Source organism: Danio aesculapii, chromosome 21 (genome assembly GCF_903798145.1).
Source record: "Danio aesculapii chromosome 21, fDanAes4.1, whole genome shotgun sequence".
Taxonomy (NCBI): Eukaryota; Metazoa; Chordata; class Actinopteri; order Cypriniformes; family Danionidae; genus Danio; species Danio aesculapii.
This window is the reverse complement of record NC_079455.1, coordinates 24,850,842-24,995,020: the sequence shown is the minus strand read 5'-3', so window position 1 is coordinate 24,995,020 and position 144,179 is coordinate 24,850,842. Positions and strand designations below refer to the sequence as shown.

The window sequence follows — 144,179 nt, the reverse complement described above, 5'->3', positions numbered from 1 at the left end:
AACTGTATGTGTATGTGACACAATAAATAAGTTTACAGATCTCAAACCGTTTTGTTTCAAAACTTAAATGGTTTGCCACAACAGTTTGAGTTACTTATCGGGTTTTACAGTGTAGTAAAAAAAATTCTGAAGTAAATGCTTAAAAAGTAAATAGAGTATAGTGCAGTACAGATTACTGGATTTTGCAGTTTAAATCAATTCAATGTACATTTATCAAGTCAGCTAAAAAGTGTTGTTTTAGAAATAACTTTAGAACTAATAGATAATACAGTGATAGTTGAGTTATGTTTACCAGACATTATTTTATTCAATAATTTATTTGACATCATCCTTGCACCCCAAAACGTTTTAAGAAAAAATACATTCAGCTGAAAATTGGGGAAAACCTAGTAGTTTTAATGACAGTGGCCAGTTAAATTGACTAATAATTAGGATTTTGGGGGTCTGTACTGTGAGCCTTAAATTGATTCCAGTAATATGTAATCAAATGAGTCTTGTTATTGCCTGACAAGAGTTTTGGTATAGCAAAAAAAGATGATTACACCTTCATTGTTTTGATGCCTAAATCTGCATTTGTCTTTGACCCATATGCATGTATCATTTTTGTCTTTAATTACTGCATTCCTCCTATTTTACGTATGTATTCACAAAAATTATTTAAGGATGAGCTTGCCTTTCTTGTGACAAACCTACTATCTATGGAAAGGAAATTTAAATAAGGCTGCAAAAATGATAAGTTGGTCTAACACAAAATCTACAGTTTTAAAACCTCTGAAATTATTATATAAAGAAGTGATAAACATTTTAAAATAAAATATAATATTTTATTTTAATATATTACTTATTAATAATATATTAATATATATTAAAACATTTATTATTAATAATATATTAATAATATTTATAAGATAAAAATACAGTTTAGTTTTCATCACTATAATCTTTTTAAAACCCTTAGCCTGCTTAGTTGGGAAAATGTCATTAAGTTTAAAAATGGTCGTGTAGCTGTAGAAAACTTGGGGTGCAGCTAGAGCAGCTAGACTTGGGGTGCAGCTAGAGCTGATTGTATTATTCCACTTAGAAAAACGTCTTTTGGTCAAGCTTGTTTTTCTTTTAAAGCATCACACCGGTGGAATTTGATACCGTAATCTGCTTGAGAATGTGTATCATCTAAGTATAGTCATTTAAGTATATTTTTAAGAAATGGCTTTTTATTAACGTTGTTAATGTTATTAATTATTATTGTTGTGGTGGCTGTTTCTGTTGTTTATCTGAGTATTGTTTTTAGTTTGAATTGTATTTTTATTGTTATGGCTTTTGGTCTTTGGGATAATTTGGGTACATTTATGTTCTTGGTGAACGTTGATTAATGTGCACTGTCCCTTGTTGTGAAAAATAAATAAACTTAAACATAAACTTTTAAAAAAATTTCAACTTACCAAGAGATATTATTTAAATTTCTGTTTTGTTCTGTTTTTTTGAGTCTGTTCCTAAAGTGCATACTGAGATGAGAAAAAGACTTTTAAATACACAGCACCTTTTGCATGGAAAAATCTACCAAATTGCAGTTTAAAGAATTGATTTTACTAAAAGCTTTTAAAAACATAGTTTAAATATATAGAAAAGTATAAATGATTTAGAAATTGAAACAAAGGCTTGTAGATGTTTTGAATAGTTTGTTTGTCAATGTGTGATTCATTATAACATGTTAACAAAAAAAGTTTTTAGCTTGTTGTGTGTTAGACCCATGTGACGTGTACTGTCTAATCTTGGCCAGGACACTCTTGTTAAAGAGATTTTTAATCTCAATGTGTCTTTCCTGGTAAAATAAAGGTTGTAGTAATAAAAAAGTTAAGCTTCTATAGTATTTATTGTAAAAATGTTCTTAAGAATTTGAATTTTAACTAATGCTTTGTTTACTAAATAAGTGGATCTAACTGTATTTGCATTGCAAACATTAAACATTAAAGTTAAAAATGTGTTATTTTTCATTCCATAAATTAAGTTTTTTGTTACGATACTCCGAAAATTATTCTGCATAAATCTGCTGAAATAGTAAAAAATGTCTGCAGATTCTGTCTGGCCCTAGCTATTAGTTTTATTAGTTTATTATATTTCTTAAGATTTCGTTGAATTTGTTGTATTAGAGGTATTATGATTCATAAGTAGGCTAATCAAAGGTAGTATTTTTTATTCTTTTAATATTAATAAAAAAATTCATTCTTAAGAATTACACGGCATCATTTCTAAGAATTTCCTAAGAACTCACCCTTATTGTCCTTTTTTCCTTTTGAAATAATCATGAATCTATCCCTAGAGCTATCTTTTTCACTCCCCCCCTCTTTTCCTCATCCCTCTTTTTTCCTCCAACCCTACAGGAAGTTGTGTGTCATTAAGACGCTAACTAATGAAAATGAGATCATGGATAGTAACTCAGCTCTCCGTCAGCCCTTCTGTGGTCAATATGGACAGTCCAATTAAAGTGGGTCATTAAATACTTAGCATGAACAGTTCGTCTCCTGCAGTCACGCAGGTGCTCCGAGTCGGAGAGCCTCCGCTTTGAACGGGGCCTCAGCACCGGCTCTCTGTTTACATTCTTCCGCTGTCTGAGGCGGTAAAGCACCACCGCCTGAAGTATGTTAGCTTAGCTTATCTAAATTAGCCACACTTTGAGAAAACCCACACTGACCGCTCGCCTCTATTGCCCTTCGGTGGGGGAAAATGGTAGACATTCTTACTCATTTATAGCCCCCATTTATAGATCTCTTCCTTTCTTCTCCCAGCAATTTGCACCACAGTAATCGTTTTACTACTCACAAAATGACTCCCTGCCCAGCGTGCTGCCTTGAATTTGCCCTCCTGGAGCATTATGGGTTGTTTAAGTTGTAAGATAAACAGGTTTGCAGACCCGAGGCTGTGGAATGTGTTCAGTGGGTCAGGCCTGTGTGATTTATAGGCGCCTATGATGAATTGCCTCCCTTTTCGAGGGTTAAGAATGATCAGATTTACCTAACGGAGAGCACTGAACTAATCTGTGGATTCAGCTGTGACCTTTGTACCCTCACACCTCAGCGAATGAGGTGAGTTTGTTTAATCCGACCCTCCTCTGTGTGAATGTTATCAGTCAGAGCATCTACTCCGGCCAGACAGCAGGGCAAAAGAGCAGACGGCTCAGACGAATGAACCTCGGACCACTGGCAGATTAGCAGAGACGTGTATTTTATCATCCAGAATATTCTCCTTGGTTTCTCTCTTCATTTGTGTTGTCACTTCTGTGCAAGAAAGCAGTTTTATTGTCACTTTTTTCCAGAGGAGAGAATTATGTCTGCTTTTTAATGCACATGCAAATTTAGAAGCCTGATTGGAGATTTTGCTTGGACAGTCTGTTGCGGCGGTCTGTTTATGAATATATATTCACAGACCACTTTATTTGGTACACATAATCAGCCGCTTATTAATGGTTATATCTGATCAGCCACTCACGTGGGCAGTGTAATGCAATTTGGCATGTAGATGATCCGTTGAACTTCCAACTGAGAATCAGTATGTGATCAGTAAGTGGCTTTTAATGTGGCATGGTTTCAGAAACTGCTTGTCTACTGTGATTTTTCACACACAACCATCTCTAGGGTTTATAGAGAATAAGAACATTTGCATGCATTCTAATATGCTGATAACTCAGATATCACCATATGCAAACCAATAAACCTGCAATGCAAGTAAATTGTGTTTACCGTGTTAAAAAATCCACTTATTAGGTGGCATTGAAGTCAAAATGTAATCAATTGCATATCTAACTTCTAGTATTTAATTTATGTTGATTGTCATAAATCATTAAAATTTTGCCTATATTTCTTACTTCCTTACTGCAGACCATTTGATCTGTCTTAATGTCTTTAAATCTGTAGTAAGAAAAGGTTAACATCACATATCACTGATGCACACTTCAATAAACCATCAGAAAGCAGATTAATCTGTGCTTCTTTTATGCTTAAAGTATTATGGCCTTACTCTTAAAGGAAACCCAGTTATAATGTGTCTACATGACTGTGCATTTTTGCTTTTTTTAAAGCATAATTGGATTAGAAACATACATTAACACATTCATTGATCCTAAAAAGAAATACAGTGAGCAGCTTTGCTGATTTGCTGGTTCAAGCGGATTAAAAGGCAACAGTAACTCAGTGAAGCCTTGTTTTGATTGAGGTCTGCAGAAGAGCATCTCTGAACCCTCGACATGTCAAACCTTGAAGCAGATGAGTTACAGCAGCAGAAGAGCACAATGACAGCAGGGCAAAAGAGCAAACCCTATTAAAAAGTGTTATGTTCCCAGAACAGTCTCAGAATGTCCCTGCTGGTGTAAAGGACGTTGCCTAGTAATGTTTCCACAATGTTCCATAAAGGTCAAGGTCATTTAAAGGGTTGGGGAACATTTTTTGGCAGACCTTCACAGAACATTCAGAATATTCTCAGGATATTCAGGGGACCATATTTTATTTGGAAATTTGATATTTTCAGAACGTCCATGCTGATGTCAAATACATTACCATTCTCAGACCGTTGTGGGAAGATCATGCTGTGGAGTTAGTTCTTTAATGAGTTGAGGCACATTATTTGTCAGACATTCACTCTGAATGTTTAATGTATTGTTTTCAAAGCATTACACAAATATAACCATTAAAAAACATTCTGTATAAGTATGTTTTTAGCTTATTTAAAAATAACCGTTCTTCAATGTTCTGGCGATTTTTATTTTTTTTATTTTTTTATTTTTTATTTTTTTTCTTAATTATTTAAAAATGTTTGCTTCCTTACAAGGGAACCAAAAAATAACCCAGATCTATATGGTAACTTTCTGTTTATATTCCAAATATCTGTAATGTCTTTGTGGAGCATTGTTATTATATGACTGAGAAGCAATTGGGGAAAATTCTGTTAACGTCCCAAATGTCCTTTTTGTAATGTCCGTTTTCACCATAAAATAACCAAAAATGAAATGTCCTCCTAAAGACATTTTAAAGAGCGAGGACATCATTATATGACCAGCAGAGGACTATGTGGGAACTTTATATTAACATCTCAAATGTCATCCTTTCAACATTCGTATGTGACTATAAAACAAGCTCCCCCTAAATACGCAACATCCCCCTAAAGTCATATCAAGAACATTATTTTATGACCAACAGTGGACCATGTGGAAACATTATATTATCATCCCAAATGTCCTCTTTGTAACGTTCATATTTGATAGAAAATAGTCACCCTAAAGTCAAATAAGAAGCACTTTAATAACTTTAATAACCAAAAGCAGACATTTTAGGAACATCCCTCATGTAAACTTCTAACTTTTGTAAACTTCAGAGAACTTTTATAGGGAATGTTTCACATGGTCACACAAAAATTACCTCTTCTTCGTGGAGACAGCTCAGATCAATTAGATTGGACTGTTCACAGCTTAGGAAAAACTCACATTTTATTACCCAGAATATTCTTCTGTATGTCTCTGTTTATATCGCTGCTCCTTCACAAGATTTCATTAGACTGAGCAAGAGTGACCTGAGCAGACTTCACTTCCAGATGACTTCTGGCAATAGTGATGTAGGTCATCAGACCTTGTCATTCAATTAAAGATCATGCAAATCTAATCATTGTGCTATTTGTACAGTCTGGGAGCTTCACAAGCATATGGCAGGACATTTTAGGATAAGAAGCCCTTTTTTCTGGTCGAGATCTGTAGTTGCTTCACACAGAGATTAGGAAATAACAGGCTAGCTCTAGCCGTCACATCCAGAACATGAGATTGGGGTCAGATGTGAGCTAATGCCACTGCTTAGTCATGCACACACACATATGGTCAGTGGGATGGTCACATAATTTTGCCTCTGGGAACAGATGTCAACCATAGTTTGAAAATAACACGTACATTTTTAACATTTTTTGTTTATACACTATATTATGTAAAGTAAAACTGCTTTAAAATTTAATTTAAATCTTAAAGGGCACCTAATAAAATCATCTTTTGGAAGCCGTTTGGACAGAACTGTGTGTAGGTATAGTGTGTCCACAGTCATATTGGAGTAATATAAAGACAATAAATCTCTTTTTTTTTAATTTCCTGATGTTAAAATAGGATCCAAATCCCTCCCATTTTTAGGCCCACCGCAACGTGACGTAGGAGTGCTGTTTCCACACCCACCGAATTGATTGACAGTTACGTATTAACATGTCTCTGTAGTAACGCGTGTAATCCTATCATCAAGGACGTGCGCAAAGCAACTGTTGTTAAAAGATCTGTTCAGCTCTCTGTGATCATCAGTCATCATCAAATGTGATCAAGAATGAGTTTCACACGTTTAAAATGTTTTAAAACAGTGCATGTTTGTAATGAATTACAGCGATTTTACCGTCTTTACTTCATCATTACAGCCGCATATCAACACATTTATTAAAGAAGACGCTTCAATCCCAGTTTGTGGACATTAAATCAGGTTTATTTTGTACATTAACATAACGGATATCCATACAGCAATGGATATTATTATGTATCCTGTCACATTTGCTGTGCACAAACAGTGCCAAGTTAAATGTGCACGCTGTTTGTGTGTGTATGTGTGTAAACTTTGTAACGACATCGTGTGTGACTCATCATCGCAGAAAGGCTTGAATTAACTCCTCAACAAATACATTAAATAATCATTGGGAAAGTTCTTACTGTAGTATTTCTCACAAATGTTACGTGAGATCTGCTTCTTTCATGTCTGTCACTGTACTGATTATCTTTTGCAGCCAGAGATTGAGGCACACTCTGACTGGCATGTGGGACCGGTGGGCGGGAAAAACAAGCATTAACAAAAACAGCTATATTGTGTTTAGAGCAGAAAATTCCTATTTTCTAAAAAGTATAATAAATAATCTGATGAGTATTTTGATCTGAAACTTTACAGACACATTCTGGAGACACAAAAGACTTGAAAAGGGCGTAAAATATATGTCCTTTAAATTGTTAATCCAAAGATGAAAATGATGTTATTAATTACTCACTCTCATTTCATTCGAAACCCCTGAGACTATTGTCTGTACACAAATTAAAATATTTTAGGTTAAATCTGAGAGCGCTCTCATCCTCAGTGGTTACCAGAGATTTCAGAAATGTACCAAAAATACTCACCACACACCTTGAGTGGTTCAATCTGAATATCATCAAGCTATGATAGTACTTTTGTGAGACCATAAAGCAAAAATAACAACTTTACTCAGCACTTTCTTCTCCTCAGTGTCAGTATATTGCACACATTCACATAAACCGGATGCCCCTGTGCGATTTTGAAACAGAGCTCAGGCATACATATTTCATTATAATGCTCTTAAGAAAAAAATGGACTAAAGAAAGGCAAATATTTCTGACATATTTCTTCTTAAATTGCGATTTTTCCATGACTAAAAACAGTTAACAAACTATTTAAAATTGACTTCCATTTTCAGTTTACTGTGATAAGTAACCTATCCTTATGTTAAAATAATGATAGGTTTTGTATTTTAGATCAAATTCGTTCATTCGTTCATTTTCATTCTGCTCATCTAGGGTCACCACAGCAGAATGAACCACCAACTTATCCAGCATATGTTTTACACAGCGGATGCCCTTCCAGCTGCAACCCAGTAATGGGAAACATCCATCGACACTCACATTCACACACATACACTAAAGCCACTTTAGTTTATTCAATTCACCTGTACCGCATGTCTTTGAACTGTGGGAGCAAACCCATGCAAACATGGGGAGAACATACAAACTCCTCACAGAAGCTCCAACTGACTCAAACTAGAGACCTTCTTGCTGTAAAGCGACAGTGCTACTCATTGAGCCACTGTGTTGCCCATTGTAGATCAAATATTTAGATATAAACAACTGCGACATCAACTTTTAAGTGTATTTTTCACTTATCAAAAACTTTGACTTGTTTTCACAGCAAGGCGAACAGAGAAGCTGTTTGGTGCCGTACTGCTGTCATGCTACATAAATACCTGAACTGATTGGGCCACTGTGTGAAATCAACAAGCAACAAGCAGATCTGGGGATTAAACTCTGGAGAATATCAGACGCAATATTTAATTGCCTTGTGCTGAGATCTGGCTGAAGTGCGGCAGTGGCCTGTTAATTAGAGGACAGCCTGCTAAATGAAGCATACCTGTGACATGTTGTTTCTGCTCACTGCTCTCTCACACTCTAATTACGGCAGAAAGAGAGAGCCGGCTCTTTGTTTTGCACCTTGTTTCAAGTGTCAGTCTGCAGAATGGTCTCTCTTCGCTGGCTGTCACGAGTAACGAACGCGCACAGACTTAAACACGCACACACACTTGTATCGACTCAAAGACCTTAAAAGGTGTTAAAGTCCCTATTACTCTCCAATTAACCAAATTAACTTCTGCATATCATCACTTAGCTTGCTAAACGTGTACTTTCTCTCTCTGTAAAGCCATTTTTCACATGTTTATCATGCTTGGGCTGTCAGGAGAAACACTTTTTATCTAGCAAACGCCTGAATCGCTGCTGTGTTGGAAGACTCAATTTCCATAGCCGCATCTATGCCGAGCCGTAGGTAAATTGAATGTTATTCTCCTGAGTAGACGAGTAATGGATGTTTAACAAGCATGTCACTCAATGGATGGCTTTATAACCCCTGTCTGCTCGTGATATAGCGGTTATATCCACCAACTTGGCTGTGCGCCACACTTCAAATAAATGTCAAATAAATTCGGCTCTTTTACGGGGGTAAAAACAACAGGAGTCCTCCTCGCATGCTGGAAACGAGTGCAAAAAAGTTTTCAATTTTCAGCCTGGATCTTCAATACTTGCAGCTTGGAAGATTTGTTCAGGCTCAATGTGTAAAACAGCTTGAGGTAGCCAAGATCAATACAGTCATTTTTAACAGAGGGCTGATATTGATCGCTGAGAGTGTCTTTACTCGGAGCCCAATCTCATTGTTGCAGACTAAGACGCGTATTATTGTAATCATTGAGATGTTTCGTCTGCCAATCTGCTTCAGAAACAGTTCAGAGGAGTGGAGCGTCCCTGACACTGAAGATGAGAAAATTCTATGAACTCAAATGTATTTTCCATGCCATATTTGGTGCGTTATTTCTTTTTTCTCCCCTCTCTCTCACTCTCTCTGTGTGTGCGTGCCAAGGTGCGCTGTGGATTGTGACGAATGAATCAAGGAAAGCGCCGGATATGTGAATAAAATATGCGCCATGAATCGGATTCGTCTGTAAAGGCTCATTAAACCAATCCACATCCATCAGGGACCTCCAGGGAGGCAGGGGAAACTGTCCATCACTCAAAGCCTGGGTGCCGAGAGCTTTTTTTTTCCGCCCTGACGCGCTCAGCTCGACGCCAACGTCCCCTTAACAAATAATTGTCTCTGCACTCAGGGGAGGGCATGACATCAGCCAGTCTCTTATCCGTCTTGCCCAATGAACAGCTTGCAGCCATTATAAAATCCTACAACCCTTGGTAAATACCACAGTCATTATGGTGGCGCTAAATGGCAGCCTCTGCTCTCACTGGGACAGGGGGTAAATGCCACCGGGGTCATCGCCGTGCCAAGTGGGCAAATAGTACTGGGTCATTTCTGAATGATCCGCCACATGGTAAAGAGCAAGAGGTTGCTTTTATACTGACTGGCGGTGAGACATCTGAACTGTGAAATTGCTCCGTAAGATGTCTCAGTCTTTATGGAGAACAGAAAAGCAGGCTTTTAGTTATCTGATGGGTCACTCTACTTTTACGATCAATTGTCCGTTGGCTTTAAGCACTTCAGAGTTTCTGTCGCCGCTGCTCAAAATGACAGATGTTTGTCTTTGCATGTTTGCTGTCTGCTCTGCTTGCCATTGGGGCTATTAACAAAACCATGAAAACACAGCAAAGATAACCTTTGCTGTTAATAATAACTCTGGCACAATAAAACATAATTGACTTCACCATGACCTCCCTTCACCCTTTCCTGGATTTCTTTTTTTTTTAAAGAGAGAACGCTGCACACCTCTGTAATTGCTTTGTTAATATTTGGCAAATTTATACAATTGCCTGTTGGAATAGAAAGCCTTTTGTCAGCTTGTTGGGCCAAACAATCTGCATAATTTGCTGTAATTTATTCATTGGACCATTCGCAATGGAAAGGGGTGATATATTCATAAAGAGTAAATGGGGTAGATTGAGTGCTATCATAAAGTGTGCATCGGCAACTGTGTCTATTGAATGTGATTTTTGTTCACAGTTTGTGAATATTTCCAGAGATTTCCTCTTTGGAATGGATCATCAGAGCTACCAACTTGACTTTTTTGTTACCGTTTTTCCTTTGTCTGAAAGATTTCTTTCTTAAACAAAGATGCTCTAAATCTTGAAGGTTATGGGGTACCAAACTACCCTGATAAATAAATTGTTGAGTAATTAAATTAGTAACAATACTTACATTAAGTTGTTGATTTTTTTGCTTATATGTATTGTCTTGATTAAGTATTTTATCTATGATAAATTATGTAAAAGGAGAAAATCTCATGAAAGTGGACGAAGCTAAATATATCTTTTAATTGTAGTTTTTCAACGTTTCTGTTATTAAATAAATAGAAAAAAGTCAAAATAATGCAAATTGATGAGTTCAGCAAAAATAAGTACAATTGATTAAAAATTTTGTTTGTGAAATTAAAATTTACAATGTTTATTTTGCTAGCACACATTGTTTTTTTAGGAGAACTGTTGATCCATGAAAGTTAATTCACAGAAAAAAAATGTTTTGGTAATTTTAAATCAGTCTGACCATTTGCTTCCATGTTTGGCGTGTCAATCCTTCTCCGATATTCTTAACCATGCCCCTCCTACTGTTAGATTCCTATGAGTGAATGATGCACAAAACAAAAACCCCACCCCTACTCAATATTCCATACAAGTTGGAGGAAGGCATGGGACGATAACCGGTTTCAAGGTTTACCGTAGTTTGGAAAAGTCAAGGTTTTAAAACCGCTAGTATTTTCTGTTAGACCATTCTTACTGTACATGTAAGTTTTTGTTGTTGTTTTTTTTTTTACATGTTTTTAGGACTAATTTATTCAGTTTTGTTTAGCTTATAAACCAACATTCAAGCATGCTATGGACCTGCACAGTGCAGTGGCTTACTTTATATCCAGAGAAAAAAAAATCTCCAAAATTGCCTTTTCAAGCTGTAAAGAAATCTGTTTTTAAAACTAATAAAGGCAGCAGAAGTCAGTGATTCATTTGAATTATTTAGCCTGATATGTTTACGGCTCCAAAATATTTTAAATGTTACTTAAAATAAAATATATTGTGTTCAAAGGAGGGGGGAAGTTGTTTAAAAATAGCATATTTTAGAGCATATTTAATTACAATACTGCAATATCGTGAAACCATTATTTTATCCAGAATCTTATACCGGCCCATGCCTAGTTGGAAGTACGTCAACATACTGGAGAAAAAGTCTCAGCAACTTCCAGTTCACATGGACTTTAAAGGTTTATAAGATACTGTTACAACTCCCTTTCCTTATGGAGTAAATTAAAGATGTTTTACTTACAGATTCTCATTGTTGTGCTAAATAAAGTATACTTCTGGAAAAAGATTAGCCAGTTACTGCCAAGTACCATTATTGCCTGTTAATTGACATTTGTGAAAGATTCACTTTGGAAATCAAGACACTTGGATAAAAAAAAAATGTTCTTTTGCATCATGGAAATGAGACATATATAAACTTAATCATAGTTTTGTGATATTTAATATATTAAAATTTATTAAATAAACACTTAATTGGGTTGAATTATTTAATAATTTCTTTATCAGTCCTTCATAAACAGAAGCATGTTATGTTTGATAAACCTGTATATTTTGATTAGATTTAGATTACCTTCTCACTCTCTTTTTAGTTTCAATATTGGAGTCATATGTTGAATTTGGCTCAGAAACTCAATTGAAAAAAGTCACTCCTGCTTCTCCGATAACATCTGTTTGTTTAATACATGCTTATTTCTCTTTAATCGTACCCAGCTTTCAGTCTCCCCGAGATTTCCTTTGAATTCAGCTCCCGCAATCATTTTGCAATTCACAATTTTGATTCCTCCACTCATGTTCGCATGCAGCCAGTAAAACGTCTCGCCTTCACTCCTGTGCGGTTATTGGATTTGTGAAAGATGGAGGCCCATGACCAGCCTGGCGGTGTGTAGCATTGTAATGAGGCGCTCTTCCTCTCACATATCATTACGGACAGGTCTCTGGAGACCATAAATCTCATCTCCCGCACTAATCACAGTAACCCTTTCCATTCCTCCGCCTTTTTAGCCGCCACATTCACTACGCTTCCATATCAGAGTGGCTGTTTCCACAAAAGATTGGCATTGAGAAGTGAAAGGGGCCCTTGATGTGATCCAGTGTCGGCCCCGCGGTCTCATTAGAACGTCTCTATAATCCCACAGAGCACGTCTCTGCAGTTGCCGCTTCAAAAAAAAGCAGCACACTTAAAAAAAGCAGGAAAAAAAACACCTTTTCTCAGGTCTCTTGGGAGCACAGATGGAGAATGACCATTTCACCGCTACTAAAACTGCACTCGGCCGGTGCTCGTAAACCGCTTTACAGTATGAAAGCGAGCTCGTTGTGTGTTTGCGGACGTATGTGTGTGTTTGTTTTAGATCATATATGTAGTGTGTGTAGATGTGGTACACACATATGGTAGTGGGAGGCTTTGTTTGGTTTGGGTGAGTGAAACTGTCACCTGTGCAAGCCGAGGTGATTTTTTTTCCCCCGCTGAGCTCAACGTGTTTGATGCATTAGGTCAGCGTACATTTACCATCGCCTTTACCGCCTGCGAACACTTGCTTTTTTCTAGACCTTTGACTAATGCTTTAATATACTATACCATTAAAAAGCTCGAGCTCATGTTTTTGGAAGAAGTCACTTTTGCTTACTATTTCTTTGATGAAAAATATGGGGAAATCTGTGACATTCTGATATATTATTGTTATTTAAATTATCAGTTTTTTATTTTAATATATATTTTTTAATTATACTTGTTAATGTCTAAGCTGAATTTTAAAACTGTAATATGTTCTCTCATATTTGACAACAAGAAAGAAAGAAAGAAAGAAAGATGCTAATTTGCTGATGTTAATCAAGAAATGAAGTTTATTTATAATTTAACTATTTTTGAGAGGATCACGTGCTTATGATTGACCATGACTGGTCCCGCATTAGCTATCATGTTATTTACCAACCAGATGAATCCAAACGCACATAAATAACCAGATTTTCTTACCTTAGTCAACTTCGCCTCGAAGAATCCCCACATCCACCCCTATTTCTCCCCCTCTTTCCAAGATTAATCCAGGACAGGGTGGCATGGTGGCTCAGTGGTCAACTCTGTCACCTCACATCAAGAAAGTCACTGGTTCGAGTCCTGACTGGGCCAGTTGGCATTTCTGTGTGAAGTTTACATGTTCGCCCTGTGCTCATGTGGGTTTCCCAGGGTACTCCGTTTTCCTCCCACAGTCCAAAGATGTGAAGTATAATTGAATTGAATAAACCAAATTGGCACAGTATGTGTGTTCTGGTACTGGGCATTTACTCATATGCTGGTATAGTTGGCAGTTCATTCTGTTCATTAAGCCCTGTAATTTATGTTTTCAACAAAGACACTTTAGTTTTTGTACATTTATGTCTGTTTCTTTTTAATTTTATCCATTTATATTTGTACATCATTTTAAATCTAAAATAAATGTATTAATTGTGCATTGCAACAATTAAGGTTAAACAATATTATAGTTTTTTTTGGGGATTATTAATCAGATTTTGAACTTTTCTTAGGAGTTTTGTTTTCTCAACCAGTATAAAACAGTTTTAAAATAATTGTCTCCTGGTCTTTATGACAGTAACCTTGCTCTGTACTTTCCGTGAGAGAGTGAAACTGTAAAACGACCTTTGCACGAAAAGCTAGCGACCTGACAATGTCCAGGCTCCACAGGCCACCCTCGAGTACAGGCCTGGACGATTAATCCACCTCCCCATGTTTACTGCAGCGTGGATTACTGCTACATCTCTGGGATTAGCCAGAAATGCGGCACAGATCGTATAGCAGGGATTAGTCATAATTCACAGTTTTAACAGCCAATTAATCTTTGATGCAAACCAAGCCAGCTGACCGGCTTTGCCTGGATAAAATGGGACCCTGTAGGTGCAAACCGAACAGAGAGAGCGTGAGGCGTTCCAGCGCTAATGCATCCTGACAGGGTGAGTGAAGAGGCAGCTCATTATTATGCCACGCATCAGGAGTCTGGCACTGACCCCTGACTCCATAAAGACCCTCTGGAACATGAGCCTCAACCGCTCACTTCCAGCAATGTGGCCCAAACTGGAACAAAGGAAAGAGAAAATGGACCCTGTGATATCAGAGCGTGCAACATTAAACTTGAAGTTCAGACCTGAGTCTCGATAGACACTCTGAGATCTGTAAGTTAGTCCAAATTATGCTTCTCAAAGTACACATTTAAACTATTGAGCATTATTAAGTTGCTTTAAAGAACATCATCTTGCTTACCCCCAAATATTTGGTAGCATATCACTATAAAAAAATACTGTAAAATTCACAAGTGCACTATAAATCTACAATTACAATTGTGCTGTAAAACTACAGCACAGTTATAATTGTTTATTTACAATGCACTTGTAAATATTGACAGTAATATTGTAAAAATTGACAGAAAAACTGTAAAATATACAAGCGCATTATAAATTAATAATTACAATTGTGCTGTAAAACTACAGGACAGTTGTAGTTGTTCAGTTGTTTACAGTGCACTTGTAAGTTTTACAGTATTACTGGCAACCAAAATTGCTAGTAATACTGTAAATTTTACAGCATTTTTACAATGTATGCATTATTTGCATTTTCTTTTCAATGTAATGTTACACCAAAATTTTACAGTAACACATTACAATTAGGGTTGCGCGATTCTGGCTAAAATGAGAATCACAATTTTATTTATTTTTATTTTTTTTTGCCTAAAATCAAGATCATGATTTTCTCACGATTCTGTAGATGTAAAATGAAGGTGAATATGAGTATGCTATTATTATTGTTATTCTCAAACATATGATAAAACAACAATAATAATGTTAGGCCTATCTATAGGTTAAAATGCTACATTTTGACTTGGAATAGTGGACTTTAAATGAACAATCTTTAAAAATGTCCTGGTTTTTAATTCACAGTTAAGTGATGACATCAGAATACTACTACTCATAATTCTGAAGTTGAATTATTATGTTTGAGACTTGTGCTTGTCATTTGTCATTCTCATTATAAGACCATTTTTTCACTGGTAAAATTGAACATTTGACATTATCAGATTCCCTCTTGCAGGGAATCAGATTCCTCTCAGTGTAGTTATACTAACACTGTTAAATATTTATTTTCATGCACAACTCTTTGTGTTCATGATGTGAGCACTTTCGGTTTCACTTTCACTGCCGAGCGTGGTTCATGTCATGGCTATCGTCACTGTGAGGAAAAAAAACACACATGCAAATCATACTTCCCGCGCGTTATTCACAGCCTATGCAGGTTCTATTTACTATAGTAGACATCATCATTGGCATGCACGCACGCGTCCTCTCAGTAGTAAACAAACAGTGCTCATGTGTGATTTTGCGGCCTTCATTGCATTAAGACAGAAATGACATTTTTGGGTGAATTCCACCTTATAAATACAGTATGGGACCCTTTTAACACCGTTTGGATGTGTCCATGTTGTTGAGCAACGTATATGAAACAATGTGAAGACTTATGCATCCACCTTTATGCTTCTCTTCTGAACTTGAAAATATAATTGGCTGAATCGTAGAAAAGCTGAATTAAGATCGTGTGGGGGGTCGAATCGAGATTGCGATTTTTTTTTTTTTTTTTTTTTTGATGAATCGTGCAGCCCTAATTACAATACGGTTTTATTTGTTAACATTAAAATGCATTAGCTAACGTAAACTAACAATAAACACTATTTTTTACAGCATTATTTAATATTTGTTATTGTTATAAGCGGCATGTTTTTTTGTTCATGTTTGTAGGGCGTTGAAGTTTGCTTACTCCATGGTCTGTTGAAATTCCTGATTCTTAATTGATGCGCAATTAAGTCATTTAATGCACTTGTTGTTCCAGTTTTGATCACAGTTCGAAATAAATGCGCTTTCCTCAAACATTAGTTGTAACCATAGTAACTCAGGGACAGCTGTCAGAGTGTTCATTTTTCTCTGTGATCTCAAGGACACTGACATGTGCTTCACCAGGGAGCCGATGGAGATCAACCAACATGCTATTATACTAACAAATATTTGCAAAGAGGTAACTAACACATATAACTGTGAGCTATTAGATATGCCCATGTAATTTACATGCACACTCATGATCTTTATTTTGCAAAGGCTCCCTCTCTCTCACATTACTGTCAACATTGCGATGTGAAAATAAGGGATAGCAGATCTATAATTGCTTGCACAGAATCCGTTTGGGAAACAGCGTCTGTTTCACTATATAGGGCACGTCTGACAGTCACGCACCGCTACATGAACTGACTGTTTTGAGGATTGCATAGGAGGGGCATTGGTGCCTGTAATGGAAAGGAAGGGAATTACACCATTTTTATATTTATTTCAAAGCGTTTCCTTGTCTAAATAAAACTAAAGCACAGAACAGATTCACATTAAAGAGTAAGAGGTTGGTTCCGTGGTATGGGTTGCGTATAGGGAGGATCGGCACTTTGATGTTTATTGCCACCCTTCATAGAATGATTAAAATACGTGAGAAATACATGAAAATACCTTTACGGGATGATAGCAGGATAGAATTGTAAAATACAGGAGTATCCCGGAAAAAATAGGAGGGTTGACATGCTTTCAGTCTACCTTTGACTGATTCAAAGTTGGTAAGTAGCAATTCGTAACTGATGAACATTTGGTCAATTTCACTCATTTTAAGGAGCAATGCTAGTTTTAAGTTGTCTATAACCTGTCAAATTATATCTGGTTTGCATAAGGTGGTTTTTTTGTTTAAAATGCTTTAACCTCTTAAGGCCCAAGGTGTTTTTTTACATGCATTTTTTATTTCTCTTTGCTATTTGGGCTTATTAGAACCTAATTAGAATAAAAACCTAAGTATCATCTTTTGATACGATGTACTTTTAGAGAAAAATGATGTCCGTATATGTGGACTCGTGGTCAGAATTTACATAAAACACATTTTTCAGAAATTTTTTAATGCATATGTAAGATAGAATTTTTTTTTTTAACTTGCTTTGACAATCAGAGAGTAAAAACAATTTTCTTTCCCATTTTAGACAGTTAAAAATGGTGTTTGGGTCATTTCATATGCTGCAAAACAGTTGCAGGATGACACTGTATGTCTGTAACAAAATATAAAACATTTAAAGTATTTTAAGTAGCCACTTAAGAGCTAAAATGTGCTGTCCATGTATGTGGACACTCAAGCCCTAGGAGGTTAACGCACCACAATCTGTTGATTATTTTCCCTTACTTACACTACGAGGCAGTTGAGTGCTTCATTCTGATTTGCTGTTGGATATTTTAAGGTGTGCATTTACAGTATTTCCAGAGAACCGCACAGCTAAGGTAGTCCCAGGCAGTTCTTGTCTGTATTACAGTTCCACATCACACTGCACTGAATGACTTCCGTAATTTCACAGCCAACAACAGTAAAAAATCTAAATAAAACAGAAGGCTTTGGATAAGATGCTTAAATAATATCAAATGTATTTGTTAATTCATTGTTAGTTCATGTTAGCTTATATATTTAACTAATGTTAAATAAAACACTGTAAATTATAAAGTAACATCAAGTTAAGTTAAAGACTATCCAGAAAATGCATATATACTTCAATTTAAATGTTTGTGGTCAGTAAGATTATTTTTTTGAAGGAAATTTAATAATACTCAAAACATTTATAGTAGTTCTTTGTACTTCAGCTTCTTGGAAAGAAAAAAAAAGTCAAGCACATCAACACTGATCTGTGAGTTAGTCCAAGTTGTGCTTAGAAGAACGGTTCAAACTAATGAATCATAGGCCTGACAGATGTCGTAAATCTTAATAAGGAAGCTATTAAACGCATCAAGCAACCAATAAATCATTTCTCCGTGTCAGCAGTGTTTAGCTCCTAGATTAGTAATGAGATGAGAGAAGTCAGAAAGAAATGACAGCAGCTTTCATGGCATGACAGCGGCTGGTTCTGTGCCACCGGTAATTTGCGCTTCTGTCGTGTTTGATGCTCGCTGGACGGGCCATGGTCACCTTGCGGTGCTTTTTTTTTCCTTGTGTGTCGGATAGAAAGGTCAGCGGTGCTCACCCGTGACATGACTACACTGAGACACCAGCTGCTTACTGTTCTGCACGATTGGAGTTATAGTTTAATGCAAAGAACAGCCACTGTTTGATTCTGAAGCTTGTCAGAGAGTATGGAGAAAAGGTTGTTTTTTTTTTTGGATGAGGAGTGTGATAGATAGTCAAAAAATCTTTAGACAACCAGATCTAATTTTTGGTAACACTTGTATAACACTTGGTAACACTGTTGTATTATAGGGCTGCACGATATTGAAATAAAATGGGCATTGTTATCTTCTGTTTTTCTGCTATATACAGTGCTCATCATAATTGAGTACACCCCATTTTGAAGATGAATATTTTTATCCATTTCACAGTGAATATAGGCAATGTATTTTGGTGCATTTAACAAAACAGATTTCACGAGTTCACACTTGCAATAGTTTCAGAATAAAGCATATTTGGCGTGCTGTCCGGGGAGAGGGCTCTGAGCTCGGGGAAGACGCCCCAACTCGAGTTATTCCCCTTATCAGGAAACAGAGAGGAATTGGGATTCGAGCGAAGTATCTAGCCCAGCCCCAGAACGCTCCCCCCGGGATTGTAATGCTTAAGAGGTGAGGTGTTGGGGTGGTGGAGGGATGCTAAAGTCGTAAGATGCGGCAGGTAAGACAGCTTTGGTATATATAGGGGTTTGGTCAAGAACTGATTGGATAATAGAATAATTGTCAATGACGTATTTGATACTGAAACTTCTGCGCGTGCTCCTCCCGAAATTTGTTTATAAAACATCACTTATTAAACAGATATATTTATTCAAATAATTTTTTGGTCACCACACATAATTAGAAATTGAAAGATAGTACAAATAAATTAAAGCTAAATATTACAAAAAAAATTACAACCTACAAAATTTCAACAATTTTTTTTTTATTTTTGCTTCTCTTGATTTTTCCTCATTTTAAAAAATTTGTATTTAATATTTTTCTATAACAAATTCATTTGAGTGTACTAGTTTTTGGACCGTTATCGTAGGTTATTTTGTTAGATAAGCTCCAGATTTGAAATTTTCATCTCAAAATACTACACAAATAATGTTTTATAACACTTTGGAACTGCCCCTTTTAGGCCTTGATCCAAATTGTGCCATTTTGGTGACTGTCGCTTTAAATTCAAATGAGATTGTGCTCCCGGCCCTTATTTCAAAATAGGGCGGAGCTTCAAATACCTGTGTGTCAGCAAAGTGGCAGACTCAAAAACAAGACCAATGTCCTACGCTAATGAGGGAGAGATCGTCACTAATGGGTGGGACTTCCCCCTCTGATAACATGAGTATGTCAATCAAAGTGTTTCTGCAAACTGTTTTTGTGAAGTGTGATTATAAAAAAATGTAATTACTACATTTTTACAATTAGAAGCTGGTTATTATCAGACTGTTGCCACACAACTGTGTTTAAATCCCTCATAAAAGTGATTTTTGCATAATAGGTCCCTTTAACTAATGAATCCTGTTTGTAAAGTGTGACCTCATTTTTTATATATTTTGCTGTGCATGCAAGACACTATGAATCAGTTGTGTAACTAAGAATAGAAAAATAAAGTAAACTGTGACATTATGAACAAAAATGTTTTATTTAGTGGACTTAAAACCAAAGGGAAGTGCAGAAGGTGCAGTGGAGGTTTCCATGAAGCTGGTTCAAAGTAGAGACTACAGGCTATCATACAGGATAAGGTGTATAGTGTTGATGGTAAATATTGTCATACAGTTGTCTGAATTATTCTTGGTTACTTGTAATCCATCACATACTTTGCTTTTCATAAAGTTACCTAATGTCATAAGTTTATCTGAGTTCTTATCATGTTTTACCATTCACTGGTTTTGACCATTTTGAGGGATGTAAACAAAAACAATGGCCCCAATGTATTTCCTGTTTTACATTTTTAATTTCTATAGCTTCCGAGAATTCAAAAAGAGTCTCATATTGATAAATAATGTTATGATAGCTGTTTTAACATGAAGTTATGATTGAATTGCCTCTTGTTACTGTTATAAACTAATTTGATAACAAGCAGTACATGTTCATCGGTCAATGGCATGACCACATTGAAATCAATCAGAATAATTTTTGGTTTGACTGTAGTATCCCAGTTTAGAATGTGGTTAAAGAATAATCTGGTGTTGTTACAAACCCAGTACGAAACTCAAATGATCAACATCATTTGATGAAAATGTATTGAGTATTAGAATATAGTGGTAGGTTATGTGAACTTGAGAAAGTTGAGACAGGCTCTAGAAAGAAATGAACAAGTTACTGCTGAGCTATTTGTTTTCAGTCATCTTCAACCTTGACGTTTGTATTGAACTGAACTCATTCATTTTGAACTGACTAGCCACACCAGCATACTTTTCTGTTGCCTGTCTGGTACACTGAATATGTTACACAATGTTGTTATCAGACTTGTTTTTAGACATTGTTCATCCTTGTAAAGTGGCTTTGACACAATCTTCAATGCTATAGAAATAAAGATGACTTGACTTTTTGTTTGCCATAAAATTGTAGCTTTTGATTAAACTGTTAGAAAAGTTCTAGTTAGACACATTGACAATGTGCAGATAATGACAATAAAATTGACCCAACTGCGTGAAGTTTTCAGCTTTATTCAAAATATTATCTTTTTTGTTCAACAGTGTAAAGAAACATATAAAGGTTTGGAACCACTTGAGGGAGAGTAAATGGTGAGTAAATGTTCATTTTTATGTACTACTCTTTAACAATGAATCTGATTAAGCGAATGTGAGCTCTCTGAAGGACCATGCTACTAGTATACTTTTTCTATCTACATTTAGCAACCACACACAGTTTATTGCTTAGTTGATTGATAGTGTGCGCAAACACAGGCACAACATGTCTTTGTCTTTAAATTACAGTTTAGAGTCCTAAGCAGCTATGCACTGACACAATGCATTTTTTAAGAAAAATTAAAAATACAAAAACGAGTCAGAAAGGGCAAAATTGAACAGAGATACAAGTAATTTTAACTCCTGGTTTTTAGAATGCAGTTTCATCACATTGCAAAAGATGAGAAACACAAACACAGTCTGTCAAATGTCCATTAAGCAGATGTTTTATAGACAAAAGAGAACAGGGAAAAGCAGGACAGGGAATGCAAAACCATGCAAAGAACTAATACATTTTGATATTTCATATTTGCATTCAGATGAAAGGCTGAACGTGGCTGTTATTTTATCATTTTTATAACTGATTTACTGTAATTTATTAAAGGCTCTATTAGTGTTTTTTTTTTTTTTTTTTTCAGTTGATGCCTAAACAGAATGTTTACATTTGGGTTGAGAAATACTTATGATTTTTTCCCCTTTTATTTTTGAACATTTAAGATATTAAAGCTGCTCTATAGTGGCAATCTGGGTATACCAAGGCATAGTAGGATGATTAAACATCAGTATATGGAGATAGGCATACTGTGAGCCTCAGACACTACTGTTCCGTTCTCATGTATATTCCATGAATGTTAAACCCAGGCCAACAACGGGCCAATCAGAAGACAAAACAAACTATGATGAGACTCATAGGCCATGCCCTCCTCATTTGCATGTGTGCCTACCTTAGGTCATTCATGCGGACCTGATGAGCTGTCACGTCATCAAGAGTGAACCAACTCATATGCAGTTCTGAGAGCATAAGAAAAACTCTAAAAATCCTTAATATGTTTGCCTCAGGCTGTGGTCGATATGTTTTGATACAACAGTGATAATTTCCCTCCCTTTTTAAGTGTATAGTTCACTTACAATAAATGTAGGACTTTTATTTTGAAAACGCGAGACCCAAATTGTTTACTGTGCATTACTGGGCAATGACAGAAATCAAAATTGCTTCAGAAAAAAATGCAAGATGCAAGATTTGCAGATAATACATTTATTCGGTATTCACGAAGAGGCATAAGGTGTGTTTAGTTAACTACATCTTTTGTTAATTGAGTGTGTTTATTGTGAAATTTTATGCGTATGTTTTAACAAACACATGTATACTGCTGAATCGTGTCAAATCACTCAGCTCAACTGTCATCTGTTCATGCAGAGGCTGATAGTCCTGGCTGTTTTCTTTGACAATATAGCTTCAAAATACAACGTGACACATCTCTATCACACCCCTTTGTCAAGTTTAGTTATAATTTAGCCTTCATCCACAACAGATCTGGTGAGCAAAATAGGTTAACGTTACTGTTGGGTTTATATTTGTCCGTGCTTTGTGTATGTGTCTGTAAGAGCAGCACGTCAGAGCGGACCTCATTAATAATCATGACACAAACTATATATGGTCAGTCATGGACCTTCTGATTCTAGGACCTTACCGAAGCCATTCACCTACTATGTAGATATCAGAGAACAGTTTAACTTATTAAAACAATGCAGTATAAGGAATAATAATAGCTTGTTATTGGAAAAATACAGAAATCCATCATTTTAAACAATGGTTGCAGGAATTGTTTCATTTTTAGCTTTAGAAAAAAATATATATAGTCAAGAAAAAGCCTAAAAAGTTTTTCAAAGCATGGAACCCCTTTGTAGGAAGCTGATACAAATCTTTTCTCTGTATAACTTTGTATAACTAATACTTAGTATATCACCTGCTATTAATATACCCGCGTTATATTGTTATATGATGTGCCTTCATATTGTATGTGTATGTACATGCGTAACGTTGATAAACATAACAACAAATCTTGAATTTGTTCAAACATTCTGGAACAAAATCATTACCCAGCCATAAAACTAGCAAAGTAAAGTGTCACGGATGATTAAAGAGGATCATTTGACTTGTGTGTTTATAATCCAATAAACCTGGTCTTCTGATGCAGTATGGGAATGTGAAGTACTTTTTTTTATGGAAATTCCCATGTCCATCCTTTCTCTCCTTGACACATTCATGAGAGTTAATGGATAAAGCAGAATGTTAACTAAAGCTGTCTAAGTACTATTCAGTTATTGAAATAAAGATGTAAAACAAAAGTAAATTGTAAGAAGCTACATTTAAACCTGAATTAAACTGACACATAAATGAAATCTTAATTTGATAAACAAACAACTCAGAATTATTCAAACTAAAATGAAAATGTCAAATTACATTAGATAAAAAATAATAATTTATATATATATATATATATATATATATATATATATATATATATATATATATATATATATATATATATATATATATATATATATATATATATTTAGATGATAGATGGATAGATGGGTTTACAAATATCAAAATAACTGAAATATAGTGATTTGTGGGTGAATTTGATCTTTTTAATAGGCAGTTATTGTTTTTGTAAAATAATTTTTGGAGAAAATAATGTTTTATTTATTTTGTAATCTTGTGTTTTAGAAATTATAAGGCATCACTAACTTTATCAATTCTTTCACTGTTTTTGTTTAACTTTTTACTGAACTGTAAAGTTAAAATGTCTTTGACATTGCAAAAATTAGGAAAAACAACTTGTATTAATATACAAATAGTGTATTGCCTAAAGCTATCAAAATAGTGTTCATTTATTGAAATAAAGAGGAAATCAAATTACATTTAAAACTGAATTAAACTGACACAAATGAAATCTTAATTTAAAAAAAGCTTATACTTATTAAAACTAAAACAAAAATGTGAAATCTGTATATTTTTAAAAGTTAATTCAAAGTATTAGGATTGTGATTATTTACAAATATCAAAATAACTGTGAAAAGTTTTGTGAGTGAAGATTTGTGAGTGAATTAGATGTTTTTAAACTTTTTTGAAGCTTGAAATCTTTTGTCCCCATATCTGTATGGAAAAAAAGACATTTATACACTTTCGAACAATGTAATTATGCGTAAATGGGTGACTTATGATAATTTTTGGGTTACTTGCTCAATTCACAGTATATAAAGGCACAATTTCTGAAGCTTGCCTATTTTTTTCTTTTTACACACTATATCCTCATCTGGAATTTGCTTTAATATCTCACTAAATCTCCCTCATTTTACAGTTAAAGAACGAAAAGTCAGGTTACCATGACTTGACTGACATCTTCTCTCAATTTAGCTTCACCTATACCTTCCATTCACTAAACAATGCAAGCAGGAGTCCACCGCTATTACCTTTTATCTTCTGGAAATTCCTCTCCAAAGTGACCCTTTCCCTTTCGATGTGTCAGTCATCATCAGTGGGACATGCGGAGAATAACTCGAGTCTTTTCAGTCTGAGTAAAAGGCCACCTCTGGCTCTCTGACTTTATTGAAATACATCTGCCTGTTTCATTCACGCTCTGCGGATCCCAGCGGAGGGTCAGGTATCTCTCGGAAATGAAGCCAGACATTCCTTCTTTTTTCTTCTTCTTTCTGTGTATTCCCACTTCTATAGCACAAACCTCGTAATGTGCAGATCACTGACAGCGTCAGGGAAATCCCAGTTGCTTTGATTTGATAAGGAGCTTGTTGCCTGTATTCAAGGTTTAAATCGACGCTGCATCTGTTAATGTTTCCGCTTGTCTTTAAATTTGACTTCCTTTGTCTCTGAAGACTTGTCCTCAACAAATTTTTTTTTCCAGCTGGAACACTTTCCCCATCAACGAGTGCTGAGTGAGTGTGTCAAGTGCTTTTTCATGGAGCAGAGTTCATACACAGCTGTGCATGATTGAAATCATTGAAATCTCAATATAAAGGTCTCGAAGGTCTGATAAAATACTGGACTTTTTCCTGTAGGCATTGAATGGTATATGATACTGGTAATTGGTAAATAGAAAGTTGACAAATAGGCAGTGAAAATTGTTTTTGTTTTTGTAAACACAATTCTTGAAGAAAGTTTTTTTTTATAATTATGTATTTTGAATCTGGTTTTTGAGAAATTTTTTCCGTTTTTTTTTTTTTTTTTTTTTTTTTCTTACTTTTTACTGAACTGTATAGTAAAAATGTGCTATGATGTTACATAGCAAAAAATAAGAAAACACCTCATAACGGAGCCTTTTCACAAGACTGGTTTGACACGTTTAACGGTCAGCGGCAACTTAAATGCTTGAAAATTTGTAATATTTAAAATTTTTAAACGTATATATATTTATATGTATTTATGTATATATATTGTATCATCTTTGCATCAAATTCAGTGTTTCCTCTAGGATTTTTTTTGCTGTGGTGGCAGGCCTTTTACACAGATCTACTAACTACTTGTGGCGTTATTTCAATGACAAATGTCGTAAGCACAGTTTCACAAATCGAAATTGCATTCATATAATACGAGCATTCCAATCTCGTTGCTTCTTCCACGGCCTCAAATATACGCTGCTCAAGCGCAGATTTTCTTGTGCGCTCTCAAATACACACTGCTGAAGAGTGATTTAGTGCGTTTATGTAACAAGTATGTTTCCAACATTTATAACATTTGCTAGGAATATTTATGAATGTCTCCAATAGACATGCAGAGTGGAATTAATGCGTCCTGAAGTAGACCTACGTCGTGTTTGCTAACCTCATGCATCACGCAGCCCTGTCAGTCAGTCAGTCAGCATGTCACCTTAAAGGGTTAAACAAATAACGCACAGCACTACCACGGTTACAGAAAAGTTCACACTCTTATAATTCACTTACCTTTTAATACGTTTTGGTGTGATTATAAACCGCTATTTAAAAAAAAAAAACGACTAAATGTTTTGAATGAGAAGCTGTAATGTAGCCGTGGCGGGATGAATTTTGGTGTGGCGCCCCGCCATGGAAGAATGAATGTAGCGGAAACCATGAAATTACAAAATAAAAAAAGCTTGTGACAGGTGTTTCTAACAGTGTCTATGGACAGGATAGTAAATTTGACATTTTTCTCTCTTCTGGCTGCTGTCATCAGTCTCACACATTTTTTTTCTTTTTCTAAAAGTCTTGATAAGACCATCATGGAGTTTTCTTGTATTATTTCAGCAAATAGGATTGGAAAAAAAAAACTATTTGTTGTACTCCCCCATTCACTGCGCTCTAAGTTTATTCAACTATGACAACTTTCGCTACTGAGAAACAGTGGTATTTATTCTCATTTTTTGACATATACTGTATAGTGCTATTTATTGATTGATTGATTTTATTTGACAATTTTAACAAAAATATACAAAGTTCAATTAGACTAATTCATTCATTCATTCATTTTCTTTTTGGCTTAGTCCCTTTATTAACCTTCCTTTCGTGTTCGGGTCAAATCTGACCAATTTACAACTTAAATCACTCATAAATATTGGGTTTTACATCTGATTGCCTCAAGGCCTTATGATATCCTCCACACTATGCATTTGAACATATAAAAGTGATGATCGCCTCTTTCATTGAATTTTGAGTGTTTTAATCAACCTTGTTACACCTGTGATGTTCCCGGTCAAAAGTGATGGCCATAGGAAATGAATGGGTATCCAGGCTATATTCATTCATCAGACAGTAAACATCCCCACACACACACTACCCCAACTCACTCACTCACTCACTCATTTCAGACTGAATAATGTCTTTTGCAGGTATAAATCTTTTTTCCGCGCTTATGTGCTGATCCTCCAGCCTGATCTCACAAGGAAACATAACTATTTTACGTTTTGTCAGTTTAGTTGCTAATTCATAAGAGTTCAGTCGTACAAAAAAATGTACGATTTTTAAAAAGAGGCGTGGCACCCAACCCCACCCCTAAACCCAACTGTCATTGGGGATAAGCAAATTGTACAAAACTGTATGAAGGAGATCGTATAAATTCATATGGGTTAGCTACTAAACCAATAAGTTATGAATTGCCATGAAAGTGTTGGATCATCCAACGTGAATTAACTTCCTGATAAAACAGTATGTCATATCTTCGCACAGACTAGGTGTCTGTTCTGTGAATCCATCTGTGTGTGTCTTTCTTTCTTTCTTTCTTTCTACAAAGTATTTTGATTTTTGTCATCTATTGATGACTAAAAAAAAGACACCAAACAAAAACAGGTAATTTGTAACAGCTGTCGAAGAAATATGTTGAGGCTATATAAGGAGTGTCTTGCTAAAAAGTCAACTAAAAGTATTGCCAGTGACACTCAATCTAGTAGCAAGCAAAGTACAATTGAAGAGTTCAGATGCAAAAACCTCTAAGTGCCATCTGAAAATTCCATTGAAAATGAAAAATTTTCTCAGCCTCCTTTGTTTACAGTATGTCGAGTTATTTCACTTTGAAAAGGAGACCATAAAAAGGACTTATTTTTTGCCTTAAAAGTGATATTACGGAACATACACAGGATAAAATGCTCATTTTAGAAGAAAAACTTCAGATGGTATTTAGAGGTTTTTGCATCTGAACTCTTCAATTTCAGAGTTGTTTGCTAGTATAAGTTAATATCTTTTCAGTTCCTGAAACACTCACTAACACTCACTGCATTTTAGCAGTAAGAAGCTACGATACAGATTATTGAGCTGAAGCATGACTACAAAATTAAATCGCAAATCAAATCAAAATCGCCATATGTCAAAAAAATCACCATCAGATATTTTCCTCAAATCGCACAGCAATACTTATTTCCATTGTGGTCTTCAATATTCTTAAAAATTCATAAATCATATCATAAAGCAAATCATGAATGGAATGCAAACATCATCAGCTCAGCAACTCACCACAACTAAATCCTCAACTTCAACTGTAAAATTTCCCTCAAACTGAGTCTCTCTAAAATTCCCAGGCAAATCATTCCAAGCAACAGTGCTAGTGTTTAAATCTACAAGGATAAATATGCCTGCTACTCACTCTTGAAGAATACTTGATAGTATTTGTTTTACTAAGCATGTCAATGACTATTTTTTCCAGCATTTTCCAGAATATATTTTGTTTTCAACAGATGAAAGAAATCTGCAAAAGTTTAGAAGTACTTAAGGGTAATTGAATAGTGAGGACATTTTAATTTTCAGGTCAGCTATCCTTTTAACTTTGTGAACACTGCATGGCTATCACGGTTATATGAAATAACCATGATGAGATGATTAATCAATTATTGTGATCGGTTACATATTTTGAATGATACTACAGTCATTCTTAGTCTTGTTTCTTTTCTTTTACTATTTTTCTCTCACTTGGTAGATTTCCTCAGTGTTAAATCCCATTTCTTTTATTTTTCTGCCTAGTCTGCTCTACTCTACATCAAAAAAAAATCCCTGAAGACTCATACTTGCTGAAAGAAATTCCTATAATACCTCCTGACATGCACTTCTTTATCTGTTAGACTGTCATCTGAAAATTTGTTCGGGGAAAGAGATTACATGAACGAAGTCAGCTGAAACTGATAAGTGAGCCGATTGCAGCTGTGTGGATGAATCCGGGGTCTTGTTCTGATCCGGTGATCGGCCCACCGCAGCCAGAGCTTCCTCTGCCTGTCACGCCTGTGATCAGAGACATCCACACGAATGTAAAACTACGGTGAGAACGTCCCGTTTCAGAATAGTTAGCATTCCGATGTCAGCAGCGCTTGTTTCGAACACTGAGGCTGAACAGGGTAGGTTCTAGAGGTCACAGGGATTTGGTACCCTGCAGCAGGGGCTTGCCTATCAGGGGAAAACACGCGCTGAGGGCCGTCTGTCCTGTTAGAGGGTATTAGACGTGTAATATGTGTGAACCGCAGGTCAGGCGGAGATAAGAGAGGTCAGATGGTTCACCACATTTGCACGTTAGTCAAATAAATCACCCTTTTTAACAAGCTCGACATTCAGACATCTAGTCTCACACTAGAGATGGCGGAAATATGTTTAGAATCCAAAAATAACCATAAATTATTAGTTAAGGTTTTAATAATCTCATTATATTTGTGGACATTTTTTTTCATTTATTACTTTGTAATAATTGAATTGTTTTAGTTTAGACTTCCATTTGCAATGTGCTGCTAATCTTACACTCACATAGCAAAAAATCTCTGGCCCAGCTCTGGCCCACACAATCAGCCTTTGATTGGCCCACATACCGCAGTGAATTACGGTACATGACTGGACCACGTCTGGCTTGCAGACAATGTCCAAACATGGACCGCATCTGGGCCAAGTTAATAACCCATAACTGAGCCTGAACTGGGCCATATATGTTGGTGCGTCACGACTGCAATGAAATTGATAAACCCATGAATCATTGTGCTTTAGGCTTGCTATGGGCGTGCTTTTTCTCAAAGCGACCTGATTGGTAGACTTTTTTTTTACTTCATTTGAAAATAATAAAAATGTATTTTAAATGTGGGTCAAGATAGGCCAAACTTGCATGGCCAATAATATTAATTATTAACATCTGGGCTAAATACTACATTTTACTTCTTGCCCAAGTATTGTGTGCCGCCCTAAAGACGGTGCCACCTCTGCCAAACCAGGGCCATGTTTGGCCCACATGCTGTATGCCAGTGCCAGATGAATGCCTGTTGTGCCAGATTTATGCCAAATCTGGGCCGGAATTCGTTACTATATGGGCAGTGGTTGTTAAACATTAATATTTTCAGTAGTTGTCTGTTGAATTCTTTTACAACAACTGCTGAAATGTTAAGTCGTTCTCTTTAATTTTGTATTTTATTAAGCAGATTGTATAGGATGAGTCAGAGTGTTATGGGAAGGGATGCAAGGTGTAAAAAGAAACTTGCAAATTGTCATTTGTTATTGTAGATTTCATTACATTGTGCAAATAGTTTAACATACACTCTATTAAAGGAACATAAAAATAAACACGGGTGTAAATTATTATTGTGCTCATCCATCATGTTGTAAAATTGATTTTCAAAAAAACGGAATTGCTTCAAGGATCATAAATCACCAGAAATAAGAAGATCACTGTTTGTGTGAAATCTAGTAAGGGACTTTGGACTTTGCAATATACGGTCATTATTATATTATGTAATTTTGGTTTATTCCTTGCTATTAGAATGAGGCTTTGGGGAAGAGTGTAAACACATTCCGGTCTGATGAAAACATCTTTTATTGCTCAAAAAAATAAAACCAAAGTACCATGTAATATCATTGCAGTCGTTTAAAATCAATAACAATGCTTGCTTATAGATCTGATGTAGAAAATGGGTAAAATGATGCATTTATAAGAGTCTGGATCATTTGAGAACATCTTTAATGCGTTTGATATCATGCATCACATAAAGTTTTATTGGCGTAATTAAATTTGTAAAGCAAAACCTCAATGTATTATCTGGAGTCATGGGTATTCGGGCCCAGGGGGGTTCAGGTGGTTCGAAAGACCCACCCCTCACTGACAAAGGTCCAGAATTTCTTCTATACATGAGCTCGTTTGTCATATTTCGACAAAAATTGTGAAAATAACCTATCGAAAAAGGTTTTTAAGACCAAGTGGATCCTCTGTTGGCTGTCGCTTCAGTGTGACTTCAGCTAATCAGTTTTGACCAGTGCACACAATTATTTTTCATGAGTCTAACATCCGGCTGTGCAAGATATACAATCTGATGTAAGTGAAGTCATCTTTTGCTACTGTATTCTTGTTAAATAGAGACATTATTTTATAAGTAACTATTATTTTAAATCTTGGAACAAATAACGACCAGTAAAAATGTGTGAAGCGCTAAAAGCGACCGATATTAAAAGGAATTCGAATACTATTTTCGCTATTGTTGTTATCCTTGAATTTTCAAATTTCCTGTTTTTGGTTATGATGACAATCCAACAATCTATTTCAGCTAAAATAATGCTTAAAAATGTCACTAAAATGCAGTATTTAAATTTTATTATTAAAAAGTAGCCTAAATGAGGCCTATGACCGCAAAAAGGTCCACTTTTGAGAAAAAGAACCACCCCTTTCACCAAGTTAGCTATTATATTTTTGTTTTGCCTGTTTAAGTTTTTTTTACTCTTGAATAGTAGTAACTGGTAAACTTCAACCTGGAAGGCCTGAGGTTTAGATAATGGGGTATATGCACACAGACTTTTAATTTCAGTAAGGCAGCCCCAAGGGTTTCGGTTAATTTTCATCCCATATAAAATTGCCGCGTTTAAGATCCTTTTTTTTTTTTTTTAAACAACGATCTTCACTGCCTGCCTGAGATACGATATATCAGACCAAATAAGAAGCACTGCATTAAATTATTTTTTTCCGCATCATGCCTTTAAAATATAGAAATTAATTTTACCCCAGTATATTCAATTGAATTTCTGCACGAGCCTGTGGCTAATGACGGCGCCTGCATTTAAATGGTCTTTTGTCTCTTTTTACGCTTTAACAGCCAAATGAATGGTTATGTCTAATTAACTGATTGTATTTGAATTACATTACAGCATCGATGCTGTAAAAGGTACCTTATGAAATTAAAAATAGTCACATAAAGCTTTTACCGGAAGTTCGTCATTGGCTGAAAAACACAGGTGTGCATATAGCACATTGGTGGCACATTTTCATTGTTGGGTGAACTATCTATTGTTTGTCTATTGTTGTGACACATTACACAGCATATTAGTTAGTAAAGTCTAAATCAGAGATGCCCAAAGTAGGGCCCACGGGCCAAAGCTGGCCCACTGTAACCTTTGATTTGGCCTACCATCCCATCTGATAAGAGAGTGAGAAGAATAGAGAACTTTTTTTGTTTGTTTTATTGCTAAGCTACAAAAAAGCTACCTGAAATGAAATGTTTCAATGAAATATTATAAATGAATCTGGTATTTTAAAATGTAAGCAATGTCGCTCGACAGATAGAGGACTATGTCGAAGACATCGGTGAGTAAATCAAGACAAAAACTAGTGTAACTCCATTCTGTCATGAATTAGATTGTTTTTGTATTTACTGTAGAAAGTTCTTTATTAAATGTTAAAGAATTATGCTGTATTAGTTTATATAAAGCAATGTTTTCTGGTTATTTTTAAATATTATTAAATAAGTTAGGAAATTAACTATGGCAACTATATTTACCTTCGGCCCACTAGATTCAATCAAGGTTGGGTTTTGGCTCTTAGTAAGAAAAAGTTTGGACACCCCTATGTGAAATCCACTGTATGAGATATTTTACATGAAAAATTACCTAATAAAGTGATAATTCATAATATTTCTACCGCTGCGGTTTATTCTAGGTATCTGCACATATGAAAAGGAGAGAGAAAACTGTGGGCTGGCATGAAGTATCACAATAGAGCATCCAGCAGCCTTGACATGTTGAACACAGGCCCACGTGTTCTCCTGGGCGGTTTTCAGTCGCTCCACTATGGGGCGCATTAGGGCTTTAAGGTCTGCAGAGAAAGCGGGCAATGTCAACTGTTCAGGCTGAGCCATGCATTTAGTTGAGAGAAGAGCGAGTGGGAACTGCTGTGGTTTTGAGAAAATGTGCGTCAATAAATCAAAGAAAAGGAGAAGACACGAACCACCCACATAAACAAATATTGCATTGTGCAGAATGTATGATCGGCTTAGTTGATTTGAATCTTTCACGTAAGGTAATTTAGAAATATAAAATATTTACATTGCATTTTGTTAATATGTATATTATATATGAAACTGATCATGAGAAAATAAACTCAAACTTGTTTAAATGCGAGATTTACATATAACCTAAGTGAATAAATCAGAAGACGTTCGTGGAATTTTACAAGTAATAAAATAGGCCTACTATGGCGAAAATGAGTAATTATTAGTCTATTATTTTTGTTGTCATTATATTTACTCGCCACTATGGTAAAGTGTAATGTGCATTTTTTGGCTACTTTTAGTTAGGCTACATTACTGCGACTAGAGTAAAATGATAGACTACCATAAGTATTAAATTACTGGTTTAAATCTTAAATAACTGGTTACTGTAGTAAATCCATTGTTAAGTTATTGGTACCATGGTTAACCCATTTATAATTTGCATTAAACAATGGTAAACTTTCTTTAAAAAAATTACGGCATTTAAATAATCTTTTACCTACTTTTTTTTGAAGAGTTGTGAATATGCTGTCCCCATTTAGATGAAAATTAATCTATTAATTAACCTATTAAAATTTACCTTTATTTTTTCTGTTGTAGCCTTGTGTCTCCCAGCCCCCTCCCAAAAATCAAAAACAAAACAAAAAAAAACACTGTTTTATAGTGTCCGACTCATTTGGATGAGTCTTATGAGCCGGTTCTATTAATCAAGTGACTCACGAGTTTTAGGCATGAATTTAAAGCAAATCCTGTACATAATCATTGAATGACTTAAGGCAATCTGTCAAAGGCTGATACTTAGGCTAACATATGACAAAACATACCGAACAAGAAAAAAATGAATCAGTTTTGTGGAGACATGACTGCCCTTAAAAGCAACTTTTTCCAAGCAATATCGCAACCATTTAATTTTATTGAATGTATAATATTGTATATTACATTAAATTGGTTATAATGTTAGGTTAATTTGAGATTTTATATATATAGCTTTATTGTGCGCCTGTGTGTAACAGAATGAAACTGTATATTAAATGTAGGCTTTATGTAGGCCTAATAAAATCGAATATTTTAAATTGTCAAGGACGCTGTCGGTTTCAGAAGCAAACAAACAAAAGACAAAAAAGGTAAACGGTGATATCACCCTGGGAACATATTCTTCAGAATTACACTGCCATAAAAAAGCGGTTCTACCACCTTCGGAGGCGGGTTGTAGTTTTTGTAACCGAGCCGCCCATCATTCAAAATGCAAACCAATGAGAAAGAGAGCGAGCGCTGGAACTGTACTCTCTCTCCCTCTCTCTCTCCTTCTGATACAGCATGGCTCAAGCACTCTGACCAACTCTGCCTGGAAGCGTACTGTTGTGGACTATATCTCACCACTGAACCTTGACTGCGCTTTGTGCATTTCGTCCAGACCGGTAGTTTTCTTTCCTAATCTGAAGACAGCGCTTCAGGACAGCGTCAACATAAATTCCGTCTGTAAACGTCAGGTCTGACCGTACACACAGAGCGCAGGTTTTCATTCAGATGTTGGAGAATGAGGTGCCAGTGGACATACGCTGCTGTTTTCATTCACTCCAACTAACTACAGTGACCAACCGTGCTGAACACCTTCATGCTCTTGGAATGGGAGGTGAACACTGAAAGGACCTGAAAACTGTATAATTATTTCTTTCTCCGTGGAAAACTATACTCGCTAAATCGCACGAAAGGATGTGCTTGAGATGAACGCATTATCGGGTCGGACTACTGACAGACAGCGAGCGCATTAACTGGCTTCGTACTCTTTCTTCTAGTAATTTACATGTAAGTACTGCGACTCTGTCATTCCTCGCACTGCGGTGGTATAGGTCATCATATTTTATACAGTAAAAGAAACATAAGTTAAAGAGAACAGATTCCGCACGTGGGATATTCAAGGAAAAACGGCGCAGTTCGTCATCACCGGATCGTTGTATTGAAGGGGACTGCGATTGAAACTTTCAGAAATGCCGCAGGTGGAGATGTTTTATTTACTGTTTATCAGCCTGTGGATGTCTGTGTTGGGCCTGGATCCAGCGTCTAAGGTTGTGGCGGATCGCTACGCTGTCTTCTGGAACCGAACAAACCCAAGGTGAGTAAGTTGTTTGCGCAGTAAATACAGTAAAACACCGTTGCACTTCTGTCATTTGGAAACGCCGTAGTGCGCAGGATACCGGGAGCGAAGTAGGCTATTCTGCGGCGGCGAACTGAACAGGTTCGTCTAGGCGTCGGTATCGTCTAAATAAGTTTCTTTGGTGACACAGCAGTCATAACAAAGCTAGATTCCAGGCTCAAAACTTCTAACCAAACGCAAGTGTGCACATTCAAACACTTGACAGCGATATTTCAAACTAAATTGTCAAAACACTATGAAATCACTAACATGACAAGAACCGGCGCACGCAAATTGGGAAAATAAATGAGCCGCAAATACTTAACAAAAATTACAATCATTTTTAGTTGTAGGCCATAGTAACAAATATAAGATCATGATTTTACTAATGGTCGTTGTCAAAAAGTGTTTTCTAAAGTATGTGAGTGGTTAGTCTATAGGCCTTTATATATATATATATATATATATATATATATATATATATATATATATATATATATATATATATATATATATATATAGGTAATTTATTTATTTTGCTGACTTTTTTAGGAATGATTTAAATGTAAAGGGTTTCTTTATGTTTTGTTCAGATTGACAGGCGAGCTCTTTGCTCTTTCAAAGTAAAAAGTCATTGCCCTGTGTCACCAGCTTGTGCTAGACATTGTCCTTTAGAAACATCATTAGAAATAAATATCATGGCTCGTTGTTCTATAAAATCCAATTTACTTTTATGAATGCGGTTTTGTCTGTTATCATAATTCTAAATTCTATCAATTCGTATTTCTTTTGAGGCATTTATAAAAATGTGTTGCTGAGAATGAGCTAGTAATGGTTTTCAACAAAGGATGTATAATAAGGCAATATAACCTTTCTGTTCAGTGAATGGTGTTAATGAAAAATAGCATTAAGAGAAGTGAGCATTATTCTGAATGCGAGATGTACTTGAATAAGTTAATAAGATGATTGTTAATAGTATGGTTGTGTTAAATCTGAGTTATTATTATTAGTAATAGCTATATATTGCAAGAATAATAGCATGTGCATATATAATATATTTATTTAGCAATTACATCAGGCTCACTGTTGTCCTTTTTATAAGTCTGGAGTTTCCTGAAAGCGCTGTGATTCCAGCTCATCCCCATTCTCGGTTGTCCCTCTTTAGTTGCCATGGGGCTTTCTCTCTGCCCTGCACCCAAGCCCCATGCTGGCTTTACACAATGGGTCAAACCCAAAGAAGCATTTTGGATGTGGCTGATGCCCAGTTGGGTGCATGCTCATGAGAGAGAAGCGCATGCAGGGGTCACACGTTCAGTGATAACAGCACAAGGCTGTGGTTAACCATCGTCGGACAGTATTGAGCCCGTTGAGGGTGAATTTGAGGGCGAGACCTGTTTCTATAGATTGGCAGAAGTGTGTGTTTGTGCAGTCGTGAATATATCAGTGTGTGTGTTGGAGGCTCCCTGCCTGTGTTTTGTCCGGGCAAAATGAGGCCCCTCTAGCAAATAAATGAGATAGTTCAAATGAGTATCTCTCATTCACATTCATGCGCTCACCCAGTGGCCTAATTCAAATCTGGCTGTGCTGTATAATGTAGCAGCACTCTCTGGCAAGACCTTGGGACCCTCAATGTCACTCATGTGCGTGTTCATTTAAGAATTGATTCAGTCTATCTAACCCTCGGAAGACCAATCTTTAGGTAGCTTTTAAGGTGCCTGATCGGTTCAGTGTGTTGTTTTAAATAGCCGCATTTTTCTCTGGTAATGTCGCTCATTAACATGCCTAAATTACAAACATTAGAAACAGCTGTGCAAGAGTCTAACTCAAAGATGTAGATAGCCATGGTATGAAATATTAATTTGTCAGAAAGATTGTCTACATTAAAGCTTTAATTGAAGGTCTTAATAGCTCAATGGCCGTTAATGAAAAACAGAGTTCTATAATAATAAGAAACACAAGTGTTTATTATTATTTTTTTCACTCAAACCATGCGGGCCTGCTTATCTTTTAATCATTATTTTAAAAGCGTAGCAATTGCACTTTAAAGCAGTGGCGAACATACTGAGTGATTGCTAGTGTTCTCACATGAGTGAGTACGGCGGAGTCTATAGAGATTCTTTAGAGGATTTAGGGGGGAATGGCTCCTTTAGTTTTTGGCCTGAGATTTGCTGCAGACCCATTCATATGTAAGCCTCCGTCTTACTCTACATATGGTGGTCTTACAAGCTTCACTGGGTTTTGGGGGCTCTTTTTTTTCTCCTTTGGTCCAGTGCGGTCTATGCCATTTGCAATTACAAATTCAATTCAAGTTGGCAGATTTCCTCTGAAGTTTCCCAGCTCCTTCTCAGATTAGTCATTTCTTAGTCCGAGATGTGTTCGTTCACAGGCATTACTTGGATTGGACTGAGATAGAGAGCTTATTGTTTCCTGCCTCCCTGAGAAAGTAGTGTTTGCGTAATCCAGATATGTGATCTACATTACTAATATATTCATTTGTCAATATATGTATTTTTTTCGTCTGCTAGTTCCTGGAATTTAAACCTGAAATAGGTCTTGTGTCGAAAATGAAACCTGTTTATTTGTTGTTGATAGGCAGGATCAGTCTGGAATCAGTATTGAATTCCTACCTTAATCTTCTGGCTGTTTGTGTATGTGGTGCCATGGAAGCCGATACCGCTGTCCATCAAAGAGGTCTGTCGAATGGACCTAACAGCTGGGGAAAGGGATTTCAGCATTCTGACGGAGTCCTGTTTTAATCACTGATAATGCCTCTCAAATCTCTCAATAACAGATGTGGCACTTTTCCTACAGTTTTTGTAGCCTTCTCGGTCAGGTGGTGTAGTGAATAGCACACTCGGCCTCTTTGGACTTGGGTTTTTTTTTGAGTAACATTTCACACTTAAACGCTTTCTCGGTTGTCTCATTTCTTCGCTACAGAAATGGGAAATGTCATGGATCCCCTGTAAAGCCATCTCTTTTTCACCTCTTAACTCCAGCTTGCGCAATATGACCTCAAATGGTTTCCTTTTTGTGCCGGCTCAGTTTTAATCCCCACTTTAAAAACAAAGCCCATGGTTTGCGGTTTGTGGCCAGTTGATATTGTGATAGCTGTTCGGTGGTATTGTGTGGTGTTCAGTTGGCATTGTTCTGCGTGTTTACCCTGCTTTTCCCTCGCTGGCACTTCAGGCCTCCTGCTGCTTGGTTCCGCTTGGATTTTAAATGGGGGGAAAAAAATCATGTCCAAATATTGACTGGTCTGAAGACCTCGCTCTTCTCCCAGGCCACGTGAAAGGGTGCCATTGTTCCTGTCTTAGTGGATCTTTGCCAGAGTTTAAAGTATTTAGGCTCTTACATGCAGGAAGTGCATACAGGAGGGCTTGTAGAAGGAAATATAGACCGGCTAAAGAATGGAAAGACTTACAGATGGGAACCGCAGGCCTCTCGGTTTGAGTCCCACACTCGCACCCTGTCTCGATTAACCCTCCAGGGCTCTGTGGCGGTGTGCTGGCGTTCTCAAAAGATTTGGGGTATCGGAAGACTCACTCCAGCGGAGAGAAAGTTTTTCCTGCGGGGTAACTAGAACATCCTGCTGTTTGATGACCCCTAACACACCGAGAGGTGCCGGGCCCCTTTCCTTCAGCGTTACGCTAATAAACTGTCATGATTGCATCTCTGAGAGAATCCTGGGAGTGTCTCGTTTTTAAATTAAAGTTAACCGTTCCTCTTTTCATTTGACGAATTCACGCTTGAGTCATCACAGCCATCGCTCGTCCTCTCTGAACTTTTTGATGATAACTGATGCATTTCGGCTCTCTGTGTTTGTGGAGGTAAGCTTCTCATACTGTGTGCGCTTTTAAACTGTGAGTGGTGAAATGTCTTTGCTGGAGTCTTTGAAGGCCCGGCTGAAGGTATTAAGAGAGAGGCACTAAAGGGCTTAGGAGGTCATCGGCCCATTGTGTAAAGATACAAAACACTTCCTCTGAACCCCTTCACCCTTCTCTGTCTCCCTCGGAGAGCCACGACCTCAACAACCATTCATATTAATCAGCTTCAGACCTTAATGACCTGATAAAGCTCCTGAAAGGACCCTAAAGTTTACTAAGCCTCCTTGATAAGAATTGGAGGAAAATGTAGCATGCGGTAATGACTACTTTGCGCATTCTTTCTCTGCAAAAGCGCAGAGCAGTTTGCTCTTTGTGCCCTTCATTACGGCACATTTAATCGCAATGAGAAATAATGAAGGAAGCATTTGTTCGACAGGCTAAGCTAATAAAAATGGACTGACTTGGCAAGGGTTAGCATGAAAGGAAAACAAGAAAGAACAAGAAACCAAGAGAGAAGGTTTCCAAAAGAGAAGGCTCGAAAACTTGTCTCACAGATTTGAACTTGGTGTGTAACCTTAAAACTGCTTTCACCTGCACAAATGGGGGACTTTTGGCTGACGAGTACCTTCATCTTTCTTTCTCATCCAGAAAGAACGTGCAAGGATTCTTTGAAGCTGCTTTCCGTGAAGTATTTCACCCATTCAGAGCATTAAAAAATTGGAATGGTGAATATTTTTGTTCAGTTCTGAAGGACATACATCTTTTCAAAAGCACTGTTTGCCATTAAGCTGCTTTGGCTGCATTATTGCGAACATATTGCAATTATGGCTGTGGTAGCTGTCCAACAAAATCATCAGATTGTCAATTAAATACTGTAGAGAAACAAAATTACACTCTGGAACATTGTTTTACATTTAACAAATAATTTATGAATGAAAATATGACATTATATAAAGCATAATTTTTTTAATTGATATTTTTGAATAAATATATTGATAAATATAAAAAGGAATGCTGTATTTTATCAAATAAAATTATTTTAATAAATGTAAATATATTTTTAAATAAAGACTGTTAATGGATTAAATAATTTGGCTTTTGAATGCTACAGATCCCTTAATACATATTTTAAAAAATAAAACAGTTAAAGGTCGAAATAAACATTTTGGAATCTAGACGTTCTCATTGCATTCTTGGTTAAAGATTGTGGAGCCGTTAATAGCAGATTATCAGTCTGTGGTAAGTGGTAAAGCATTTCCCTTTTACAAATTTGAGTCTGCTTCAAGCATTGGGACCCATAAAATATTAAACGCTGTTTGCGATCTCAAAGTCAAGTCTAGCCAACAAACCTTCACACGCAATGTTGAGAAAATGAGGTCAATGTGGCCATCACTGAAAACTGAAAGGTCAGTGATTTTCTATATCACAGGAAATTATTTTTGTTTTTTTTGTAGGAGAATCTCTTCCCTTTCACTTTAAGTCCTGTTGTTTGTTCCACAGTTCATTAGATTGCATAGTTTTAGTCATGCAATCACACCTTCGTCACGTTTTCCTCATGTATGCGTTAGCAACCCAGCCTTTTTTGTCTCAATGACTAGTCTACCAGTAGTTGTCTCGTAGACATAGGAGTGTAAACGCGGCCATTTTCAAACTTGCTTCCATTTTGTATTTTCAACGAAACAGCAGGAGATTTGGGGCTGGGTTTCTTTTGTTTTGATTATTTAAAACTGATTTCCTTCCAAATTCTGCTTAAAAAATCTCAGTAGAGTGAAGTTTATTGATTTGCACCCGTTTCATTCTAGTATTACAAGAAAGTAAATAAGTTCTAAAATTTTCAAGTTACAAAACCCAAACCTTAAATAGACAAATCAGATTTTAAGCCACAGAAGCGCAGACATCATAAACCAGGCTCATGTGATGGCAGCACAACCATGCACATTGGTGCTCTGGCACTAGTATCACTGGTCGGGGGAACATGCTGGCAGACGGTGAAGTCATGGAGGCATCCACTTTTCTTTTATGTATCTGCTGCGGCCAGGCCTCAGTTATTCTTGTGCATAATTGATGGAAAAGTTAGAATAGCAGAAGTAATGCGATGAGAGGGTGCAGCGAAGCGGCAAGGCGGACAAGCGCACTGCTGGCAGCCGGGAGTGGGATCGCGTGCATGGGGCAGCAAACATTGCAGGGGATGAGAGGGCAGCTGGAGTAACAGGTCATCACAAAGAAGCGGGACAAAGTGTCAGCCGCTAGTCAATCAAGTATTTCCTATTCCGACAGTGACCTTCTGGCTAGCAAACACTGGGTACATACATGCCGATCAATCTGCGAGGCCAGATAATGCGAAAGTATGGTCTTTTTGGCACTTGTATTTAGATCCATTTTTGCCAATCTGATTAAAAGTGATCATTTGCAAGTTTAAGAGTTACCAGGATTAGAGTTTGTCCACATTTGACTATTTCTAGAAGTAGTTGAAAGCATATTTGGGTGTTTTGTTGATCTCATGTGGTTGAATGCATTTGAGCCGCCACAAAAGACTGCCTCCCCTCTGCCTACTGACCTAATTCTTAAATATTATGGTACGTTTTGTTGAGGCACGCTAGCCTGGCAAGATTTAAACTTCGCTGTCTGCAAAGTTTTGATTGAAGGTGGAAATAAAAGTAGATTCTAACACAAACACAGTGTTCAGCTGAAGTTTTGTGGTAATAAAAAAACAAAAATGAAAGCTGCTGTATCTACAAACCTCTAACATTTTCCATTTCTCTTATGTAAATTAGGGCTGCATGATATTGGAAAAAACGTACGTTGCAATTTTAGATTTTCTGCAATTTATAGTTTAATATTTCACCAAATCCATAATTTGTATATCTCTATTTGGGAAGAATGAATAATTTTAGATTGATTGTGATGATTTTGTAGGGAAGTAGTTGCATAAAATATAATAAACACATTACAAGCATAGATGAACACAGCAGAGCATATGAAGGAGTCATAACAGTATTCAAGTACAGAAATAAAATAAGCATACAATAAAGCTGTAAAGTCTTCATTGTCTTCACAATCAATTAGGGCTGGGCGATATTGCAAAAAAATGATCACAATATCATGTTTCATATCATTTGATAACAATAATTATTGAATATTTTTTAACAATCCATTTAGTAATATTAGGATTTTTTTATTCAACCACCTTATTTTAATTTACCAATGTTACTAAGGCAAATAGATTAGATAGTCAAAAACAAAAATATGTAAACAAAATATCTGATGTCTTTATAATAAAATAAACATAAGTGTTAAAGAGACTTTTAAACTTTATAAATAAAAGGTTACAAAGTGTGTGCAATGGTAAAGGTAGATTAATAATGACACAGTAAACCTCAAACTCTGTCAACAAAACAAATTATCATAATCAGATCTGAGCTTTCAAGTAAAGAAACCAGTCATCATTATTCAATTACATACTGCAACGTTACAAATTGTGAAGTTGAATGACTGCATTACCACTATGCTAAAAACATTTTCATATGGGGTGCTAGTGGCAGCGATGCACAAGAAAAGAAACCAAAAAGCCACTCTGGCGACATCCTCACTGCTGCGATACGGCACTCATTTTGTGTGTGTTGTTATTCTGACCTGAAGTGCCAAGCGCGAGTATGTGCTTTGTGTATGTCTGAGGTAGTTAGTCTGCCGTAAATACTGAAATGTGTATATTCCATACAAAGTGTGAAGCAGATTGGTTAGTTCTAGCACTCGGGGCATTCTGAAAAGTTCAGATGTTTTTCAGCAAGGTGTACCTGAAAAATGGACGTGCGTTACATGCGCCACCATGTGCACATCGCTCCCATGTGCGCATCGTGCCTCCGTTGGAAATGACAAACACTGACACTCTTATTGGCATTGCTTCCAAGGCGCGCTTAGCACACATTTTAATAAAACTATAGCACTTCATACCGAAACTACATAGCAAACTTTTTTTATTATCGATATTGACAATGGTGTTTGCTCGATAAATACTGATAGTGATTTTATCGCTCAGCCCTACAATCAATCCATGTTAAATCTACAAAAGTAACCCTTCTTTTGTCCCAGATGTTTTAAACCCGTTTAAAATGCGTGCACAGTCACATGCCTTTGAAAACACATGCAATTGGTAAACTTTCACTTTCGTTAAACTGAAATGACTCTGTCATATGCTCTAAACTGTTGTATCTAATCAGCTATAATCCATCAATGTGACTATTGTGGATTCACATGTTGCAATATCGATGCTAAAACAACATATTGTGCTGACCTAATTTAAATTATACAAACCTATTTATCAATATTAGATCTGAACAGGCTGAAAATAAAATCTTAACAGTGGTCAAAATTGGACAAAAAACACATGGTATGTTTCACTCATCCACTTGTGATATGACCAAGCAAACACGCATCTAAATACCAGTTGTAAACCGGGGCTTAATTATGCTTTATATAAATAGAGATGCAGCGCTTGTTCGTTTAATTTGTAATGCAATCAAAATGCCATTTTGAATATGCAGTTGGGCGTATGCCATTGTTTCGAATCCCTTTGAACTCTCATGTGACTCAGGGAAACTGCAGGCACGCTCATGTTGCTCCAGTGACAAGTTGCATGTCACACCTTGAGCAGTTACTACAAAGAGGTGCTAATGGGCGAACAGCCCTACTTTGTATAATAGACAATGAGCCACTAACCAGTATCATCCAGTTTCAAAGCAGTCCCGTGACCATTCAGGGAGTCTGCAGGAAACGAAGGTATCTTTCCCTCAGGCTCTGCTTGAATCTCTGTAAACTGTAGTTAACTGAAACTAATCATTATTGGTCCTCCCAATTTGATCGCTCTGACTGTAAAAAATGATGTAATCCTAAACATTGAAACCGATGCAGGTAGAAACGGGAAGTGCAACATTTTTTAAATAGGGTGATTAATTAATATCACATTCCTGCTTTTGTATTTGCCATCTATAGCATAAATAAGAATGTGGTCAGTGAAGCAGGAAAAAGACGACGCTTTTTTTTCTCTGTCAGCTAGCTTTCTTTTTAGGTTTGACAAAATTTTTAAGCATGAAGCAGAGGCAATAATCCTAAATGTGATTAAAAACATGAGTTAATGGGCAGATAAATCTTACCTTTTTGGGATTAGGATGGGAGCTTTTGTTGGGTTTAGAGCTGTTGTGCTATTTATTGTGGATTTGAATAGAATAGCTGCTTTTATGGCTACATAAGTGAAACTTTAACTTTCTATGAAGTGGAATATTTTTACCTGATACATATGTACAGTTGAAATCATAATTATTAGCCCACCTTTGATTTTTTTTTAAAAAAATATTTACCAAATTATGTTTAACAGAGGAAGGAAATTTTTACAGTATTTTTTATAATATTTTTTGTCTTCCGGTAAAAGTCTTAGTTTTATTTTGGCTAGAATAAAAGCAGTTTTTAATTGTTTTAAAACTATTTTAAGGTCCATATTAGTAGCCCCTTAAAGCTATATATTTTTTCGATAGTCTACAGAACAAACCATTGTTGTACAATAACTTGCCTAATTACCCTTACCCGCCTAATTAACCTAGTTAAGCCTTTAAATGTCACTTTTAGCTGAATACTAGTGTCTTAAAATATCTAGTAAAATATTATGCACTGTCGTTATGGTAAAGATAAAATAAATCACTTATTAGACATGAGTTATTAAAAATATTATGTTTAGAAATGTGTTGAAAAAAATCTTTTCTTTGTTAAACAGAAATTGAGGAAAAAAATAAACAGGGAGGCTTATAATTCTGACTTCAACTGTATGTATATTCTCTTTATACATTTTTCTGAATCTTAAAAACTTGTTTGCATTTATTGTTTCCATCATTATATATTTAAAATATGCATATGATTCCCGAATGTCTAAATAACGTAAATTCTCTATATTTATGTCTGTTTCACGACTGCAGTTGTTCAAAAATAATTACAGTAAATTAAAAACTGGATGTTTTCCAGTCGTTCATCATGTAAATTAATAACTGTTCAGGCACAGGCTTCATTACAAATCATATCCAAAAGCAATAAATTCTCCAGGAGAAATTTTGTGTAACCACAATACACGAACAGAAATACAATCCCATTGTAACTCAAAGGAAACCATCTGTCTTGGACATAAATATTATTGCGATGCCATAAAGGCTTCCGATGGAAACATAAGCACTAAATGTGCTCAGGAAACAAATAAAGCATTTTTATGGCTGTACCTACGACCCTCTGGGCATTTCTGCTTCCCTGGAAAGACACAAAGAATATCCTTCAAATCATCACCTTCTTATGTTCTCAAAGCTGCACAACTGCGAAATGAAGCGATTTTAATTATTGCAGGGTTACAATAGTTACTCACAGTTAATTAGTGTTAGTGATATTTAATGTTTAAACTGTAAATAGGATGTCAGAAAAGCTGTACAAATTTAATAAATGCATGAAACAATGTATATTACTTTAAAAGCAGCCTTTCACGAACCAATAAATATTGTATGATAAAAAAGGCAAACAATATCATGCGGAAATGTATTTTGTTTACTTTTAAAAATATCTAAAATGATAAAGACTTGGTTGTTTTGTGTTTTGCTGACCATATGAGCATTTTATTCTGGGAAAATATCTCAGTATTTTGTGACTGGCTGTTGGTGTGGATGAGATGTGGATGGATGTGGGAGATGGTCAGGTCTAGACACGCAATGCACATGGGATGTTCAAAGTGCTATTGCTATTTCAGAATTTTCCATAGCCTGATAGTAAGTGCATAAAAATAATTCTTTTTTTTTTTATATATACCTGCATTCTGTTATATGCCTAAAATGCACACCATATATTTTTTAACCAAGAGAACTTTCCCTTATTTTTTTTCTCCAAAATTTGCAATAGTATGTTACTACAGTATGTTAAAACGTCCCTGTTTACTATCGAAAACTGGGGCACGGAAACAAAGCAATGGAGGGGAGTGGTTACCAAAACCCACCAATTGAAACATCAGTGGGGGCTCTGCAGATCTGGAGAAACCAATAAGGTTTGACGGGTTGAGTATCTTCAGGCAGATTAGCGTAGTAGAATAACTCGTGGTGGCCTGAATACAGAACGTGTTCATTCTTATCAGCCTCAAGTTCACTTTAGGCTCTGATGATTTGCATGGTAAGTTCGCTTAAAGATCGATCACCCTTAAAAGCATGCCACCGTATTTCAGGAGCGAGTAGAAGCAGCCACTACTGTCGAATTTACAACATTTAATTGTCAGCCTGGCGCTGGTCTCTGCCAGCAGAGAGTGATTCATAAGTTATGCTCTCCTATTAGCGTTGGAATAATTCAAGCGGGACACCTGAAGTTTGCTTGGAAAGAGTTTGCTGTGAAAGTGAGAAGGTTGCTCGGGCCCCCTTATTCGTGAAATCCCTCTCCCTTCTCTTCCTCCGTCGCCAGTTGTCTGCCACGTCCACGGACTCTGTCTTAAGGGCTGATATCAGATATGCTAGGGATGAAACGGCTTACGCAGGGCTGTAGCCTGGGCTCAACCAAGTTCTCACCCCTTTTTATTGTCCGCCTTACCTCTGATGTCATTTCCATCCCCTCTGGCGACCCAGTGGAACTGATAATATCTTTTGTCGGCGAGTTGCCTTGTAGGAATAATCCCGATATGCATACCAGTCTTTGAAAGCAAAGGAATATGTGTTATATGGGTGTTAGGATAGGAGCGCAGAGCTCCTCTCCATTTTAGCCTACCCACTGGGGGAATGAATCCCCGTCTGCCTCCGTCTCATCCCTTATGTCTTATAATGACTTTGTGTTTTCTCTTTTTCTGCATTTGATTATTTCGCCTATCTCCCCACTCCCTGACCGGGTGCGATATCGCACGGTGGCCATTGAATTCGCCATATGGAGCCGGTATGGCAGAGCCTATTGAACAAATCACTCAGTCCAGATGCTTTTCAGATGATTGCGTAGCACCGTGCCTTTTTAATGTTGCTCAGACAGACTAAGCGCTAATTTCATTTGGGATGAAGACGTGCTGTTGAAGACAGAGTCCGTCGCGGTCCTGCTTATCTGGAGCGGCACGTCCTGCCACATTTGCACCCTTTTAATCTGACATCCTGAACGCAGGGGGGTTTCGTGTTATTTAATGATGCTGAAATGTGATAATTTGTACAAAACCGGCAGTTCATAATGTTATCAGGTTGCATTGAAAGCCAAATGTGAATGTTGCATTGGCCGTCTCATTTTTCACAGCTCTTTTGTTGTGGTGCAGAATTACGTTCGATTACGGCAGAATTACGTTTGTTGGTGTGGGAGCTTAATTGTTTCTGGGTTTCTCGCTGAGACAATGAAAAGTGCAATTGTGAGGGTGAATAAAAAGATTTATACTGACCTCATGGCACGTAGTTTGATGTCCGAGCCAGAGGGGTCACAACCGCATGGCCGTGCCTTCCCATCGTTCTGTAGACTTCAGTCCATTAGCACCTGCAGCCAATGGGCTTCCAGCTCAAGCTAATCACCTCTCGGAGATGTTTATGATGCGTTTAGGATGTTTTATCTCTCAAATAAAAGTGTTTGATAAGTGTTTGAAAAGACAGCCAAAGGTAATCACTCAGGCCATTTCACAGACTCTCGCATTTCAGTCCCGCTGTAAAGATCAAAGTCACCTCCAAAGTTTTTTTTTTTTCTTTTTTCTTCACTTTCAAACATCTGCTAAATTAGGATTCATGGGAGGAAAAAAAAAAAAGAAATTTGGATTTGCTCAGATTGGTCCTCTAAAAGTCCTCCTCAAATCTGGCAGTAACAATTGTTAAGACTGTAATATATATATATATACACTACCGGTCAAAAGTTTGGGGTCAATTTATTTATTTATTTTTTGCCATTAAGGTGGCATTTATTAAATGTAAAAAAAATAAAAAGATTGTTAAATTGTTAAATATTTATTAAAATGTCAAATGCTTTCTTATTGTATGTAGTTTCAAATGAAATTATTACTCCAGCCATTATTGTTGTTATTACTATTAATAATAATAATAATAATATTAATAATAATATTAATAATAATATTAATAATAATAATAATAATAATAATAATAATAATAATAATAATAATAATAATAATAATAGGATGTGACTCTGATAACTGGAGTAATGAAGCTTAAATTAATTAATCTTTAAAATCACAGGAATAAATTGTTAAATCAAATTATAAACTACTTTTGAACAGTTATTTATCGTGCAATAACATTTCACATTTTTACAATTTTTACTGTATTTTTGCTTAAATAAATGCAGTTTTGGTGAGCAGAATAAGCTCTTTTTAAAATATTTAAAAATCCTACTGACCCCAAACTTTTGAGCAATAGTATGTGTGTGTGTGTATATATATATATATATATATATATATATATATATATATATATATATATATATATATATATATATATATATATATATATATATATATATATATATATATATATATATATATATATATATATATATATATAATTTATTTATTTACATTTTGTGAGTGTGTTTGTGTGCAATCATTTAGGTCATTATTCAGTTCTGTTGGGTTCGGCTGCACTCAAATAACCCTTGATGGCACACACATTTGCTGTGTCAAGGATAAATAAGTTTACCGCTGAGGGCAAAATAAAATGTGCTTGTGCCTCAAGACAATTAAACCTGTTTTCATCCAAAGTGTTACTACTGTGAAATTCAAATCTATCTTTATATATTCTCTCTCTCTCTTTCACTTCCCCTGTCTCTTTTTTCACATTCATACACTGCAAAAATACATATATTTTACTCAGAAGTTGCAGCAACTATAGCAATTATAGGAGCAGCAACTAGCATGGAATAAACAAACAATTACTAAATATATAAGGTGAAATTGTGTTTGTTTTTTATTTCATAATGTGCTCCACTAATCTGGTTGATTCAGAAAATCTATTCTTACAATGCATTTTTTAAGCAGACATTTTGGTGTCTGCTTACAAATTAGATTTTATACACTGAAACTTGAAGCTTTATTGCTTTGAAGAAGAAAAAACTAATCAAATGCCAATATATGGGTGAATTAATGATCCTTTTTGAGTTGCCAAACAGTTTAACACACAGTTGAAGTCAGAATTATTAGCCCCCTGAATTATTAGCCCCCCTGTTTATTTTTTTCCCTAGTTTCTGTTTAATGGAGAGAAGATTTTTTCAACATATTTCTAAACATGATAGTTTTAATAACTCATTTCTAATAACTGATTTATTTTATCCTTGCAATGATGACAGTAAATAATATTTGACAAGATATTTTTCAAGACACTTCTATACATCTTAAAGTGACATTTAAAGGCTTAACTAGGTTAATTAGGTTAACTAGGCAGGTTAGGGTAATTAGGCAAGTTATTGTATAATGATGGTTAAAAACAAACAAAACAAATATAGCTTAAAGGGGCTAAAAATTTTGACCTTAAAATGGCTTTTAAAAAATAAAAACTGATTTTATTCTAGCTGAAATAAAACAAATAAGACTTTCTCCAGAAGAAAAAATGTTATCAGACATTCTGGGAAAATTTCCTTGCTCTGTTAAACATAATTTAGAAAATATTTTAAAAAGAGAAAAAAGGAGGGGCAAATAATTCTGATTTCAACTATATATATTTATTTAAAAATGAAACCACATATTTATTTTTGACTTTATTATTATTATTATTATTATTATTATTATTATTATTATTATTATTATTATTATTATTATTATTATTAACTTCTCAGTGATAAATGAGTAAAATGAAAGAGAATAAAGTTGTCTTTTTAAAAATTTTACTTAAAATTATATATTGTAATGTACATATATTACATTTTATTTTGCTGCTTTTAAACCCTCTTTTGACTCAGAAATATAATATAATTTTGATATGTACAGTGCTCAGCATAATTGAGTACACCACATTTTGAAAATTATCAGTGAATTCTCAGGGAAATTCTCAGTGAATATAGGCAATGTATTTTTGTGCATTTAAGCAGAACAGATTTATTAAACAGATATATTTATTAAAATATTATTTTAGTGACCAAACATATTTAGAAATTAAAAGATAATACAATTAAATTCAAGCAAACTTTAAAAAAAAAACGTACAACCTACAAAATTTCAACAAAAATTTTCAATTGTTTTGTTTCTCTTGGTTTTTTTAAATTTGTATTTAATATTTTTCCATAACATATAAATTTGGCTGTACTCGTTTTTTACCGTTATCATAGGTTATTTTGTTAGATAAGCTCCGGATTTGGCTTCACTACTGACTAATCTAATGTATATGCACAAATATAATATTGTAAAGCTTCCTATTAAAAATATGAATTTAAAAGATAGATTTGTGAGGGGTCTGCTTATATATGCTGAGCACTGTAATATAATATAATATAGTTTTGCTGCTTTTAACCCCCCTATATAACTCAGAAATTGATAGTAAATTATCAATTATCAAATAATTAATAACTGAATTAAACATCAAATTCTCAAGTTGAACATCTAAAATGATTTAATTTTTCATAACTTAAGGTTTGATAAGCATTTAAAGTATTTTTAACAGTAACAAATATAATTGTAATTATTAAAAAAATTCTTTCCTTAATACAATACTTCATCACAGTTTTAATAGTAGAAACAACTTTTGTAAGTATATGCCATTTTGTCTGAATGGATTGTTAAAATGTAAACATAAACCAATAGGAATCAATCACTTAAAATGAACTTTATGTTCCCAGTAAAAAACGAAAAATCTAATTTCAAAGCAATTTATAAAATGAATGCACCATTGTTAGGGCGGGGAAAACCAACTGATTATTACCTGCAAACGTCCAAGCCAAGAGTGATGTACCCGAAAGCACATCGAGTTCAGACCAACAATGAGTCATTTTAATTCCAAATCTAATGTGTAATCACAGCAACAACCTCTGTGGTTTTTGTGTGTTCAAAACAAATGAGTCGAAATGGAACTACAGCACCGAGAGCAGACCGAAGAGCCGCGCTCAACAGAAGGCTTCCCACAATTCTCCAATTAGGCCGATGATATAATTACACTGAGGAGCCCACTTTCTTTCAGGTGCTAATTGAATTGGTGCGTTTGCCAAAAAAAGACTCCCATTCTAGCGGAAAGAGAGACAGAGAAACGGTTCGGGCGCATTCTTGCGTTAAACCCAGGGGCGTTTTTACAGGGCGTGAGGACAGTGTTTTCAGAGCAAATATGTGAACACTTCTGGTATGTGAATCGTATGTTTCGCTTTCCCGGAGCAATCGGATGAGCAACCTGGGACCTGTCGCAAACTTTGGGTATAAATAGCACTTAAGAAAATGAGATTTGATTGAAGGGCATGTGATGTGGTGCTATTGATTTTCTGCGCTGTAGTACATAAAAGGGGAGTCAACAGAAAATGCTGGATATGTAGAGGTAGAGGATCTACAATTGTTTTGTTGATTATGTTGGGTCATTTGGTGTAGGTTAAACTACAGCTGCCAACGATTTGATCTTAAACATAATCACACACACTTACAGTGCTCAGCATATATAAGTACACCTCTCATAAATCTATCGTTTAAATTGATATTTTTAATAGGAAGCTATACAATAGATGTGCATATACATTAGATTAGTCAATACTGAAGCCAAATCTGGAGATTATCTAACAAAATAACTTACGATAACGGTAAAAAACTAGTACAGCTAAATTTAAATGTTATAGAAAAATATTAAATGCAAATTTTAAAAAGAGGAAAAATCAAGAGAAGCAAAAAAAAAAGAAAAATTTTGGTCGAAATTTTGTAATAACATAATCATTTTAATAACTCATTTTAATAACTCATTTCTAATAGCGGATTTATTTGATCTTTGCCATGATGAGATTAAATAATATTTTACTACATATTATTCAAAACACTTCTATACATCTTAAAGTGACATTTAAAGGCTTAACTGGGATAATTATGTTAACTAGGCAGGATAGGGTAATTAGGCAAGTTATTGTGTAATGATGTTTTTTTCTGTAGACTATTGAAAAAATATATAGCTTAAAGGGGCTAATAATTTTGACCTTAAAATGGATTTAAAAAAATTAAAAACTGCTTTTATTCTAGCTGAAATAAAACAAATAAGACTTTCTCCAGAAGAACAAATATTATTAGATGAACTGTGAAAATGTCCTTGCTCTGTTAAACTTATTTTGGAAATATTTAAGAAAGATTTCAAAGTGGGGCTAATAATTCTGACTTCAACTGTACACATACATACATGCATACGTACATACATGAAGAGCTCAGATTCAAAATCCTGAAATTTTTAAAATGAACATTTTCTAGCATGTTTATATTGTTTTTTTTTCACATAAAATACAATGAAAAGAACCTGTTCACTGCCATAAAAGTGAAGTTACTGAACATACACAGAGGAGCCTGAGAAAACTACAAATTTTAGAGAAAAATTTCAATCAGTATTTAAAAGCGTTCGCATCAGATCTCTTCATATATAAGCCATTCAGCAAAATGTTGTTAGACATTGCAAATTCACTCATAAAAGTGATACTTCAGTCTTCAAAATCCTTTGTTAAAGAAATGATGTATGTGGCAGACGCACACTTTACATTACAGCCTTTACAGTGGTTGTAATTAAACACACAAAATAAAGGATTTTATTTTAAAGTTCTTTAATAGATGTATTAAAAAGTCTAAATGAGAAAAGTTTTAATAGTTATTTTAAAATTAGATCTAATTGATTTTATAATTATCTTTTAATTAATGTTAACCTTCGTGCTTTTCTTGAGATGAGTTTTCTTTTTTTATTGTAAAAGGCATATATATAATTTTTTTCTCCAAAAACCGAGTATTATTTTTGTCTTTGTTAATGCAAACAGCTTAGAAGTAGCAATGTGGGTTTTCTAATGGTATTTATTTAATACATTACCCCCTTTTGATCATTCATTTTTAAGGAAGTTACCCTTTTTGATAGTTTTGCCTGCATTTATGCACACAACAAAACAAAATAGCAAAAATTTGGTATTTTAATATTCCAATATTCCCATTTCTTTCGAAAAAAAAGTTTTACTCTTAGTAACAAAAAAAATGTTTGTTTAAACCTATTAGAATTGCAATAATTTTTTGTCGGCGCAATAGCCTAGTGGTTAGCGCGTCGACATATGGTGCAGTAGCACGTCAGGGCGTCGCGAGTTCGAATCCCGGCTCGATGACATTTCCCTACCCTACCCCCCTCTCTCTCTCCAACTTCGCTTCCTGTCTAAATACTGTCCTATCTAATAAAAGCAAAATGGCCAAAAATAAATCTTTAAAAAAAAAAAAAAAAAAGAATTGCAATATTTTAATCCAGACTTCTGCTATTTAAGCATTTATTTTATTTTTACTTAATTTAATTTTTATTTGATTTTATTTTTTACTTATTTTATTTTACTTTTACTTTTACTTTATTTATTTTTATTTTTACTTTGTTTTATTTTAATTTTATTTAATTTTATTTTATTTAAATATTTGTATAAATATTAATTATTTAGACTGTAAGCAAATACTCAATTTCCTCCCCATTTTCTGCTTTTGAAACAAATTATGAACTATTATTATCAACATTATTATCAATAACAAAATAACAAAAGTGTTAAAAGGTGCAGTAAAGGCTTGTTTGTCATCATATGTATTTTTTAATCTCTCATTTAGTAATTTTTGTGGTGCTGACATTAGAATATGTAAAAATGTATTTAGTACCTTTATAATAATAACCACGTAATAATATTTGTAAAGTTGGTGTTTTAGTTAGTTCAGTGCACCTGAATTTGTATGAACTTACATAGTTGCAAAACACCACTTACCAGGCGTTTAAAACAGCAGAAGTTTGTAGCGAACACACAAACGCCTCAATCTCAGGAGAGTTTTGCTTCAGCGACTGAGACCATAATCACGGCTGCTTTGTTTAGCTCCTAACTGAGGACTATTTCTCGCTAAATTCTGTTCGGTTATGTCTGAGCGCGTTCGTTTCCAATTGAAATAGATGGTCTGTGGAAGCAGATGAAAGAACCGTTGAGCAAAATCTTTGCAAATGAGAAGAGACAAGTATCACGTTGGTCCACGCAGTGTGCGGAGCAAGGTGTCTAATTGTGTCTGACACCTCTCTCATTGCCACAAGCTGGAGGTTTCAGCACATCGGCAGGATCTAAGCGGGAACCCAACTCTCACATGACTTGCACAACTCTTATTGTTTGCTTTGTATTCACCATAATGTTATACTATACAAATTTGGGTTTGGATTGATGTCAACACCTGGTAATTTAGGGCTTTGCTTCCATTAGCTGGGTAAATAAATATCACAATGTGCCGTTTGTTTTGTCTGATAGGGACAAATAAACACAAATGTGAGTCGGACTGATTGGAATCTCAGGCCTCCACTTGTGTGTATGTGTGTGTGTTTTCCTGCTGAGCAAGCGGCGCAGGCTGTTTCTCACAGATGGAGGAAACTACACACCGAGAGTGTGACTATCAGCACCATCACAGGGACTTTTCCTCTCTTCATGGTGTGCTCCTTCTCACCCGCGCCAGCAAGGGGCCACCGCGAATCAAACGCCCCATGAAAGCCGAGGCCAAGGTTATCTGCTGGTGTAGACATGTGATAGTTGGCAACCTCTCCTTTAAAGCCGCCTCTTTGAAATTCACAGTCAGCACCTTAAATCAGTCTGTCATATCTGTTTGTTCAGTTTATCTGCTTATCTACAGTTTTGACTACGCAGGCAAAAGACTTAAAAGTTTCAGTCTTTGTGCACACACATGACCGGTCTGGGCCAAAGTCAGGACTGAAGAAATCAAGGATCAATTGAATTGGCCACAGCCCACAGGAAGATGAATTGGAATCTAATCTGTCTGTCTGTCTGTCTGTCTGTCTGTCTGTCTGTTTGTCTGTCTTTCTTTTGTCTGTCTGTCTATCTATCTATCTATCTATCTATCTATCTATCTATCTATCTATCTATCTATCTATCTATCTATCTATCTATCTATCTATCTATCTATCTATCTATCTATCTATCGGTCTGTCTGTCTGTCTGTCTGTCTGTCTGTCTGTCTGTCTGTCTGTCTGTCTGTCTGTCTGTCTGTCTGTCTGTCTGTCTGTCTGTCTATCTACTTACCTATCTATCTATCTATCTATCTATCTATCTATCTATCTATCTATCTATCTATCTATCTATCTATCTATCTGTCTGTCTGTCTGTCTGTCTGTCTGTCTGTCTGTCTGTCTGTCTGTCTGTCTGTCTACTTACATATCTATCTATCTATCTATCTATCTATCTATCTATCTATCTATCTATCTATCTATCTATCTATCTATCTATCTATCTATCTATCTATCTATCTGTCTGTCTGTCTGTCTGTCTGTCTGTCTGTCTGTCTGTCTGTCTGTCTGTCTATCTATCTATCTACTTACCTTTCTATCTATCTATCTATCTATCTATCTATCTATCTATCTATCTATCTATCTATCTATCTATCTATCTATCTATCTATCTATCTATCTATCTATCTATCTATCATTTGTCTGTCTGTCTGTGTGTCTGTCTGTCTATCTATCTATCTACTTACCTTTCTATCTATCTATCTATCTATCTATCTATCTATCTATCTATCTATCTATCTATCTATCTATCTATCTATCTATCTATCTATCTATCTATCTATCTATCTATCTATCTATCTATCTATCTATCTATCTATCTATCTATCTATCTATCTATCTATCTATCTATCATTTGTCTGTCTGTCTGTGTGTCTGTCTGTCTGTGTGTCTGTCTGTCTGTCTGTCTGTCTGTCTATCTATCTATCTACTTACCTGTCTGTCTGTCTGTCTGTCTGTCTGCCTGCCTGCCTGTCTGTCTGTCTGTCTGTCTGTCTGTCTGTCTATCTACTTACCTTTCTATCTATCTATCTATCGATCTATCTATCTGTCTGTCTGTCCGTCCGTATCCAGATAGATCGATCGATAGATAGATATATAGATAGATAGATAGATAGATAGATAGATAGATAGATAGATAGATAGATAGATAGATAGATAGATAGATAGATAGATAGATAGATAGATAGATAGATAGATAGATAGATAGATATAGATGGATGGATGGATAGATAGATAGATTAAATGCATCATTTTATTCATGTATTGTTATAGCATCATTCTAGCTATGTTATTCTTCTGACATTCTATTATTTTTCATTCTATCATTCTGTTGATCATTTATATATAATATATATATATATATATATATATATATATATATATATATATATATATATATATTATATATATTTATATATATTATATATATATTTATATATACAAAATTGGAACTTTGAGTTTCTAGTTAAAAATATTCTATGCATTTCTTTACATTTGAATTGAAATAAATTTTCCCTCCTTCCTTCCTTACATTTAAAGTCACATTGCAATTCTCCATCATGTTTGCTACTACAGTTCAATTCCGAACGCACACAATGAAGTATTTTGTGCAGTAATGTGCACCCAACTAATTGTGTGTGCCATTAAAGACCATTGTGGTGGCGACCTGTACAACAAATCAATGGGCGGCATGCAAGTACTTAGAGTTCACCCAGTGTGACCGCTTACAGTTATGTTTTTGACACCGCAATTTACCCACATCAGGCCTCTATCAACAAAATGATCCATACTGACCCATACAGGCCCCGAAAAAGCACAAAGAGACATCTAGCTGAGCACAGTCCACTCAGCGAGACATTTATCTCTGATCAGATCCAGACCTAGACTATTGCAGCTATGACGAGAGAAGATATTACCTCCTTCCCTCAGCAGAATTTTTGAGCGGTTTACAGGCTCTGGTCTGCTGGGCTCGGGCTGATTGAGCTATGCAGTCCAGGCTTCAGTTGTGGCTGGGGATTGTCTGCTCGATGTGCATATAACAGCCGTGATTAACACGGCCTGTCATGGTGCCATGACGTTGCATGGATAGAGAGCTTCTTTTATGGTGCTGTATTTTGCTGAGTGAATCAGGTTATAAAACTGTCTGTGCTAAAGAGCCCTGCTCTCAGATCCTTTAACAGACTCTCTTTTATGTATGTTGCCCTCTTGGCCGCGTACGGTTAAATGTTGTCTATTTATACATGAGTCAAACGATCGGCTACTGAAACAAATGGGATTGAAGGACAGTTCTATCAGGGTTGTGAATTTGGTAAGATTTTTAGAAGATAGACAGTTATTTTATTTATTTTTTATTATTTTCACATGTATTGATTTTATTTATTTATTTATTTATTGTTTGATTTGATTTGATTCATTTGTTTTTTAGTTTCATTTTATTATATTTATTTATCTATTTATTTTTTTGTTTTATTTATTTATTTATTTATTTATTTATTGCTTTATTTATTTATATATGTATTTATTTATTGTTTTATTTTATTTATTTTATTTTATTTACTTACATAGAGATTTTTGCAAAACTGCTTTTATTCTAGCCAAAATAAAACAAATCAAACTTTCTCCAGAAGAAAAAATATTATCAGAAATACTGTGAAGGTTTCCTTGCTCTATTAAATATCACTTAGGAAATATTAATTTTTTTTTATTAATTTCACATTTATTGATGTATTTATGGATTATTAATTTATTTATTTATTACTTTACTTTATTTACATTTTTTTACAGAAAACTTTAGAGCTGATTTGACATACCAGATGACCACATGATTAAATATATCATAAATAGGTTTATTATTATTAATTTTAATGGGCAAGTGTGTGTGTATTATATATATATATATATATATATATATATATATATATATATATATATATATATATATATATATATATATATATATATATATATATATATATATAGTTGAAGTCAGAATTATTAGCTCCCCTTTGATTTTTTTTTTCTTTTTTAAATGTTTCTTAAATGATGTTTAACAATGCAAGGAAATTTTCACAGTATGTCTAATAATGTTTTTTCTTCTGGAGAAAGTCTTGTTTTATTTCAGCCAGAATAATAGCAGTTTAAAATTTTTTTAAAATGATTTAAGGTCAAAATTATTAACCCCCTTTAAGCTATATTTTTTCGATAGTCTTTAGAACAAACCACTGTTATACAATAACTTGCCTAATTACCCTAACATGCCTAGTTAACCTAGTTAAGCTTTTAAATGTCACTTTAAGCTGTATAAAAGTGTCTTGAATAACATCTAGTGAAATATTATTTACTGTCATCTTGGCGAAGATAAAGAAAACTATTATGTTTAGAAATGTGTTGAAAAAAATCTTCTATCTGTTAAACTGAAATTGGGGAAAAAAATTAACAGGGGGGCTAATAATTCAGGGGGGGCTAATAATTCAGACTTTAACTATATATATATATATATATATATATATATATATATATATATATATATATATATATATATATATATATATATATATATATCATATGACTTTCTCCAGAAGAAAATATAGGATCAGAAATACTGTGAAAATTTCCTTGCTCCGTTAAATGTCACTTAAGAAATATTTGAAAAAGAATAAATATTTGTTATATATAGCAGCCATGTAATTGCTAAAATGTTTACTCAACACCTGAGCGACAGCCAGTCAGTTATCTCCTCAATTAGAGCAATGCCATATTCAAACATTTGTGGTTATGTTTAAATCTGGGAGTGTCGAGTAGAGCAATACATGACCTCATATATAGAAATGCTGTCAGTCAGCTTGTGGATCCTTGTAAATGGCCAGTTTGTTTTCGAGTGCTCAGGGAATATTCTTAGTGAGGAAGTGGAAAAAGGGACTTCAGGGCAAGCATGAATCACAAAATAAGCATGATCACCGAACACACGTCTATTCACAGTGCAGTTGTCATGGTCACTGTAAACATGGTAACATATTTGTTGAACTGTGGCGAGGGTGCTGTTTTGACAGACTCTTTTTCGTCAGGCCGTTCCGTTCGTTTTACTGATCCTGGCCGCTGACTTTAACCTTTAAACGTTCCCCCTAAACATAACTCACCCGAATAAGCTTTACCACAAGCTGAGTGACATGCTAAATGGATGCCTCTGTGTTCATTGTACGCGAGCATTCGATCCCAGATTTCCTGTGGGAATTACACAAACATTTTACAACAAAAAGTATAGAATTTCTCCCGCTCTTTAAAAAAAAAAAAAGGGGTTGGTGTGGATGCAATTGTGGTCTCAGCCAGCATTGTGAGCCGGCCGGTTTCTTTCTTTACATTTCATGCTGAATGTAGTGAATCGCCTATTAAACCTTGAGGTGCCCACAACATGAAAGGCCTCATTGTGACACCAAAGAAATCCTTGTGACACCTAATCACAAAATAAAGAGAAGAAAAAACCCTGGCACCTCACACCAATCTCCCCGGGTTATCTTGAGCGAGCGTGACCTTTGTGACATTGATAGGATTTCACACACACACTCAGCAACGCGCCAGTAGTGACCTACGCAGACATACGCACACACACATGCGCGCTCACATCCACACAGACGCCTTTCATATGTTTGCGCCTCTGTGGTTTTCTATGTGTGGGACTGAACTCTTTGAAGCCGTGAGGATCATCAGGGCAGACGGCTCTGTGGTGGTGATGTGCTCTCCTGGTTTCTTTTCTGGAAATAAAGCTCCAGAATGACCTCCGGATTTGAGCTCCAAATATTTTATAAAATCTTCTACACCATGTAACCCACAAAAAAGGGGAAAAAAGCATCCATTTCTCGTTTGATGGCTACTGTGCTTAATAAAATTTGATGGGGCATTAAAAGCATTGCATGCCAGTTATTAATGTCTCGCTGCGCTGCCATTGGCTGGATGGCGCTGGAATCAAGCTGGATTTTTCCCAGCCTTTCAATCCAACTGACATTCGCCTCTAAAGCGAGGCCAAACATGTGCTTTCTTTTAACTCTGGCCCGAAGATAACCTCCTGCGCCTTGCACTCAGACGGTCCTATTTTTCCACAAGCTGTAAATAAAATAAACATTTCTTTCTGTTTTATACGTACAGATATGGCATTTCGGGTGTGCGTGCGTGGTCAGATGAATGAGGTGTGTCCGTCCTCAGCTTTAAATCTGTCAGGACTGAAAGCGTTTAGAGGAAGTCTGCGTAAGCCGCTCGCGGTAACTCAACCCTCACCTCATCATCGGTGCAGGTGGAGTTTGGGGAAAATCTCAGCCCCTCTGGACCCCCATTTCAGTCAAATAATGGCCGTCTATCTGTCCTTCACAGCCAATGAAATGGTTTGTGGCTTGTTGAGTGAGGTCGCGGTAATGTGTTCTCTTGATATTTAAAGAATTGAAGGGATTGTTCATCCAAAACCTGTGTCATAAATCTGTCATTTATTTGAACCCTCATGTTGCTCTAAACCTGAATGTCTCAATTCTGTTTCTGTGGAACACAAAAGGAGAACACTAAAAACTGGTTTTGTGCACACAACACATACTAGCAGCAGTGCCATAGAAGAAACATTTCTTGTTCCTCAAATACCTTTTCAGTGAACAGTTCTGGAAGAGATTTTTCTTAATGTTTACTCTCCGTAAAGTGATTTCAAACCTTTATAAAAGTCTATTTTTTCTGTTAAACACACAAAAAAAAAATTATTTTGAAGAAAGCAGAGAACCTCTAGCCATTGACTTCCCTAGTAGGAAAAGCAAATACTATGGAAATGGTTATAGGTAGGTCCACACGGAATCTGCACGTGCAGAATTCCGCAGATTTTCCGCAGAATTCCTCAGATTTTTAGCACATAATTTATTCTGTTTATTTACTTGAGTAAATATGTGTAAATCTATATTTATTCACTTTTTAAATTAAGTACAGTAATATTATTGACTAATATGAAAATGTTCATCTGTTTTATGTACAATGCAGTTTGTACAGTAATATTTTCAGTCTTTTAGTAGAGATATTATTTGAGAGACTTCCTTTGTTTACCAAGTAAAGTGAATCTAATTGGATTTGCTTTTTAAACATTAAATAAAAGTTAAAAAGATATTATTTTAAGGTTTTTGTTATGATACTCCCAAAATAATTCCGCAGAAATCAACAGATTTTTACCAAAATTCTCAGCAGAAATAGCAAAAAACGTCCGCAGATTCCGTCTGGGCCTAGTTATAGGTTTTTGGCTTTCTTCAAAATAGCTTATTTTGTGTTTAATAGAAGAAAAAAAGCATCCGATTCGAATGTTATCACTCAACTCAATGGGCATTATCAGTGGTTTTCAGCTGATAGATATGGGCCGGTAGAGGCCTTCTGCACCTACTAGTAGGCTCAGAAGGCTGTTATCATCTATCCACATGGTTAATCAACTATAGATCACATAAGGCTGCGACCAGAAGTTAACGAGAATTATTTGTATTATTTAATAAATTTCCCATTAATTGTATTTTATTAAAGTCTACCCCTACCCCAACCCTAAACCCAACCAGCACAGTAATGTAAACACAGATCCAGATCTGGAGTCTTCTCTATTAGTGTAGCTGATCACCCACCAGAATTATTTATATTATTTCTTAAATTTTCCATTAATTGTATTTTATTAACGTCTACCCCTACCCCAACCCCAACCCTAAACCCAACCATCACGTAAAAACAGTTCTGGAGTCTTCTCCGTTAGTTTAGCTGATTAACCATGTGGATAGATGATAATAGCTTTCTGAGCATAGGAATCGGGTGAAAAAAATGTATTTTGAAGAAAGCTCAAAACCTGTATCCTTTGACTTCCATAGTAAGAAAAATAAATACTATGGAAGTCAATGGTTGCAGGTTTTTTAGCTTTTTTCGAAATAGCTTCTTTTGTGTGTAATAGAGGAAAGAAATTCATAAAGGTTTGAAACAAGCAAAGGGTAATTGAGTGATGACAGAATTGTCATTTTTGGGTGAATTATATCTTTAAAATAACAATTTCAGATTGTAAAGAATTGAAGGACATGTTTACTGAGAGGACAAAAATTCCCACCTTGATGTTAAACCAACATCAAAAATCACCTCAAAAATGCTAATTAATGTCAGTTGACTACCTTGCTGTCAAAATGACATCAAATTGACGTCTAGTATTGGCATAAAAATAACACATCCAAAAATCGATTACAGGACTGTCCTAAATTGATTTTTGACCTGTTTTGTTTTGACACAAATAGCTATGTTTCCATTCCACATTTTGGATGTGCTTAAAAAAAACGATTGATGGAAACGCCAAGATGTGCATACATTTTGAAAATGTGCACAAAAAATGTAGGAAAACTTTCTATTCGATAGGAAAAGATGCGCATAAGCTGCGATGGAAACACTTTTATCGAACAAATTCCAGTATGCGCATTAAAAAAGGTCATTTGATTTTGTTAAAAGAGAACAAGTGATTATAAAAATATGTGTGACTGGACAAACCAGCAGACTGAGCACATTGTAAAACATCTGAAATGTTGTTTCAGTCATTCTAAAACCGTTAACCATTTCAGTATTAGTGTTATTATATTATTAATTACCTCCACAATTGTCAAGAGTGCCTGTGCTCCGTGTTTTACGCCTTCAAAATGCCACCACATGTTCATTGCATGTCGGCATTGTATTCTAAGGCGCAAGTCATTTAATAAATAAGGAAAAGATTCACGCAGCTTCTCCTACCACAGCAAATTCTGTTTTTAATGTTGATATTTGGTGCCAGTTAATTAGGAAGTGACGATTTTGTTGTCTTTGACTCATTGGATTGGAACACTGCTTTATTCGCATATCTATTATGCGTTAGTTTTGCACAAAAATGTAATTTGCATTTTTGGATGGAAACATAGCTAGTGTTAGACGTATTGTAGGTATGAAAATTACAGTTTAAATTTGTAATTTGTTATTGAGGCTTTCGGATGAGTATAACATTTCTTATATTATAATACTTTTCTTATATTCATACTCATTATTTTGGTGGTCAAAGGTCATCAATGCGTGGATGTCAAATGGCTGTCAAGTGTTTTGATGTCATGCTTTATCAATTTGGTGTTGTTTTGACATCAAAGTACCTGCTGTGTTATAGTAATAATGATGTAGATGTAAAAAAAAATCTAATTTAAGGCAGAGTCCTCACCACAACTGTGATAAAAACACAGAGAAAATATATAGTTGGAGCCTCTGTTAGAATTGAGTTTTCTTAGTTAAAAACACTGACCATATTAAAGAGCACAGGCCTTTCAACTGCAGCATGTGCTTATAATAAATAAGATTGTTATTATGCATTAGTGTGCATGTTAGTTATCTTTATAGTAATCATTCATTGTGTGAATGCTTGGTAAATAACATTTTTCCACTATGAAGTGTCTTTTGTGTCATCGAAAGATTATATAGATGCTTCTAAGAGAACCACAGATGTCAATGAAGAATGAAAGTAAATGGGGTCCGAAACACATTGGACACTTTACCATTGTGCGGCTTTTTGACACACTTTTCAATCCAAAAGGAATAAAGAAAAGTCAATACTTATGTATACAGTATCTGTCAGTTGGCATTTGAGAAACTGAATACGCTGTGTTGATACATGAGAAATCATAAATAAAGATCAAATGTTTCAAAAGAATGTGAACACTGAGGAAGGTCATGTGTGCCTGACACATTTGTTGTGGATTTTAAATGCACTGAATACTATAAAAGAAGCTTGCTAGTATCTTGTCATGTATTCTTTTTGTATAAATACACAGCAAATAAATGTCAAGTATTGGGATTTTTTGTGAATAAAAAAAATCTAAATATTTTCTATGCAGGTTTGGATTGACATTGGGCGAGTAAATGACACCAGAAATGTCATTTTGGGGTGACCTATCACTTTAACTTCTGCTTATCCTCCAAAACGGAGTTCAGCTGTTTTTAAGCCTTCTTGCACACCTGTTGGTAGCGAAACCCTGCGGATGGCAGCCGCACTGTATAATCCAAAACACCTGGATGGGTTTGTGCTGAAGTAAAACATGTGGGTTATCACAATCATCTGCCCCGCTGGCAAAGCAGGCACTGGTTTTAATGTGTCAGAGGGATCCCATATGGACCAGCAGCTCAGTAGTTTCAAACTGATCCTGAAGCAGTGTCATTCCAAGCCATCCGGCTCTCATTATCACTTGAGAAGTGATGTCACAGGAAACCGGGCTGTCTGACACTTTGACCTTTCCTCTATTGAAATCTACCGGGTCTCAAATGTCACTCATCATAACATGACAATTGAGAGCACCGTCCTCCAGCGCTCACGGTGTGAATGTCAGACACGCCGTCTTTTTCGGAATCTGTCGAGGGAAGAAAGAAGGATCAAAAAAGAGAGAGAGAGAGAGAGAGAGGGATCAGGTACTTGGTTGTGGTTCAGACTGCTTATTCTTCTTTGATCCTTTTGAACAGACAGTTGTTCCCATGCCAGGCTTGTGTGTAGATAATTAGCATGTACAACACACCACTAGCTCTTTTAAAGCGACAGTTCACCCAAAAATGAAAAGTTCTTTCTTCTGTTGAACACAAAAGAAGATATTTTGAAGAATGTGGGAAACCAATAGCCAAAATGGTTGTCGATAGATATGGTATATCTATTATGTATATTATATTATATATATATATATATATATATATATATATATATATATATATATATATATATTATATACCTCGGTATACGGTTTTACAGTAAATAATAATAAAATTATGATGTAAGGCTCAGACAGTGTCACCACACTGTTGGCTTGTGCCTATGAAGCTAATAATATGCCAAAACAATCTGAATTTGAATTGTGTTAATTTGAATGACCGACAATCGTAATTTAATGAATCAGAATTTTTATATGGCGTCAAATTTCTTAATTTGATGTTCAATTTCTTAATTTGAACTTGAAATTCATAACTTGAATATTGAACATCTGAAATGTAGGACAAATGAATTTTTCAAGGCAGAATTTTTTATAGACGTATTTTCTTTATTTCTTAAGAGGTTTTCTCTTCATAAGAGGTGTTATGTCTTAGAGTTGTCTTACATTTCAAATGGTCAATACTAAAGCTATGAAATTTAATTCAAACTAAGAAATTCAAATTCAAATTAAGAAATTCAAATTCAAAACAATTTTTAACAGCATATAAAAATTCATATTTATTAAGTTACAATTGTCAATAAGTCAAATATACTTCGCTTTTTATACTTTATTGTTTTCCCGAAGGCCCCCATTATCATCGGCTGCACACTGGCAGGGGACCTAGATGTTGTTGGTCCTGCATCGGGATGTGTTGAAACTGTTGCACTGAGTGAACTCGGGTCCATCCTCGCAGCAGTTAGTGGACGGTAGTTTCAAATATGCAACCTTAGGTTCGAGGTATTTCCTACAATATTGCATAAAACATTTACGAATAAGACACCGTTTGAGAGTCAAAGAGAACACAATTGTAAATTCCTGATAAACTGGTGGCAGATATCAAAAAGAAAAGTTTGGGTAACACTTTAGAATAATGGTCTGTTAGTTAATGTATTTACTAACATTAAGTATGAATAATCTTGTAAAGCATTTATTAATCATAGTTCAACATTAACTAATGCATTATTAAAACCCAAAGGTGTGCTTGTTAACATTAGTTAATGCACTGTCAGTTAACATGAAGGAGTGTTATTTAACTTAAATAGCATTAATTAACATTAACAAAGATGAATAAATATTGTAATAGGTGCATTACTAATAGTTTATTAATGTTAGTAAATACATTAACTAATGAATCATTCTAAAGTGTTATCTAAATATATTGCAGTAGAAGAAGCCACCATGGGCATTTTTTTTATATAATAATAATAGCTTTTGAGTGAGACACCACGTGAGACCGCTTTTTGACAGCTCTGGGAGGTAATAACACTAAACTACTTTAATGATGGACATTTCAGATATTTTACAATGTAGTCAGTCTGCTGGTTTGTCCATTAATGCCTATTTTATCCTCACATGACCTATTAAAAAAAATCATCACATGACTTTTTTGATGTGCACGCTGTAATTTATTTTATAAATGTATTTCTTAAGTTATATGCTTTTTTCTTTTTGGATAAAAAGTTTAAAGTAATCAGTTGTACTCGAAAATTGTACATCTTTAATGTTTATTTTCAAAGTGCAAAACATTTGTATCTTACTGTTTTTATTAAGCCTTTTAATTAGGCGATATTCCAAAAATGAGCATTAAAACGTGTGGATTGAAACATAGCTAGTGACTAGTAGCTACCAACATTTTCTAGAATACCTTTTGTGTTCAACAACAACAAAAAAAAACAGATAAAGTTGAAGTACTTTATTATTTTTTGACCATCTACTCAGCTATCGAACTTTAGTTGTACTTTGCTGTATTGTTACGCAGTGTGAGAGCTTTGGGTATCGCCAACATGTTGGCATTCTTCTCCACGTACGTCTCCTGATCTCATTTATGTGCTGTATCAGTTTGTGAAAGCCCTCTGAGTTCTAATTTACAGCTCGATGGCATCGGGATCAGATGGCTGAGGCCTTTGCCAGCACTGCCTTAGGTGAGAGGTGGAGCCTGGCGCCGTTTGCTCAGCCTGATGCACAGAAACTGGATGAACCAGGACGCTCGCTGGCTCTCTGAGTCATGCGGTGTCATTTAAGTTCCAGCAAACCGATAGGATCAGCACCGAGGCTTTGTGTTTGGTGTGCACCGGCTTATGTGTGTGTGTGTGTCTGTCTGTGATCCTACACTCATTCTGCAACTCAGATTTCCATAGTAATCCCATAAAGAAGACTTAAACGCATTGTGTAGCTTAACTATTGTTGTCTGGATGAGAGAAAAAAGGCAGCGTATCCACTGTGATTCCCCATGTGTTTTTAATCAAAGCGCTGCGTGGACTGTTATCTGCTCATAACGGCGGAGAATATGACCCAATCTTACGCTTGTCTCTCTTATTACTGCAAAGCACCTGGATCTGATGGCTGCTTGTTATCTTAGATCTGTGCAATACTCGTGAATAAAGCCACGTATATCTCGGTGATGCACTTTAAATAGGTTGGCAGTGAATTTCAGCTTTTCGTTTGGAGATGTAGGAATGAATAAGGGCAAATGAGGACGGAGGAAGTTCTGGGCAGTTGGGGAGGGGGTAAAATGGGAGGGAATTTTTCACCATTGGGCATTACAAACTCAGGCTAGTCGGTGGCGGTGCAGAGTCTGCGCTGTGTTATTTATTAGTGCTGTAGGTCTCGGTTGCTGTAGGAAATTGCCTTTGAGCTACTGGTCCAACAGAACTGTAACTTGTAACACCTTCTCACCACACACACGTGACCATGGGTGCATATTTCGAATGGCTGTTCATGGAAAACTGCAATTGGTGGGAATGTATGAATCACTGAAATCTTTTGGTCATCAGCAGAGTGTGTGATTAGTACAGGGTTGAAGCAGAGTTGTCCAAAAAAAAAATATATATATATATGTTTAAATGTAACAAATTAAAACACAGATGAAAACAATAGAACAAAGATATTTAAATAAACAATAAATAAATAAATTAAATATAATTAAATAAACTTAATGATTTTCTGGTGTATTGAAGTACAGAAAAATCCTCATTGTATCAATAATAAAACCATTAATCTTTGTTAAAGTGACAAACTTTATCATTTCTTGTGCCTTAATGGTTTAATTTGAAATCGAACAGTCACAGGCTTTAAAAACTCATTCAAACAAAAATCTTTCACACTATAAGAGTTAAACTTTGTTATGACTCTACAAACCACATCTTATGAACTTTTTCATGATTTATTCATAGCCCCAACATGACATTGCTTATCTTGCGATATTACAAATTCAAACTTTGCGATATCGATGCTGAAACAATATATTGTGCAGCCCTAATTGTTAAATAATTGTAATTGACTTGTTTAATAATGTTTATCATAACACATTATTTTTTAAAAAAATGTCTTGAAATGCAAAAACGTGATTAGAAGTGAATATAAGCAAAGTCACTCATCAGAAGGTTGTGGCTTCCCATCAGCTCTGACATCCTGCTAGCATTTAATCATCAAGTGTGTGCGGAGACAATTCAATAGGAGCTCTAAAAGTCCATCATCCATTGTCTGCGGCCTGGCTTGTTATCCCTGTCATCGAATGAACATTTATGATTCAGATTTATTAGCCTTTGACCCGTCGGGTTATCACGTCGAGCTGAGTGAAAAGAGGCCCTGATCAATACAGCTCAAGTGCTCTCCATTTAGGTAATGGACACAGACTCATAACTATCCACTCTGGATGAAGTGCCATAGGGTCACAGTTTTAGCCTTTGAGCAACAAAGGAAAAGGGATTTTCACCCACGCATTGAAGTAGAGCCAAAAAAGTCAGTTTCTGCACAAATTCCTGGCTCTCTACTATTTAACGCCATTCGCAATGGTGCTGCGACTGTAATGGGCCGTTGAAGTAACAGGAGTGTTGTTAATTTGTCGTCTTTATTTTGTTCCTATGCAATTTTCCTGAAGCAAATGACTTATATACGAACGGACACACACACTTTTTTTGATATCAGTAGAATTCTTGTATGAGATTAGTGTGTTATTTTGGTGGAACAGTAGTGCTGTTTTACATTTGTGTTACAAATGTTAATAAAATGGAAAAGCATTAGATGATAGACTAACTTTTTCTTTTCTCTCTCTCTCTCTCTCTCTCTCTCTCTCTCTCTCTCTCTCTGTGTTTCTATGTTTCCTCGTTGCGGGTGATTTGTGGAATTTCCTGTTCAGGTAAGAAAACACACATTCCTTCATGCCTAATGTAGTTTGTTGTTATATAATCACTTGATATATAAATAATATTCACCCGCGAAGCACAAGGGTAAATGACTGTGTATTTCGAATCTGCCTTGTCACACTGCAGAAACAAAAAGTAAATAAATAAACCGTTAATGCTTTTCAGTGTTCATGTTAGTTCAGTATTTAAAGTAAAACAAGTTAACGTTATTTTATTTTTCTGTGATAAAAATTGCGATATGAATACAGTTTCACAAGATAGTTTGAATAGCTCTATTTGATGGATTTCTGGGGAGTCTAACAGCATTCAGGTACAAAAATTGAACAATCATAATGCAAAAAATGCTTTTCTTTGTCTTGTTTTGTAGTCCAAATATCAATAAAAAAATTTTAAGACTAGGTAAAAAATACAGTTAAGTTTTCACCATCAGAATAAATAAGTGAAAATGAAGAGTTTTTCCTTAAAAAAAGCTAAATTATCTGCCAGTGGTGTTCATGAAATAATCTTCTTTTGAATGTAGATCTTTGGACTAGAAACAAGACAAAAATCCGAAGAAAAACTTTTTTTTTGCATAAATCATACAAATTCCATATAAATACAGTGATTAAATATTCACCTTTCAATTCAGTTCACCTTTATTTGTATAGCGCTTATACAATGTAGATTGTGTCAAAGCAGCTTCACATAAAAGGTCACAGTAAATAGGAACAGTGTAATTCAAATACAATTCTGTAGCCCCTGCTCAACTATTATTTAGACTGAGCATTGCATATCTTTGTGATGTAACTATTGCGGGTGGTCACATTTCGATATCGATAATGAAACGATTTATTGTGCAACCCTAATTTCTACATCCATTTGGAAGAATAAGATAATACTGTTATTATTAAATTACAAACAATTACAACAAATGTTCTAAATTGTTATGTATTGTTAAAAAATTCACAAAAATATATGAAATTATAGTTCTTTTTTTATAAAGATTTAACTAACAAACGTAATATAACGTTATTAAATGTAATATGCCTGATCAGTGAAAGTGAAATCAAGATAAATGTATTTTAAAATTAAATATATTCAGGAAAAAATAACATTATTAACAAAATAACATTTATTTTTTACCACCTTATCTGAAAATTATGATTTTTTGTTTGTTTGTTTTGTTTTTATGTGTGCATTTAACACAGATTACTGAGGTTTTCTTTTAAAACAAGAAGCTCAAATATATTTAATTAGACCAGTGGTTCCAAAAGTGGGGTCAGAACCCCCAGGGGGGTCACGGGACAATGACAGGGGGTCACTTGGGGACTGCCAAAATCAAATTTACACTTTATTAAACTATTATAATTACCATATTTTAACCATAACCCACAGAAAAAAAAAATAGTAGTTTTTAATAGTAAAAAAAAACAACAGATTAGATTTTAGATTAGATTAGATTCAACTTTATTGTCATCACACATGTACTAGTACAAGGCAACGAAATGCAGTAAACAGCATGCAAATGTAAAGCCATCAGCCTTTAATATTTTTTTTTCTTAGGAGGTGGGTTTATGTTAGATTAACAACACAGCAATAGCGTCAGCTACAACAGATTGATTTTATAGCACCAGGTTAAACTTTCTTACACCTTTAAGGCAGTCAAATACATTAAAAATTAATACAGACCACAACTGAACATTAAGAATGATCTCTGATCGGCAGTCTCCAAAAGTAAACAAAAAATAGACTTGTGCTGAAAACATTGTGCCCACCAGTCTCATTAGTTGAGGTTAATATTAGATTGAACAAATTAATAAATTACTATTAAAATGATATGGTTATGATATGTTTTGCTTGTGTTTATATAAGCCTATTGTTGTATGCGCAACGTTTGTACATTTATAACCACCTCTAGCGAATTTGGGGTTTGCAAGTCACTGGCATTGTTATTTTAGGGGTCGTGGGCTGAAAAGTTTAGGAATCCTGAATCTGCACACATCTGATTATTAATAGCAACATGTACATATATTCATCTATTGTTAATCTTTGTTTATAGCTTATGCAACCTGTATATGATATTCATAGTACATCCATCTGTAAATGTTACCCATAGTTTTTCTATAATTGCACTTTATAACATATACCTATATCCTGCACTTACTGCTGTTGCACTCCTGGTTAGACCTAAACTGCAGTTTGTTGCCTTGTACTTGTACATGTGTAATGACAATAAAGTTGAATCTAATCTAATCTAATTAGACAAATAAGGTCTGTTAATTTAACAAAAATCTGATTAAGAATTGTGGCAGATTTATGTTTTCCCACTCATTATAGATTAACAAACTTAATTGTATATATTATATTATATATTATAATATATTATATAAAACAATCTTAATAACTTGTTCAACTATGCTGAATTAAAAACAAGTAAAATAATATGATTTATTCCACTGCACCACCATTTACATTCTGCCACTCACAAATTAGTCCATCTTATATCCCTAAACAAGTATACGATTCCCGTGTTTAGCAAAAAAACACTAAAACATGTTTGCCGTTAAACAACATCTGCAGCATGTTAACTCCATTCACTAAAAAACATGTGGAAGCCCTGTAATAAATAAGAAGGCCATAGCCGCACGCTAACAAGCCCAAGCCCCAACAACATGCATTAGCCATGCCACGCTCTCCCTGAAAGAATGCCGTGTGTTGGGAACGCCAGCAGACCACAGAGACGCGGAAAGCAGATGTGCGAGTGCCAGAGGCTCATCTGGCTCCCCTCTCTGAACCTGCGTGTTGGGGGAGTTATTGATGGGCAGCCACCGTGCGCCGGCAAGCGGTGCGGTCATTAGCACAGTACTGTTGAGAACGGAAGACAGAGAGCGAGAGAGAAACAGTGGGAGGGTAAATGTGGGAGAAAAAAAACAAGACTTTCAAGACTCATTCATCAAATAAGTCCCAACGAATTCCCCTCTGGACGTGACTTTTAGACAGACCGAGAGAAGTAGTGTGAGTAAGAATCATTGGTACAGTCTGTGTCTAGAAATCCCATACTGAGATCCCTGAAAGAGGGTTGACGCGCCTCGTGTCAATAGTCGGCGGTTTTGTTCCAGGATTATAGAGGTCGAAGACGGAAGCGAATGCACCGTCCTTCGGGATTGATGCTCCATCTGTCACAAAGCAAAGGTCTGGCGTGTCTTTATAAATGCCTCTTGTTTTAACGCCACCCCGTCAAGTTGTTTTCTGTATATGCATGTTTGTTTCATGGTGAATTGATTCCTTCAGTGTATTTTTATTGCTCTGTGGAATTCCTTATAAAAATCCAATCCTCTCCATTTCACAGCATTGTTTTATTTGAGTTTGCGTCTTGTAGAAATTGGAGCTTATTTGCTATTTTGTGGTTCGTGAATTCATGAGCTCGGCTGTTTTAGCCACTTTTATGAGTCACATTCCTCTTATTTTTTGAAATATCAGGTGACTTTTACTTAAAAGTCCCTTGAAATGCTTTGAAATGTGTATTTATTTATTCAGTGTTTGATGTCATGTCAACTGAACCATCATATAGTAGCCCCTCCCCATTTAAAAAGCAGCCAATAGTGTTCAGTTTTTAGCAGAGCTCTCCCAGTGAGAGCGGTTGTGCTTAATCACATCAAATGAAAAGCAAATGAGAAGCATCTTGAAGGGGCGGGACATGTCAGATCCCATATTCGCATTTGATTGGTCTAAAGATTTGATGAGAAACTGAAGTGTGACATCACAAAAATAGTTGACCCATTTAGGGGGAAGTGACAAACTACAAGCTTTATATATTTAAATCTTCTAAATGCTAATTTCGTCTCTGTTTTGGAGCACACTAGCTTATAGATATATCTTTAAGGCTAAAATACTAATCCTAACATCTTAAACTTTATTTTAATTTCACGGGAACTCTAAATGAACGTCTCTAAATACTGATTTTGGAGCAACTGTTGGGCCAGCTGGTCTCCCTCAGGGCTGTGAGGAGTTTTGTCCTCTTAGGTCAGGATAGGAGGTGTGGAGAGATGAGACTTTGAGCTGAACCATAATCAGGGCTCATCGGTGGCTCCTGCATTCCCAGCAGCCCGAGGTGTCCATCTGAAGAGACAAACTGTCAACGGAGAGGGTCGTCTCCTGGGCTGCAGATTAAATTCCCAAATACCAAAGATAAACGTGGGGGTTAGTCCTTAACGGTGCGGAGGCTGCGACGCATTTGCAGGTCCGCTAACAAGCTAAAGTCTAGCTATAGCACAGATAAGCATATCTCTGTTTCATGTGTCATTGACATTATCAGTTTGTCCACCTGTCTTAAATCCTCTCAAGGAGGAGTGGGTGTGTTTTGGGAGCCTATAGCTGCGATTTCAAAAATACACACTTGGCATTGAATGGAGTAGGTCACTCATAAAAAAATGTATTTACAAGCTGTTCTTTTTTATGTGATGAAGCTAAAATAGTGCTGCATTAAACACGATGAAGTGTAAATGTCGTCTTTATGACTGCTTTTGAGGCAACATTTGAGGTGTGGCAATATAGTGGTATTGTACGGTGGCTGTGAGACTTAACGTGCTGCAATTTAAGAAAACACGTGCAATTACAAAAAACGCCAGCAAACTGAGAAGAGATCTTCATCAGTTTGACAGCGCATTGTATTATTTGTTTGCGCTGTGTGAAAATGCAATGCGTTTTTTAAAAATGTGGTAAAATGTGACTATTTGCAGCATGTGTGCTGTCAAACTGATGAAGATGGCGTTTTTTGTAATTGCACGTGTTTTCTTAAATTGCAGCACGTTAAGTTCTCTCAACTACCAAAGTATTGTGTAACATAAGATGTAAAAAATAATAGAAAGTAAAAACACGGCATAATGCAATTTTATAGTTGATTGTAAAGAGAAGGTGTAGCTGGGATCAGCGTTTATTTAGTATATGAAACAAGTCTTATGCTGATTTTTTTTCTTGATTAAATACATTGTTACAATGACAAAAACAAGTGGAATAATATTATATAATATATAATATGATATACAGTGCTTAGCATAATTGAGTACCCCCCATTAGTGAAAATGAATATTTTGATCCATTTCTCAGTGAATATAGGCAATGTATATTTGTGGATTTAAACAAAACAGATTTATTAAACAGATATATTTATTAAAATAATATTTTAGTCACCAAACATATTTAGAAATTGAAAGATAATTCAATTTAAGTAAAATATTGCACAAAAAAACTACTTTTTTTTACTTCCTATTTTGCTTCTGATTTTTCCTCTTTTCTAAATTTGTATTTAATGTTTTTCTATAACATGTAAATTTGGCTGTACTAGTTTTTGGACCATTATTGTAGTTTATTTTGTCAAACAAGCTCCAGATTTGGCTTCAGTACTGACTAATCTAATGTATATGCACAATATATTGTATAGCTTCCTATTAAAAATATCAATTTAAAAGATTGATTTACGTGGGTTGTACTTATGTATACTGAGCACTGTATTTGCTGGAAAACTCCAGCAAAGTTGTTTAAAATGAATAAATCAATTACACTTTGATTTTGATTTGGATAATAGGAAAACTATTTTCAGTTTTAAAATTAGTGCAGTATACAGTCAGTAAAAACAAACAATATTTTTACTGCAGTTATTGATTTTGGCATATTTCATATATTTGGAAAAATAAGTGTATTTAAGTAAAAACAAGATAAATATATTATATTAAAGCAAATTTTGCCAACCTATATAGAAAAAAATATCTTGTTTGAAGGCATTATCAAAACAACAAATATTTTAGAATAAAATATTTTATTCTAATAATATTATTGCATTTATAATCCATTTACATTCTGCCATTTATAACCGATTAGTCTATCTTATCCCTAACTAGTAGAAGATTCACAAATTTCTAGCAGGAAATTTTATTTGATACCTGTTACTGATAACTCAGTATATTTGACCAATGACATTGAAAAATTAACCCTTTTTTGCCAGTACCCGTATGACCACTAATATATCATACATCACTGCTATTTACTAAAAACCTTCCACTCATCCATAGCTTTTAAAACTTTGTTTGTGCTTGTGTTCATTTCAAACAATCAAGCATGCACGGTTTGTCATAATTAGCCTTAGGGCATCATAGTAGTATTACAGGTTAAAAAAAAACACCCATGTCCGGAACGACATGAGGCTGAGTAAGCAATTCTCATTTTTTGCAAGTAGTTCTTTTAAAGCTTTCAGACCTCTGCAGCATTTGATTTACACAGTATGCCACGGCTAAAACGCCTGTTCATGATTCATGCAGATAAAAGAATGCTATTGTGCTTATTCTCTCTTTTAACCTTTCGCACCCTCGCATACCTTTATTCATCTTCGAGCGTTCATACAAGGTCAATCCTAGAGTTAAATTACTGGAAAATCTGAGCCGTACACGTCGCTAGCTTGAACACTGAATCACACTGACATATCACCCTCAGAATTTTCAGCGCCTTCGTCTTTGGCACACCTTGGTTTCTTCCTCGTTTCCTGTTTTTTTTTTTTTTTTGCCTGCAGCGACGTGGCATCAGATCAGTTGGTTTAGGAAAAATTTACACCTGGAACAGTGCTGTATTGTTCTACCACACCTACAGTACAAGCAAAAAAGAAGCTTCCTCTTCTCCGTCTGGATTCTGGTCCCGTGAGGCCAGAGCGTATAGTCCATTGATAAAATGCCTGCTTTCTGTCTCAATGCTGAGCTCATCCCTTCGGCCTGGTCTGACAACTCCAACTCAGTTAAGACTTTTTCATGGCATCGATTCCTGTTAACTTACGAGTGTATGTGTGGAGCACGGCTTATTAGGCGTGAATGGAGGCCGGGACGTGCTGGGGAATGTGTTTGTGTTTGGAAGGCTGCCTGACACTCATTTGTGAGGCAGTGAAAAACATTGGCAGCCTAGAGGTGCCTGAGCCGACTTCCCGGTCTCGTATTTCAAATCCTCTTAGATGAGGAAGATGATAGTGCTGTGAAATGGAGATGATTATGTTTACTCTAAACAATGCCTAACAACATGCACAGGGATTTGCTTTAAAGCTGGGAGTCTATGGCATTCTGTCCTGTTTTAATGTGGTTTGGAGCGACACATGTGGTGTTCTCACCCATTACTGGTGGTACATTGTTTTTGGTTGACTTTACAGTGTAAACAATCCTTTAAGCTTTTAAATCTGCATAGAAAAAGAGCCATTTATCTCTACCTGTTGAGTGACAAGTCTAGACTCAGAAAAAAGGAGTGCACTAAAAAGACTAAGCACTTTCTGTGCATGCTATGGTGTTTCTTTCAGCCCGCTGTCATTTTAAACACATGTTGGCATTTTCAAGTTCTTCACAGAACTGGAATTCACTAAAGCTCTTTTCATTCAATCTGTTTACATTCGGATTTGTTGAGGAAAATGGCTAAACATGCAGAGTTTGTCCTCAGTAAGAGGTGTGTTTGTCTCTCGGTTGACGTGTTTGGTCGAAATGGTGTTAAATGGCTCAGCAGGAATGACTGGCGGAAAGAAAGGCACGACAACCCACATGTATGCCAGAGCACAGCACACAGATCCTCATTAGGCTTCAGAAGCGACAGCGTCTTTAGAAACACATGAAGAGAAAGCGAGGGAGAGACTTGGCAGTACAGACTCTATATGGGGTCTGGTCAATGGCATATGCAACTGGATCTTTCCGCGTGGGAATTGACTGTAGCTTGAAAATAAAATAAGAGTAGACTATTTCACGTTCCTTAACGTGCCTTACATCTGTTTGGCATTTAAAAGTTGAGACTTAAGACTGTACATTTTCCCCCAAATGCACTTCAGGAATAAATAAAACATTTGGGCTTTACAGCTGTGTCTTGGTTTCTTGTTGCCAAGCTTTATTTTGAAAGGCCTAAAGGTCCAGAACCTGAGCAGGAAGTCTTAAATTCAGGGATATAGAAGAAGAGGAGGAGAAGGAGGAGTTGTGCAGCCAGATGGTGCTAAATACTGATTAAACCCTGGATCTTTGAACCCCGTAGATCTTTCCAATTAGCCATTGTGTGGAGGACAGAGTGAAGTGGAGAGGGCCAGGAGGCCCCCTGTGAGTCTTTAAGCCCGGCTTTGTCACCTGACACTTCCCCCGTGCTAACAGGCCTGCAAGAGACTCTTCAGAAGACTTTAAAACATTCGAGTGGGTGAATTTCATTGTGACAAGTGTAGAGGGACAAGAGCCAGCAGGCACCAAGGAATGCTGGGACTCTGCGCTCAATGCTGGAGAAGCCTTGTGAGTGTGCGAATGCGTGTATCTTTGTGCGCTTTCCTCCGTGTGGGAGTGAAAGCTCAATGAATGTTTGGATATCGCTCTTTAGTTGATAGATCTTTGATTCTTAACACTGGCTGAAATTATCCCACATACAATCAAAATCCAATATAAGGGTGATTCTATAAAATGGCTACATTTTTGACTTTGACAAGGTTGTATATATATAACTCTATACATCATTAAACAGAAGCTCTTTCTCAATTCCAAGAACGGAGAGAACGGACTCACGTTCTTGTGGAGACTAGTCGAGACCGCGAGAACAGAGAATGCATTCTCTGAGAAATGAGATGCTGTGTTCTTCTCTGGTTCTTCCTGATGGTCACATGACCTTCACACATTCACTTAATGGATAATTATTTAAACATTTTAGCATTCATACAATGATTTATTGTTTTCCCCATTTCATAATATATACTATGCATAAAGATCTTACAAATATACATTGCACAATACAAATAATACAAATTTAATACGAATGTGTTTATGCCTCTATTAAGATTTTCATGTTAATGTTCACTTTCATAGTCTCATTTAGGGAAACTCTTGAGACAAATAAGTTATATCTCTGAACTCTAAGAATAAATTTATATAAAATGCGGTGCTTCCCACCTCCTTTATTCAGCTGCAATGACTTCTAGGACTTCTCGAGCAAGTTTTGCGCTCAAGTATGCATTGATGCGTCCTCAATATCAAGAACACATCCAGGAACTTTCCCGCATCCTCCGTTCTTGCGGTCTTGAGCTTTAGAACTGAACTTTGGCAGTTGATTATGACGTTACACGAGAACACGAGGATGCAAGATAGCCGAAAAACGCATATTGAGAAACAGCCTGTGCTAAAATTTGTAAAACACTTTTAAATATTTCAAAAATTTGTCAAAATCTATGAATAAAAAGTCATTTATCTATCCATCTGGACATATAGATAATCTATTTATATATTTAATACTTAATGCTGATATTTCTATATCTTATTGTTTTATTATCTTAGCAATTTTACATTGGGAAAAGTGCATCTTCTATAGCTTGATGCTAATTAGAGGTGTGAACCTACAGTGGTCTCACGGTTTGGTTCGGTTATGATTATCATGCCATCGATTCGGTTTAATTCAATATCTCGGTTTATCACGTTGCATTGACGATGCTATCCATAAACAATTTGATATTTTACTTAGCAACACAATAATTCTTTTATTAAAATGTATCATTTATAAATATATTAATATTTATATATTATTTGTAATGCAATTTTGTCCTTTAAAACAAGCAGTCAGAACCTTTGTACCCAGTCTGTACCTTTGATTTAACCTGCTCAAAGAAAACACTCTTTTTGAATGTATCAATCAAAACTAAAGTACATGCACAGAACAACATGAGCATTTAAAGCAAATTAACTAATGTAAATGCCTACACTGAAAAAAATTATTCAAAGATGATTCCTTGGATTTACTCAATTTTTTTAAGTTAAGTGGTTGTAAACAATTTATTTGGGCTGAATTTAAACAAACAAATTAAGTTGAACATCGCTCAATTTAATTTGTTTGTTTAAATTCAACACAAATAAATTGTTTGCAACAGTTTTGCATGCAACACTTTTTTCAGTGTATGATTGATCATGCGCTCAACAGAAAAGACTGCGATTGGCTCTAACAGTCAGTATATTATAAGTACATAATAACCGGTTGTGATTATTACTAAACCGATACAGAATTGTTCATGTCTTCATCACAGTGCATTAATGAAACAATTTTGGCCCTCCTAATGCTAATAACTTTTTAAATATAAATTTTGTTTAAATGCTCTATTGTCACCATGTCTATTGATTATGAAATTCATTTAAAAAAATTTCCCCTTATGAAAAACCTAAAACATGGGGATAAATATCAAGGATTTTTTCTTCATAAGCTTAGGAACACATCAGTATTAACATATTGCAAAAGGTTAGCATGACCTATTCATTGTTAAAGTGTAAAAAAAAAAATAGATATAGAGATAAATAGATATAAAGGACACATATGGCACCCATTCCGAAGAATTCCCTGGTTTTCCCATGCTTCATGTCCCTCTTTGACCTCTCCATTTTCCATTTATGAATCCTGACGTCGGCCCTCCATCTGAAGGTGTAGCATAGTGTCAGATCTCTTGTTAATGCTGACCTGCTTTCAATTAGTTTGGAGAGAAAAGAGGATTAGCTCTGTTTTACCTGCAGCGGGGAAAAAGCCACATCATTGAACTGCCTGTGACAGCGCTGCTTAAGATCTTTCACTGAGTCCATCAATATTGCGCAGGGCGGCTTGCCAAGACCTGTTCCTCAAAAAAGTCCTATACCCATTCACACTCGCTCAGAATGCAACCCATACCTGCCTTTGTGCACACCATGCTCCAAGTCAAACACACACACACATACAGGTAAATCCCACTTACCACCCATCTGTAAACTTCACCCTCCCTTCAGTGTGCTGACTGTGAGTGATCGCTTCTCCTTCTGGGCCTGAAAGTAATTCCTATGAAGGGTAAATAAACCAGGAGAGCCTTTGTCTAGTTAACTCAAGGTCTGCAGAAATTGCCCAACAGCCTTTCCTTTATACCTGTTGAAAGAAAAATTCACCCTGTGGAACAAATAGGGATGTTTCCATTACCCTAAGATCATGCGTATTCATCGAATGTTGTTTAAAAGGGCCTTAAAACCTTAAAAACCAGCATGATAACATCAAAATTGCTTTTAGAGTCATTCTACAACTGATCAAGGATCTCCACGTTGAGTTCCCGTGTTGATAGACGCTTGACCAGCAGCCTGTTGAGAACCACTGTATGCGTGTTAAGTGCGCACTAAAAAAACTGTGCTGAAAATGTCTGCTGACTGACGCCTGTTCACACTGTTTTCACGCTCCCTGCAGCCTGCTGGATGCTGCGGTTTGCAGAGCAAGGCCAAGCTGCTATCTCTTTATACATCACTAACAGCTTGTGATGACATTGAACCAACACAAAAGCTGATGCGCGTTCTTTCTTTAGAAACATATTATAAACACAACTCCCCCACTGCATATGATCATGCCTGAAAAGCAAACATTGTTAGTAATAGAGTGATTGCAGAGCCTGTTTATTCATTGTAGCGTATATCTTTATTATATATATATATATATATATATATATATATATATATATATATATATATATATAGGGAGAGAGAGAGGGCCTTCACTCGTTATAGACGCTTTCACAAACAAACATTCAAGTGGTTCCAAATTTTTATCCGTTTTTTTCTTCTGCTGAACAAAAAATAAGATATGATGAACAAAGCTAAACCTGTAACCACTGACATCTATAGTAGGAAAAACAAATACTATGGAAGTCAGGTTTTCAGCTTTCTTCAAAATATCAAAATCTTTTCAACATATGCTCATTCTGAAAACGTAGCCCTGTATACATTTCTGGAGATCGTGAATTATATGGCCGGAAGTACGTATGGCTGCATTTAGGTTTTTAATCGAATGCTACAGGGCGGTATGACACCATTCCTTTTTACGCTTATCAGCTGACCACTTACCTCCGTAAGGACGGCTTTTCCGCTGTTGCCATTTTGTTCAGTTAGCTCGCCATGTACGTTGGCGGACTTGAGACGCAGACAGGAGTTGACCATAACAACAGGGTTCAAGTCTGGTAAAGAACGATTCCAGAAAGCAGGTATGATAAAAACAAAAGTCATTAAACAAAATAAACAAGTAAATAACAGGGTGAGGATGTGGCAAAATCTGAAAACATGGTAAAAATCAGAGGGCTTTTCTTTTTCTAGATTGCTTTTTAAAACTGTCGGTTGGGTTTAGGGAAGTCAGTGGTCACTGCTCAATCGATGCTTTTGAAAACCCTATCGGTTGGGTTTAGGGGAGGAGAAGGATGAGGTCAGTCAGTCATTCAGTAAGTCAGTTACTCAGTTGACAGAGGCCTCTAGTGGATTTACGAGAGAACAGCAGGCGCGAATGGCAATCGCGAGAGAAGTTTGAGATCTCAAAAAGCATACACAGGTGGACAGACTCAGGTGGATTTACGCTAGAACAGCAGGCACAAAGGGCAATCGCGAGAGAAATTTGAGATCTCAAAAAGCATACACAGCGGCCTCTCGTAGATTTACGCAAGAGCAGCAGGTGCGAATGGCACTCGCGCAAGAAATTTGAGATTTCAAAAAGCATACACAGCAGCCTCTGGTGGATTTACGCAAGAACAGCAGGCACGGATGGCAATTGCGAGAGAAATTTGAGATCTCCAAAAGCATACACAGCAGCCTCTGTTGGATTTACGCGAGAGCAGCAGGTGCGAATGGCATTCGCGAGAGAAATTTGAGATTTCAAAAAGCGTACACAGCGGCCTCTGTTGGATTTACGCAAGAACAACAGGCACAAATAGCAATCGCGAGAGAAATTTGAGATCTGAAAAAAAAACGTACACAGTGGCCTCTGGTGGATTTACCAAGAACAGCAGGCACGAATGGCAACCACGAGAGAAATTTGAGACCTCAAAAAGCATACACAGCGGCCTCCGGAAAAAATGCAAAAAATACATAGCCCCTGGGAAGTATAGAGGTACGTTTTCAGAATGAGCCTGGGTTGAACTTTTATTTTCTGCTGAACTATTCCATTAAGATTAAATCTTTGATTGAATCTTTTCATTCCAGTAAAGATTTTTCTCACATTTTTCCTTTTCCCCCTGATGATTTGCTTTGTGTGAATTATGTTAAACCGTAAGCAATCAGTGAGGTGATTTTAGAAAAACTGAGGTGGAATCATTCCTCACACAGTTCCCTAATCAAATATTAAAAGACACTTATTACAATTAACAAATTACGATCAGCCCACCATGAATGAAGGGCTTTGGCCACAGATATGCTTGTGATACTATTGTCACATTAAAACACTCAGCGAAACGTTATTTTTTTCATTCCTTCATTAATTTTTTTTTTGCTTAGTTCCTTAATTAATCAGGGGTCACTACAGCGAACCATCAACTTATCCAGTATATGTTTTACGCAGCAGAACACCCATACAAACATGTGTATGGAAACACCATACACACTCTTTCACACACATACACTATGGCCAATTTAGTTTATTCAATTCACCTATAGCGCATGTCTTTGGACTGTGGGGGAAACCGGAGCACCCGGAGGACTCAAGCCAGGACTCAAACCAGCGACTTTCTTGCTGTGAGGCAATTGTTCTACCCACTGTGCTACCGTGATGCATATGTTTTTTTATTAAACATAAAAATAAAGCGCAACCCCAAATGCACCTCTCACTCAATTTTCTCAATATAGATTATTTGCAGCACAACCTTTCCATTTAAGGTGATTTGTTTCAGTTATTTAAAATGGAAGTCCCCCAAACAGAAAGTTTAACTCATAATTTGAAGCACAGCAGTCACGATGAATAGTTTTAAAAGCTTCTTTGTAATATGCATTGCTTTGAAAAAACCCTTTAAACGTTTATTTTAAAGAGCATTGGGGAAATAGCCATAATACAGTCATCTCTTCTATTCCATGTGGGGACGAACATGCCTGACATTCACAGAGGTGGTGTATTAATACACCGCACTAAGTGTTAGCCTTGTTACCTCCCCTCCTTGCCCCCTTTTATGCTGTCTGTGGGCCAAGGCCGTTCCATCAGTCTGTTAAAGCGACAACAGCGGCTGTCTAACAATAGCAAGGTAACTACCGCATACCAGGAACACGTACATGAGACCACGGATTATATTCAGTGGTGTGATGGGATGGTAATCACTTTTGCAGGCCCAGACAGGCCACTGATGACACAAATATGGATTATGATATTGACAGAGGACATTAGTCAGGGTTGACGCTGTATTTCATTTAATGGGACTGATAATGAGGCTGTGAGCTATAGAAGGTTTCTTAATTCACATCTACTTTTTCGATGCCTTTAATTTTAGTGTCTACTTCCAAAGAACCCCTCATTAAAATAGAATGTAATTAGGGATGAATTGAAATCTGCGCCGTAACCAAAATTTCCAAAAAAACACAAGACAAATAAAATAACCACATTTTATTGACAGTAAAATTTTATTCACAATGAATGAATCAAGAGGCATAATTTTACGAGTGTTGCAGAGACAAGTATATGTGAAGCCCCCAAGATTCTAGATTGGATTATGTGGCAGATCCTGATTGGCAGATCACCAATTAGTTCAATGCATATGAATAAGAGTTGTTGTGCTAGCTTCTCAAGGATGGTTTGGCTATTTGGACGTCCTCATGTCAAGACCTGCCATCTCTTTGACTCGTTACCCTTATGGTTTTGTTTTTTATTATATATATGTAGTTAATATTTTGTACTTAAAGTTCTTATCTTCATTTTTTATCTCTAGACATTTGTTTGTTTTGCTGGATTGTTGCTCTATTAATTTATTTTACAGTAAATAATTTGCATTCCGATTATTTTGTTGTTTGAACTCTCTTTTATGTTGTGACTCAAACCAGTGGGTTGTAACATATACTACATAGAATTGTCCTATGAGTGCTTTATCTGAGCTGGCTTTACCTTTCCATTAAAAATGTGAGGTTGATGCATAGATAAGTTTGTGTGGACATCAATGGAATATCCACATATTCAGCTATTTTGAACTTTGACCATGGCTCTCGTGCATGCTAGTCTCTTTCAGATTTAAAAATTCTATGTGGAAAATAGCATTTTCAGTTTTTGTACAATAATGTTGATCGATTAGCACAGAAATGTTTTGAAATGGAATGAAATCAAATTTAAAACTCCAAATAAGTAATTAACAAAAAATATGAGGAAATCATTCTAAAAATAATGGACCCTTTTCACAAGCCTGTTATGATGCATTTAACGGTCATCAGCATCTTAAATCCTTGAAAGTTTTTAATATTTAGATTTTTTTTTAAAACGTATGAACAGTTATATGTATTTATGCATGTGGTATATCACCCTTGTTTCAAATTACAAAAAAAAAAACGAATTACCGCTTGTGCAAGGCATTTCTAATGCAGCGTCCATGAGACAGGACAGTAAATTTAATGTTATTCTCTTTTCTGGCTGCCTTCATCAGTCTCACACAATTTTTTTTTTTCCTTTTTCTGAAAGTCTTTATAACATCATTGTGGAGTTTTTCTTGTATTATTTGAGCAAATAAGATTGTAAAAAAAAGTTTTTGTTGTACTCTTTGATTCACTACGCTCTAAGTTTTCCAAACTATGACGACTTCTGCTACTGAGAAACCTGGAAATGTGAAAGGGGTCCATATTGAATAATAAATATTGAACACATTCACTATAAAATAATATATTAGTGATGTACTATATTTAGGGATACACCAATTCATTAATTTATATATTAATGTCCTCATTTTTTTGTTACACTTACTTATAAGTGAGAAAACCAATTGCGTTGAAAGTGAAAAGGCTTTACTTTTAAAGATGTTTTTCTGTTGTAACTTAGAATTGATAAGTTCACTTAACTTAATTTTTATAATTATGCACATATAGTTCATTCATTGCAAAAATGCTGAGTTCCACACAATTCCTTCACGTCGTCCTAACACAAGTCGATTAAGTTAACTTAATTGTTTTTGCAAATTTGCAAGTGGATTGAACATAAAACAATTAAGTTGTCAGAAAAGACCCTCAAGAATTGTGTTAATTCAGCTAATTTTAAATAAATAGTTTGAACAAGCCCAAAAATCTTTTTTTTTTGAGTGTTTACTTAATTAGAAGGCAATGACTTTTTCAACTGATCATTTTACCATTCAATTCAATTCAGTTCAATTCATGTTTATTTATATAGTACTTTTACAATGTAGATTGTGTCAAAGCAGCTTAACATAGAAGTTTTAGTACATTGAAACTTCTATGCGCATCTCCACAAGTCCCAACCAAACAAGCCAGTGGTGACAGTGGCGAGGAACAAACTTCACCATTTGACAAAAGTGAAGGGAAAAAAAACCTAGTGAGAAACCAACCTCAGTTGGGCTCGACCATTTTTCCTCTGGCCATACTCTCTGTGTAGTTTTAAATTGGATTTCATTCCATTTCAGAACTCCCTGTGCCAAAGGGTCAACACTAATGTACAACCAGTAAAACAAAATGTACTGACTTCCCTCAGAGCAACATTTCTATTTGTACCAAATTAAATTTTGTCTCTGCACTGATTTTGGGTTCAGCTTGACCTCACAATTAGAATCCAGAAAGCCAGTCATACAGAAATTCTGCGAATTCACCATGACACTATCACCTTTGCCAACCATCACTCGCCTTCGTTCAACAAAAATATCTTCACCGTGGACTGGTTACCATCACATGGCAGCCTCTAATTCATAACTTCAAAGAGCACCGCAACATTCCATATTCCATCATATTCCGCTCCATAATCCAGGATGTTATGTTATGATGTCAATCACACAACCGCAACCCATAATAAATATTTTCCTCACAAGGACTTGTTGAACTTGGACCTCGTGGCTCCTGAACGCAGATAGCAGAGGAAGCACCCGGAATGAAAGGAAAGCTTTCCCTCCACTAAAAACATAACGTGATATACTCAACTCACTGTTTATTAGCTCGATCATGGAGATAAGAAACATCTGCACCACAGTCTTGTCCCTTCATCTTTGGCTGGGACAGAGGCAGGAATACCCCGCTCTGATTTATGGAGAGGTTATCTTCTCTACTTTAATCACCTGTCATCAAATGGAGATTATAAATCCTGCTGATTATATGGGCTGGAGCTGCCCATACCCAGACTGCCTCAGCAGAGGGAAAATCAACTTCTGTCCCAGAATGCTATTTGGCTATGCGGTCTGTACAACACAATATGTGGTGCATCAGTGAGCTAATCCATCCAGGCCCTGGTATGAGGCGAATTCAAATGAGGTCTGGAAGTGTTTTGAGTCCAAGGCTATGAGACCATATCTAGTCAATAGCATTGGTGCGACATATGGAACGTGTATACATTTCTTCACTCCAGGGAATTTAGCTGACTTTTTCTTTCTCCCTTCATTGCAGGGTGCAATTTTTATGGTGGTGTTATGACATAGAGATGATATCAGATAATAACACAGGGGTGCTTTTTCATTAGGAATGTCCCTGGACTGTACAAATAGATATTAGTTGCAGTAAGGTCATGTGTCCGGTAAGGATAGCATTATTTTTTCATAGTTTTTATGTATTTGTATGTTTGTTTCTGGTCATAGAGAATTTAAAATCTAACTTTTTAGTTCGTCATCTAATCACATTGGAGGAAGGGAAGGGCAGATATAACTCTAATCTATCACAACATTCTTACTACAAGTTGAAAAATGAGATCAGCAAACACAACAACAGGAAAATGAAAATTCTGAATATGTAATAACAAGATCATTCTGAAAACGTGGCCCTATATACGTTTCTGGAGATCGCAAATTATGTAGCCAGAAGTACGTATGGCTACATTTCAGTTTTAAAATTAACGCCACGGGGTGGTATGATGCCATTGATTTTTGTTGTTTCCAGCTGACCACTTACCATCTTATGGACGTCTTTCTCGCTGTTACCAGTTTGTCCAGTTAGCTCACCATGTATGTCGGTGGACTTGAGACGCAGGAAGGAGTTGACCATGATAAAGGGGTTTGAAATACGAATCGAGAAGGCGGGTAAGACAAAAACAAAATTCCAAAAAATAAAATAAACAAGTAAATAAATAGTAAATCTGAACACATGGTAAAAATCAGGCGAGGCCTTTTTTTCTGCATTGATTTTCAAAAAATGTCAGTTTTTAGTGTTTTAGGGGAGTGGGTGAGTGGGTGGGTCAATCTGTGCTTTAGAAAATTCTTTTGGTTGGGTTTAGGGAAGTAGGAGGGTGGGTCAGTCAATCGGTCAGTCAGTAAGTGGACAGCAGCCTCTGGTGGATTTACATGAGAAGAGCAGGCACGAATGGCACTAGCAAGAAAAATTTGAGATATGAAAAAGTGTACACAGTGACCTCTGGTGGATTCGCCAAAATAAAAACTGCAAAAAAACATGGCTCCTGGGACTTATTTGGCGCACTCCAGAAATGCATATAGAGGTATGTTTTCAGGCTCTTCGGAAAACAATAAAACACTGTATATTTAATTAGCATATTTATCTATGCTTGTAGATTGTTTATTATACAAATAATGTGCTCACTAATATAAATGTTATGCTTATTATACAAGACTTATTGTGCTCGAGTACTATACAAATAAACTTGAATTTTATTTGATGCGTTCCTCTACAGAATCTCCTCAATCAATCTAAAACTATATATTCTTTACAAACATTTATTTAACTCATTTAGTAAAATTGTACTCATATAATGCAGAATAGAAAAATATCACAATATGTAACTTTTCCAGTATCGTGCAGCTCTGTTGCTTATCTACTATTCTGAGGTACTACACATTGTTCCTTATCAAGATTGCTCTTAAAGGGCACCTAGTTTACCCCTTTTTCCAGTATTTTGTGTCTGTAAAGTTTCAGCTCAAAACACCCATCAGGTTATTTATTATACCTTTCAGAAGTTTGTATTTTATAGCTCTGAGCATCAGGTAGCAGTTTTTGTGAACTGTGGCTTTAATGCTAGTCCTCCCCGCCCATTGTTCCCACGTGCCTGTCAGTGTGCCTTAGTCTCCACCCTCGGTTGCGTCAGACAACAGACAGACATGAAGGAAGCAGATCTTACATGACGTTTGTGAGAAAAAATATGTTGCTATTGTATATGAAACATCTTAAATAATGGTAATAATTTAATTTGTAAAGATATTTTGCATTTATAAACTTTAGTTGTGCTTCATATTTGAGAAGTGAAGTTTAATATTAAACTAATTTCAAGAGGAGCACGTGCTCATGATTGACCCAGCTGGCCCACATTAGCTAATCACGATCCTCCAATCAAAGGATACCAGGTCACTATATATATATCCTCATTTCATTTCTACAACTAGCTTTGTTTGGAAGAAACCCCCCTCCTCCCCTTCTTCCACCTTTATCCAGAATGGGAGGTACGGTGGCCCAGTGACTAGCACTGTGGCCTCACAGCAAGAATGCCAATGGCTCCGGGTCCTCGCTGGGCCATCTGGCATTTCTGTGCGGAGTTTGCATGTTCTCCCCCTGTCCACGTGGGTTTTCCCCGGGTTCCCTGGTTTCCTCCCACCACCCAAATATGCTCTATTTTACAGACAAATTAAGCCTAAATCTTTTTTCTTAATGTCTTACTCTTAGGAAGTTCACCTTAGCCTCAGCAGCAGGGGAGTTTTGAGATCGAGTTAAGCTCAATCTCGCCTCGCCCTGCGAAAGGGAGGGAGCCCTTTGCCCGAGGATCCCTTGAGCTCAGGGCTCTCTCCTGGGACAGCATGCCAAACAAGCTATGTATAAATCATGAGCTAAGTGTGAATTCTTAAAAAACAGTGTCTTATTTAATGAATGAAATTGCATGTTTGTTCATTACATCTTACACTTTAAAATAAGTTTTTAGATTTTTGGAAATTGTTTGGGATTTAGTAAATTGTTAAAATGATTATTATTTCATGACAGCTTTGTATTGAAGTGTAGAACAAAAAAGTACACAAGTAACAGAATTTAGGAAAAAAATTTGGTAACATATTATTTTGATGGTCCAATTGTGTATTAGTTGACTGTCTCTGCCTAATATCTGTTGAAACTGCTCCTTCAACAGACATTTAATTGACTATAAGAAACTTTGCAAGTACATGTCAACTTACACTAACCCTAACCCCAACTTAACAGTCTACTTATAATCTAATGAGAATTAGTTGGCATGTAGATGCAATGTAACTTAAATTCAAAAACGGACCATCAAAATAAAGTGTGACCGAAAAATTTTATTGAAGGTGCTCTGAATTAAAAGACAGTTTCTCCATCAATGGTAACTGAATATTGTGGTAAATAACCCTAGCCCTACTGCATCAACATTTCATCCAGAAACACATTATCTGTGAAATCATTTACCAGTAACAGAAACACAGACATTCTCTATCATATGAACCAGACCACTTCAACTAAAAGAAAAAAAGTTGCACCAAAGAAGGTTTTTCAGAAGAGCTCCGGCATTTTCAGCTGCCTAAAATGCATTGATAGACACACAGACTTAATGTTACTTAAAATGGACCGTAGGAGGATTTCAGATTTACATTATGTCTTGACAACTTTTAAAACATCTTCCTAAATTATGACTACATTCTTTCCAGCTTTAATCAAAGTTTCAGTGTGTGTGTGTGCATGTGTGTGTGCTGGCTCTGGACCCTGCAGGCTGTGTTGCCTGGCTGATGGAGGAGGCTCTGACAGGCTGCTGAGGGCTCTGATGGACTGGGCTGGATGGAGGAGATTGAGAGCACCAGGTGTAAGGGGCCTGAGCACGGCATGCCTGGCACTCTGAGGGGCTCTATGTTTAGATGTTACATTACGTTACATGTGCTGTTTTTTCTGGCGCTGCTGCGTTTGTTGAAGGTAAAAACGCTTCCATGCCAGCCTTTAGGCCACCCTCGCTCTGACTCTGCCTCCAATTCTAATTTAAAAACAACATAGTTTCTTAGTGTATATGTTGTGTTTTAAATGCTGGTGGTCCTCATGAAAAGATGCTGATGTCTTCAGCAGACTGCGTAACTAGCTTCCTTTAGTCAACATAAATTTTTTTTTTATTAAAATTTAATGATTTGGTCACACTTTACAATAAGGTTTAATTAGTTATTGTACTTACCAACATAAACTAAGCACTGTACTGCATTTATTAATCACAGTTCAACATTTACTAATGCTTTATTAACATCCAAATTCATGCTTGTTAACATTAGTTAATGCACCATGAGTTAACATGAACTAACAATGAACATTTATATTTTCATTAACTAACATGAATAAATACTGTAATAAATGTACTGTTCATTGTTTGTTCATGTTAGTAAATCATTAACTAAAATTTACTAATACAACCATATTGTAAAGTGTTACCAATTTTTTAATACAACATTTTAAATTAACTTTACATTAGGATCTATGTGTGTGCACCCTTAAAAAATAAAGGTGCCAGGAAGAAACAAAAAGGGTTTCACAGTGATGCAACTTTTACCCAGAATAACCTTCTTAGCGAGAAGTTCTTCAGTCAACCATTTTTTAAACATTTATTTATGTTCTTTTTACATTTTAAAAACAAAACAAAACTACACCAAAATGTAGAAGAAAAAAACAATACAATACAGTAATAATACATATAAAATACGATACATAAAAACATTCATCTATGACAGAACAACAGAACACAGAGGGACAAAATATAATTTAGCTGGTCAGGTAATGCATAAATAAACCACCTTTGGCAGTATAGTACATTTATTATTACCATTTAAAACTTTGAGATCATTCAGATTTTAGGTGTTTTAATTACTAGGGTTGAATGGAAAGCAAGTATGCAGTACATTGACAAATGACACAAATTAAAAATATTATAGATGATTATATACATATATTGCAAATATACATATATTATTACTTATTATTTTCCATTGAATTAAATGCGTTTTTTTTAATCAATGAATATAAAATATTCAGCAAAATGTTAGTTAGCAGAGAAGATATAACTTGAATAATACAATTTTACATTTTTCATATTTGCAGAGCACCCCCAGCAGCCAAACAACATCATAAGACGTTAGGTTAGATTTAGGTCGTGACGTCAGGTGACCAAAATTCAATGTCTAGTCAGCGTCTACGTTCATCGTTATATTGACGTGCAATAACAACGTCTAATGACGTTGATATTTGGTTGATTTTTAGGTTGTGTTGGAAAGTGGCCAACATCTTAAACCATTCCTTGGGTATGGCAACCAAAATCCAACGACTGATAGACGTCATAGTGGTAACGTTTACAGAACATCAAGCTGTGACATCATTAGACGTTGATATTTGGTTGATTTTACGTTGGACATTGACGTTGGCCTGACGTTGGGTTCTGGGTTTTCATTTACAAACAAAATGCAATGTCTTCACGTTGTTGGAGTACAATGTCAATTGACATCCTGTGCCTGCTGTGCCAAATCAGCACATTACAATGATATCTGAAGCATCATTGAAAACTTTTATAAGTCATTTTAATAGTTATAGTAATGACAACTATAACAATAAAAACAATAATATATCCTAATTAATTATGTACTTTTTAAACCCCTGGGTAAATCATTTTACAGATCCTTTAATATGAGCGATTAATGGTCTTTTAGCACAGATAATCATCCCACCTTCTTCTCGCACTCTTTTCTCTCATGCCGTATGGTCTTCACATTACTATGCCACCCTGATGCTACATTAAAGTAGAAATTTCTCCCAAAAAACCACCCTGGTAATTCTCCCACACAGCACTTTTAATAGGACATAAACAAAACGTGTTGTGCTCTAGACTATTCTAAGTCACCCGTAAATCAGTGGGAGAGCATTGCGGACAATTAGCGAGGGTTGCTGATTGAAGCCAGACTCTGTGGCTTTCTAACCGCCGCCGCTTTACTTTTAATTGATTCAACGTTGTCTTGATTGGGTGCAGAGTTGCTTTGCCCAAGGCACTGTAAAATGACCCGGGCAAGCCGAGGCTAGCAATGGCCCCTCTGGGAGAGGTCAGATCTCCAGCCTGCTGTGGGACGCAGGTTCATGTTTGCTTAGATGTGCGTAGTCTGACTCTTACCCTTTCTTCCTGGCTGAGCTGTTGCTTGTTTGTTTTTCCTCCATAAATCATTTGTTCTTCTTCTTCGCATTCATCTTGAATTTGATGTTATACACCCACTAGATGAATGACCCTAGGGTCAGTGCTGTCATTCTGTTCGGCCTCTTTTGAATATGGAGGCCCTCATTAATAATGGGCGATCCGTGACCTCCGATCCTGGTTTTGACCTCACGTGGTCTCAATGTTGCATTGGGGCCACTAGAGTATATTTGGTGCCAAGCGCTCATGTCAATCTAGTTATATGAGATCTGTAAAGCATCTACTCAATATTCAGTTGCAGCAGTGAAGAGGATCCACTCAGGATAATGAGGTTTTCAGTCTAAACAAGTATGTTATTTATAAGAAGTACGTTTGCTCGTGCTTGTCCGTGAAGTTCACGAGGCCACAGGGTGTCCCGTTTTGCCAATTTCACACTAATACTCTTCTGGATTTTCTCAGTGCCGAATGAACATCCTGTCATCATTTACTCACCCTCATCTCATTCCAAATCTGTGTTACTTTATTTGATTCTGCAGAACAGAAACTGTGTTATTTTTTTGTCTCCATACAAAGAAAGGCAGTGGGGTTCAATGTTGTTTTGGACCACATTAGCTTTAATATGATGGCCAAAAACAGTTGAAGCTTTCTTCGTTTCTGTTCTGCTAAAAAAGTCAGGTTTGGTTTGGTTTGGAATGACATGAAGGTGAGTAAATGATTGCAGGATTTTCATTTTTGGGTGAACTATTTTACTGGCTTTTATTTTTTCAACCGTGGTAGCCTGATTTCCAAAACAAATGACTCTTGTGAGCTGCTTTTTTAAGACGAGTTAACAGTTTGATCTGAAACATAACCAAGAGGATATTATTAATGAAGTATATCCAGTGCTGGGTAGTAACTGACTACATGTAATCTAAATTACGTAATCAGATTTTAAAAATGTGGCATGTGTAATTGAATTATAAATTGCTCATAATCAGATTATAGTTACTTTTCTAAGGATTACATGATTATAGAGTTGGGCGTTTTAGCCTAAAATCAAGACCTCGATTAATTGGACATTTAACTCGATTACGATTCATTGCCAATTATTTTATTTATTTATTGACAGACAATTTTTGCACAGTAAACATGCATTTTTCTTTGGTATTAGCTGCTCATGATTATAGGGCTGGGCAATTTGGTCAAAAATCTAAATCTTGATTAATTGGGCATTTTAACTCGATTATGATTAATGAACATTTTTTTTATTTTTTTATTTCTACATTTATTTATTTATTTATTTACTGCCTATTTTTGTTGAGGTAAACATGCATTTTTCTTTGGTATAAGCTGCTCATGATTATAGGGCTGGGCGATTTGGCCTAAAATCAAAGTCTCGAGTAATTGGACATTTAACTCGATTACGATTAATTAACAATTATTTTATTTATTGACTGACAATTTTTGTACAGTAAACATGCATTTTTCTTTGGTATAAGCTGCTCGTAATTATAAGGCTGGGCAATTTGGTAAAAAATCGAAATCTTGATTAATTGGGCATTTTAACTCGATTACGATTAATGAACAATTATTTTATTTATTTATTTATTTCTACATTTATTTATTTATTTAATGCCAATTTTTGCACAGTAAACATGCATTTTTCTTTGGTATTAGCTGCTCATGATTATAGGGCTGGGCAATTTGGTCAAAAATCGAAATCTTGATTAATTGGGCATTTTAACTCGATTATGATTAATGTACAATTTTTTTTATTTTTTTATTTCTACATTTATTTATTTATTTATTTACTGCCTATTTTTGTTAAGGTAAACATGCATTTTTCTTTCGTATAAGCTGCTCTTGATTATAGGGCTGGGCGATTTGGCCTAAAATCAAAGTCTCGAGTAATTGGACATTTAACTTGATTACGATTAATTAACAATTGTTTTATTTATTGACTGACAATTTTTGTACAGTAAACATGCATTTTTCTTTGGTATAAGCTCCTCTTGTTGCTCAGTTGTCTCAGTGTTTAAGTTGTCCAAGTTCGACATGTTAAAGGAACATTGTAATGGAGCAGAGTTACGTGACTTCACATGTGATAGGGAAAGTAATCGAAAAAATGACCAGAAAATTTTTAAGAGATTATAGGTTCTGAATGACGATTTTGACTACTTTTCGATGAATCGCCCAGCCCTAGATGATTACAAATTATTCACACAATGATAATTGATTCTGCCTAATTCTTTCCTTTCTGAAAAGTTAAAAAGTACTGAATGTCATAACCTTAAACTCTGAATATTAACAAAATAGAAGTCATGTAATTTCTCATCCTGTACGCTGTCATAAGTGACCATTTTTGGATTGAGATTTATGCATCACATGAAATATGAGATGATTAAATAAGCTTTTAATTGATGTATGGTTGGTCAGGAAATGATAACATTTGTCTGAGATTTGAAAATCTGGAATCTTTAAAAAAAATACAAATATTGAGAAAATTTTCTCTAAATGAAGGGCTTAGCAATGCTGATTAATTAAAGATTGATTGATGAAGGTTTTGATACATTTACAGTAGGAAATTTATTAAAATATCTTCATGGAACATCTTTACCTAGTGCGTTAATGTTTTTTTGCATAAATGAAAAAACAATATCCATAATTTATACCCATTCAATGTGTTATTGACCATTGCCAATAATATATCCATGCAACATAAGATGTTTTTGTGGTCCAGGATCACATTTGTTTAATTCATTCTTGTAAATGTAGAGACAAATTAATAAATGAAAAGACAATCAAGTTAGGTCAAAATACATCACTTAAAATAAATGATCTAGACCAGAGATGGCCAAAGTTGGCACCCGGTAACTTTTGTCTTGGCCCACTATCCCATCTGAGAAGAGAGGGAGTATGATGTAGACTGTTTATAGATGTGTTTAGGGACTGTCTTTTCAAATCTAATGTAATCTTTTGTTTGTTTGTTTTATTGTTAAAAGCTAATTGAAATGAAATGCTAAATATTGTAAATTAATCAGATTTAGTTTAAATGTACATACCTGATGGAAAGAGGACAATGCAGACTTTGGTGAGCAAATCAAGGCAAAGGCAGATTCTGCTTGACCAGTGTATTCAACATTGAACTCCACTGTTATGTTTCTGTTGCTATAAGTTATCATTTTTGAAGTTATACTGGATTAGTTAATACAATTTAAAGTAATGTTTTTTAATATATTTTTAAAATATGAAGTAAATTAGGAAATTACCTATGGCAACTATGGCCCGTGGCTCATAATGAGATTTGGTTTTTGGACCTTTATATGAAAAAAGTTTGGGCATGCTTGATCTAGACATATTACTGACTACAATGTTTAAGTAATCTACCCAACACTAAATATTCAATCAAAATCTGAATTAGCCATTTATTGTATTTATTTATACACGTGTGTGTGTGTTTTTAGTAGTCCTGTTCTTTGATGAGTGATATATAACACATGACACTCCACTAATCACGACAACACGAGAGCGGGAAGATTAGCCAGTGGCACCGTGAATACTTTCCACACATCATACATGTTAGACAAGCAACAATCTCACCCAAGACCGATAGTCGCGTTCTCACTCACTCATGTTCTCTCGCTTTCTTCTCTCCGCTCATCCATCCTCACACATCTACCTAAAGCAAAGCCTTTTTTTCCTCTGATCCACTAACCCTTCGCCAAGGTTTCTGAAATATAGACATGCCTCCTACAAACACCAATATGTTTTTAATGTAGCAAGTCATATATCTTGTCTCTTCAAGAAAATCTCACACCGAGTGTTTTCCATGGGAAATTCGCAAAGAGGCGGCTCTTGTGTGCCTTTTTTTTCCCCTCCCCTCCTTCACCTTCATCCGTCTTTTGAGGCGTTTGCCAAGCCAGCACAGCTTGAAGTCCTGGCAGGCCATTGTTTGTCTGTGATGTTAATGCTTCTGGGCAGACATTCTTTTGGAAGGGGTGAATGAGTGATATCTGAGGCGTTGGGAGATGTACCGTTGCCTCCCCATTGAATGATGGGACAACTGCTCCACGGCTGGCCTGAGAGCTGTAACCTGAGGAGGAGATCCTCCATCTGTGCCACTGTGAAAGGCCTGGAGGGCTCAAGGATTAGCTGACCTACACCCCTGGGAGTCACGTCAGTCACTGCCTCAAGAGCGCCCTCTATAGGAAGGTGTAAGCTGGTGCGTACCCCCTAAAATCACTGTTGTGCCAATCCCATGACTTCCTTTCTTGTGTAGAACACAAAGGAAGAAATTGTGAATAGTGGGTGTCCAGTCAATAGGGTCCATTGAACCTCTGTGAAGGACAAAAATACAGGCATTTTTAAAATAAGCTCTTTTGTGTTTCACAGAAGACAAATGGAACATTCAAATGTTATGTCAAACTGTCCCTTTAAGAATTCCCATTGAAAATAATAACGCTGGTTTGTCCGGAGGCTTGTCTACATCTTAGCTGGATATTTTTTTGCCCGTTCAATGGGAAATCAATGGCGGCTTCTCAGAGTTCCTTCAATTTAATTGGCCTCCGTTGGAAATTCTTGAGTGGAGAGCCTTCTTCATTTTTCATTCCATTGTTAAGTCTGAGGAGTCTGACCTTGGGATGAACCAACTTTTAATCATGAACTCCTGGAGCCCGCTGCCTCCCGGTGTCCTGCCTTTCTTTAGACTCAGGTCTGCCCCGGTCATCACCCATCGCCCTGTGTTTGAACACGTAGAGAAAGAGCGAATAGATTGAATGGAAGGATTATCGTTATGGGAGGTTTTTGTTGTAAGACTTGTTCTGATGCAGCAACGTGCCATGTTTGTGTTCGTAGCCCCGATAGATACAACTAATGAGCTTCTTTTTTAATCCCAATGATGAATTGGCACAGCATTGTGTGGTTTATTGACCAGCTGGCCCATCGCTCTTCAGGCGAATGAAAGAAAGCCCAACATTGATGAGCTGTTTGTCTGTTATTGGGTTTAATGGGGTCAAATCTCTTTATAACTCACTGGAGCTCATCTGATACACATTGAGGATGAATTGCTGAGGTGGCGTTTGATTTGGAGACCACGTAAGAATATTATAAAGTGACACAATGTGACTCAATCCTCTCGCTCATTGATTTTTCTGACACTGACATAGAAAAGCACTCTGTTGCCTTTAGGTGTTGTTGTCCAGAGAGCTAATATGTTGTTGTCTGGTCCTTAAACTTAGTGACCCAGGGAAAATAGTCATTTCGTATACTCGAGCGAAGAAATTTCACTTGATAGACAGGTGAAAGGTCATCATCTTTGACTAGAATCACATTTCGCAGTATAGTTATCTATTTGGCAGATGTTTTTATCCAAGATGACTTGGATGGACTTTTTAGCAGTTCTTACATTCCCTGTGAATTGAATTTGTGACCTTTGTGTTGCTAGGGCCATGCCTCTGTTTTATGTCTAAACTATAGTTTAGCCTTACAAAAATAAGTATACTTCAAGTTCATTTTTCAAGTTTACCTAAATAGTTTAAGTATACAAAGCTCAAGTTTAAAGTTAAACAAAGTTCAAGTGTATTTAAATATTTATTTATTGAAATGTTTTAATACAGGGATAATGAAGTGAACTAATGTGACTGATTTAGCACGTTTACTGTTTAATTACTAGTTGGGACTACATTGGCGCACCTTTATAGTTTATAAAGTTCTTTGTGGTAAATATACTTTAAATTAATTATTCTAATAGCAGACTTGAGTAAATGTTTACCCTTTACAAGTCTTGTTTGAGATGTTGAATAAAAATGGAGTGGCACGTTACAATGATTAATATTAACAACAATACAAATGCTAAGGATTTTTTTCTACTGACCCGATTGGATCAGTGGTTCAAATTTTTACTTGCCCTGCCAAAATTTTCACTGGCCCCACAAAAAAAAAGGTAATAGCTATTTCTTAGCTACATATTTTACATAATGTGTCAAAAATAATGTATGCAAATCTAGAATTTAAATATTTTAAAAATGTTAAAATATTTTGCAGTAAAATGTAGCAGTATGGAAAATGTGCAGGCATTTTATTGCAAAAAAAAAGATGACTGACTTGCCAAACTGGCTGCAAACTGTGCAGTACATCAAATTTTTTCGTCCTGTTCTACCCATGTAAATGTCTGTCTCCAAGACATTAGAAACAGAAGTTTTCTTTTAGCCTAATAATTTGATGCTGCCATCATGTTGCCGTCTCTTCGCTGTACTGGTTTTTACCAGGTTACAGGAAAAAATAACGTGCTCACAACATCCAATCCAAGAGGAACCGAAAAACAATATGGTGTTTACGACTTCACAGAGAAGGTAGCATTCTAAAGCTTAAAAGCACAAACTGTTTCACGATGCTAAGACTGTATTTGCACACAATTGATAAATAGGCAAATTAAAATTTTGTGACAAGGCAGCACTGTAATGATTCTGTCTTCTGCCCCCGGCCATCGGGCAGTCCTTATTGTTGAGCCCTGCTAATATTAATCAATGCTATTTGTATCATGAACTAAATATTAAACTAAAATAGTAAGCTAAATAATATTATTAGAGGCAGCATGGTGGCTGAGTGGTAAGCACTGTCGCCTCACAGCAACAAGGTTGCTGGTTCGAGTTCCCACTGGGCCAGTTGGCATAGGTTTTCTCTGGGTGCTCTGGTTTCCCCCACAGTCCAAAGACATGCACTATAGGTGAATTGGTTGAACTAAATTAGCTGTAGTGTATGAGTGTGTGTGTGAATGAGTGTGTATGGATGTTTCCCAGTACTTAGTTGCAGCTGGAAGGGAATTCGCTGCATAAAACATATGCTGGATAGTTCATTCCATTGTGGCGATCCCTTGTAAATAAGGGACTAAGCCAAAGGAAAATGAATGAATGAATGAAATATTATTATTCTAGGTTAATGTTAATTTATTTTGTTGTTTTTGTTTCTCAGTTTATGGTTGTTCATAATATTTAAGTAATTAAACCTTTTGAAAGCATTGTACTTGTTTTGTATCTTTCCGTGATCATACAGTACGTTCTGGACTGTGGTTTTGGAAAACATTATTTCATTTCAACACTAGATTGAATCATTCCACTTCAGAAGATGACAGGAAACACAAGAAGCCAATAAATTTAATCAGGAAATAGTTTTGTTTTTGCCAGTGCCCAATGACGAAGTACAAAAAAAATATGTGTTTGCATGTTACACACTTTCAAATGCCAGATTTTGTGCTGGAAACACAGGACTGCGTGATCACTCAGGAAGTATGTTTTTCACAGCCCAGAATTTGCTTTCAAATGATGTCGCTCCCAAGAGTAGTAAACAATAGTTGTTCAAAATAGCCCTAAAGTGCTTGCAGATTTCCAACAGCATCGATACACATCCACACACACTCTGCATACACAGACCCACACACAAACCGCCGCCAAAACGGCCAAACCTACAGGGAAACTCAGTATTCCAGCAGTGCGTTTGAAATCCACATAATGATAATCTGATAGGTCTCGAGCTCCATCTGCTCTCAATAGTCTTTTATTGTCCGTAATGAGTGGAAATCTTTGTGTCAGCGTGCCCAGCTGTGCTTCTGTCCACAGCAGGATCGCAACGCTAACCTCACATTAGGCTGGAAGCTCATCTGGCTCTCTCCAGGGTTCCTCCTGAGTGTCCACTGACTTGCGCCCCAAAAGTTCCCACAGAATCCTGAGCACCCTTCACGTTTAAGCCGAGTCACCAAACCGCAGTCACGTTCGCTGGCGTGACTTAACTCAGTGTTGATGGAAAAATATTTTCAAGTGATACTGAAGCACAAGTGTACAGTGTTCATTGTATATTAAGGCCAAAGTATACTTAGTTTTTTAGATTTACATTTGCATATGCTTACAGCCTTTCAACATATTCATCATTTGACTCACTCACACACATTACTTTTAATTAATATAAACTTTTAATTTCTCTCCTGGCCTATAGGGGTGTTTGGTAGATACCTAATGGTTGGTGGTCGATGGTTCGTAGTTTGCTAGGCGACCATCAACCATTTCTCAGAGGATAAGGAGATGACAAAACATTGCTGCAGCTCTGATACAAATTTTATTTATGGAGAAAATTACAAAGCACTGCAGTGTTTGGGTGTTCTGTGTTTGTCTGAGATAACTAGTCTTCCGAAATGTGTACATTCCATACAAGCTGAAGCTGATAAGTCAGTACTTGTCACGTGACTTGTGGTGCTCGCAGCATTCATTCAACTGGGTGTGCCTTGAAGACTCAAGCCATGTTCCTCAATTGGAAATAACGATCTTGCGTGAACTCTAGGAAAGACGTGATATGCGCCGTCATTTGCCCAGCAGTTGATCTTCTTGCACCTGATTTGTTGACGAATGGGTTGTGGACACATTACTTAGCAGTTCATGGGTCCCTCACTGGGCCTTTTCCCCTTAGCAAGGGAACTTTCCAAAGACGTCTGTTTCTTACTCATTTTGCTGCTTGTGGGTTAAATGTTGGCACTCAAGTGACTGAGATGTAAGCGAGAGAATACAATCATTTTTCAAAATAAAAGATCGTTCAGACTCTGAAATAATTCATGTAAATGATTATTTCCAAAACAGAAGTAATTAATGATTTCTTGTGCGGCCTGGTACCAATTGATCCAGGTACCAGTCCTCGGCCTGTTGGTTGAGGACCACTGCCATAACACATGCACTAGTCCCCACAGGCGTTTAGTTTTTTTTAATATAAAATGATGGCTTTAATTGTTTACGCTTTGTTTCAGCTGTGCTAATACTATTCAAAGTGTCCTGGAAAGTTTGATTGCATGTGAGGTCACAAAAATCAGGTTGTGATTTGCTTACGAATAAGTAAACTTTATCTTTTACAAGACCGCAACATTTAGAGTGAGTTTTATCAGCGTTGCACCAGCTGTTCGTAAGTTCTTTCTTAAACTGGAACGTAAAGTCCACACTAGGGGCTTAGTAACTTCCAGCTAGTTTGTAACTAAATTTGTTCTCACTTCGGTTGCACCACATGTTCTTAGGGCAAACCGTAGTTAGTAGGTCGTAAGCTCTCCTTTAGTCATGCGTAGTCGCATTGAATGACGTAAAAGCCAATAAAAAGCATTTAAATCGTTAAACTGCTTTAAAATTCGGCAACTAATGCATCTATATATAACTGTCCTATGAAATGAAATTATTAATTTTACATTTTTAATAGCACATTAAATTACTGTCAGTCACTAATAACAGACAACGCAAACATCTGCATCGCGAGCCGTGAATGCACGCGAAGTTATCAAAACTTGAATTTTTTATATCCTACTCATGAAAGAGAAAAGAGCAGGAAGAAAAACTCAGTCATAAGGAAATTCTTGTTTTAATTGATGGATACAATAAATACAAAACACACTTTCTTTCTTTGAAAGAAAACAACTTTTTTCATAAACCGAAAACAAATTGGGAGTAAATTAAGGCTTTGAGTAGTGGGAGATCATTCTTTATCATCATGGTTAGCTCCTCAATGTAAACTAATCTCACCGTCATCTCTTTCTATCATTGTACATGGGAGGAGACTGCCGTAAATATTTAGATGGAACGTAGCGTTACGCTTAAACTAAGTTCAGTGGTGCAACACAAAAAATATTTAGTAGTGTGTAAGTTGTAACTTAGTGTCCTTTTAAGTCACAACTAGGCTACGTTTTAACTTACACACTGCTGGTGCAAAAGACCATAGATGTTTGTTTTTTCATAATAATTAGTTTATCCACAAGTGGTGTCCGTGCCTTGGAGCATCAAAGATAAACTGCATAAACTAAACATACTGGAGCGTGTGCAAGATACATCAACAATGAATGTTTGTGTTGATGGGAAAGTGTTTGAAGAAAGTACCTTTATTTAACTCTAGCATGAAAAAGTACAATGATTTTTATATGAGTTATAATTTGTGGCACATGGACAGAATTCTGTAGGCCTGGAGAGGTATGAAAGGTTCTCCACAATTCACATTACCTTGTTTTTACCTGCATTTTCTAGACTAGCAAGAATAGTGTCTTGTTTTCCGAAATAAAAAGTCCCTTTTTTTCTAAAAAAAAAAAAAAAACAAGCAAAATAATCTTAAAATGGGGTAAGCAAAATATTCTTATTTCAAAGCAAAAACAAGATTATTTTGCTTAACCCATTGGCAGATTATTTCGCTTGTTTTAAAAAATAAAAACTTACTTAATTTTGACTTATTATTTCTGAAAACAACCAATATATTTTGCTGGTTTATAAAATGCTTCTTGATTAAAGAGTTTTTAGATATTTGGACTAGAAACAGCATTTTTTCCAGTGCTTATACTAATAGAGTCAAATTTTAAAGGTTGTGCATTTAACTGTGTCTACACTTATCCAAATTTTCTAGACAAGTGTGTTAGAGCTGTTTGGAGGAGAGAGAGGTTTGGGTTCCAGGAGCAGGATTGCTTTTTCTCTAAACCAAGCTGAGCATATCCATCTCCACTGAACTCTTTTATGCACCCTATGAGAGTATATGTTTTTAAATTGCTTCCTTGACGGAAAGAACATTCCGTTGACATTCATATTTGGTTAGATCCTCTCGAGGTCATCTCGATTTACAAAAAAACAACTTGTAAATCTAGAATAGTTGGCCGCTTCGGCCCTAGAGATACACATTTTCTTTCTTCCAAAACATTCCTCCGAGTGCCATATTTCAAGCTGTCATCTCTCACCCATGGAAATCTCATTCTTTCAGGCGTATTTAAAGCATCCACGTCAACGGCAGGATTATGAATTTTCCTCGCGATCCTCAGTGAGCCCTAGCGGAGCTCACGAGATTGGATGATTTACGTGCTTTCACATTTGTGGTAATTGCCCTCAAATAAGTGGCTTCCTCCTGAAGTGGCCTTTCTGTGAAGTAGGGGCTCGATGGCTCGTAAAACATGCGAGCGAGAGTAACTGCATAGCTAATATTTCATATCATATATACTCACCGCGGCCTTTCCTTTTTGTCACAGGTTCTACCGAGGAGACTACCACATTGATGTCTGCATTAACGATTATTTAGACGTATACTGTCCGCACTACATGGACACAATCCCTGAGGAACGGACTGAGCGCTACGTCCTCTACATGGTCAACTATGACGGCTACAGCTCCTGTGACCACACGGCCAAAGGCTTCAAGCGCTGGGAGTGCAACCGACCTCACTCACCCAATGGGCCTCTAAAGTTCTCTGAGAAGTTTCAGCTTTTCACACCGTTCTCACTGGGTTTCGAATTTCGGCCAGGCAGAGAATACTACTATATCTGTGAGTATCATGTTGACTGCTTTTTTTCTTTTTTTTTTGTCTGTGTGCAGCGGTGATTAGTTTCGCAATGGTGGTTTTTGTATCCAAAACCCAACCGCTGCATGTTAAATAGATTTGTAAGGTCGGTTTTCAGTTTATACCCCCCAAAAAAACAAAGTTACACTGCCTGGAAAAGGATGTTGTATTAGCGTCCTCATGGAGGATAACACAACTCCAGTCTTACGTTTAACAGTATACTTTTAAGACACGTATCTGATTACGAGCATTAAGGAAAGGAAGTCATTGCCAAGTCCGACTTTGTTTTGCAGGAGTCTTGGCAAACAGGCTACAAGGAAAACATGAACCTCAGGGAAAAACATCTCGGTCTTCCTCTAAAGACCCTTTGTTACAAACTCCTAGTCTCAGCTTTCGTTTGCTCGTGAGAGGGCTCTTAAAAACAAGCATCTAAACCCATGTTTTTACAACTGGAGTCAGATCCCTACAGGGCGGGAGTGGGAAGACAAAATAAGGCACAGGAGTGGTCCGACTGCTTGCACTTCTCAGGGCGGCGATGGGTTCATTTATGCAGGCGCACGCTGGCGATGTGGAGCATTTGATTTGGAGGAATCCGACCTGATGATCTGACAGATCTCATGGGCGCATAAAACGATGGACACGTTTTTTTATGAAATGTGAAAGGAAGGAATAGGGGCAGGAGGAGGGGGGAAGTGGAGATAAGTACATGGAGACTGTGAAAAGAGGCAGATAGGAATGCGCGGTACATAGCATTTAGGGGTTAGATCGCAGCAGGAGATATGGATGTTTTGCATGAATGTGGGTGTCTATCGGCGACACTGCAACATAGGAAAATGGACCTTTTTCCCAGAAGGCTTGTGAGTAAGAATAATAGGATAGGAAACATCTCCAGTCAAGTGATGGAGCTGTCAGGTACAATGAGCGGTTTTACGGTTAATGCGAGTTGGAAAACAAGGATTCATAGCGCACGTGTCTTACTCCATGTGTGACTCAGTGTCATGATTCAACTGTTACAGGCGCCCTCCGGAGAAGAGGAAGTTTCTCCATTTGTGTGAAGTTATGAGTAAAGGAAACACAAAGTGAACAAAGTGTCAGTCTTTTTGCTGTAACTGAAGCATAACCGTTTGCACAATGTAGCGGCTTTCACCTTGATCGTATCAGGAGCTGTTGATGTAAGCTAGAACTAGAAAATATTTGAATGTTGTTTATGTTTTGTGTTGCTCCGTAACATGGAAATGTGATGGGGTTGTTAACGCATTCAAAATAAAATTTATAATTATTAAAGTAAAACAACGAAGCTAAATTTAAAATGAATGAAAAAAACTGTTTACAATAAGCAGTGTTATTATAGTGGCATTTATTCATGTTAATGTTAGTAAAAAGACATAGTTTGGGTTTTTAATGTATATTAATCAAAGTTAATAAATTCAATCCTCAATTTTAATACTGTATTAGTAAATGTTAAAATGATTTATAGTTTTAAAAGTGTGCAGAATATTTTTCTATTGTTATTATTGTGTCAACAAAACTAGGAATTACCTATAATGTAACAATTAACTATAAAATTAGGAATTGCTAAATTATTTTATGGGGACAAAATTTGTTGCAAAATAATCGCATGTATTTTATAAGCAAATAATAAAAAAAACTGAATTTGATATTCAGAAAACTGCATTTTTGTGTGTGAGTATAAAATACTTAAAAAATTGTATATAGAATATATTTGTACAATTTTTTAAATTATTAACCATTTTATTTATACTGTATTTATACTATATACTGTAAAAGAATGTTATAAACAACTCAGGCTCATTCTGAAAACATACCCCTGTATACATTTCTGGAGAATGACAAATCACGCCCCAGGAGGTAGTTTTCGGGGGTTTTTTTTGCAGTTTTTGTTTTCGCGAATCTACCAGAGGGCACTGTGTACGCTTTTTGAGATGCCATTCACGCCTGCTGTTCTTGCGTAAATCCACCAGAGGACGCTTTCGACTGACTGACTGACTGACTGACTGACCGATCAACTGACCCACCCACCCTCCTCCTTCCCTATCCCAACCAATAGTGTTTTCAAAAGCACAAATTGACCAGCCCATCCATTTCCCTAAACCCAACCGACAGTCGCCTGATTTTTACCACGTTTTCAGATTTTACCACATTCTCACCCTGTTATTTACTTGTTTATTTTATTTTTTGGTTTCTGTTTTTGTCTTACCCGCTTTCTGGAACCGATCTTTGCTGGACGCGAACCACGTTGTCGAGCTCAACTCCTCTCTGCATTTTAAATCCGCCGACGTACATGGTGAGCTAACTGGAGAAACTGTTAACAGTGGGAAAGCCTTCCGCATGGAGATAAAGCCTGATATATACTTCTGCGTCGAGTGATCGGCATGACCCACGGCACATGCCTTGCACGTTGTTGTGCAGTTATACTTCTGCATGTTTTTTGTGCTGCTCTTCAATAACACTTCCGTAACGTAGCTGACAGTAGGTTTTTATGTTTCTCTGTGTCGAGTTTCTTCACTGGTTTTTTGTTTTTTCTGAACGCAACCTTAATGTAGAAGTAGCTTAAACTCGCTCATTTTGAGGTGGGAACCGAGGGATGTGCAACAACTTTAATCATAAGGTAAACACAAAACAAAACTTTCCATCTGGATGTCCTTCTTGGGACTCCACACTTGTAAACACTTGCTCCAACGTGAGTTTGCGCAGCTCTAGGTCCCGCCCACACTCGTCAGTGCTTCCAAGCCGACCAATCACAGTGCTTGTGCTACTCGTCGTTGCGTGACGTGTTTTTTGAGAGGTGCGTGTCGCCGACAGCCACAGCCAGGGCCATGCGTCCATGCGCAGACAGCGCCGGAGCATACGCGTGCGCTTTTTGCAGAAGTATAAATCAGCCTTAAGCGGTCAGCTGGTAAGCACAAAAAGGAACGATGTCATACCACCCCATAGCGTCAATTTTAAAGACGAAATGCAGCCATACTGTATGTACTTCTGCCTACATAATTTGCAATCTCCATAAATGTATATAGGGCAACGTTTTCAAAAACTACGAACTTGAACTAGGAACTCGACAGACACAAGAAGAAAAAAACATTTAAGTTTTGTGTCTGTGTATTATTTTAAACAAGTTTGAAACAAGTTTTCCTGAATGATTCTCTTCATTTGTCTGATGTCTGCCTGTCATGATTTAGTTAGACAGAATGTCTTTGTTAGCCGGTGTGGCGGCTAATCATTGTGAGTGAGGGGTCGCTCCAGGAGAGCAGAGGGTGACGAGCTCAGCCTCTGTGCTGTCAGTCAGTGCTCCCCGTCCCGCTCAGGAAGCCATCAGGGGGGGATCAGAGGCCCCGGCCCCGCAGGTCAAATGTGAACATGCTCTGGTGACTGCAGTTCAACTCACAATCCTGGACGGCTCAAGGCAGCATGTTTTTCCAATATGGCCGATGTGGAAGTCTGATCTTAATCTCAGAGGATAGAAATCCAATTTCAAGGGAAGGTTTTTTTTCACCAGCCTCTCCCTCCTGCGTGAGCGAGGCCAACGGCAGCGCAGGCTGTCTGATATCAAAAGACCACGACTGCTATTTGTAGTCTAGTCCCTCAATCTTCATAATGCTGTAAGGTAAACCAGAAACATTCCTACTTTGTGCTTTAAGCGAGATCTGATTTGTAGCTTTGATAAGGATCCTGTACTTTGCGCCTTCTGCTTAGCAGTCGCCTGAGTTGACTCTACCTGAGCCAAAACTATTCCCCGCATTACAAAGAGCTCTCAAGAATGTGCAAGAAAACAGATAGGTGTGCGTCTTATCTCAAAGACGAAGCATCAATCCATCTTTCCCTCATTTATCAGGCTTCTCGGTTACATCATATCTGATCTCTCGACCCATAGCTGGAATACTGGTGTCTGGGAGGTTTATTGCCCCCCGGCCGCATGCGGATCTGGTATCATCTGTGTGGGAAAGGAGACGTGGATGAGCTGCCCGAGCCGTGACAGTCTAGAGTGTCTTTGAATAAGCAGAGCTGGTATAGTAGTCTAGTCTTAATGTCTGCCGATGAGAGGTCAGTTACATGCCGCATGCTGACAGCGGGGGAATTCTGATGACTGACACAACGAGAGTTTGTCATGTAAGCCACCCGTCAAATCATCCTAATACGGTCGAGGCTGTTGATTATTGCCGCAGAAATTTGGTGGGAAACTAGAGAGCTGTTTATGCACTTACATGTTCTGTACTTAGGGTCCAAAATTCACACAAAATTGCTTTGGAAAATTGGCAATTGGAAAAGTGGAAATTGGCTGTGATGAGTCGCTTGCCAGTTATTTTAGATGAAAAAAGGTATACTGAAATAAAAGGTGTACAATTCTTTATAGTTTATTTCATGAAATATTCTGCCATCTAAAATTGGTTTAAAACAAATCCATCTGTCTAATTATGTTACAGTTTTACATTTTACAATGTCGATATCACAAAAATTCAAGTCCACGTGAACCAAAAGCTGAGCCTTTTTGTTTTTTGCACATCATTCCCTTGTAGCAAACTAAGACTAAGAGGAGCATGGCTAAGATTATTGTAGCTGAAGCTGTCAAACTGAAATCAAAGAAGAAGGAACACCACTTTGAACACAAAAACAAATGGTCAGACTTTGAAGATTACAAAAATAATTTTTGTTTTTAATGGATTAATGGAATAATTATTAATCTAAAGAACAACAATGTGTGCTAGAAAAATAAACATTGTAAATTTTGCGAGCTGTCACTGGGGTGGTACCTTTTCAAAAGGTACACATTTGTACTTAAAGGGTACCTCAAAAGTATATATTAGCACCTAAAATTTTTAGGGGGAAACACTTTTGTACTTTTTAGGTACTAATATGTACCCTCGAGGTACTAATATGGACCTTTTAGGTACAAATTTGAACCTTTCAAAAAGGTACCACCCCAGTGACAGATCGCGAACCTTTATTTTTCAGAGTGTATGAGGAAAATCCACCGGTCCACTCTCAAATTCTTTAAATTCTTTGAGCAAATTCTTTCTTCTGTCTCACTTTTTCAGCAATATGTGTTTTGTCAAGACAAGAAAAGATTACAATTTATAAAATATTATGCTAATATTGTAATGTGTAAATTTCACGGCCTAGTAGGAATAGAAGCTTATTTATTTTTATTTTTTTTACAAAATAACTCTTATATAACACAAATTCAGAGTTGATTTACAATATATGGTTTAAAACATTGTTGGTAGCCATCAACTATTTAATATAATTAAAATCCTCTTTAAAAAAAATTAATTATATAAGTTATATAAGTGTATCTATATTTGAGGGGTTAAATATTGACATAAGTATTTTAGATTTGCAGAAATTAAGCATTTTTTTTCTATTGGAACACCCTTTTTCTTTTTCAAACTTTATGAAATAACCTCATGATTGTAATGAACAACAAGTTATTTACTATATATTGTTGGTCATAGGGCTGGTCGGTATGACAGTATATAGTGTTATCACTAGGGTTGGGCGATTTGGCCTAAAATCAAAATCTCGATTAATTGAACATTTTAACTCGATTACGATTAATGAACAATTATTTCTTTTATTTATTTCTTTTATGTTTTTGCCCCATAGTTGACTGTAAATATGCTAACAAATGACAAGGGAGAGATTTCTAAATAAAAGGTGCATTACTTGATTTTAAAATAATTGAAGGAAACACACACTAATCTAATCTAATATCTATGATTATTTATTGAACATCAACGTTGAACAACTGAACTTGAAACACACATTACCTAAAACCAACAGTCACTTTCACATTTGGAAACAAAGTTAATTATTTTCAGTGTTTTTCATATTAAAAGTAGGAAATAATCAGTATCTCCTCTAAATAAAATAACTCTTGTATATCCTGTAAATAATATTTTAAACACTGCATTTCTTGCATCTTCTGTAAACAAAGATTTTATTGTAAATAATAATTTGAAAGTAATGGAAAAAATGCCATCTCAAGGCATGTCAGTGCAACTTCCAATCATCGTCAATGTAGTGCAAAGTAAGACTCAAGAATAGGTCTATCATCCTACTTGACCAGAGATCATATGTGGCTGCAAAGTACAATATAAATCCACCTCAGCCTTTAACAGAGCGGGGTCACGTGACTCCTCATGCAGTAGGGAAAGTAATTGAAAAAATCGTCCTGGAAAAATTAGGTCTATTGTAGGTTCTGAATGCCGAATGCTGAAATTTTGATTACTTTTCAATTAATCGCCTAGCCCTAGTTACCACAGAATTTTTTAATCTGTGTATAACGCAAAATATAAATAAGAAGGTGTGGCCAACTCAGCATAGTGCAGCATGCATGAAGCTGAGAAAAATGCTCAATGGGAGGCTGGCAGTGTGGCCAAATTGCTTTATATTTTCATCAATAAGTGATCACTTAGTTTTAATATTTAATATGTAATTGTTTATTTTTTGTATTTTTGAAGGATCAAACTGTTTGATTTTCCATAAAGTGTTTACATATTTTTTTTTTCATATATTAAAGTTATTTTCCTGTCACTTGGGATATACAGTTGAAGTCAGAATTATTAGTCCCCCTGAATTATTAGACCCCTGTTTATTTTTTCCCCAATTTCTGTTTAACGTAGGGAAGATTTTTTCAACACATTTCTAAACATAATAGTTTTAATAACTCATTTCTAATAACTGATTTATTTTATCTTTGCCATGATGACAGTAAATAATATTTTACTAGATATTTTTCAAGACACTTCTGTACAGCTTAAAGTGACTTTTAAAGGCTTAACTAGGTTATTTAGGTTAACTAGGCAGGTTAGGATAATTAGGCAAGTTATTGTATAACGATGGTTTGTTCTGTAGACTATTGAAAAAAATATATAGCTTAAAGGGACTAATAATTTTGACCTTAAAATGGTGTTTAAAAATTTAAAACTGCTTTTATTCTAGCCAAAATAAAACAAATAAGACTTTCTCCAGAAGAAAAAATATTATCAGACATACTGTGAAAATTTCCTTGCTCTGTTAAACATCATTTGGGAAATATTTAAAAAATAAAAAATAAATAAAAGGGGGCTAATAGTATTTTATATGTTAAAAGATGTTACTTGAAATGTTTATAATAATAATAAATTATGTCCACATAAAACTGTGATATACAGTGGAATTTGTTCATCAGAAGTCATATTTTGTTTACTATATTTACAAGGTTAAAAATAAAACAAAATAATCAAATAAGATCTATTGACTTTCCTTTTGTACTTTTTATGGAATAACTACATTTCTAAAAAACAATTTCCTGAAAGATACCATTAGTAAATTAACTTTCTCATACCGTGAAATAAAATTTTGTTCATATTGCCCATCCTTCACTCCCCCACACTTCTGCCCATTTTCCCACCCCAATTATCCAAATACCCACCCCGGGATGTCATCCTAGTAACGTCTCTGGGCAAAAAGTTAATTTTGGACTCTGACAGTACTTATACAATATTCAGTTTGCGCACTCACGCTTAGCAGCTATTTATTGTGGTAGCAGCCAATGCTGAGAGCAAGGTCGGGATGTACACCGCATTTCAGAAGTGGTGTTTCCAATCAATACTGGTATCCCGCTCCAAACTTGACCAGACTTGAGGAACGAGACAAAAGCAATTTCACCCAAATCAAAGGAAATATGCTTGTGGGGACATGATTAAGGGTTCACAAGCGCCCAGTATGTCAGTGTAGACAGCACATAAGCACATTGATTTAACCCAAGCTCTCCCCGCAGTCATGAGAAGAGAGACAGCAGATTAAGTGCAGCTGGAGACCCCACACAGCAGGGAACCATAGGGGTCAAGGCTGGAAGAGCTACGCTGCATTATGGGAATGTCTGCGAGCTCCAGAGATGAGCCTGCCAGCTAATGGGGGAAAAAAGAGAGTTATAATTCTTTTCTTCCGACACATCTTTCTCATGTTTCTCTTTCTTTCCAGATCCCGTTATAGCTTTATCTTGACACTTTCGTGGTGGTTTAAAGTGTTCAAATGATATATGAGGCACTGACAAGACACCGTTAATGCTTTAATTTGTTTAAAAAATATTAAAAGCAGTTCACTTGTGCAGAAGGTTGAATGGTGATGAAGGTCAAGAAGTCTTTGAATTTTTAGTTTTAACTTTAAGTTTTATATGATAATATAAAAAGAGATTTCAATAAACGTAAAAATAGTAGCATGTTTCAGATGTGTACACACTTTAATTCATTTTTTAAACTGTGGCTTTATATAGTATATATATATGATTTTATAAATATATATATATAGTTTTTTTTTTTCAGTCTAACGCAGTGGTTCCCAAACTCGGGGTCACAGGACAATGAGAGGTTGATTCCCAAAAATCAAATCAAATTTTTATTAAACTATTAAAATTACTATATTTTATCCATAACCTACTGAAGATAAAAAATAGTTACATTAAAAATACAACATGCAAATAAAAAGCCATCAGTTGTTTGTTATTTTTTCAATTGGATTGCGACTCCTGGGTTTTTTACATTAGATTATCCTCAGAGCAGTAGCGTCATTTGCACCACCCTAAACTTTCTGACACCTTTATGGCACTCAAATACATTAAAAATAAGTACAGGTGACTCAACATGGAGGATGATGTCCAAGTGGTGGTGTCCAAAATTAAACCAAGTATAGAAATGTTGCACAATTTTGTGTTTTTTCAATATGCTTGTGTTTATATAGGTTTATTGGTGTGTGTGAGCCGTTGCATTCAACATTTGTATGTTTATAACCACCTCTGATAATAGTGGGGGTCATGAGTCACTGGCATTGTTATTTTGGGAGTCGTGGGCTGAAAAGTTTGGGAACCCCTAGTCTAATGTAAAGAAAACATTGTTGAATTTATAAAGTGAACATAATTAAACATATGAACATAATTAAAACAAGTTAACTAAAAATCATAATTTAACTTCAATTGGGATCATTTTGTAGGGGAGTGCAATTGTATAAAATGTACAGAATTATACAAAACATTTGACAAAATAATTTAAATTTTATATTTATATTTTAAACTGTGGTTAAAATATAAATATTCCAATACGAAATATATATTTGAAGGCTAAATCAAAAATTTTAAATAAATTTTAAGGTCAGTGTATACAGTTGAAGTCAGAATTATAAGCCCCCCTCTGATTTTTTCTTTTTTTTTTTTTCTTTTTTAATATTTTTCTTTTTTTAAATGTTTTCACAGTATGTTTGATAATATTTTTTTCTTCTGGAGAAAGTCTTATAGGTTTTATTTTGGCTAGAATAAAAGCAGTTTTTAATTTTTTATTAAACATTTTAAGGTCAAAAGTATTAGCCTCTAAGCTAATTAAGCTATATTTTTTCGACAGTCTACAGAACAAACCATTGTTATACAATAACTTGCCTAATTACCTTTACCTGCCTAGTTAACCTAATTAACCTAGTTAAGCCTTTAAAAGTCACTTTAAGCTGTATAGAAGTGTCTTGAAAAATATCGAGTCAAATAATTATTTACTGTCATCATGACAAAGATAAAATAAATCAGTTATTAGAAATGAGTTATTAAAACTATTATGTTTAGAAATGTGTTGAAAAAATCTTCTTTCCATTTAACAGAAAATAAACAGGGTGGCTAATAATTTAGGGGGGCTAATAATTCTGACTTTAACTCTATGTAATATAATATATGCAATAATTAAATTGATTAAATGCACACAACAAAATGAGACATCAAGTCTTTGACTATAGTACTAAAGATTCACTGTATAAAATGCTGGACCATTTTAATTTGACCAGTGCTTGCGAAACTATTAAATTCAAGACAAAAACCCAGTGTTAGCCAAGTGCAGTTAGAATTTTTAAAAAAATTTTATGACAAGCTTTCATAAAGGTGATAAAAGCTTCACTGACACAAGGCCACTAGGATCATTTTGTTTCAGGTTTAGCCTGAGTCCTCAATTGTTACCTGTCTGAGCAGTTTGCGGCTTTTCACATGCAAAGGCCTCATTTAAATGCTTCCACCAGCCTCAGAAGGAAGCACAATCAGCATTCATTTTGCTTCCTACTCATAGATGCAAGCGCTGCTACATTTGGCAGTGCTGTTTCCCTTGTCATCTCAACCATGAGCCATGTTGCTCAATTTATCCTCTCCATAAAGAAAAGCAAATTAACGCTTTAAGGCAAGACAATGCAGGCAAAAATATCATTTTTTCATGCATCTGTCAGTTCGGAGATTTTGGTCTTTTTGACTTTCCATATAGGGTTTTTGTTTTCAGTCTAACGTAAAGAAAACATTGTTGAATTTATAAAATCGGGTCTGGGGCTTCACGATACTGTAAAAAAACTGACAATATTTTGTTTTTCTCAGGTATATATTGCAATATGAACATAATTTCACAAGATGACACTATTTAGAAAACAAATCTTAATTTTAGCATCAGTTGGAATCATTTTGTAAGGAGTGCATCTGCATAATATGTACAAAAATATATAAAAAAATTTAAGAAAAAAAATTAAAGCACAGATTAAAACAGTAGATCAAGGAATTAAATGAATCTAACAGTGCAAGTTTTTGGTGGAGTCTAAAAGTGGAACAAATTCAATAATAAATTGTAAAATAAAACCTCAAAGTCTTCATTGTATAAATAAACACAATAATTTTGTTAAAGCGGCAAACTTTATCATTTCTTGTCTAAATGTACTTTACATCTTACAGTCGCAGGCCTTAAAATCATACAAATAAAAATATTTCACATTTTTATATTAAAGTTCAACTTTGACTCCACTGACTCCTAAAATCACTTGTTCTGAACTGTAGTTCCTGCTTAATATAATCCCAAATTACAGATCCAGCGATGTGACTATTGTAGATTCGCACATTGTGATATTAATGCTGAAACAATATATTGCGCAGCCCTAATTGGGTCTGTAGAATTCAACAGAAATACATATTTTTTAGAGGCTGTGTTCTCAAAATATTTTTTGTATTCTGCACTGATAAATAAAATTATATAAAGTGAAAAAAGCTCTTTTCTAAAATTTTCTTTGTAAAACATTTGACACTTAAATAAAAAATAGACTTCTTCCAAAGAAGAAATGTAAACGAGTTAATTAAAAAATGCATCATTTGCATATATAAACATAACAATTAAAAAAAAACAAATTTTTTATATAAAATAATATTTAATTTAAAAATAAATAAATAAATAATAATAATAATAATCAACTATTCACCTGCAGTGTCTTTCCTTAAAGGGGTAGTTCACCCAAATTTAAAATTCTGTCATCATTCATTTAAAACTTATTTGAGCTTGTTTATTTTAATCACTAAATAAGTTATTTTGGAAAAAAATGGTTTAAAATGCTAACTTTTAACTTACACAGTATTTGTTTTTCCTATTATGTTACCAGTTTCTAACATTCTTCAAAATATCTTCTTCTATGTTCAACATAAAAAAAAACGTTAAAGATTTGGAATCACTTGAGGACAAGTATAGTGTGATTCATTCAATCATTTTCCTTCGGCTTTGCCCCTTTATTCATCAAGGGTCGCCACAGCGGAATGAACCACTAACTTATCCATCATATGTTTTACACAGCGGATGCCCTTTCAGCTGCAACGGAATACTGGGAAAAGTATAGTGTCATTTTTGGGTAAACTATCTCTTTAAGAAGAACAGGTAGACAGCCTTTCTCTCCACTGTCTCCTCTTTATGCAGTTTGTAATGCAATCTGGCACAGCCAAAGAGAGATGCAAATGTACACCAGTGGGGTGATGGGGGGTGGAAGAAAGCCTTGGTGTTTTTTCTACGGATCACACTAGACGTAAAGGTGACTAAGTAATGAGCAATGCGACGCACTTCAATAAATCCCCTCTTTCACCGCCTCAGCGTAATGAGTACGGACTGCCGAAAATGCAATTTCCTTATAGCCAACACAATATGTTCTTGATAATTCAATTGTCGGGGCTCGCTTTTACTGATGTCGACATGCGATTTGAGCTTTTCCTTACCGACAAAATAAACAAAACTGAAGTGGATGTCTTGTTTTTCTGGCTGGATGCTGGAAATTTGGAGTATTTGACAATGTAATTCGGCGTAAATAAACTAAGACTAATGTTCTGTGCACGCACGGTTCATTAGTGGCAGGATGATGAATTGCTCCTTCCCTTTACATTTGTTTACTGGCGGCAGATATTTATTGAACACTCTTATCTTGACCGCAAGCATCACTTACGGCAGGTTCTTTTTCACCGGACAGCAAATTTGCGCTTTTTTCCAGAGGTCCTTTCACTAACCTCTGCTGGCTGTGACCTTTCCACGAGCCTCTTAGATGTTGATTGGTCACTACATACATCAACACTCTCTACTTAAAGCTGTTCTGGCGGCTGGTAACATCAACAGCTGCAAATGACAGATCACAGGCCCAAAGAAACACCTGCCACTAAAAGCTCCGTAATCAGCTGTGATGATACAAATGACTTCTGTTCGGCCCATAAGCCATTTCAGCGATGACTGCTGAAGCTCACATCTTCTGCTCCACTCACAGCTCTCACAGTAGTCCACAGTACTGCTCTGTTCGGAAGATATAGGGGGTGATGAGAATGAAGAGGACAGGTGTTAGGAAATGGACTTTAAAATGCGTGTGCAGAGATCTTAGAAATGTATAGTCATTATTTATGAAAGGCTCACAATTTCGACTGGAAATATATGTTAGGTTATGTTAAGATCTGATCACATTTCTTACATAATTCATAATTTAGGAATTTTTTAGATTTAGAGATTTGAATTCATCAAATATTGACTATTCTTGTGAAGGAAAATTTTGGAGTTGTATTGTCTAAAAAATGTAACATAAACATATATGGAAACTTTTTTTTCTTTTTGTTATTTAATGCTAAAAGTAAAGCAAAGCAAGTTTATTTATATAGAACATTTCATACACAATGGTAATTCAAAGTGCTTTACTTAAACACAAATAAAAGAATCAAGAAAATACAAATGATTAAAAGAATCAAAACTGATTAAAACAGATTAAAATGTGCTAAAACAGGTTAAAAAGAATGAAAAAGAAAAGAAAGGCACAATAGTGTGATCTGTAGCACAGTGCACATTCAGTAAAGGCACAGCTAAACAGATGTGTTTAAGTCTTGATTTATATGTGCCTAATGTTGGAGCACATCTGATCATTTCTGGAAGCTGATCCCAGCAGCAGGGGGTGGAGTAGCTGAAGGCAGGTTCACGCTGCTTTGACTGAACTCTTGGAATTTCTAATTTACTTGATCCTAATGATCTGAGTGATCTGTTAGGTTTATATTCAGTGAGCATATCTGTAATGTATTGAGGTCCTAGGCTATTTAGTGATTTATTGACAAGTAATAACACTTAACAATATATTCTGAATGTAACTGGGAGCCAGTGAAAAGACCTGAGGACAGGTGTGATGTGCTCTGATTTTCTGGTTCTGGTCAGAATCCTGGCCGCAGCGTTCTGGATGAGCTGTAACTGTCTGACTGTCTTTTTGGTAAAGCCAGTGAGGAGTCCATTACAGTAATCCACCCTGCTGCTGATAAAAGCATGAACAAGTTTCTCAAGTCCTCACTGGAAACAAATCAAACAAAGTATGCTCTAAATGACAACATTTATATTTATTTTGAAGAAATGTCAAAACATAAATTATGTTATTCTTAAAAATCGTAAATTCAAGAAAACAAGTGGTCTTTCCAGAGGTGTATTGCAGTGTTTATACATACAGTTGAAGGGAAAATGTTTAATTCTATTAAAAAATTTTCCCAGCTTCTGTTTAACAAATATTTTACAACACATTTTAAAACAGTAGATATAACCCTTTGACTGCCTCTCCACCAAACGGTTGTCCATGTTTTAAATAATGACTTAAAGTAATTTAAAGAATGTTTTAAATAATGGTTTACAATACAAAGCGTTATTGGTTTACAAAAAAAATCAAACAAACATAATCCTGTTGCACTAATTCACTTGATTTTGGTTTTATTGTAAAAAAAACCAAGACAACATTTTAAATGAGAATTTGAAATATTTTTATGGCACACTTCAAAAAATAAAGATGATTTAGTATTCAAAAATGTTCTATTTTGAAAATAAATTGATCTTACACTTCATATTTTCAGATTTTTATATGTATTATTTCCTGTACTTTTACTATAAATTGACATATCAACCATTTGGTAGAGGTTGATATTTTAGAAATTACGGGATGTGTTGAAACAAAGTTAACTAGCGACATTAGGAGTTAAGAAGTGCAATCCAAAAAAAAAAATCTTGGTGGGGTAGTTAAAGGGTTAATAACAAGTTTCTAATAACTCATTTTGCAAGATACAAATCTTCAGCTTAAGGTGCAATTTACAGGCTTAACTTAATCCGGTAAAGATATTATTAAAAAAATAATTTTCCTCAGGGTGTAAATTATATTTGCCTTAATAATTATTTCAAACTTGCCAAACTGCTTTTATTCCAGCCAAACTAAAAGAAATAATTCTTTCTCCAGTAGAAAATTTGATTTCTCTGTTAAACATGACTCGCAAAATATTTGAAAAAGAATCAAAATTTCACAGGAAAGCTAATAGTTCATTCAACTTTACTTATGTACACTACTGGTCAAAAGTTTGGGGTCAGTAGGATTTTAAAATGCTTTAAAGCTTATTCTGCTCACCAAGGCTGCATTTATTTCATCAGAAATACAGTACAAACTGTACAATTCTGAAATGTTATTGCACTATAAAATAACTGTTCAAAAGTAGTTTATCATTTAATTGAAGGAATTATTCCAGTGTATTTAATAATGAATTTTCAGCTTCATTATTCCAGTCTTCAGAGTCACATCATCCATCAGAAATCACTCTAATATTAATTAATATTGTTATTAGTATTTTCATTAATATTATATTTATTATTATTAATAATAATAATAGTAATAAAAGCAATAATGACTGGAGTAATAATTTCATTTGAAACTACATACAATAAGTAATAAGTAAATATTTAACAATTTAACTATTTTTTTAGATTTAATAAATGTCGCCTTGATGAACAGAATAAAAAAAAACATTAAAAAAAAAAACTGACCCCAAACTTTTGACCGGTAGTGTACATCCTTACACTGAATGGCATTTTAGCTGATGTGTTTTGTAATTTATGTTAAAAATGTAAGATGTCCATCATTTTTCACTCAGAAACAGTAAAACTGATGGACCAAAAAGATACCATAAACAATGAATATAAACTATGGCTCCTCTCATGATAACTACAGATTTATCTTACGTGCTGCACTGCATAACACTTGAAACACTGCATTGTGAATATCGCTGTCTCTGCTGATAAATGACTTGTTGTACCTCATTTGTAAGTCGCTTTGGATAAAAGCATTTGCTAAATGACTAATGTAAATGTAGATGAAAATCTAAAGCTCGGGCTCGACCAGGTATAAAAATGCTTTACTGTTGTCTTAAAAATAAGGACTTTGATTTATTAAACAATGTGTGCAGCATGAATCGATCGGCCCTGGTATTGATCATCTGAAATGTTTCCACAGCATCTACGCTGGCTGAAAATGGGAAACGGAGCTGCTTAAGGCTGAAAGTTTTCGTCAGACCTACGGGTAAGTTTTACAGGCCCCTCAGGAGAGATCCTGGCGTGGCTTCTGACAAAAGCTGCTTGCAATTGCATCGTTTATCAGCTCTGGAACAGTTCAATGAGTTAAAGATGATGACAACACCCTGTTTTATGTTTCTCCCACAGACAATTGCGATAAAAGTCACGATCGCGTCGACAAACCCAATGATGGAAGCATTAACGCTATAGAAAATAATAATGGTTTGTATTGAACGTTAAATTATAGATTGTATTTTAGGGTGCTTTCACGTGTCTAGATTGATTTTGTTCCAAAACAGGGATTCAAATTGTTACAATCTTTTCTATTCTTGGTGCGGTTTGCTATCACATGACAAAGTTTCTAAATGGAACAAAATTGTTAAAACTAGCCACGTGCGAACAAACTTTCCACACATTGGTCAGTTTCACCGTTTATTTTCTGGGATTTTGCTCATAGCTGTCACTTCAATATTAAATGGTCATACCCACAGACATCGTCATTAAAGATATGGATAAATCAGAGATCAGCCTCATTTCAATAATACAGGGTTGTAAACATTTTGTCAATCTATTGTCCATCTTTTTTTTTCTTACATTTATCTAACAGTTATTTTAAAATTAGACATTTTATAACTATTGTCTTCATTCGCATTATCATTATTAATTATGAGCTTAAAGAATGAGTTGGCGAGAATTATGCATTTACACGTTCATGTATGAGTAGAATTAACAAATGAACTGAGATTGCGTTGAGAATGGATGATCAATTGAAGTGTCAGTGCTAAAATGAACAAAAGTTTAATTCATTCATTAATTAATTTCCCTTCGGCTTAGTCCCTTTATTCATCAGGGGTCACCACAGCGGAATGAACCGCCAACTTAATCAGCATATGTTTTACTCAGCGAATGCCCTTCCAGCTGCAACCCAGTACTGGGAAACACCCATACACTTTCATTCACACACATACACTACGGCCAATTTAGCGTACCCAATTCACCTGCACTCACCGGCCACTTTATTAGGTACACCTGCTCGTTAGCGCAAATTTCTAATCCAATCACATGGCAGCAACTTAATGAATTTAGACATAGTCAAGACGGAAAGAAAGGGGATTTAAGTGACTTTGAACGTGGCATGGTTGTTGGTCCAGACGGGCTGGTCTGAGTATTTCAGAAACTGCTGATCTACTAGGATTTTCACGCACAACCATCTTTAAGGTTAACAGACAATGGTCCAAAAAAGAAAAAATATTCAGGGAGCGACAGTTCTGTGGGCGCAAATGCCTTGTTGATGCCAGAGGTCAGAGGAGAATGGCCAGACTGGTTAGAGCTGATAGAAAGGCAAGAGTAACTCAAATAATCACTCATTACAACCAACGTATGCAGAATAGCATCTCTGAATGCACAACACGTCCAGCCTTGAGGCAGATGGGCTACAGCAGCAGAAGACCACATCGGGTGCCACTCCTGTCAGCTAAGAACAGGAAACTGAGGCTAAAATTCACACTTACAGGCTCATCAAAATTGGACAATAGGAGATTGGAAAAACGTCTGGTCTGATGACTCTCAATTTCTGCTGCAACATTTGGATGGTAGGGTCAGAATTTGGCGTCAACAACATGAAAGCATGGATCCATCCTGCCTTGTATCAACGGTTCAGGCTGGTAGTGGTAGTGTTAAGGTGTGGGGGATATTTTCTTGACACACTTTGGACCCATTAGTACCAATTGAGCATCGTGTCAACGCCACAGCCTACCCGAGTAGTGTTGCTGACCATGTCCATCCCTATATGACCACAGTGTACCCATCTTCTGATGGCTACTTCCAGCAGGATAAAGCGAGAATCATCTGAGACTCTTTTCATGAACATGATAATGAGTTCACTGTACTCAAATGACCCCCACAGTCAACAGATCTCATTCCAATTGAGCACCTTTGGGATGTGGTGGAACGGGAGATTTGCATCATGGATGTGCAGCAAGTGCGTGATGCTATCATGTCAATATGGACCAAAATCTCTATGGAATATTTCCAGTGCCTTGTTGAATCTATTTCACGAAGGATTGAGGCAGTTCTGAAGGCAAAAGTGGGTCCAACCCAGTACTAGTAAGGTGTACCTAATAAAGTGGCTGGTGAGTGTATAGCGCATGTCTTTGGACCGTGGGGGAAACCGGAGCACCCGGAGGAAACCCACGTGGACACGGGGAGAACATGAACATATCTCACACAGATATGCCAACGGGTTCAAACCAGCGACCTTCTTGCTGTGAGGGGACAGTGTTAACCACTGAGCCAAAAAAGAACAAAAAAATAATAATAAATAATTTTATTTTTTTCATTTTTAACGGTTTGCCCAACGTTAAGTTAATTTATATTAGAATACATTTGTATTTGATTCAATAATAAAAATAATATAACTATTTTCAGAGGTTTAATTTTCCATGTGTTAATTGCAACAGCGCGAACAACAGAACACAATTTGTTCTGTATATAAAAGGCCTAAATAAACAGGTTTCACATATCACGAATTATACAGTATTAGATGTTTCATCAATCAAACTTTTAGTTGTTATTATACATACAGTTGAAGTCAGAATTATTAGCTCCCCTTTGAATTTGTTTTACTTTTTTAAATATTTCCCAAATGATGTTTAACAGAGCAAGGAAATTTTCACAGTATGTCTGATAATATTTTTTCTTCTGGAGAAAGTCTTGTTTCTTTTATTTCGGCTAGAATAAAAGCAGTTTATAATTTTTTAAAACCATTTTAAGGTCAAAATTATTAGCCCCTTTAAGCCTCTTTTTTTTAATAGTCTACAGAACAAACCATTTTTATACACTAACCTGCCTAGTTAACCTAATTAACCTAGTTAAGCCTTTAAAAGTCACTTTAAGCTGTATAGACGTGTCTTGAAAAATATCTAGTAAAATATTATTTACTGTCATCATGGCAAAGATAAAATTAATCAGTTATTAGAAATGAGTTATTAAACAATTATGTTTAGAAATGTGTTGAAAAAATCTTCTCTCCGTTAAACCGAAATTGAGGAAAAAAATAAACAGGGGGGCTAATAATTCAGGGGTCTAATAATTCTGACTTCAACTGTATATATATTTTTAAATAGTTAAACTTATTAGTTTAGTTAGTGATTAATTTATTGAACTTAAGTTAAAATATTCAGTTAAACATCATGCTTTCACTTCCAAAAGTGCACTTTTACCAGTGCAAAAGAAAAGTTTTGCCGCGAATTCGAGCGCGATTGTCATGTTCACATATGACCAATTGAACAGAGCTATGGGGGAAACGCGCCAGGTTCTGAAGCAAACATCTAGATGTGAAAGCACCCTTTAACTATTAGCGACTGATGAGATTTGCAAACTTTAATCATTCTCTTTTTTCTTCCTCTTCCTCTATTTAGACGGAACAAGTCACGAATCTGCTGAGCCATCCCGAAGTGACGTGAACAGCGCGGGACGTGTTCAGACTGTTGGGCCTTTGTTGGCTTCAGTTCTGGTGCTTCTTGCCTCTCTCTCTTGCTTATAGCGTCCCATACAGACCTTAAGTATACAGGAGGACTCGTGATCGAGCACTTTTAAGAAACATTAGAGATCTTTCTCTCGACTGAAAAGTAGTTTCTTGCACCGGAAGAGACGCGCCGATGTAACTAGATGGTTTTTGATGAACACAAGTCCCACAAAACCGTCTCTCGTAGACCCATAAAAAAACAAGCGTACAAAAATAGGTCTGTGTCCTCTCGGTGCCCCCATGTGACGCTGGAGAGGGCCTTGTAATTGGGGGCAGAGGAAGAAAAGGACTCTCTTTCACAAAGACCTCTTTCAGTGTTGCTGAAGTCTTCTAACAAGAGCGAGAGGACTATCTGAGGGATCTCTACAGGTGCATTGTGGGTAAACGTCGTCACTATGGACTCGACTGCTGACTCTACTAGATATCAGGGCACTTTGTTGCCTGATAGCGTAAACCTCATACAGAGGGAGCGCAGGGAGCTTTTTAATATCTCAACCGGAGTAGTCCGCTCGGACTCAGGTGCTCAGGTGAACGGTGACAATTTTTGAAGAGTTTTCGTAGATTAAAGAAAAAGAAAAGCACTCGTTTTTTTGTACATTGTGTACAGGTGGGACTGAAATGCAGATGTGGTGTTCTTGAAGTAAAAACGCTCAAGTGTAGCTGCCAAAATCGATGTTTTGTTAGGAGTACGAAGCCTCACGGATCAGTGGTTTGAGTGAATATACTAATTTGTTTGGTGAATCATCTTTTTTCTTATTTATTGTTCAGTCTTAGTGCTCTTGACACTTTGTTTGTGATAGTCATCTGCCATCATTTGGGAGAAAGGAACACAACTTAGCTTCAGTCAACTTACATTGGTTTAGATGATAACTTGTCATTATGGGTTAACGTTTTAGCAGGTCAATCCTTGATATGTTATCAGGGAGAAAAATGATCTTTTCATATCACGTCTGTCAGCGGTCATAATACTTCTAACAATCTGGAGTCATTCAGTTGTTTTAGATTTTAATTTTTACAAGTCTCGTAACTTCATTACGTTCAGTCTTGGTGACATTTGAGACGCTTCACAAAAAGTGGACTTGATTCTAAAAATCTCATTTTGTTTTGTTTTGTTAAATTAGAGCCACACTTTATGTTGTTTGCTGTCAAAAATTCCATTAAATAAACACTGCTCTTTGATAACCTCTAAATATATATCAACAAAACACTGTTCGCATGACTTTAATTACTGTATTATTTATTTAGAGACAGAAACAAGCTTCCATAAAAAATGGATAATTATTAGGTTGTGAATATTTTTTAGTAAAATGAAAATCCTCTGATTTTCACCCGCTTCAAATGTTATCACTCGATTGAATGGGCGTTATCAGCTGATAGATATGGGCCAGCAGGGGCCTTCTGCGCCTACTGGTAGGCTCAGAAAGCCGTTATCATCCATCTACATGATTAATCAGCTATACTAATAGAGAAGACTCCAAATCCAGATCTGTTTTGACATTACTGTGATGGTTGGGTTTAGGGTTGGGGTTGGGGTAGAGGCAGACATTAATAAAACACAATCAATGGTAAATTTAATAAATAATATAAATAATTCTTATGGTTAATCAGCTTTACTAATAGAGAAGACTCCAGATCCAGATCCAGATCTGTTTTTACTTTACTGTGACGGTTGGGTTTAGGGTTGGGGTAGGGGTAGACTTTAATAAAATATAATTAATGGGAAATTTAATAAATAATAAAAATAATTCTTGTTAACGTTCGGCCACATTCATATGTGATCTATAGCTGATCAACCATGTGGATGAATGATAACATACTTCTGAGCCTACTAGTAGATGCAAAAAGCCCCTACCCTGCAGGCACAGGGCGTCATATTGATGTTGTACCCCAATGTACCCTAACGTTGTGGAGACGTTGGATTTAGTTTGGAAATGAAAATCCGGTTGACGTCAGAACTCAATGTCAGGCTGACATCAATGTCCAACCTAAAATCAACCTAAAATTAACCAAATATCAACGTCTATTCATGTTACACCTTGATGTTGTGTGGACGTTACCACTATGACATCTATCAGACCTTAGATTTTACTTCAACAAAACCTAAAATCAACCAAATTTCAACATAATTTGACGTCGTTATTGGACTTCAAGATAATGTTGTTCTTAGATGCTGGCTAGACATTGAATTTTGGTCACCTGACGTCATGACCTAAATCTAACCTATTATGATGTGTGCCTGCTGGGTACTGGCCCATATCTATCAGCTGATAACGCCCATTCAATCAAATGATAACATTCGAATAGGCTGGAAGTATCCAAATATTGAAGTAAAATGTAATGCATTAATAATATAAACACAGAAGCATTCACCGTAATGCCTTCTTGCCTGTAAACATCACAAATGTGACTCCTAAATGAACAAAACCAGAACAAAAAATGAAGATTTAAAGTCTATTATTACAGATGAGCAGAAGGAAGGAAATAGTTGAAATTAAATTTTTCAAATGCATCCTGTCTTTCTAGCCTAAAGTCATCACAATGAACAGCATTAGCATTTTAATTGGGTCAACAAAAACTGCTAATTTATGTAAAAAAAAAAAAAAGAAATGTTTTAAAAGGATTCTTCTTGTTTCTAAGCATGAACTAAAAGCAATTAAATTATTTTCTTACATCCTCGAAGCGAATTCTCACACAGGCTTTTCTTTAATCAACATGAATTGTGCTGTTTTTTATTTATTTTTTTAAAAACACAGAGCCGTCCGCACTAAAAGCTCATCTGAGATGTCCTGAAACAGTAGCGGGACGCTGCTTCCACCCGGGTGGCAACTGACACCCTAACGTGATTTAATAGGCTCTTTGATGTTGTCCAAAGTGCCTGGCACGCAGACCACATACTGCGAGGCCTCATGTGGGTTATTTCTGGAATTAAAAAAAACGACAGCAGCACAGGAGGAGCGCGGTGTCCAGTTCAGCCGCAGGCTAGCGTTACTCCAGTGAACTTGGCCAGAGATGGAGAAAGATGAGATCTCCTGCTGGGATCAATAGTAATGGCCTTTACAGACACAAAAACAGGGTAAATATTTGCCCCGCTCCTTGTTCTCCTTGCTTGAATGCTTTTCCTGTTTTTCATTCACATCTACGTATCGACGTCTATATGGATGCTGTGTATCCGTATGTTGTCTTGCAAAGCATATCATGTAGTGATTTGGAGCATAAAAGAGATGAGATGAAGCATTAATCTAGTCAAATCAGATATGTTTGGTCATACTACATTTACAGTCAGATTACATTTGATTACCTTAGATTGTTTGGTAAGCATTAAAAATAAGGCAACTAAAATAGTAATTACTTATAACAATGTGCTTCAAAAGACATCCTCATTCTTTAAAAATCTCCTGTGGAACATTTTATGGCTCCACAAAGCATTGCTGTCGTCCATTTATTGTCATGGGAACAAACCTAGAAGGACATCGTTGGGTTTAATTCAGGAAAGGGTATTTTTGTAAATGGCCTGTAGTGTCTGTCTTTGTCCATATGCAACATTTTACACCGAGGTCAAAGGAATCTCATTGAACGTCCTGGGTTTTTTCCACCACAAGGCAGTTGTGTTCCTGTGTTCTCTCCTCATTTTGGTCCCGGTGTTAGACATCATTTCCTAAATCTTTCCACACCTGCTTCTTCATACAGCTGTGGAGACCATGATATCTAAACCACCATTTCCCTTCGCTTCTTGGCTGTGTTGCCTGAATATTAGACTTTTGCTGTGACGTTGCCGACGGTGCAGCGCTGACTTGCATTATGATATGACACCTTTTTATATCTTCAAATGCCATTGTTTGTAAATACACTTGCTGGAACAGCTCAAATAAATGATTCAATAAATTTGTCATTGTTGTAAGAATTACCTCTCTCTTTATTTTTAGTTAGGGTTTTTGATAGTTATTATATTTATTCGATTTATTTTTTTAGGGGGGGCAACACAACTACTTTATCCACACTGATTTTTGTAAACGACAGTATTTAACTGTAATATGATCTGCATTTTACTGTAGGACAGTTATGCAGTATGTTACTGTATTTTAAAGTTGCATTGTAAAAATGACTGTATATTTTATAGTAAAGATATACAATACTGTAAATGCACATACAGCAAGGTAAATGGTGCTGTAAATGTAAAAACAGTTTTTTTTTGCTGTAATTAATTTACAGTAAGTTACTGGTGAACTGCTGCCAGTCATTTACCATAGATTCTATAGGAAATTGTTAACAGTGACTTATTATTCCTCCACAATGATGTCTGTGGAAGTCTATAAAACCATATAAGTTAAGAGGTTTTGACACAGAACTAGGACCGTCTTATCATTAACCACAGCAAATTTGGAGTCTCTAGCGCCCTTGGAGACTCTAATCCCTCTAGCGCCACCTACAGTCAGAATTAGCATTTTTTTCTCATGCTAAATTTTAAACCTTAAGGACTAGAAAAAGAATCTTTTGTCTTATTTCTAGACTAGATGATTCCAATAATATCTGGATGCAGCCTTTATGATGCAAGCTGAGATTGCATCACTCAGCGATGCAATGTCAGACACAGTGCACTCAATGGAGTGAGTGATGTCACTGTGACGGGTAGGGTTAGGGGTGGGGTTAGGTGAGCGCATTAAAAAGCATTGGATGCAGCTCAGATTGCACTGCACCAGGTCTGCATCTAGACCCCTCTCAATGATTCAATTTAATTTCGCCAATTGCATTTTATTCATAACATTTTTAGCAACAGTTTTATTTTTTAAATTTAAACATAATGTTTTGGTTGCATACTGATTTTTTTTATTAATTATGTTGTATGGAAGTTTGAAATTTTAGATGAAGCCTTATTATGTGTTTGACATTCATAACCTGAGGTTGTCTGCACAACTAGTGGCAGGAGATATGAAAAATGGAAACACAATTCACAACTTTTTTGATTTAGTGGCTAATTCGTATGAATTCATACAATCTTATTGGCACAATTTATTATGATTTGCTCATCCCCCAATGACGGTTGGGTTTAGGGGGGGGGTTGGTGCAACACCTTTTTAAAATCGTACATTTTCGTTTGACTGAACTCGTATGAATTTGTACGAATTAGCCACTAAACTGATAAAAAGTAAAATAGTTACATTTCCTCATGAGATCAGACTGGTTTGGCCAAAAGTCTAGAAATTTCTTTTTGAATTCATAGCAGTACATTGATATTATATTGCAATAGCAATTTTCACTTGTTAACATTATGAATTTTGCCATAAAATGCTACATTTTCAAATTGTAACCTTTACTCTTCTACACTGTAGGTACTCATAAAGATATATTATATCTATATATCTATATCAAATATCTGTATAGTTTTGCCTGTTGTCATGAAAGATCTTGGTCTTAAAAGATTTCGTGGAACAATCTGAGAACAATAACTCGCTTTTTCTAACTGCTAGATTAAACTGTGTTCAATTACAGATTACAAAAATTTGTAAAACTTACACCAAACTTTGTGCGCCATTAGCCAAAATTTGTATTTTCACAAAACTATTATACTTTTATAAACTTTTATAAATGTCTTTAAAACCGTTATTGCAAAATTATTATTATTTTAATTAGCATAATTCTGAAAAGTAATGGCATCATCACCTATTGGTCAAAAGTAATAAATCATTCAATCAAATTACTATGTCTATAATTAATTGCTGTTGGTCTACCTTAGCTTTTCATTCCATCTCTATTGTGCTCGACCCTTTAAAGTTGCTGAGACTTTTATTTAAGTATGTTAATGTACTTCCAATTGAAATGGAATTCTGAGTAGGTGGCGAGGCTTTAGAGGGGCATGGTTAAGAATATGGGTGTGATTTTGCTAAGTACGATGCGATCCTGGATTATCATCTATGTTAATCCTGGAACGTCATTTTTGTTCACAAATGTAATCCATACCTTTTCCCTATACCCTAAACCCAACCATAACTGTAAATTATCCCAAAGTCAGAGGGGAATAATAGTTGGATAACAATCATGTAGAAGTACATAACCCTAACCGTAAGCCTAAAATTAACATAAACTGTAAACGCATCCCTTAATTCGGATTGGCCGATAGGAATGTTGTTCCACGATCAACATAGATGTTGGAACATTGGTGAAATCACACTAACATTAAGGATATTGTGGCTGAATCCATCAAACAGAGAAGCAGCGCCACTCCAAACGCCGAAGCAAATGGTCAGACTTTGATCAAAGATTACCAAAAAACTTTTTTTTGTGTGTGTGGATTAAAGGATTAATTGTTCGCCTAAAGCAGGGGTGGCCAAACTTAGTCCTGGAGAGCCGATGCCCTGCAGAGTTTAGCTTCATCTTGACTCGACACCTTTACCTGGAAGCTTCTAGAATGACAAGTAAGTGCTTGATTAGCTGTTTCAGGTGTGTCTGATTGGGTTTGCAGCTAAACTCTGCAGGACACTGGCCCTTGAGCATGTGCACTAGCAAAATAAACATAATAAATTTAGATTTAATTTCTGCTTGCAGCCATAGTACAATTATTAACATTATAATTTTGGGTTAGGATTCATGGGCAGATGTATTCATTTTAGGTATTAAAATAATAACATTTTCCTCCTTTTTAAATGAACTGACAGTGAGCAAACATTATTTGACAGCACTTTGTTTTGGATAATTCAGCTGAGCCTTAAGAAACTGGCTAGGTTTCATTTCAAATCCTCATTAAACACAGAATTATAGCAAGGCATGGGATTTCTGATAACAGATCGCTCTATGAATGAGGGATAGAAATGGTCAAATTTTCCCATCATTATTATTACACTGAGGAGTCGATGAATATTAATGAGCGAGCGCATGCTCTTGGGCATTGGCCAGTTTAAACAAGAATAGGCTCCAGGGAGATTCCTGGGTGACATGGTGCTGAATGGTGTCTACTGTTCTCGCTGATTTAACTCCAAATATCTCGTGTCTTGTTCTATTTCTGCCCTCTGAACTCTGGGACAACCAGACAAGAATGTGGCAGAAAAAAACTATTCGTGCATTTCAGCAATTTTTCCTTGCTGAAATGAGACATGAACTAGATTATTAGATGTATTTCATGCATTTCACCGTAATCATTTTTTATATGCACAGTGTCCTGTTTCAATTGCCTGTGATGAGAAAACAAACTATGTCAAAACAAAAAAACATGCTGGAAATGCATTGACCTTCACAGCACAATTTGTTCATCTGTTGGCCTTTAAAAGTGAATGATTGCAATAAAAAAAAAAAAAAAAAAAAAAAATATATATATATATATATATATATATATATATATATATATATATATATATATATAAACTGTTTGTTCGTCTTTTTACAATTACATGCAAACAAGTTCTTGGTTGCTAAGAAACTGTAAAGACGAGCTTTACCTCTGAACTCTCCTCAGCTAACTGAAATTCTCTGAGAGAAATGAGGCTGGATAATGTATTACGGCTAGTTAAGATCCTGCAACATGCAAATGCACACTTGACTCCTGATCTTTAGGCCACATAAAGCATTATCCTCTGAGGAAAGGGATCAACATATGAAAATGTAATGCCAACCAAATATTTCACTAGCCAACCTCTTTCTCAATTCTTAAATGAAGTATCTGGGTTTATATGGGGTATCTGCAACTCCATTCAGCGGGCTAAAAATAACCAGGGACTACAGCTGAGAGGATTCATTTCTTCTTTCATACGAGGGAAAGCCTGGGGCAGTGTGATATTTCCAAGGCCAGGGATCACACAGAAAATAAAGCCCAGTGAGTGACTGTATACTTCCAAAGTGTATTAATGTGAAGTCAAGCCTTCTTGAGCAACAGACAAACAGTCTGCACTGGGGAAAAAACTAGGGCTGCTCCACAAACATGAGAAATTATCCCTTTGAAGGAGAACAAAGAGAAAGTAAGGTAACAAACAGGGCTGGGTGGATTATGTTACTGATTACATGATAAAAGTTGTAGTTAGTAATGTAATCTGTAAAAACAAATGGTGCCGAAAAAATAAAGCTGGGAAATAAGAGAAATGTTATGCAAAATAACGGCTGTTAAATTACAGAAATTTACTGTTGAATAACGGCTGTTAAATTACAGAAATTTACTGTTGAATAACGAATGTTAAATTACAGAAATTTACTGTTCAATAACGGCTGTTAAATTACAGAAATTTACTGTTAAATAATGAATGTTAAATTACAGAAATTTACTGTTCAATAACGGCTGTTAAATTACAGAAATTTACTGTTAAATAACGAATGTTAAATTACAGAAGTTTACCGTTCAATAACGGCTGTTAAATTACAGAAATGTACCGTTCAATAACGGCTGTTAAATTACAGAAATTTACTGTTAAATAACGAATGTTAAATTACAGAAGTTTACCGTTCAATAACGGCTGTTAAATTACAGAAATTTACTGTTCAATAACGGCTGTTAAATTACAGAAATTTACTGTTAAATAACGAATGTTAAATTACAGAAGTTTACCGTTCAATAACGGCTGTTAAATTACAGAAATGTACCGTTATATAACGAATGTTAAATTACAGAAATTTACTGTTCAATAACGGCTGTTCAATTACAGAAATTTACTGTTAAATAACGAATGTAAATTACAGAAGTTTACCGTTCAATAACGGCTGTTAAATTACAGAAATTTAATGTTCAATAACGGCTGTTAAATTACAGAAATTTACTGTTCAATAACGGCTGTTAAATTACAGAAATTTACTGTTCAATAACGGCTGTTAAATTACAGAAATTTACTGTTAAATAACGAATGTTAAATTACAAAAATTTACTGTTAAATAACGAATGTTAAATTACAGAAGTTTACCGTTCAATAACGAATGTTAAATTACAGAAATTTACTGTTCAATAACGGCTGTTAAATTACAGAAATTTACTGTTCAATAACGGCTGTTAAATTACAGAAATTTACTGTTCAATAACGGCTGTTAAATTACAGAAATTTAATGTTCAATAACGGCTGTTAAATTACAGAAATTTACTGTTCAATAACGGCTGTTAAATTACAGAAATTTACTGTTCAATAACGGCTGTTAAATTACAGAAATTTACTGTTAAATAACGAATGTTAAATTACAAAAATTTACTGTTAAATAACGAATGTTAAATTACAGAAGTTTACCGTTCAATAACGAATGTTAAATTACAGAAATTTACTGTTCAATAACGGCTGTTAAATTACAGAAATTTACTGTTCAATAACGGCTGTTAAATTACAGAAATTTACTGTTCAATAACGGCTGTTAAATTACAGAAATTTACCGTTAAATAACGAATGTTAAATTACAGAAATTTACTATAACATAATCAACATTAAATTAAAGAAATTTCCTTAAATTTAAATTTATGGTAAATTTCTATTTAACTGTTATTTTACGGTACATTTCTGTATTTTAATGGCTGTTATTTTACGGGGGGTTTTCGGCACCCCAGCTCTTGGAAAAAACCCCATAAAATTACAGATTTTTTTTTTTACAGCGTACCAGACTATATAGAACTAAAAACTAAAATGTGCCCCAGTAAGCTTCGAGATTCGACTTACTTTATTCAAGTGTATTCATTTAGAGTGGCAATCCCAGAATAAAGATGTTAGAGGCCATTCACATTTGGCATCTTTTGCACACGAAAGTTTGTTATTCTCCATAGATATTTACATTAGATGTCGCCTACGCTTTTGTCTATTGGAAGGAATGCGTCAATAGAGACGCCATTTTAATACAGGCTAGCTCTCCTTTAAAATAAATGTGGGACCAGTGGAGGACTGGTCATCCGGAGCCAGAGATATGTAAACATTTATACATATATCTATGATCAGGAGTTTTCCAGGTGGTCAGTATGCAAATTTGTTTTTAAATTACAAAATTATAGTTTTCCATCACTTTTCTATATCGATGGATAAGTGACCGCACAGGCATTGCCGACAAACAGCGTGTGTTTGTGTGCTTGGAAATGTATTATCCACCCTCCCTGTTAAATTTATTCTAATCCATGTCCTGAAACACCCCCCTCCTACCCCTCTCCTGCTTTCACTTCTAGTTCTAACACAGGGAGCGATTCGTTTGTGAATGAATCTCTGTTATGAATGTGCATATTCACCTTTCTGATCTAAATGATATAACATTTGTAATATTCAATTATTTAGGATGGACAGTATGTATATTGAGGTGTCGGCATTGTTATGTTATCAGGCACCCTCATAAGTTACTTCAAAAACTAGCCGTTACTTCACTTAGCTGACAATAATACAAGTTTCTAGCATCGCAGCATTTTGTTGTCATATTTCATTTACATTGTTTGCTTATTTTATTCAACAGAACTAGCATAAGTCTATAGCATTTAGTGCGAGTTGGTGCTACTTTGCCTCATGACCAGTGCAGTAAGTCACTGTATTATCATCAATAACGTTACTTGTTGAGCACAAAAGTACATAACATACAAAAACCTAAAAAAAGAAATGTTCTGGCTTTACGCTTTGTTTTCTTTGTTTGCTTGTTACTACACTCGTACACAGCGCTAAAGTCTAGCATCTTCAAATTGGCTTTAGGCTTGACTAGTACGGTTGAATGACTTTTGTCCAGGGAGCACTGTACTAATATGGCAGCACCATTGATGCATGCTCAGGGTCCTTATGCGATATCTAGTGTATATATCTATGGTTATTATCTATGAGCAACTGAAATAATGATGGTGAAAGCAAACTGATGCATGCTCACAGAAAGCCATTTCCATGCACTTCACACACGCCGCTCCTGACAATATTGATATTAAAAACAGAGAGAAAAAAAATATTTTTTCTTTCGTTTGAACATCAACAAATTATTAAAAATTTAATTTATACCTAATAATTAAATAATAAAAATGTAAAATAAAATGTATTATTTAAACAACTGAACCATAAAAATAGATATTTGATTTAATGTATTTTGTTTACCTAATGCCACATTGGAGAATTGTGAATTATTGAAATATTAATTCATTTATTTAATTTAGTTTTATTAAATTTTTATTTTAAGTAATATTTTATTCTGTAGTCTTTGATTATGTGAACATGTGGACATGATTATATATTTCACAAACATCACCAGTGTTTATTTTGAAAACAGTTTTATCATAACTTTACACATTTATTTGTTTCATATGTGGTTGAGTTGCTTGAGAGATGTTGTTTATCCCACAAATTCAAAAAGTTTATTTATTTTACATGACGTTTACATGACCATCCTGTATTATACTAGAAGATATACTAGGCTAATACTAGAATTTTTATAAAGGAACATTTAAAAGAGAATTTGGTAGAATCAATAAGTTAGCCTTTGTACGGCCATTATGTGAATAAAGTGAAATGTAGCCCAGTGTTTCTCAACCATGTTCCTGGAGGACCACCAGCACTGCATGTTTTGGATGTCTCCTTTGCTGTAGCACCCATTACAGGTCTTTCAGTCTCTGTTAATGAGCTGATGATCTCAATCATGTGTGTTTGGTTAAGAAGACATGGAAAATGTGCAGAGCTGGTGGTTTTCCAAGAACGTGGCTGTAACTGGATTATGGAGTATTTAAAAAATGCCAGCTATTTGTTTATTTTAAGCAACTTTTAACTATTTTTTCCAAAGAATAATAGCTAATTATCTTGCAGGATGTCACTAAATATGACATTGATTATTTGTAAAACTCATATAGAAGATATGGAGCCTTAAGAGCTGTCTGAAACCGATTTCATAAAGCCTTGATACTATGGCTTGGAGTTGAAAAAAAAAAGCTTTTAGAGTACCAGTAAAATGAAAACTAACCCTATGAATTAGTTAGCTTACGTTAGTTTTGTGGTGAACAATTAATCTGTGCATGTCATTAAGAAATTAAAAATTGTCATTAAAAATAGTTTGGCCTTGTAATCTTTAATTGAAATCTGAAAATGCAGTTCCTGTTTTTTTTTTCAGTTAAATTGTCGGGTCTCTTTTAGGTTTTTGGCATGGCTAACATACTTAACCATGTCCCTCTTACAGTCAGTTTTGACAACAAACAAAAATGGTGAGGAGGAGGTGTCTGTTTCATTCAGAAAGATCTGGAAATGGGCTTTAGAAGAGTTATTACAACCTAACAGACACCACCTTTGCTCCATTTTTGTTTGTTGTCAAAACTTAGTTGGAGGGGAGTGGTTAAGTATGTTAACCACACCCAATAATTGAACAGATGTAATCCAACATTTCATTTAATTTTTCTTTGGCTTAGTCCCTCATCAAGGGTCGCCACAGTGGAATGAACCGCCAACTTATCCAGCATATGTTTTACACAGCAGATGTCCTTCCGGCTGCAACCCAGTACTGGGAAACATCTATACACACTTATTCACACAAATACACTACGGCTAAATTAGTTTATTCAACTGACCTATACCACATGTATTTAGACTGTGGGGGAAACCGGAGCACCCAGAGGAATCCCACACCAACAAGGGGGGAACATGCTAACTCCACACAGAAATGCCAACTCACTCAACCGGGACTTGAACCAGCGACCTTCTTGCTGTGAGGCAACTGTGCTACCAATTTAAATGAAAAAGAGCATTTTTAGATTATTAAATATTACAAGGGCAAATGTTTTTTTCTTAATGACATGCACAGATGAACTGTTCACCACACAACAAGCAATGTGAGCTAATGAAATCATATGGTTAGTTTTATTTTATTATAAGCTCCGCCTCTTGTCGCGCTCAGCCAATAGAACTAAAGTGTCAAGCGCTAGGGCGGGATTAAACCTGAATCGGAGGCGCGAAAGCACAAAACAAGCCTTGAAAACACGGATGATGTTTCCGGAAGCGTTCAGACGATACCGTGATGCCGCGAGCACGGGAAGTGTTAATAGCAGGTATTTACGCTACTGGCACTTTTAGCAAACTATTATCATGAAGTTGACCGTAATGTAGCTAGAAAACGACACGTTGTGTACATTGACACTTTTTCCACAACCCAAATTTTGAGCAAAGTAGGGTAAAGTCTAGCTCGCATATGCGACCGGCCGGAAGTGCGATATGCGCATTAATAAAGCAGCATTTTTTATGACATTGTATAACAATAATCAAGATTTTTACAGTACTGTGACGGTTGGGTTTGGGTTGGGGTGGGAGTAGGCGTTAAAAGTACAATTTATTGGGTGATTTAATAGATAACATAAATAATACTTGGTACAACTACTGTTTTTATGTTAACGTTACTTTGACGGTTGGGTTTAGGGATGGGGTGGGGGTAGGCGTAAATAAAATACAATAAATGAGTTATTTAATAAATAATATAAATAATTCTCGTTGACTTCCGGCCGCAAACGTATCAGATCTAGCAGCAACCGCAAAGTAGCCTAACGTTCTTAACCTCACTTAACTTTAAACAAACTAATTCTGGAATTTCTATCATTATACTTACCTCTTGACCTCATCAAAACAAACTTAAAAGTGTATTAACAAATAACCTACCATCTGCAGACTATAATTACCAATTATGGTATTTCCCTGGCCTGTCACTATTGCATTTCTGAGGATATTCCGTAGTCCTTTTCCCTCATTCTGACAGATAAATGTGTTATTTCCCTGCTTTGCCAGTATTGCAGTAAACACAGCTAACAGGGATTAGAAGTTAAAAAGAAAAGCAGACCACAACTGTGCAGTGTCTTTTCATATCAATACAGCAAAATGCAAAGAAAAAAAGGAAATCATCAGGAGGAATAGAACATAGCTTGCATAGGGTACTGAAAAAAATCTTATGATACCAATGTCGCATTAAAATGCAAAGTGTTATAATATTTTCCTGACAGATAAAAATAGCGCATTATAGAAAAAGGCACAGCTGATTCAGTCACACAGAGATTTTCTTTGTAGTGCAACCTTGTCTAATTCAGTCATATTGACAGGAAGTTTTATAAATCAGAAGTACTATCTATATTTTAAGACTTGTTAGGAAAACAAATATATAGAGTTTTTTCAGGTTAGACATTGAATCACTGAATTAAATCACTGTACAAAAACGAGGCTATGAGGAAGGATAAACTTAAATTCTTCACAAAGCCATACAATGCATAAAACCAAGTCATATGAAAACTTCAAAGCTGTTTTATTTTGTTACTGAATTAATTATTTTCTTTTGTCAGCTGAACAGTCAAGACTTGTGGTGTATCCAAGATATTCTCTTTTGTATAATTAATCTACAAAATATAAATACATGATATATATTTTGCTTTTAGGATACCTTTGATGATAGAATTTGATCTACTTTAAATGTTGACTTTTATGTAGAGCCAGACAGAATCTGCAGACATTTTTTGCTATTTCTGCTGAGAATTTTGTTAAAAAAAATCTGTGGATTTATGCGGGAATTATTTTGGCAGTATCGTAACTAAAATCTTAATATATGAAATAAAAATAATAGCTTTTTAACTTTTATCTAATGGTTACAATGCATATCCATCTAGATCCACTTATCTGATAAACAAACCAAGTCTCTCATATAATATATCTACTAAAAGACAGAACATCTTACTTTACAAACTTTATTGTAAATAAATCGAATGAACACTTCAAATCAGTCAATATTATTACAGAAATGTATTTAAAAATTGAATAAATATAAATGTACACCAATTTATACAAGTAAATAAATAGACTCATTGATGGGCTAAAAATCTGCGGAAATCTGCGGATTTCTGCCTGCGCAGTCTATTTAATGCACTGTACTGTACTTTTCTTGTTTTAATTTCTGTCTAAAATTAAATTAGGTGTTAGATATTAAAATAAAATTAGATTTCCCTTATTTGGTAAGTCATTGAAACGTTATAGTGGATTTTTTTTCTCCTGCTGTGGGGTAAATGGGTTTGCAAGCATAACTGTTTGTTGTAGTTTTCATCACTTTTGAAAAAGCAAAATACAGAAATTGATTTCTGTCTCTGGAAATTGGAAAAGCTTCATTTAGTAGTTGACTGACTGGGAATTGGGGTGGCAAAGCACATTTCTGATTTGGACACAGACTCTAACTAACAAGGAAATTTTTTTCTTGTTACTCTCATATTACTTAATGAATTATGCTGTTAATATTTGTGACCTAAATTAACAGTCTGCCAGACTCGCTTGCAAATGCAGAATGTCTTCAATAATATATAAAAATGCAACAATACAATGAAAATTCTCTTCTGAATTGCTGCCTTTTGTTTTGTAGATTTAATTTTGGCCAATAGTGATCATTAACTGTGTTTGCTTGGGAGTTAAGAACTGATTTTTATGCAACTTGTTTCGCAAAACGTCCATACTATATTTGTTCATTCATTCATTCATTTTCTTTTCGGCTTAGTCCCTTTATTTATCAGGGGTTGCCACATGAACCGGCAACTTATCCAGCATATGTTTTACACAGCAGATGCCCTTCCAGAGGCAACCCTTGGAAATACCCATACCCCATACACTTGCATTCTCACACACACACACACACACACACACACACACACACACACACTATGACCAATTTAGTTTATTCAATTCACCTATAGAGCAGGACTATAGGACTGTGGGGGAAACTCTAGGACTGTGGGGGAAACCGCAGCACCCGGAGTAAAACCACGCGAATACGGGGAGAACATGCAAACTCCAAACAGCGATCATGCTTCCCACTGTGCCACTGTGATGCCGCCATTCTATATAATACGCTAAAAACAGTAGGCGAGCCGAGTGCTATGTTCGAATTCATAGAATTTGAAAATCTGTATGCGAGAAGTACCCTGATGACCTATTACTAGGGCTGTGCGATTTGGGGAAAATATTTAATATCTAGTTGTGATTTATATATTTTCATATATATATATATATATATATATATATATATATATATATATATATATATATATATATATATATATTTAATTTTTTTCAATAAATTTTTTTTTTGATATTGTGATTTCGAATTGATTTGCGATTTTTAATTTTGCAGTCAAGCTTCAGCTCAATAATCTGTGTCGTAGCTTCTTACTGCTAAATGCAGTGAGTATTAGTTAAAAAAAGAACTGAAAAGATATTAACTTGCATTTATTCAAATTTATTATTAATTATTCAGAAATGAAACGCTAATTTTTCTCTAGAGCAAACATTGAATAAATAAAATGACCTTACCTTTCTCTAAACAAGTTGAGCTCAAATTAGGAGGATGTTATAATTATAAAAACAGTAAAAAAAAAATTATAAAAATACAGAATATTCAGCAAACTAACATGGCTGAAACAACTCTAAAATTGTACTTTGCTGTTGCTTGCTACTAGATTGAGTGTCACTGGCAATACTTTCAGTTGACTTTTTAGCAAGACACTCATCACTAAATCGTTTTAACTTAATTTAATTAAACAATACAAATATATTTCATATCGCAGCCTCTTGCGACTAGCTAATCGCAATGTTTAATTGCACAGCCCTACCTACTTCTGGTGAGATTCTAAAGTGTTCATCCGATGTGATGCCACGCGAGAATTTATATATTGAAGTGAATCATGACACGTGATCATGACAAAATGGTAGATGTATTACGTCTGAGTCCTATTTATACAACTGACATTTATACTGTATAGAACGTACTTTTCTAACGGACGAGTAGTACATTTAAATTCAAAGGCAATACCTACTGAGTAATAGGTGGTTTCAGACACAGCCCATGTCTTTTTTGTTCTGAAAAGGCTGATTATAAAAATACAGTTGTGGTGAAAAAAATCATTTAAGAAATTGATTCTGCATCAATTCTTAGCTTTACAAAATGCATCGCTATTCTCTCTTGATTCGATTATGAGCTTTAGTTTTTAACAGCAGTTGGCGATGTATGCTTTACAAATACTGCTTGCATTCAAGTCCTTACTAATACCACTTGAACCTAAAGCAATCATTAATAAAGTTAGGAAAGGCTTCAGCGAATTACAAGAATGCTTATTGTGAGCTGTGATTTAATATTAATCTTGTGACATAAAAGTCAACCTGTATTCGCTCTCTTCCTCATTAGCATTTGAACGTACTGTTAAAAACTATCCTAGAGCGCCATCTGCTGTTAAAAACCAAGCTCAGAAATAATACAAGTGAAAATAGCAATAATAACATCAATTGCTAATATGCTGGGTGCTAATATGGCAGCCAATAAATTGTCCATCCCTAATTTTATGTATAAAAAATATATTTAATCCACTCCACAATGCTAAACATTCTTGCTTGAAAAATTGTCCTATTAAGCAATTACATGTCCTAATTAAATATTTAAACAAACAGGGTGTCAACTGTGAATGCATGGATGCTTTAGATGTGGGACAGGTGATCAGGGGAGCGCCGCAGGCATCTGTAGCAGTTGTAACAGACAGAGAAAGGCTCGCGGGAGCACCTGGCTGATTACATACAGGTCCCACCGGGCCGGTTCAGCGACAGGACAGCTCAATTACAGCAGTAAGCAGAGACAACAGAGTGAAATTAAAGCTGCTAAACAGGACAGTGTCATATGCAGGACAGGAAGGGGAGTGTCTGACTGTGTGTGTCTGAGTGTGTCTGTGTATGTATGTGTGTATGTGTGTGTTCGGGGTGACAGAGATGTCAAACTACTCTCGGGAGAGATCTGTTATGGGAGGTCCTGTAATCAGATGCGGGCTGGTGTGTTAGTTTGAAGCTCAATAAAATGTCTTTAAACCTCTCTCGTCTCTAGAAAGTGTCAAACTCCAAGGGCGGTATAATTAAGGCAATTGCTGTAAGTGTGTTGGAGGAACATTATCCTGTCTGGTCCAGGCTCTCAAGGCTCTATTGTAGTTCTTCTTATCGTCCCTGTTGTGCTGGCTTTGCACTGGTTGAGAGGTGTGCTCTTTCTTTTCAAGTGTATATGATGGAATCAAGTTACCGTTGTTAGTTTTATATTGCAAGTAGCTGTGCTTGGATCTTCTTAATCTCTTCATCAGCATGTAGCTCTATACCACCTTGGTATTTTAAAAAGCCATCTATTATAATGCACCTGTCTCAGTTTTAAACAAAGGGAATTCCACACAAATGTTTATCAGGATGAATTTATGAATATACAATGCAATATACCAACTTATGTACCAGTTTAAACAGTGTTTCAAAAAGAGTATTTCTGGACAAAGCTCAATATTCACAGCTAAAGCTTGTGCACTGCTTTCAGCTCTGGAATAAATAGAAAAAGAACAGCAACACCAGTTTTTAATTTGCACAGATTCAATGTCCTGCTTACAAGCACTTGAATATATGAAAACTGACCATTCTATGATTTTTAGAATAACAAAAAAAAATGGACCTTTTAAAGAAAAAAGACTTGATATTATTTTTTGCTGGATACCTGGTCAAATGGGATTTATTGAAAACGAACGTGCCGATAAAGCAGCTAAGGAAGCCCTACAGTTGGACATAGCAGATTGTAAAATTCCTGTGTCTGATTTTAAACCTGTATATTAATGAGAAATGACAAATGGAATGGGATGAATGTTGAAATGACAAATTGTATGAAGTGAATCCATTTGGAAATGAAAGAAATAATTCCCATTTTGAAAATGGACATGACCAGGTTGTACATATGAGATGCAGAATCGAAGACTCAAGACAGCCATTTTCAGATCTCTCCAGAGATTTTCAATAGCATTTAGTTCTGAGCTCTGGCTGGGCCACCCAAGGATATTCAACAAGTTGTTGTGAAGCCACTCTTTTGATATTTTGGCGGTGTGCTTTGGGTCATTGTCCCGCTGGAAGATGAACCGTCGCCCCAGGTTTAGGTATTTATTAGGATTAGGGATGTAGAATAAGATCATACAGAACATGTGCTCAATAAGTATTAATAAGCAATCAATATCTCAATAACATCCATGCTAATAAGCAACCAGTTAATAGTGAGAATTGTTCCCTAAAGTGTTACCCAATTTATTCATTTCGATTGACTGTGACGATTCTGTAGGGCAGTGAATCATGCATAATATGTAGAGGCAGATGGAATCTGCAGACGTTTTTTGCTATTTTTCTGCTGAGAATTTTGGTAAAAATCTATGGATTTCTGCAGAATTATTTTGGGAGTATCATAACTAAAACCTTAATATGTGAAATAAAAAAACAATATCTTTTTAACTTTTACTTAATGTTTAAAATGCAAATCGTAAACAAAGCAAGTCTCTCATATAATATTTCTACTAAAAGACAATAAATATTACTTTACAAATTATTGTACATAAATCAGATGAACATTTTCATATTAGTCAGTAATATTACTGAAATTAATTTAAAAATTGAATAAATATAGATACATTTACTCAAGTAAATAAACAGAATTAATGATGGGCTAAGATCTGCGGAATTCTGCACGCGCAGATTCTGTGTGGGCCTAACAATATGAAATAGACAAACTACAAGCATAGATAAATACAACAAAACAAAGATAAAAGTGAAATAAACAGTGCGTGCATTAAGGTTTTGTATATGTAAATGTAAAAATCACACTGCAAAGTCAACTCAACATTGCAAAACTATGCGATATGACTATTGTGGATGCACACATTGCGATATTGATGCTGAAGCGATACATTGTGCAGCCCTAGTATTTGCAATAGTCATATCACAGGAGTAGATTATTTATTAGAAATAAAAGATGTTAATTTTAAATTAATTATACAATGATGATCATGCCATTTTATATTTGATTGTTCAATTTCTGTACTTGAATACCGTTAGACTCCCCAGAAAACCATAAAGCACTGTTTGTTTATTTATCTTTGCTTGTAATTTATTGTCATTTCTGCAGATCCACTGCATAGAAAACAACTTAACCATCCCAGTCGATTTATATTAATCAAATTCTTTGCAAATAGAGCTATTCAAACTATCTGGTGAAATTATGTTCCTATCACAGTGAAACCAAATATACAGTATTTTTGTTATATTTGATATACAGTAAGTTACTGTAAGCTGCTTCCAGTGAGTTTCTGTAGATTCTACAGAAAATTGTGAACAGTGGATGTTTTACATGCTTTTTCTTCAAATATTTCCACAGACATAAAGAATTCCCTTGCATACCCTGATCATTAATTGAAACCCTGTCCTAAAGTCTTCATATTAGTACCAAAATGGTAGGCTAATACACACTGTAATAATATCTCTGGAAATTGTACCTGACCATTGCGTTGCACAACTTTTGCACCATTAATTTTTTAATGTTTTAAGGGATCATCATATTTCTAGATCCATGCCATGGCATCACAGCTTATGAAAAACCATTTCTTCCTCAAGTGCCTCAAAAAGTGAGTATCTTTTTTTTAACAGAGATTTGGTGGCAAAAAAGCCATGCTGATACAATGAGTGCTTTTGAAAATGAAATCAGAAGACTTGACAGGGAGATTGGAACTGATCGCCTCCGTTAAGACTAGGAGTGGGCGACATGGGCATGGCAAAAATACATCACAAATGTTTTGCATGAATCTTTGTGATGTTGATTTTACTGTTTTGCAAGTTGTCTGCAGCAGTACAGCCAAACTAATTGTCATATTTCAAAACAATGCCTTACAAGATAAAGAAAAATATATCTATATAAAGTGAAAAGTAATGACAGATATTTAGGTTAAAGTGGATGGAGATTGAAATGTTTGTCATCTTTGTTTGTTATCTTTTAAATGGCAAAGATAAAACAAAGAATCATATTACAAATACACATAATAGACTAATAAACAAACAGGTGTTTTTTTCAGTTCAGTATATGTATATAGCAATAGTTAATTAATAGTTAATAATAGAAGTTGAATGACAAAATATAACAAAAATAAATGTTCATGTTCATTTTATGATCACTAAATGGATGTTTGACCTAAAATGTTTAATTCTGTCTTCATTTACTCACTCTTAAGTTGTTTTAAGCCTGAGTAAGTTTCTTTCTTCTGTTAAAGTTGTTATTTTGAAGAATGTTGGTATCAGTTGCTGGTCCCCACTGACTTCCACAGAATTCTTTTGCTACTATAAACAGCAACTGTTTGGTCACCCACATTCTTCAGTATAGCTTTTTTGTGTTCAGCACAGGAAAGACATTAATACAGATTTCAGACCTCAGAGATAGCTAATATTAACAGAATAAAATTTGGGGGGGTGAAATATCCTTTAATGACAAGCAGCAGCATGTTTAGTCTATTTGTCTGCTGTCACTTTAAGACCTGCACACATCTAATTTGTCACATCAAATTCGTAACTGATTACTTCAGAAAAAACTGTAACTACTCTCAATTTAGACCTAGCCAAATGTTTTTATATGTAAATTTTGTGTGGTTTTGACAGTTTTAACTTGATCAGACATGAAAGATAACCTAGTCCTGTATTGGAGTACTGTTTGACAGGCTCTACAGTCTGCACACACATGCTCTGAAAAAAGCACATAGCAGCATACAAATTAAATGTTCAACCAGCAAGGCTTTAAAGCGCATACAACTAACATACTTTTGCCATTCTGGTTAAATGTCATGTCCCCTAAATGTAACTCTGCTACTGAGGTAATATTTGATTTGAATGCACGTCATGTTTTACAGTATATTGAGGCAGAAGTGCCAGAATTGCAACTCGTGCATATGCACTGTGGCACGATACTACGATGTTTAGTTTAGAACATTAGTTTCAAACACTGTAAAAATGCAGGGTTCCACCCAATTAATTCATGTCATCTCAACACAAATAGATTAAGTTACCTTAATTGTTTTTACAAATTTTAAGTGGATTGAACAGGCAGCAAAAATCTTTTTTTGAGTGAAACTTGGAATGTTTTATTATTTGGTTTGGTTCATTTAGGCACGAACAAAGCATTTAAAAAGATAATTTTAAATAAGTTACTTAAACAAGCAGCCAAAAATCTTTTCTTTTTTTTTGAGTGAAACTTGGCATGTTTTATTATTTGGTTTGGTTCATTTAGGGATATATGAAATGTGTGAAATCAACAGTGTTTTTTTGGAAAATGTGAAATCGGCAGTGTTCGTTTGGAAAACACTTTTTTAAAATGAATTGTGGGTTA

At 35.6% G+C, this 144,179-nt stretch overlaps 1 protein-coding gene across 2 annotated transcripts; it reads left to right on the top strand.

Annotated features, from left to right (window-relative positions):
- Window positions 1-34,107: 34,107 nt before the first annotated feature.
- efna5a (ephrin-A5a) lies at window positions 34,108-125,991 on the top strand. Of its 2 annotated transcripts, XM_056445905.1 has the most exons (5): window positions 34,108-34,917; window positions 102,610-102,902; window positions 118,506-118,571; window positions 118,712-118,786; window positions 121,984-125,991. In XM_056445905.1, exons 1-5 carry the CDS (start codon window positions 34,793-34,795, stop codon window positions 122,106-122,108), a joined length of 684 nt encoding a protein of 227 aa, XP_056301880.1. In that variant the 5' UTR covers window positions 34,108-34,792; the 3' UTR covers window positions 122,109-125,991. The 2 variants fall into 2 exon arrangements, with proteins under 2 accessions (XP_056301880.1, XP_056301882.1); XM_056445907.1 differs by lacking the exon at window positions 118,712-118,786.
- Window positions 125,992-144,179: the final 18,188 nt, after the last annotated feature.

Excerpts from the sequence above, each read along its gene's own strand:
- efna5a (XM_056445905.1), top strand. The coding sequence starts at position 34,793 with ATGCCGCAGGTGGAGATGTTTTATTTACTGTTTATCAGCCTGTGGATG. Across the intron at positions 34,918-102,609 it reads TGGAACCGAACAAACCCAAG|GTTCTACCGAGGAGACTACC; the intron begins GTGAGTAAGTTG and ends TTTTTGTCACAG. Across the intron at positions 118,787-121,983 it reads CGCTATAGAAAATAATAATG|ACGGAACAAGTCACGAATCT; the intron begins GTTTGTATTGAA and ends TCCTCTATTTAG.